Source organism: Planococcus citri, chromosome 5, assembly GCF_950023065.1.
Source record: "Planococcus citri chromosome 5, ihPlaCitr1.1, whole genome shotgun sequence".
NCBI lineage: Eukaryota > Metazoa > Arthropoda > Insecta > Hemiptera > Pseudococcidae > Planococcus > Planococcus citri.
In genome coordinates this window covers 7,702,815-7,840,612 of record NC_088681.1, presented here as the reverse complement: position 1 = coordinate 7,840,612, position 137,798 = coordinate 7,702,815, and the positions used below count along the sequence as shown (strand labels likewise).

The following is a 137,798-nucleotide window of genomic DNA, read 5'->3' as shown; positions in this document are numbered from 1 at the left end:
ATTGTATCTATCGAATCTTTTTTGCAATTTAGAAGACTACATACCTACTTAGCATCACTATAGTATAGGTATACCTTCAGGTAATTAATTTTAATGTTTTTTTGGTGAGATTTCACATGTTTCTGTTTCGATCATTTTTCTAATACATATTCAAGCATTTTTGGCCAAATTTCTCTAAAATTTCATTACTTTGTAGTACTTACCTACTTTTTGTTTACCTATTTTAATGTTTTTTTTTTGCTTTGTTTCTGAATGTACATCATTTTTTAACATGTTTTTAAACCTATTTTCACGCAATTTTTATCAAATTTGACTGGGAGGTTACAGCGAGCGAGTTTTTTATTTCCGACATCTATCGAAAGAGCAGGCAAAAATTCATCACCTGTCAAAATTTCAAGTGCTAAAGTGCCTTTTTCGATTTTTGGTGAATTATTGAAAATCAAATTTTGGCCAAAATGTGAGAAAAAAATCAAAATTTTACCAAATTGACCTAGAAAGCTGAAATTTGGGATATGCCCTATTTTCGACCTGCCAAATCGATTGGAAACTCTTTCAAACCGTTTTGAGCAGTTCTGGAGCCTCCAGCAGATTTTTGAAACTCGAAATTCCCACAAAATTTCCATACGCTATGAAGTGGACTGCAGGTAAATTTCGAGTCGTTTTGGAGCCTCCAACGATTTTTTGAAAATTACCAGAGCTTTCAGTAGATTTTTGAAACTTGGAAATTTCCCCAAAATTTCATCAAATGGAGATGGAAAGCTGAAATTGACTATGCACTTCAATTTAAACACCCTTTGAAGACCACTTCAGGTGGGTTCAAGTCATTTTGGAGCCTCCGGCGACTTTTTGAAAATTACTGGAGGCTCCAGTAGATTTTTGAAATTTAAAATTTTGAGAAAATTTCATCAAATGGTGTTAGCAAGCCGAAATTTACTCTGCAAACTAATTTCAATGCAATATGAAGTCGACTGCATGGTGATTTCAAGTGGTTTTGAAGCTTTGGAAATTTCAATTCTCCTAAAAACGTCATGAAACCTTTCAAAAAGTCACTGGAGGCTCCAAAATTACTTGAACCTACCAGAAATCGTCTTCAGAGGGTGTTAAAATTGGAGTTCATAGTTAATTTCAGCTTTCCATCTCAATTTGATAAAATTTTGGGAAATTTCAAGTTTCAAAAATCTACTGGAGGCTCCAGTAATTTTCAAAAAATCGTTGGAGGCTCCAAAACAACTTGAAATTTGACTGCAGTTGACTTCATAACGTATTGAAATTAGTTTGCAGAATTAATTTCGGCTTTCCAACTCCATTTGATGAAATTTTGTGGGAATTTCGAGGTTCAAAAATCTGCTGGAGGCTCCAGAACTCCTCAAAACGGTTTGAAACCGTTTCCAGTCGATTTGGCGTGTCGAAAATAGGATATATCCCAAATTCAGGGTATCTAACGGATTTTTTTTTGAAAAAATCACTACTTTTTCACTACTTTTTTCACTACCTTTTTTCAACCAAATTTTCAGAATGTCATTCACTCGACCACCCCCTCCCCCCCCAAACACACAAAAAATTAACAAAGTCAAATTTCGCACATGAAAATTTGTTGAAAAATTGAAACTGGAAGAAAATATTTTGAAATTTTAATCAAAATTATTGAAAAAAACAATACAAATAAACGAGCTTAATAATTCCTTAGACAGGGTGTCAAACAAAATTTCAAAATAAAAAATCAGGACTTTAGCAGGACATTTTTTTAACACTGGAGATTTTACAAAAAATAGGTGGCAAAATTTTACATTAGAATTTGTTGCTTTTAGTTTTACAATGTCTTCAACATCCCAAAATTTTTTTCAAGCAAGCGGATGTCGAAAATATAATTTTATCATTTCAATTTTTGATTTTTTTTTTCACGTTAAAGGTTCTTGCTCATGTAATGAAATTGGGCGAATAGGTAAATAACTTTTTTTTTAACAAACCAAATTTAATTTCGAGAGGGAGGTACATAAATGTAAGAAACGATGATTTTTTAGTGTGATGAATTGGTTAATTATAAGAAGTTTATTACTTTGCTTCAAAAGTTTGAAATTCAAATTTTTTTTTGAAAAATTCAAAACTGAAAAAAAAGCAAACGAGCCCGAGCAAAGCGAGGGCAGAATAAGCGTTCGAAAATTCATGTTTCGAGAAGTGAAAAAAAAATTCTTCATACAGGGAGGAGTTTATTTTTCTGATTCAAACTTCGAACATTTCTTGAATTTAAACAATAGTTTCTCACAGGGAAAAAGAGTAAACAGCCCGAGCGAAGCGAGGGCAAAAGCTCTCAAAAATGTGTAATTCAAGCTCTAAAAAAGTCGACAAATGAGCTCTTTTCTACGGAATAAAGATCGAGAAAAAGGAACGAATTTGAATTTTTTTCATTTTTTTCACTACCTTTTTAACAAAATTCACTACTTTTTCGCTACTTTCACTACCCATTTTAAAAATCACTACTTTTTCACTACTTTCACTACTTGCACTACCTGTTAGATACCCTGAATTTTAGCTTTATAGGTCAATTTGGTAAAATTTTGACTTTTTCTCACGTATTGGCCAAAATTTGATTTTCAAAAATTCACCAAAAATCGAAAAAGGCACTTTGGCACTTTGAATTTTGACAGGTGATGAATTTTTGCCTGCTCTTTCGATCTACCTTTGTACGGTTTAAAAAATTGTATGCTAGTCTTATGTTGGAACGCAAAATCTGCGATTTCGTCTGACCTGTCAATCAAAATGGCCGCCATTTTGTAAGTAGGACCACTTTTTTTCAGGACAAGGGCTAGAACTGTTCCTTAGGACTCCCCCTCTAAGAAAAAAGTTGTCCTGGAGGATCGACGGGGGGTGCAATAGATCCTTAAGCGGGTTCCCCGACTAATAATGATAAATGAGCACTCCTACATACGAAACTGGCAGACTTCGAACGTATTTTTGACCACCCCCCCCCCATTTTTTTTAGAAAAGGATTTTGGATGTGCCGTGGTCAAAAATTAAAAAAACTGGAGAGGAACGAGTAAAAACCGTTTTTTTTTTTTTTTAAATCAATTTTGATGATTGATGTGTCCTTTTTGAAAACAATTCGATGTGTTTGAACACGAATATCAAGTCAAAATTGAAATTGCACATCTCTTACCTCCTTTCCAACAACAGAACCCCCCCCCCCCTCAAAGGGCACCTAGTACCTCATACTTACCCGAAGGTTATGAGTGATGAATCCACCCTCGTCTCGGATTTTGAATATAATCATTATAATCCAAAGGTATCTTAAAGGGACCAAAAAAAAAACATATTTAAGCACAAAAATTTTTTGTCTTCCCCTCCCTTTCCCTCTACATTTAGTAAAATCGCAATTTCTACGATAAAAACTCCTATTCTTCGACCATTAGACCAAAAATTTTAAAATTTTGGTGGTGTGTAGGGAACATAGAGACTAATTCGTAGAAATTTTTTCAGATATTTTCTACACTGCATTCTATAGCCAAAAAGCTCATAAGAAAACTTTGAATTGTCGTAGCTCAGCACCTAAAAGAATTTCAGGCAAAATTTTTTCATCGTGCAAAAACTGTATTTCAGACTATATAATTTTCAGTAATTTTTTCAGCTTTTTTTGAGTAGTAAACCTTGGTCAAAAATTTTAAAAACCAGAGAAAAGGCCAGTAAATCAGAATTTATTGGAAAAATCCATCTAGATGAACAAAGGGTGAATTTTCCCCGAGAGCTTCAGGGTTGATAATTGTATAAGAGACCCCTCGCCCCCTCCGGTTTTAGAGATAGACCCCCTTTTCTAAAATTATTATAAAATTCATTTTATTTCAGCCCCATGTGAGACGATTTTCTCAATTTTTCAATATGTAATTTCAGCTGGCCAAATTGATTTCTCGATTTTTTCCAATCAAAATGATGGAAATTAGACCTGAAAACTACAATATCAACTCCTCGAATGTTTAAACCACCAAATTTTACCATTTCTCCACTTCTGACCATTCTGAAGTCTCCAGCGAGATTTTCGAATTCTCTAGACGACGTGAAATCAATTTGGCCAGCTGAAAATCGAGTTGTGGTATGGCTTATCCTCGACTTTGAGCTGCCCAAAATCCAAATTGATCTCCACACTGTCTGGAAAAATTCCAAAATTCTGTAAGAATTGAAAATCGCGCTGAAAAATTTGAGTATTGGGGGTTTCAGACCATGATCTTTCCAGTGAGTGAGTAGGTACCGAGTATGTTTTTTATTAGCCTACTGCCTATAATTAATTGATAATTATCTACCTAAACACTTATGATGAGCGTATCTACAGCTGCCTAATTAGACGGACAATTTAAAAGCGTTTTTGATTTAATTGATTTGATTTAACGTTAGTTGTTGTGGTCACTGGTCATTGTTCTCGTTCGCGATCACCCATAGGTCATCACATTGTTTTCGTTGGCACGCTCAGCAGCAGTTCAGCCAGCTACATGGTCGCTTATTTATGATGACAATAGGTACCGAATTAAAGATTAATATCGTCGCTTTGTCTTAACGTATATTATACGAGCACTTACGAGTCGCAATACCCAGAAGGACAGACAGGGACAGAGAGAAGAGTTTTTCATACACAGTCGTGGAAAGAAAAAAAAACGTTATTTGTCACGTCCTTGGGAAACGACTCATCGCAGAGTACTCGTACTTCTTCTGTCATTATACCTACGTTTTAAAAGTACGACGCTGTCCTGTTGGATAAATGAATAGGATATCATATTCGCAAGTCGCGAGCTTGTTTATAAAAATGTCCAAGTGCGACTATATATACGATATACGAGAACGTACTCTGCATATCTACTGTGTCATCGAGGAATTAATACGCAGCGAAACCTATTATTATATAATTTGAATTTCTGCGATATACGCTTGATCGAGCTCGGATACATTTTTTAATTGACGATATACAGTATCTACTATGATATTCGGGTAGCGTGTTTCCGTTTCATGTACGAGTACATGTACCTTACCTACACGTGCGAAAGTGTTTACAAAATTTTAAACGGTTTGAGACACCGAGAAAGCATCATGACTCATCTTCATCGATGATCGAGATGGTTGATCTTGATACATAAATAAATAACAATAGAAAATTGAATAAAATCTCAAAAATGCTAACCGTAAAGTAAGATCAGATGATTCTGAGAAAATTTCTCAAGCAGAAGAGGAGACTTTCTAGGTCAAATTGGTTCAATTTCACGTGAAAATGATGGATAATTATAAACTTCGAGCTTCTCACTCCCCCCCCCCACACCCACCTTATCACCCACTCATCCTCTGGGAGAATCTTTTCTTGAAGGGCACATCCTAAGGAATATTTTCAAGCCACCTTGCCAAAAAAAAGTTGGCCCTAATAACAAAATGGCGGCCATTTTGATTTATAGCTGTCAGCCGAATTGCAGATTTTGATTTCCAACATAGGACTCGCACGAAATTTTTTCAACTGGACAAAGCTAAGATTTATCATCGGCCATATAATCTTAAGAGCTAAAGTGAATTTTTCAATTTTTGGCGAATTTAAAAAAATCAAAATCTACTTACTTAACCCAAAAATGAGCAAAAAACCAAAATTTTACCAAATTGACCTAGAAAGCTGAAATTTGGGATATAGACCATTTTCGACTTGCCAAATCGATTGGAAACAGTTTCGAACCGTTTTGAGCAGTTCTGGAGCCTCCAGCAGATCTTTGAAACTTGAAACTTCCACAATTTAAAAAGTTGGAAATCCGAAATTCACACTGCACTCCAACTTAAACACGCAATCAAGTCAATAAATGGTGATTCGAGTCATTTTGGAGCCTCCAGTGACTTTTTGAAAATTTTTGGAGCCTCCAGTAGATTTTTGAAATTTGTGGAAATTCCATCAATGCAGTTATAAAGCCGAAATTCACTCTGCAAGTACTTTTTTCCATGTTTGATGAATTTAAAATTTTTGGAAAATTATTGCATTCGGATCATTCCATTTTCAAAAGTTGAAACCCTCAATTTTGGGTGAAACTTTCGAAAGAAAATCTGGGGCATGTGATACATCGAAGTGTATGTTTTTGGTGACGCTGAACACGAATATGACGTCAGATTTTTGATTGGACCCCATCCATGGCCCCCAGATCCTCCCCAAAGGGGGTAAAAGTTCAAAAAAGTGTTTTGTTCGTGCGACACATGGAATAGTATGTTTTTGGTGACGCTGAACACGAATATGACGTCAGATTTTTGATTGAACCCCATCCACGGCTCCCAACAATTTTTTTTGGACTTTAACTTATATTGGGGATGTTCTGGGGGCCATAGGTGAGGTCGATTTGAAAAACTATGGTTATATTCGTGTTCAGTGATATCGAAAACATACTACTTCATATGTCATACGAATGTAACCACTTTTTTTTAGGCCCTTTGGGGAGGTGCTGGGGGCCGTGGACAGGACCAATCAAAAATCTGACGTCATATTCGTGTTCAGCGTCACCAAAAACATACTATTCCATGTGTCGCACGAACAAAACACTTTTTTGAACTTTTACCCCGTTTAGGGAGGTGCTGGGGGCCGTGGATGAGGTCAAATCAAAAATCTGACGTCATATTCGTGTTCAGCGTCACCGAAAACATATAATTCGATATATCACATGCCCCATATTTTCTTTCGAAAGTTTAACCCAAAATTTGGGGTGGGGGTGCTCCCCCTCAATTAAGAGATCCCATCTCGAAACTTGAATATTTCGAAAAAAAATCAAAAGGTACATCTATGAAACATTTTTCAAAATTTTAAATGGTAGCTCTCACTTACAGCGTCATTTTGAAATTTGAACTCTCAATTTAAAAGTTCAACTTTCAACTTTTGAAAATTTCAAAATGCTTAAAAAGTTCCAAATTTAATACCCTTTCGAACTGTGAAATCAGTTTTGATCAAAGTATGATAATTTTTTAGAAATGCGCTGCTGAAGTTGAATACCTCGAGACAATGTGAAAATAATGGAAGCCCCCCTCCCGCTCACTGAGGGGGCTGGGACCAAAGTAGCCTACATGAAGTACATGGCTTTCAAAATCGATTTTTTTTAGTTGAGTTTAAATGTCATTTTTCAAAAAAAAAAATCATTTTTGACCTAATTTTTCTCAATTTGAAAATTTTTTTCCCCCTCAAAACCTCCCCAAAATACAAATTTCTCGTGGTACCATAGAAAAGGGTCATTAGATCAGTCCAATAAATTGATAAAATTTACCACTTAAAATCATTCGTTTTCGCTCAAATTATTTTTACAAAGTCTACTCACCCAACTACTAATCAAACTACCATTGGTGCCCCAAAAAGGGAGTAAAAATTTTGAAAAATCGTGAAAAGTCGAGTGATATATCGATCGGTATGTTTTCGTGGTCGCTGAGTACGAATATGGGCTTATTTTTTGGCCCCAACCCCGCAAAGCTCCCAACTGCCCCAAAAAAAGGCCAAAATTTTGAAAAATTGTGAAAAGTCGAGTGACATATTGAATGGTATGTTTTTAAGGTCGCTGAGTACGAATATGGCCTTATTTTTTGGTTCCAGCCCTGCAAAGCTCCCAACTGCCCCAAAAAACGGTCAAAATTTTGAAAAATTGTGAAAAGTCGAGTGACATATTGAATGGTATGTTTTCGAGGTCGCTGAGTACGAATATGGCCTTACTTTTTGGGCCCAGCCCCGCAAAGCTCTCAACTGCTCCAAAAAAGGCCAAAATTTTGAAAAATTGTGAAAAGTCGAGTGACATATTGAATAGTAGAGGAGAAGGTACAATTATGGACCCAGGTACAAATATGGACCCCCCATGGTTTAGTGTACAACCACTAGCGCTACGGTCATGCTGGGTACTAAAAATTATACTAGTAGTGTAGTATCGATGATCCATGTACTTATTTCGGATCCATGCAAACTTGGGTGTCTCTCATCAGCAATTGTTTTTTTCTTGCACATTTTTTCTTGCCAATGGAAAATTTTACAAGTTTTTCATTCAGTAATTCATCAACTTCAAATAAAGTTTGGAAAAAAAATTATTAGCGAAGTAAGTAGCTTACAATGTGTACTTTCAAAATATACTTTCATATTTGTCTGTACTTCAACTGATTTTCATAATTTTTTTCATTTTTCATAAAATGAGCCGATTTTTTTCATGGGTATAAATATGGACCCCTAAATTTTTTTACTTAATTTTGATTCAATATTTTTTAGAATATCGAGAAAAGTGTTATTAACAAAGAAGACAAGTCCAAAGTGTCAAAATGGAACCATGATTTTTTCATTTTTCATAAACTTAGCTAATTTTTTGCATGGGTATAAATATGGACCCCTAAATTTTTTTTCACCTAATGTTGATTCAATGGTTTTTAGAATACCGAGAAAAGTGTTATTAATAAAGAAGACAAGTCCAAAGCATCGAAAAACATCTTTAAATAAATTTTTGTTCAATTTTCTGAACTTTTTATTCATTTTTTGAGGGGGGTCCATATTTGTACCCGAGTCCATATTTGTACCATTTTATGTCACTTTTCTAAATTTCAAATTTCTCCGTGAGTTTTCAACAAAAAAAATAAATTTTTTTACACAATATACTAGAGTCTTTGGCCTTTCGAATGGTATATTCGAAAAAACATTTTGATCATTTTTTCTACCCTTTAAAGCCAAAAAGCTAGAGGGGGTCCATATTTGTACCTTTTCCTCTATGTTTTCAAAGTCGCTGAGTACGAATATGAACTATCTCAAAAGTGCAAAAATTTTCATTTTTTAGGTTTCTGATGGTATTTTTGCAATAAGTGCCAAACTTGATTTTTTTCCCTCGAAAATGAAAAAAAAATACCAGTCTAATTTTTTGATATCTATGTTATTCTATGTACTTACATGAAAAGGACCAAAATTGAGAATTTTTTCAGAATTTTTATTCGCCGAGATCGTGGTTATATATTCAAATTATAAGTTTTTAAATCAATTTTTTGGGGTTTTTGAAAGTGGCAACACTGCAGATTTTGACATCATTTGTCAATTACCCTCTCAAAGTACTACAATTTGAAAAAGAAATTCAAAATTCTACACCACGTACAACCGGAGCAATTTGCAACTGAAATTTTCCATTTTTGGCCATTTTGAAGAACTTTGAAGCCCCACAGCTCCGCCAAAAAAATTGAAAAATTGTCTGGTTTGCGTCATTCGTCATCAATTGATGACCTCTAAACATGGTCTGATTTTGAAAAAAATCGAAGACCCCTCGTGCAAAAATCCGCCGATTTGGCATCGAGTGACCCATTGGTTCTTTGGACAATTTTTCAAATAGGTATTCGAAGCCCAAAAAATGCCTCATGGGTCTTTTGACTTTTTGACTCTTGATGTATCCTATAATACTTACTATTTTACTGTTTTAGGCTAATTTTTTTTCGTTTTTTACTAGCGAAAATGACCAAATATCAACATTTTGAGACCTCTGCACCCCTGAGAGACATGTAAGTAGGTAGTTTTGCGATTCAAAGAATGTGCGTTTTTGTTTGATATTAATCGATGAAATACTTCTACACAAATGGATTGTATTAAAACTTATTTTAAAATTTTATTTCATATCACAAACCTTTTAAAATGAAAATACAAGTCAAGTATAAATAACTTAGGCCAATTAACCTAAATAGGATGCATCAAAATATTATTTCAACTTCAATCTGATATCTCTGATGCATACAATTGAAACCCATCAAACTTCTTTTTAAAATCTGCTACTTCTTCCGAAGTTGGAAAATACCACTCTAGAAATTTACCTAGTCGACGATATAAAATTTTAAAACAACTTTCTGCATAAGATTCATTTTCAATATTCCACAAATGATCCTTTTCTGTATCAATAATGTTTCGAACAATATCATCCAAGCATAATTTTTGTTTAAATTGCATAATTTTATCATCACTTCCCAAACACCATCGTATAAAAGAAGAGAATTCTTCGAAGAGAAAACCACCTGTTGAAAGATTTTGAAACGCAGGCACAAAGTGGCCCTCTTTAAAATCTACCGCGGCTTGTTCGGATATCGCAAGCATATCGACAAATTTCATTAAATTTCCAAACAAACCCTGACCCAGACATTTGACCAGAATTTGGAGAGTTCCAGGGGTAAAAAGGAACTGATTTTTGTACTCGGCAGCAAGTTTGTCATCATCGAAAGTATCATCGATGAATTTGATGAATGAATGTATACTCTCAATAATCTTAGGCCTATGCCTATATGAATCCAGACGATTTATATCCTTAAGGTGTGAGTCTGAGAAAATATCCATATGGGTTTTCAATATTTTCAGCTGTACATCTTTAATGGTTTTTTTCTCCACGCAGCAGAAACGCAGATATTCGTTCAACTCTGAAAAACGCGACGTTAGTAGATACCTCGAGCATTCGTCTTTAATATTTTCATAACTAGAAAGTTGATTTTTTTTGAACTGGGTAATCGCAGCGCCATTCTTTAAGCATAAATACGTGAATTGTTGCAGATCTTTGGTGTTTGTTGCTCGTAACAGAATGCGCCAATTTTTCATCCAAAAAGTGTTTCTAATTTCAAACGAACAGTCCGTTAGAATCGCTAATAATAAAGAATTTCTTCGATCACCCATGTAATACGCTGTTCTCATTTCAAATATAGTCTCATCTTCGAGTAGAACACACGGTATTACAGATTTTTTCAAATGTTTCGGAGTACTATTCCATAACTCGTAAGAAAAAGACTGATCATTATCTACGCGCAATGAATCACAAGCATGTTGTCTCAAAATTTCTCGAACCATGCGAATGAAGCTCCTTTCGGTCACTTTATTATTCATAAATTTCCACGCTGCTAAAAAGCAAGGTCTTCCATCTGTCACTCCACAATCCCCATCATATTTACCGCACAGTAAAGTTTTCATCCAATCATCATTTCTCCCTGATACGAGTCTATCAATTTCTTCATCACTCAATTTTGTGAGTACATATCTACAGAATACATGCTTCTGATTTTCAAGCAAGTAAATCGTGTTTTCCATTCGTGTTGCAGCATTATTACGAGTATTTGAGCGATTCCAAAAATATTCCACAGCTGACCAGTTATTCGCATCAAGAACTTTAATTAGTCTGTCATCGATAGTTTCTAGATCTTGATTCAGTGGAGGTATCTTGTGCAACTGATTTCTCAGACGGCAGCTCCAGTAATACGACAGAGGATGATTGTGAAAATTAAGGTCATTCAAGTTGATAGTATCCACCACAGATGGCCAAATTTCTAAAATATCATTCTCAAAGCAGTACTCGCAAGCGATCTTGAATTTTACATCTTTGCTGACTTCGTTACTACAAAGTACTCGTCTCGCTGTTCTGCTATAATGTATGGTGCCGTCAAAATCGCAAATAAACTCATCAAATACGTCCAAGATGCCATTGAGCCAGCCGCGCGCGCTAAACGAATATTGAATTTCCTTCGTGTATTTTTCCACCAAGGGAAGAAGTGCTGGCGGCAGATGAAGAGCCACACTGTCTAACGGAATTTTCTCACAAAACACCACTTCTATGTCATCCATAGGATTATTCAAACGGTGCTTACTGATTTTTTCACGGCATAAGTTCGCCGCCACAGCAATAGATGCGAGTTGTTTCAGAGCTGGCGGAGTGGGAAAAACAAGGTCGTAAACATTCCGTCCGGATTTATTCATTCCGAAATTACGCAAGTGTCAATGTAAATGTAAAATCTGAAATTATAAGAATTCAGACTGAGTAGAGAATAGAGATTACCGGACGGCGATACATTAGGATCGCGACTACAAAATAGTAGGTATAAGAATGTTTTTCAAAGCTTTTGACACGGAGCAAAAAAAAACTTGTTTTCACTTTTTTATGAACTTTCACAAATTTCTAGCCAATTAGCGAGCAGTGTTTATGAACAGGTTATTGGCTTTCTCATAAGTGTGTAGTGCGGCCAGTTCGTAGTAGGTGTTCTCTCTGATTGGTTGGTTTTCAACTTTGGTAGGTACATATGTGAAAATGTAGGTGTACCCTGTAATGCGATGATATTGATTTTCAATTTTTTTTAAACCGCCCATTTTTCTTGGAACTGAGGGAGTTTGGGAAAATTTTTGTCTGGACATAAATTGAAGAGGTTGAAATTTCCTATTGATTGGTACAATTTTTTTTCAATTTCATACAGTAATGGGGATTTTCAGTTTTCACATTCTTTTTAGGGAGAGATTTTTGTTTGTATGAGTAAGTATGCCAATTTTATTGTAATTACGCAAAATTTTGACTTTTTAGGGAACACATGGTTAGAGTAACTTCAGACCTATCTCATTTTTTTTCAGCTCTCACTAATGAAATTCCTTTTACCTACAATTCCTTTTTAAGTAGATTAAAAAGAGCTAAATGAAAAAAATAAAAAACCAAACAGCTGCGCTATGCTGTAAGTGTGCGGCGCAGCCTACCTATATTGTTAGGGAAGCACAACATGATTTTGAAAAAAAAACAATGCAATTTCGAAAAAAGCACAACGCAATTTTGAAAAAACAGCACAACGTGATTTTGAAAAAAAGCAATTTGGATTTTGAAAGCAGAACGCGATTTTGATTTTGAAAGCACAACAAGACTTCAAAAAAAGCAATACCTACTTTGAAAAAAAGCACAATGAGATTTTGAAAAAATAAGCACAACATGATTTTGAAAAAAAGGACAACATCAAAAAAAGTATGGAGGGAGAAATATTCGGAAAAACCCAAAAACGATCATAAAACAAAAAATTAAATTTTTTATTTTGAAGTTTTTGATTTTTCACCAAGAGTTCAAAAATGGAAATTTTTGAATCTTGATTTCTTTGAAGATGAGAAAATATAGACTAATTCAAATCCTCTTTGGCCATCTGGATATCGGATTCATGCACTCGCGTTCTGTTGGAAAAATAGTGATGGAAATATTGGTGATGTCAAAATGATATTGAAATCTCTCGCGATTCTATAACTAGCTCATCGAGATCTCAGGATCAGACGAATTGCGGATGTAATATGGGTTCCCTCCCCAATATTTACATATTTATAATATGTGGGGTTAAAGTTAGATTAATTGAAGCTTGAGGTAAGAAATGATTGAACTTTCGATGGAATGATAATATATTTATGGTAAAGTTGGAAATATTCATTGAATTCTCAAAGTCACGAAAGTTGAATAAAAGTCCAAGACAAATTCACATTTAGGACAAAGACAAATAAAAAGGATCGCAACCCTGGGGAATTTTGGGAATACTTATAAACTAGGAGTAACAAAAAGGAAAATAAATATTAAAAAAAGAAAAAAGAAAGGAAGACACCCTGAGCGATACGTAATTTTCAAACAAAAAAGAAAATAAAGAAGGACTATGTGAGCCAAGGTCTTGAAACTTAAATCTAATGTAATGGGAGAAAATTATCACATTTGAGTCACCTATACTGGGAGAAAACTAATTAATTTCTCCCACCAATGGTGACAGAAAGCTGCTAATAATCAACTGTCTATACTGGGAGAAAACGTAATATTTCATCTTATACTGGGAGAAAAATATCATTTTTCTTCCACTTACACTGGGAGAAAATATCGACCTCGAAACAATGGAATTATGTACATTTTATGCCGACTACGTGGGAGAAAATATTACGTCAAAATCTGTCAACTTATACTTGGGAGAAAAAACACTGTTGTTTTTTCTCCCGCCATACACGAGGAAATATTTTGCGGATCCCTGAGACGTCGAAATATTACGCGATTTTAATGACCACTTAATGTACATTGACCCCGTCGACCTCCCTGCCTACCTATCTAGTCGATCTACCTACCTATAAAAAGATGATGCAATCTTCGGAAATATTACATAAGATTTCCGTGTATGATGCAATCGAATATAAATATTGCATCACTCAATCGACTTCCTATTCGTTCCTAATATGTCTGGGGGTAACGCTGTAGCCAATGACGTGCGCACAACTTACTCCCACCTTTTCCTAAAGACTTATACAACGTTAACAAGCGAGCTAAAGAAACACCACATAGTGAGTTCTGTTTGGTATCCAGTAGTGTTCAGTTCTACTTCGGTAATGTTCATACACCTTATAGATCCCCGATTCGTTATTGACCCCGGGGAGAGGCACCTACACTCATGGGCAAGTAGCAGTCGGTAATATTGGTTCCTGTGTTGTTTTATATGCTGCTGTTTCCAGAGCTGTGCTTGGGACTAGCTCCCAACATAGCAGGCTGTTCTGTTCTGGTTCTTTTCGACGCCGATAATTTTACTAAGTTTCAGTTTATGGACTTAGTAAAATTTCCAGATCAAGTTGATGCATTCGACCTCTCATCTCATAGTAACACAGCTTATAATGGACCAGCCCAATTAGGAATTGAAAGTCAAATTCCAGACGTGAGTGTTCCCGCGGGGGTCGTTGGTGTTTTCTTTACGTTCTCAGATCGCCTTCGTAAAATTATCGTGGAGTTCGTCTTATTCTTTTCCTTTTCCTTTATTATTTCCTTATTGACCTAAGCATCCTCGAATTATTATCCTAAGTTTATTGACCTAAGTTTTATTGACCTAAGTATCCTCGTGTTATTCACCTAAGTTATTACAATCCAACCAGTCCTAGGCTTATTCTGATAAGTATCCTCGTGTTATTGACCTAAGTTTTCCAAAATCTATTTTTCCACAAATAGTCAAATAACCTTCAATTTAACCTCCCTTAATTGGTGAGAAAGAATTAGTATTGCGATGCGTTTCAATCTAATTAAATCGTGTGTTACGAAGTTATTTGTGTGTTCTCGATTTATTCCTATCGTACTTAGTTCTAGTGTATAATACGTGTATATATTAGAAAATGTTCAAAATGATTATTTTGAACATTATATCGTCGAAATATTTTCACCTTATAATATCATCAAATCGTGAGTATAAACGTCGAAAATCTCAATTTTCGACTCATTTTCGTCAGTAATCACTGATTTTGGCCCAACTCAAGACATCTTATAGATATTCATCTTATAAAAACGTGCCCAACTCCATATAATTATTTTATGTCGTACCAAACACAGTTTAAATCTGTCTGCGATCTATTACGACCCTGAGAATTCTATGAGCTAGTTATCAGATCGCAAGAGATATCACCTTATATTTTACTAATTATTAATTAATCACAACCCAGTGCATAAAAAGATATCCAGAACAGGCAAAGTGGTATAGATTAGTCTATATTTCTATACTTCAACAGAATCTCGAAATTGTTAACCAAAAATTACTATTTTTGGTAATTACTCAATTTTGAATTTTACAAGGTACCGGTACACTAAAGTTGGAATGTAAACCAAGGCAACTTGTTATTAAAACCTATCTCTGTGCATTTCAAAGAGTGATCCGAGACAGCTGAAGATTCACTAATTGACCCATAGGGACTTAACTTGAGAAACGATGTCATCCCAGATGATGACAAAGTCTGAGGCTGCAGACGCCAAAATTCATCAAAGTCAAATAAATCACGAAGTGAAGGAAGCTAAAGCTGGAAACAGTAGGAACTGCAGTTGGAAATATTGAGCTAAAGATGGATTTATTAGTCTCTTCTGGCGAATGGGCTCCAGCCCATTCGCGGAGATGGAAGTAAAGTTGGAACTATACTTGGCAGTGTTGATGTCTGCAGTCCTACATAAATTGTTTGGGATCAGAGCTTTTATAACTGCGCTTTTTACGAGAAATCGGGCAGGGGAACGTATGCAGTTAGTGGCGCACGCGCTCAATGCTTCTAGCGGTGCTATCTTTCACAGCTGGCGCTAGAATTACATCATGTTCGATTATACTCAGCAATATTCGTGTTAAACTGGTTTCCTATTGGTTGTTATCGCGAGAGTGGTGGACAGCTTGGTGCCACCACCTAAAAAACGATGATGTAATCGAGTATAATCGGCTATGTTCAATAATTTCTTGATTATAATTGGACATAAGCGCCACCACCACTGAGTATGAAGTTTAAATTGTCGCGGCTTGGTCACTAACGTCATAATTGGTCACTAAAATGATCAAAAATCTGTCCCTTAGGGAGTAGAAAAATATTCTGCTGCTATGGCGAATGAGAATTTTTCTCCCAATTAGGAGACAGGAAAATTTTCTCCCATTAAGGTGACTGAACTTTTCGTATGTAAATTTCTCCCAGTGTAGGTGACGGAAAAAAATATTTTTCTCCCACATATGTGGGAGAACTGTGTGTATTTTTCTCCCACTACAAAAGCACACATACAATGCAATTTTGAAAAAGCACAACGCGATTTTCAAAAAAAAAAGCACACACAGCGCAATTTTGAAAAGGAAGTGCAACGCAAATTCGAAAAAAACAACGCAATAGGGTTAAAAAGTACTTTTTTTTCTTGGCTATATAGGGTTAAAAAGTACTTTTTTTTTCTTGGCTATATGGTCTAAAATGGTAACACTACATTCCAAAAGTGGTAACACTTCTGTGCTCTTAGGTGTTTACATCTCAAAACAGGACTTTTCTTATCACTCAGGAACTTCGGCGATTATTTCATAGTTTTAACAATATTTCATTTACATGATAGCAAGAATGCAAAACAACTCACTACACGTAAATTTAGTTCTATTTAATGTGAAATTAGTGGAAATATAGCATCAAATTTGAAAATGCGATTTTCGTGATAAGAAAGTCCTGTTTTGAAGTAAACGTGCCGCGGTCTTCAACTGGAATGTAGTGTTACCACTTTAGACTATATAGCCAAGAAAAAAAAAGTACTTTTTAACCCTATGGTCTAAAATGGTAACACTACATCCTAAAAGTGGTAACACTATTTTCTAAACAGGACTTTCTTGTTTCTTATCACAAAATTCGCATTTTCAAATTGCACGATTAAATGAATTTAAAGTTGTGTAAAAGAGTTATTTTGATTCGCCACAACATTTACATGATAGCAAGAATGCAAAACAACTCACTTCACGTAAATTTAGTTCTATTTAATGTGAAATTAGTGGAAATATAGCATCGAATTTGAAAATGCGAATTTCGTGATAAGAAAGTCCTGTTTAGAAAATAGTGTTACCATTTTAGATTAGACCATATAGCCAAGAAAAAAAAATACTTTTTAACCCTATTATGCAATTTTGGCAAAAAAATGACAATGCGATTTTGAATTAAAAAGCACAACGCCATTTTGAAAAAAGTTAGCACAACACTATTTTTTAAAAAAAAAGCACAACGCCATTTTGAAAAAAAGCACAACACAATATATCTCAAAAGCATAATGCAACTCCAAAAGCACAACAGTTCTGAATGAACCTCTTGGGAGCACTGCAAAATCACAAAATGACTGGTGGGATTTGATTCAGAAAGGGTAACTGCCTGCTATTGTTGTCTAGGTACTGCATTTGTGTAAATGAAACACCTGCAGAAGTTCTAAAAACCTTTGTCAAAATTGAACAATGGAGAAAATTTTATAACCCCTGTGGTGTTACATTTAGGTATAAGCGAGACAGATAAGCGAATACAATGGATCATTGAAAATCAATTTATTTTTCTAAAGGTTGTAAATCAATCAAAGTGACGTCAGCTTTGCTTTTTATATGGCCCTTTCTCCCTTTGAAAATTTTGAAATTGAACAATGGGAAAGATAACACTGTAGATAAGAAATTAGATTTCTATTGCCCATTGTGTTTGCCAATCTACCTTTTTTTATAAGTGTAACACCACAGGGGTCACATAACAAAAATTTTCAAATTTTATGTAAAAGGTTTCCATGGCCTATTGTGTTTGCTGATCAGCATCTTTTATAAATATAACACCACAGGGGTCATGTTTTTCATTGTTCAATTGAAAATTAAATTCTAAAATTGAACAATAGAAAAGATTTTACAACCCCTGTGGTGTTACATAAATTTTGAAACTTAACTGACATCAGCTTCGCTTTTGATATGGCCCTTTCCCTCTTTTTTATTGTTTTTTTAGTACAAATTTTCGTAATTAATTGCAATTACTCAAGAAGCTACTTGGGTACTTACATTTATAATTACGACATTCCCTGCCTCAAGTTAAGCCTCACCTACATATGAAAGATTTAAAAAAAAATTCTGACCATTCCTCTAACAGAACATTCGAGCCAAATAATTTTTCAACTTTCAGCACGAAAAAAGTGACCCAAATATCGACCCCCTAAAAAACGTGTTAAAAATGAGTTGAAAAAACACTGAAATCAAAGTCTAAAGGTGTTAAAACAAATATTTATTACTTAATATCTGAATATAAAGTATGTAAAACATTTTTATAAACTATGAAAATTGGTTACCTACCAAAAAAAAAGTGACCCTAATGTCCACCCCCACAAAAAACGCATTAAAATTTTAAAATGAGTAAAAAACACCAAAATCAAAGTCTGAAGACGTTAAAACAGATTGATATTTATTACTTGACATATCAACATAAAAGTACCTTAGAACATTTTACTGGAAACTTCGGTCCATTTCTTACAATTTTGGTTTATCTTTTGGCATGTCTGTAGCGAAAAACAAAGTCTTGAAATTGCCAAAACAATGGGGGTCGAATTTAGGGCACTTCATAAAAGTAACTTCGACCAGAAATTTGAAAACTCACAGTTGAAATTATGCAAAAAGTAATTGGCACCATTATTCATTCAAGTATCAGCTTTAAATAAAAATTTTTTAGATACAAAATTTATCCGCCAAAAACTATTTTCACAAGCTCACTTCAAACAAAATTTAAAATTTACCGTCGACTTTCTGATTTTCGTTGTTTGCTCGTCATTTCTCACCATTAGGCTTTACAGCGATGATTTTGGTCTCATTAGCTTTTTCTGTAAAAAATGAATAAGAAAAATGTCTTTCCAAAAATTCGGTCGCATTATCAGGCGAGTTAGAGTGGGGGATCGGATTTAAGGGGGGTGGGTCGATGCCGGTAGTGCACACAACTATCTTAGTCATAACTGTAACCCTTAACTGTAACCATCATCAATAATTTTGAAAAAAAAACTCTTATTGGCTGTAATTTAGGGTTTATGGGCAGGCTAATAGTAAATGTTGGGTGGCTGTAGGGTAAGCTCATTTTCACAGAATTGACAGGGGGTTCATGAATTTTTTGATAGAGATGGTTGTGTGAGGTTTTAGAGTGACCAACTTATTTGTAGACGAGTTACCCATGTGATAAAAGTAAACAAAAATGAAAATTAATCTGCGAGTTCAACGTGTCATTTTTCGTTTACGCTATAGATTAGTGTTTTTTTTTCCATCAAGTATTTCTCTCTAGTCTCTACGTTCATCAGTTCATCTTCATATTCCAGCATCCGATTAAGTGATAAAATACTTTTTCGTTTTCGAAATACGTAGAAGAAAATTCTATGCCACATCTCGTACTTTGAAGCAAAAAACTCCCACCCCCCCCCCCTCCATTCACACGACAAAGTTCGCAAACTCGTCAAATTTTATGTCATATTTGGGTTTAATTTTTAACAACATTTTATGACTTTATGAAAAATCCTCTCTTTGTGACATAGATTTTTGTTTCTTTCATTTTTTGGTCAAAGGCATTTCTTCACCGAGTTTTTATTTTTGCTCATGCAAATGGTGAACTGCCAGACAACCTTTTTTGCTTCAAGATGTTCCATACGATGTCCCCTTTAAAAATTTGTATATGCCGGACTATATTCAATTCACCATCAATTCATTCCATTTCCGTTAGAAGTCATAATCAATAATAGAGGCTAGGTATGGCGAATAGCGAATAGCGAAAAACTTATCAAACGTACTGTGCACAGCTAATTACTCAAACAAACTCAGCAGGTGTTTAAGAGTTAGTCTACCCAACACCTACCTACGTTATTTGATTATGTTATAGGTAGGTAATAGGTATTTACCCAAAGCCCAGAGAGGTGCTAAAATCATTTTTCGATTAAATAGTAAGATAGAATGGAAATTTCGGCTATTATTACTATTATTATGTGTTCCGTAAATTACCACCGTTGATCCCGCGACGACGACTTCGGCTGATTAAAAAACCTACACTTAAGGTGCGAATTGACTTAAACGTTCAGGGGTTCGTAAAATTTACTCGCACATAGGTACACAGTTACACACGAGTGCATATGGCTTCCAAGTTCGAATGGGTGCGATCTAATAAGATGTATGTACATATTGTATATTATGTATACTACGAATACGTGGAATGAATGGAAAACCACCAATAGGTACCAACGTGGGCTTTTTAATTTATTAATTCGCTACCTACATTAGTTCATTAGCATTGATTATTCTTATACTCGCATTACTGTTAAAAGTCTTATAATGTACATTCTACAATATTCTGGACGACTCTCATTGTGTACAGAACACATCCATACAACAATATATTGTAATATGCAGGAATGCAATACGTATGCATGAAATAATTATTATTTGCGCCGTAATTTCTTGTAAGAGAACTGAAGTTCTGTCTATTTTTCTGTCGAACGTTTAAACTTCCCAGTCCTTCGTACTATGTATGTACATATTATGTACTGATTGAATTATTGATATTTTCTCAAAATGATTTTTCAAAATTCAGCATTCAAACAAAAGATTAGAATTCACATAGCGCATTCTGAAATTTATTTTTGAATTTCGTACTTTTTTCGGCCGGTAGACATCAAACCAACAAAAAATTGAAATTTCAAACGTAGGTACTTGGCTTATTTTCTAACAATTTTCTGATCGTGTGGTAAAACAAAACTTGACTTACCTGAAACAAAAAAGAAAAAAACGATTTATTAGTTAAAACAATTCATTAGTAAAAACTCATCTTCTTTCAAAATTAATATCTAAATTAAATTCTACGCGTATTACCTACTTAGTGCACCATAAAAATCCTTTTATACTTAAAGCAATTGCCAACTAGAGGAGAAGCCCCTCCACTTTGTTCGTTAGCAAAGTTTTTTTAGCTGTCCATAACTCGAATTTAGTTTGGATGACAAAACTCTGCCAAAGGGAAAGGGGACAAAATAAAAAATGATTGTGATTTTCAAATTCAACGCAAAATTTTAAAGCATTTTGATGGGTCGAATCGATATCATAGATTAACTTTTCAGTACTGAAATCTCGGGGGAGAGGGGTGGAATTCGAATAGTCTTATCAAACTAATTTCAAAAATCTACAGGTTTCCGGTCACATTCGGGTCCACAGCAGAGTCCTCTTTCATAAAAAATGGTTAAAAATGCATAAAAATTGCACGTAGGGTGCAAAAAAAGGTCACCGAAGCACTGAAATATATTCTCAATCTTTCAAAAAAATGAGTGTTTGAAAACTTGAGAATGATATTTCATCATCACGCATCCAGCAAAAAAAACACTCATGTGAATATGTGAGATGATTCGATTTTTCTTCGAATAAAAATCTTTTACGAACGAACTGATTCACTTATATTGAAACATTTCCATAGCAATTGATCTGTTTACAATCAAATCGAATCATTTACGAACGATTGGTGAATAAATAAATTGGTTGATTTCGTGATGAATCATTCGCAAACGGATCGGATCAATTAATTTACGATTGATTCAGTTTTTGTGAAACTAGTGTATATGAATTGATCTGTTTCCAATCGAAGTGAATAGAATCGAATCGAATCGAATCATTCACAACCAATTGGCGATTGGACAAATTGATCAATTTCTAGGTGAATCGCTCGTGAACGAATTGATTAATATGTAGTTGGTGAATCATTTGCGAACAAATCGAATAATTTTTGGTGAATCATTCGCAAACGATTGTACAATTTTTGGTGAATCATTCGCGAACGAATTGAATAATATCTGCTAAATTATTCGCGGTAGAATTGATTCGTATAAATGACTCGTTCGCGACCGAATAATTTCATTTACATACCTTTCTGGTGAATCATTCACGAAGGAATAGAATAATTTTTGGCGAATCATTCGCGAACGAATTGATTCGTGTAAGTGATTCGTTCGTTCGCGAATCGATCCATTTACTTGATTTTTGGTAAATCATTAACGAGCGAATTGATTCGCATAAGTGACTCGTTCGCGAACGAATTGATTCATATAAGTGATTTGTACACGAGCGAATCAATTCGTTCGCTTGATTTTTGGTGAATCATTCGAGAACGAATTGAATAATTTTTGGTGAATTATTCGAGAACAAATTGAATAATTTTTGGTGAATCATTCGCGAACGAATTGATTCGTGTAAGTGATTCGTTCGTTCGCGAATCGATCCATTTGCTTGATTTTTGGTGAATCATTCATGAACGTATTGATTCATATAAGTGACTCTTTCACGAACGAATTGATCATTTGCTTGATTTTAGGTGAATCATTCGCGAACGATTTGATTAGTATAAGTGACTTGTTCGCGAACTAATCGATTCATTTACTCAATTTTTGGTAATTCATTTCATTCACGAACGAATTGAATAATTTTTGGTGAATCATTCGCGAACGAATTGATTCGTATAAGTGACTTGTTTGCGGACTAATCGATTCATTTACCCAATTTTTGGTGATTCATTTCATTCTCAAACAAATTGAATAATTTTTGGTGAATCATTCGCGAACGAATCGATTCGTCAATTCAATTCTTGGTAAATCATTCACGAACGAATCGATTCTTTAACTCCATTTTTGGTGAATCATTCACGAACCAATAATGAATAATTTTTGGTGAATCATTTGCGAACAAATTGATTCGTATAAGTGACTCGTTCGCGAACGAATCGATTCGTTTACTCAATTTTTGGTGAATCATTCACGAACGAATTGAATAATTTTTATTGAATCATTCGCGAACAAATTAATTCGTATAAGTGATTCGTTCGTTCGCGAATCGATCCATTTACTTGGTTTTTGGTGAATCATTTACGAACGAATTGATTCATATAGTAAGTGACTCTTTCACGAACGAATTGATCCGCATTAGTGATTCGTTCGCGAGCGAATCAATTCATTTGCTTGATTTTAGGTGAATCATTCGCGAACTAATCGATTCATTTTCTCAATTTTTGGTGATTCATTTCATTCACGAACGAATTGAATAATTTTTGGTGAATCATTTGCGAACGAATTGATTTGTATAAGTGACTCGTTCGCGAACGAATCGATTCGTTGACTCAATTTTTGGTGAATCATTCACAAACGAATTGAATAATCTTTGGTGAATCATTCGCGAACGAATTGATTCGTATAAGTGACTCGTTCGCAAACGAATCGACTTATTTACCATTTACTCAATTTTTGGTGATTCATTTCATTCACGAACGAATTGAATAATTTTTGGTGAATCATTTGCGAACGAATTGATTTGTATAAGTGACTCGTTCGCGAACGAATCGATTCGTTGACTCAATTTTTGGTGAATCATTCACAAACGAATTAAATAATCTTTGGTGAATCATTCGCGAACGAATTGATTCGTATAAGTGACTCGTTCGCAAACGAATCGACTTATTCACCATTTACTCAATTTTTGGTGATTCATTCACGAACGAATTGAATAATTTTTGGTGAATCATTCGCGAACGAATTGAATAATTTTTATTGAATCATTCGCGAACGAATTAATTCGTATAAGTGATTCGTTCGCGAGCAAATCAATTCATTTATTTAATTTTTGGTGAATCATTCACGATCGAATTAAATAATTCTTGTTGAATCATTCGCGAACGAATCGATTCATTTACTCAATTTTCGGTGATTCATTCACGAACGAATTGAATAATTTTTGACGAATCATTCGCGAACGAATTAATTCATAAATTAAAGAATTCGCCATAAATTCGTTGGCGAATGATTCACTAAAAAATAAAAATGATTCTATAAGTTCGCGAATGGTTCTTTCAAAAAATAATCAAATTTGTTCATTAATGATTTCCTTAAATGAATTAATACTCTCACGAACAATTCACTGAGAAATGAATCAATTTATACGAAAACAATTAGGTACAAATAGGTAGTTTGAAAACAGATCAACTTGTAAATAAACAATTCGTTAAGAATGGGGGGGGGGCTTTGTAAGATTTCAAGCTTTATTGAAAAATCGGTTCAGCCGTTTTCTAGGTTATGAGTTTTAAAAAATTTTGAAAAAAATGTATATTGTCGCTCGCTCGATAAACTTGGAAGCTGTGAGCTTTTGGAACATGATGATAAATGGCGAAATGTCCAGCTACATAGAACAGCTTAGTTGTGAAATTTCAGATTTGATCAAAATCGGTCAACCGTTCCGGAAAAATTCAATTTTTAATGAATTTTGTGCAAAGTCACCCCATGAAAATTTCCCAAAAACTCAATTTTCTCTGCGATTACACTCGAAAGCTGTAAAGTTTTGGATCATAATGATAGTCGTTCATAAAACAATTGCGCAATAAATTTCCAATTTGAGTTTTAAAATACACATCGAGGCTACATGGAAACTGCTACCTAACTAGTCTACTCCAGAGCATACACACGCATAATTTCATGATTAATCAATCTATCGATATCGATATCCTATACACTGTGATATTATTCATAAATAAAAATTAAACGATCAATATAAATTAATTTGATTGCATATCTTAGATATAGGTAGGTAATTCTACTGTGTCGATATAACAAGCTATTGTACTCGTAATTTATAAAGTTATGAACTAGGAAAGGAAGGGAAAAAAACACGCAAATCAACCCACACTACGATACATATAATATCGAGTTACCTGATCGAGATTTAAATTGAACCTGCAGCACTCTTCTCAACGTATATATGTATATCTAATAATAAATCTACTTCGAATGGTCAGGTCGGTCATCCTCGTGGTTGATTTATAGATATATTTCAATCTAGGAAATGAAAAAAAAGGAGATGGATAATCGTAGCAATGCATGGCTATAATACCATACATCTGGTTCGAGAAAGCATCACAATAAATGGCAACTGTCGAGCTCACCAATCTGATGACCCCTGATATGTGCATAGTTATGAATGGCTTCGTACAACATGGTGTGCAAAACTTGCATATTACACACAAGCCCAACATACGAGTACGTATGTACTTCGGAGATATACCGATTAATTCACACGTCATCGACTCACCGTGCGATATGAATGAACGTGTTCGAGGCGTGCAAAGAGTACAAATAAAAAGAAGAAAAAAAAATCACGTCAATTTAAACCGCGCTAATACTTATAGGGAGAGGGAAATGTAAATTTTCGGCAAAAAAATGGCGCGTAAAATTTTTCAAGTTTAAATTTCCTGGTACCAGTAGCTCGTTATCTGAGTTCGTGAATCGGTCAATTATACGAGTACCCGAGTACGCGAGTATACATATATGAGTTTTAGGCTGCGTTAGCGAGATTTTCAAGGCGATCTAAGCTCGCGACGATGATGGTGGCGATGGAGGAAGAAGAAATCTCGTTGGCTCGAGAGTCGAGTCGAATAAAAAATGCATAAGATAATCTCAGTCAGAACGAGCTACAGTGGAAACAATAGCAATTAGAGAGAAGACGTTCGAACAAATAATCCTAATTGAAAGTCGAGCTTTTTGGTACCACTGACGGGTTTTAAAACATTCATACACAGTAGTTAAGATCATAAACCTGCTTCCATGGGTTAACTATTCTAGTATTACTGCCTACGACAATTTACCAACAGTATACACAGGCACACGAGTATAATATTCGTACATTTGTATGTATTGTAATAATAATGTTATAATGTTGGTACTAGTAACACTCTAACAGACACGGATACCGCATAGGATAGAGATATATCCATAGCCGTATAGCCATAGCGTAAAATATATACCTAACAGATTATCCTCCCACCCATCTCCCGTCGCGGCGCATACTCCGTTTATCATCAAAAGTGATTAAAAGTTCGTTTAGTTCGCACGCGTCGTTTTCTCCTTCGTCTAGGTTAGTTTTCTTCTCTCACCGCCGATTATCGTATACTTTTTTTGCAACATTTTTGGCGCGTATTTTTATTCGCCGAAACATTTTACAATTCGTATTTTTTCGGTTACGTATTTTTTTTGAATTATTTTTTTTTTTTTAATTTCAATTTTGTGACGAGTTTTTCGAGTTAACGTGTATTTTTTCTTTCGTATTTTTTTTTTTACTTTTGTTCTATTTTTCGGTGTTTTTGATTTCTCGTGTCGAGTGTGTGAATTTTATCACTGAGCGGATTTTTTGCAGTAAGTTGACGTAAAAAATGAATTACATAATACTTTTAGATATTTCAGTGTACCAATTATTCAACTTTACCAAAAATTTGTTTCAATTTCTCAAAATTCTCACAACGTAAATTTTTTTCAACGAGGTCGACACGGTACAATATTTTGTGTTACATTTTTTCAAAATTACTCGACTGTGAACATTATGAATATTAAAGAAAAAACTGGTAAAATTTTATTACCTACGTCGAGTACCTACAGTTATTTTTTGATGTATTTTTTACGATGATCGCTATACCGGTGTTTCGATGAATGCTTCGAGAAAAAAGAGTTTTTTTATACGTACGTTATTTTCGTTTCGCGAGTGTTCGGAAAATTACGAGTACGTTGCAATTCGACGAAATTGTATCATTTGGAGACGATTTTCTGAGAAAATTACTCGTTTAGAAAAATTTCAAAGAAAAAGTTCCCATATTTAGACTTGAGAAGAAATTGCAAAAGATTTGCTTACTTACGAGAGACAGTTTTTTTTCAGTATTCAAAAAAATTCAAATGATGGGCACTTTTTTTGGAATTTGAGTTTAATAAGAATTTCAATTTTTTTACCAATTGAGAGACTTTCCATATCATTTTTCAGTCTAAAAACCATAAATTAATTTACACAATAATTCTCAGTCGATGATTTTTTATTCGTAAACTGTTCAATTTCTCAAAATTTGAGCTTTGATAACAAGAAACACCTTTCAAATCTTTTGCATCAAATTCAAATTTCAATAAAAATATTCAAAATAATAAAATATTTTAGTTATAATTGATTAAGATTTTATCGCATAAAAAAATTACGACTTTAATATCGAATGAATTGAAAAAATGTGTAAAAAGCAACACGAAAATAAATGAATTTTTAAAAAACAGCGATTGGGAAAGAGAAAAGGATAGGGTGGTTGGGGTTGGGTGGGGGGGGGTGAAATGATTTGATAGAAAAAATCAGTAATCTTTGTAGCTGCATTTTTTTGGAGCATCGTGTGAATAGAAAAAATAAACAAACTATTTTAATACGACTAATCAAAGCCCAGGAAATGAGCAAACTTTTGAAAGTATACTGAAAAAAATAATATTTGAGAGCCCTGAAGGCCCAGAATCGATGGTAAAACAATCGTGCTAAATTAACAATAAAACTAATAAAAGTATTAAGAGTGAACGTTACTTTGTACAAATGAATGTACTTACCAAATTCCTAAAAAAATCTATCTTTCCAACTAAAATTTTGCAAGCGATATTTTTATAATTTTTCCTTTCATTTTCTTTCTTTTGACCAAAATAAATATGACATAAACAAAAAAAAAATCCAAATCGTTAATTCAAAACATACCTGCAATCTTTTATGAGAGATTTTAAAAATTAGATAAGTACGTAATTCGACACTTTGAAATTTTTCCTACATAAACGCTAGAAATGTAACAAAAAAATACAGAAAAAGTATGGAAATTTTTTGAATTTGGCAGATTTTGGTAAATCCAAAGAGCAAGCAGCAAGCAATCACACATCATTGGCAAATTTTAGACGCTAAAGTGGGTTTTTTCGATTTTTGACAAATTTTTGAAAATCTTAATCACACATGAAATCACAAAAAATCAAAAATTTCACTGAACTGATCTATAGATTGCTTAAATTTGGTAGATATCCTATTTTTGACCCCCCCCTCCCCACCACCTTACTCCAAATCGATTAGAAATGGTTTCGAGCAGTTTTGAAGTCTCCATCAACGATTTTCGAAAGTTGAAAGTTTGAAGAAATTTCACGGAGGCCTCAGATCAGCTCAAAATGCTTCGAAACTTTTCCCAATTCATTTGGAGGCTCGAAAATATGCACGCTTTTCGGGTAAGTTTAGTAAACTTCTGACTTTTTTTGACATTTCTGAGCTTTTGATTTTTGGGAATTTGCCAACTATAAAAAATTTAAAAATGAGTTTTTTAGTAGGTACCTGCTACCTACCAGAAATTTTAGACCAAAAATGAGTCAGAAAACTAAATTTTGGTATGTGTCGCATCTTCACACCACCTCCTCCTGTCTTAGAATCAAAGTTCGTTTGGCTGGATTTTTATTTATTTTTTTTTACTAAACTGGGATTTTTGAAAAATCGCTACCTAGATGCTTAAGAATGATTCAAAACCCTTTCCAAACAACTTTTATGGGTAAAATTCTGGTAGATGAACTGAAAATTTCAACCTTTCAACTTAAGTGTGCAAGAGTTTATGAAAATTATTCATTAAAATTTTCTAGAGGGTCCGGAACTGCTCAAACTTGCTCGAAATACCTTCCAATCTATGGGTAACAGGGTCCAAAATGCTCAAGTTTCATTTTTTAAAAACTCATAATCTGAAGCTCGAGGAATGATGAACTTTCGTACCTTATACAGTTATACTCGTTTGGGGGGGGGGGCAGGGGATGGTGTTATTTTGGATGATGGGCATTATTTATGACTCGTCTTTTCAAGGATAAAATTTCGGAAAATAAACGTAGGAATCATATTTTCTTTGAATTTTTAAAAATCAAGTTTGCGCTAAAAACGAGAAAAAAAAACACAAAATTTCACCAAAATGACTGAAAAATTGAAATTTGCTATGTAGTTACCCTATTTTTAACCCTCCGAATCAATTAAAAATGGTTTCGAATCGGTTTTGGGCAGTTCTGAAGTCGCTAGCAGATTTTTGAAAAGTGAAATTCCCATAAAATTTTACCTACCTAATGAAGTAAGAAAGTCAAAATTTACTTCATATTTCAATTTCAACATTCTGAGTCGATTACAGATGGTTTCAAGCCCCTCATGGAGCCTCCAGCGATTTTCTAGAAATCATAGTTTCCCAAAAAAAATGTCGAAAAATCTGCTAAAATTAACCTCAGCACTCATAAACGTGTTTAGTGTATGTTTACGATCCACTTTCTTTAATATGGATTTTTTGGAAAACCTAGAATTTCCAAAATACAGCTGGAGTCTCCAGAACGACTTGAAACCACCTTCAATCCACTCAGCATGTTAAAATTAAAATTCAAAGAAAATTTCAGCTTCAAAACTTCATTTGGTAAAATTTCGTGGAAACTTCAACTTTCGAAAATCTGCCAGACTGGAGGCTCCAGAACTGCTCAAAACCGTTCGAAACCGTTTCCAATCGATTTGGGAGATCGAAAATAGGCTACGAATCAAATTTCAGCTTTCCAGTTTACTTTGGTAAAATTCTAACTTCTCCCATTGTTGGTCCCTTCATTTTCAAAAATTCGCCAAAAATCAAAAAATGCACTTTAGCGTTTGAACTGTTGGCTGGTGATGTATTTGTGCATGATTTTTCCATTTAGCTTTATTCGGTTCAGAAATTTTTGTGCACAAAAAAGTAGCCAAAAAGTAATTGAAAAGTAAGTAACCCCAAAAAAGGGTAACAAAATGGCGAGCAAAACATATTTTCAATGCAGAAAAAAATCACAAAAAAAAAAAAACAGAATATTACGAATTGAAATGTATTTCATTTTTATTTCAAAAGTTAAATTATTTCGAAACTTTTTGAGGAAAAATCGAGACTTTTCAACAATTTTTTGGCAGAAAAGTAAGGATTTTTGGCAAATTTCTGATGAAAAAGGCAATTCATGGGAAGGAATGGTTTTCTGACAGTTACTGGCAAAAAAGCAAGATACTCAAACAATTTTTTTTAATGTAAAAATTCAAAATTTTCTGAAAAAATCACTATTCACTATTTTTAGAAATTTTGTTCAAAAGCTAGGATTTTTTCACAATTTTTGGAAAAAATCTGGAATTTGACAATTTTATAGCTCAAAAATGAGAACTTCGTTAGGATTATTGACAAAAAAAAACTTTAAAGCAAAAATCAGCAATTTTCAAGAATATCTAAGAAATTAAGTACATTTTTTCGAAAAATGAGATTATCACTTCCCAACTTATGGCAATTTTACGTTAAAAAATCGAAACTTTTCAACTGCGAAAAAGCTAGTACATATATTTTCAGCAGTAGGAAAGACTTTGGGACAATTTTAGGGGATGAAAAACAACACTTTTTAGAATTTTTTGCAAAAAACCGAGAATTTTGATAATTTTTAGCGAAAAGCGAGACTCACTATTTTTGAAAAAGAGCCCGAATTTTTGACAATTATTATTGGCTAAAAAAAAATGCTAATATTTCGCTATTTCCGTTGAAAAATCAATGGATTGTGATTTTTTCAACCGAAAATATTTTTTAACATGTATTTTGATCTGAAATTAGACAGCTGAACTTGAAATTAAATCGCTTGTGATAAAGAATTGAATTTTTTTTCAATTTTCTCTTTATTATGGAAAACCAAACTGGATCACTAAAGTGAAAAAGCAAAGCTCGCAACTTACAAGTAGGTAATTTGTTCGAAAATGAACCGAACAGAGAGGGAGGGGGGGGGGTGAAAAATCAACTTCGTGAAGCTACACTACAAATTTCTTTTTGCATGGTCAAGTTAGTCTGCCATGGTCCCATAGATAAATTACTGATGCAATATAGGAAAGAAGATTCGTTGCTTTATCAATTAATAATGTTAGATTTTTGGACCCATTAAAAGCAACTTACCTAATACGTGAAATTCGTACGCTAATAGCGGAAATTAGTACTCACCTGAAACAGAAAAAAAAACACAAACAAAAATCGATTAGTTGATCGTCAATATAGGTAAGTTTACAGCGAGAGACTTTTTTATCATAAAGTTTGACTTTAGAAGCATCTTAGAAACACTACAGCAGATAATAGCTCTCTTTAATATACCGAATTCGGAACATTTTTCACGTGAAAATAACTACTTTTCAACCTTTGATATTCACTTTTTCTCGCTAACCTTTACAGATGTTTGAGAAAATTGCGTCATTAAACGATAATTTCTCGAGTACCTATTAATGATGATTCATCAATTTCTCACACACGTCAGAAATTTCACGCCAAGATCATGATTCCCCTTCCCCCTCCCGGAGGGCTGAAACGTATCACGAGGCTGGAGTGATCGTCTATAAAAAATTTTCCAACAGAAAATTTTATATTTTTCCAGTCAGAAAATCATTTTTGCAAACGAGTATAAATACCTATGAATCGATGAAAAATTCTCAATAAAATTCATCTTATCGATACCAAAATCAACCTTTTGAAAAGTCTACATATAATAAAACATTGAGGTATTAATTAAAATCGACCGTGTGAGGTTTATCAATGAGCAAATTTTCGACTGTTTTACGTATATACTATATATGTATAATTTATTAATCGTCTCGGTTTATCTCGATCCGGTGTATACCTTGGCTCGCAAACATGTTATTTTTTAATCTCTTAGGTATAGTACCTATAAGTATACGCGATAATAAATTGGTATTTTAATTATTTACTCATCCGTTAAAGGTTTAAATTAATGGACGATTCGGTATACGCGCGGTTCATGAATCATTTGGCCAAATTTAAATCGCTCTATTATATCGAGAATTGAAATTTAATTGCAGTTCTTTTCTCTCATATAATCGAATTAGTAAGTACCTCGTACGTGCACCTACTCCGATTAAAAATTGTAATCAATTAAGAACTATAAAAATGTCTTTAATATAGGGTTATTCTCCGGTTCAATATATTTTTTCCCTATTGAGTGAAAAAAAAATGTCCACGAATACCCAGTGTCTCCATTATTTCGCAGTTCAAACGTTGAATTTTTCAAAAGATACTCGAGCTGAAAAAAAAAAAAGTTCCCAACTCTATTTTACTACATAGCGAAAATTTCCTCTTTAAAAACAAAAATTTATACGACGTAAGACCTTCGAAGGTACAGGATAACTAGAGAAAAAAAAACGGTGCGCAATTAACCTAAGTACATAGGTATAAATTTCAAAATAATTAAATTTTTAATGTTTCGTTTAATGACTTTCTAAAGAGTTTAAATTCACGCAGTCTCTCGTTATCTATTCGACATGTTTGAGAGTTTGACGTCTCATTGTGCGTAATTAGCACGAAACACTCGAGATTTTTTGTGTGTTTTTTTTCCTTCTTCTTCTTCTTCTGCTTCTTCTTGTTCTGCTCTGTCTCTGTATACCTGCGAGGTATGAAACAATGTGAATAAGTGGCGCTGTTCGGAGCTGAAGCTGATGCTGTATGGTAAGTTGATCGAAAAAATAGTTCAAAGATCGAGGATCGGTTCCCGCATTAAAATCACGAGACGATCTGTAGATCTAGGTATAGTTGAAAAGAAAGAATTTCTAATGCGAATGTTTTCGATGAAATTTAACTTACATTACCACACATAGTGAAGATGAAAATAAAAAAATTGAATAATAGCAATTTATGCCACGAAACTACGCATGTTAAAATTGTACATTTACAAACATATCTATTTACTCATACAGACGTAGTACTTTACACGCATTATGTAGGTTATTTGAGAAAGACTAGTGATACAAGTGTACACTGTACACACGAGTATATGATTCTTTTTAGCATAAGCTATATGAAACTATCTACTCGTAGATTCGGACTATAGGAGCGCAGATTTAGCCAGTTTAATAATAGAGTTATAATGATAGGCTATCAAAAAACACGTTTAATCGTGATACCGACGCCTTAGATAGGTATATGGGATTTTAAAGTTTTACTTTAGGTACTCGAGCAAACAACTTAATAACAACCGGTTGTTCGTAGTATGGCTTTGCAGAAAGAAATTTCGAGCGTGGAAAACTACCTACACTTACACTCGAGAGCTAGGAGAAAGACCAGAGACGTGACAAAGTGATGTGGCTTGAGGGGAGGAGGAGGAGGAGGAGGAGGAGGGTGACTGAAATTTTCTCAACTTTTTACGACACGACCCCCACCCCACCTCACCCTACACAGTATTTTTCGTGGTAATTGGCCAAATGAGGAATGAATACATTTTGGAAGGGGGAGTTGGAAACCAAAAAATGTTGAATAATTTTAAAATGTTCAAGATTGGTACTGAAATATCCAAAATCCAAAATTAGCAATTTTTTATTTTTTGCTTTTTTTTTAGCCTTTTGACCTTTGAAAACAAAATTCAAAAAGAGAACAGTTCTCAGTTTGTGAGGTAAAAAAAATAATAATTTTCAATATAAGAAGTTTCGACGCCAAAATTTTGTGCTTTATTGGCATTTTTGAATGAAATTTCGCACATTTTTTCGTTATTTTGCACTTTTTTGCCCCGTTATCAATCCTGAATAGGTATTGATTTTTCGCGTACGAATTATTAGATTCTTTTTTAGCGAATCATTCGACAACGAATTGATTTATATTCATTAATTTATGAATTAATTCGTTCGCTAATGATTCACCAAAAAAGAATTATGTAAATGAATCGATTCTCGCTCGGGAACAAGTCACTTATATGAATTAATTCGTTCGCGAACGATTTAATAAAAATTATTCAATTCGTTCGTAAATGATTCCCCAAAAATGAATTAAATGAATCGATTCTTTCGCGAACGAATCACTTATACGAATCGATTCGTTCGCTAACGAGTAATTTATAAGAATCAATTCGTTCCCGAATGATTCACCACAAATCATTCAATTCGTTCGTGAATGATTTACCAAAAATGAGTTGACTGAGTCGATTCTTTCACGAAAAAGTAACTTGAACGAATGAATTCGTTCGCAAACGATTCAATAAAAATTATTCAATTCAATCGTAAACGGTAAATGATTCCCCAAAAATGAATTAAAATAATTAAATGAATCGATTCGTTCGCAAACGAATCACTTATATGAATCAATTCGTTCGCGAATGATTTACCAATAATCATTCAATTCGTTCGTGAATGATTTACCAAAAATGAGTTAAATGAGTCGATTCGTTCAAGAACAAGTAACTTGAACGAATCAATTCGTTCGCGAACGATTCACTAAAAATTATTCAGTTTGTTCGTAAATGATTTACCAAAAATTAATTAAACGAATCGATGAACGAATCACTCCCATGAATCGATTCGTTCGCGAATGATTCACGAAAAATCATTTACCTAATTCGTTTGTAAATGATTCACCAAAAATTGAGTAAACGAATCGATTCGTTCGCGAACGTGTCACTTATACAAATCAATTCGTTCGCGAAAGATTCACCAAAAATTATTCAATTTGTTCGTGAATGAAATGAATTACCAAAAATTGAGTAAATGAATAGATTAGTTCGCGAACAAGTCACTTATACGAATCAATTCGTTCGCGAATGATTCACCAAAAATCAAGCAAATGAATTGATTCGCTCGCGAACGAATAACTAATGCGGATCAATTCGTTCGTGAGAGAGTCACTTATACGAATCAATTCGTTCGTGAATGATTCACCAAAAATCAAGTAAATGGATCGATTCGCGAACGAACGAATCACTTACACGAATCAATTCGTTCGCGAATGATTCACCAAAAATTATTCAATTCGTTTGTAAATGATTCACTAAAAATTGACTAAATGAATACCAATTACTTCTACAGTTCTTAGAATCAATTCGTTCGCGAATGATTCACTAAAAATTTTCCAATTGGTTCGTAAATGATTCACTAAGAATTAATTGAATTAATTGATTCGTTTGCACTTATACGAATCGATTCGTTCGCGAATGATTCACTAAAAATTATTCAATTCAATTCATTTGTAAATGATTTACTAAAAATTGACTAAATGAATACCAATCACTTCTACAGTTCTAAGAATCAATTCGGTCGCGAATGATAAACTAAAAATTGATTAAATAAATCTTTTTGTTCGCGAATGATTCACCAAAAATTATTCAATTCGTTCGCGAATGATTCACTAAAAATTATCCAATTGGTTCGTAAATGATTCACTAAGAATTAATTGAATGAATCGATTCGTTCGCGAATGATTCGCTAAAAATTATTCAATTCAATTCGTTTGTGAATGATTCACTAAAAATTGACTAAATGAATACCAATCACTTCTACAGTTCTAAAAATCAATTCGGTCGCGAATGATTCACTAAAAATTGAATAAATAAATCTTTTCGTTCGCGAATGATTCACCAAAAATTATTCAATTCGTTCGCGAATGATTCACTAAAAATTATCCAATTGGTTCGTAAATGATTCACTAAGAATTAATTGAATGAATCGATTCGTTCGCGAATGATTCGCTAAAAATTATTCAATTCAATTCGTTTGTGAATGATTCACTAAAAATTGACTAAATGAATACCAATCACTTCTACAGTTCTAAAAATCAATTCGGTCGCGAATGATTCACTAAAAATTGATTAAATAAATCTTTTTGTTCGCGAATGATTCACCAAAAATTATTCAATTCGTTCGCGAATGATTCACTAAACCTTATCCAATTGGTTCGTAAATGATTCACTAAGAATTAATTGAATGAATCGATTCGTTCGCACTTATACGAATCGATTCGTTCGCGAATGATTCGCTAAAAATTATTCAATTCAATTCGTTTGTAAATGATTCACTAAAAATTGACTAAATGAATACCAATCACTTCTACAGTTCTAAGAATCAATTCGGTCGCGAATGATTCACTAAAAATTGATCAAATGAATCTTATGTAGAGGGTACTTGGGACTCCATGTTACCACTCTACAGTGGTAATTTGATGCCCAGGTCGGAGGCTGCACTGAACCAGATGCAACGCCATCTGGTGGACTGGTTCAGGGAAGCTGACGGCCGAGAGTAAGATACAGAGTAGCTTCGCAGTTTTCCTAATTCTTTCTCACCGAGCAGTATATGGTTTTTACGCTGGCTTATACAGCTCTTGGTAGGAAAACGCCTTTCATGCAGAATCTTTCGTGTAACGAATGGTAGCTATTGTACATCGTAGTAACGTGTACTGTATGTCTTTTCATGTGCTTGAATAAATATTCAGAGTAAATTACCTTGGTCATTTATTGCGTTGATATTTATAAGAGTACATCTGTGTTGGGTAAAATAGAGATAGGTTTTGTACCTTATGCTACTTTTGGCCTACACGGCCTTATCGAGTTTAGTGGCCTCAGAGCCAGATGGTATAAGTGAGTCTGAGGGCGCTAAAAGAGAAAGTAGATGTTTTACCTTAACACTTATCATTCGCGAATGATTCACCAAAAATTATTCAATTCGTTCGCGAATGATTCACTAAAAATTATCCAATTGGTTCGTAAATGATTCACTAAGAATTAATTGAATGAATCGATTCGTTCGCACTTATACGAATCGATTCGTTCGCACTTATACGAATCGATTCGTTCGCGAATAATTCGCTAAAAATTATTCAATTCAATTCGTTTGTAAATGATTCACTAAAAATTGACTAAATGAATACCAATCACTTCTACAGTTCTAAGAATCAATTCGGTCGCGAATGATTCACTAAAAATTGATCAAATGAATCTTATCGTTCGCGAATGATTCACCAAAAATTATTCAATTCGTTCGCGAATGATTCACTAAAAATTATCCAATTGGTTCGTAAATGATTCACTAAGAATTAATTGAATGAATCGATTCGTTCGCGAATGATTCACTAAAAATTATTCAAATCGTTTGTAAATGATTCACTAAAAATTAATTAAATGAACATGAATCACTTCTACGAATCAATTCGTTCGCGAATGATTTCACAAAAAATTATTCAATTCGTTCGTAAATCATTAACTAAAAATTATTTAAATGAATCAATTCGTTCTCGAACGAGTCCCTAATATGAACCAGTTCGTTCGCGAACTAGTCACTTATATGAATCAATTCGCTGGTGAATGATTCACTTAAAATTGATAATTCCGTTCGCGAATGATTCTCCTGGAAAATGAAAATCAATCAATTTGATCAATCACCAATGGTTCGTGAATGATTCGATTCACTTCGCTTATTAAAAACAGATCAATAATTCCTATACAAAAGTTTTACAAAAACCTAATCAATTCGTTCACGAATCATTGACTTATTTTTTTGAAAAAAAAAATCTCCCGAAAATTTCTGGGAAGCTCCCCTTACCGGGTGATACATTTTTTAAGAATTCATTTCTGCGTCAAAATTCTGCTAAATGTCATTTTTTTTTTTTAACAATAAAATCTCTCCCAACTCCACAAGTTATTTTGGCCCTTTTGTATGGTGTTCTGCAACCCAACATTACAAAGAAATCAATACTGTAAAAATGGAAAAAATAGCTTTTAATGAATTTTCCATTTCTGCGTCAGAATTCTTCTAAATAACACCCATTTCATGAGAACGCATTCCTTCGTCCCACACTTGTGAAAAAAAATATTTTTTAATGCCCGAAAGTTATCGGATTTTACGAGAAAGATTTCTCCAACCGTGTTATTAAAAACAAATCGTGCTAGAAGCCCTCCCTTCCTTCCCCCCTCCCACTGTTCTCAAATTACATATAAGTATGAAATTCGAAAAGTTGGCATTTTCACGTTTTCTACTCTCTAATTCTTAGATTTGGTCTTTTGGTCCATTTTCATTAGAAATGCTGTTGAATGTATTTTTTGACTTGCCTGCATGATGAAAAAATAGGAAATTGTCTCCTTTCTGAAAAGAGAAAAGAATGAATAATAGGTATGTATTTTTAGGTTTTTTTCTTCTAAATTTTAATCCTTGGATTTGGTCGATCTTCATTAGAAAAACACTATTTTATGTTTTCGATTTTGAAACTTCCTTGCAGAGGAGACTTATATCTTTATTTTTTGAGAAATTTTTTCAACTTTGGAGATCTCTATGTAGATATTCTGCTCTGAATAGATCAAAAATTTTTTCAACTTTGGGATCTTCATGCCAGGGGACCAACATCATTTGGAAGACCAAAGGAGGCTTTTCTTGAAAACATGGTTAGGTACCTATTATTTAAATAGGAATGAAACATTTTCAAAAAATTTGTACAGATACAGATATCAATTAGGAGACCGAGAGAGCTTAAAAATTTTCAAAAAATTTCTACAGATAAATAGTCTTTCAAATTTTTCAATTTTTCCCAAATTTGAGGGTCTCCATACAAAAGAGCCAAAGGTTTTTTTTCTTGAAAACAGAGTTATGTAGAACAATTCTAGTGTAGAAATGAGGTATTTTCAAAAAAAGTTCTCAATTTTGATTCATTCTCATTTTTTTTTTCATTTTTTCAACTTTGAGGGGCTCCTTACTAGGAGACCAATATGGTTTGAAGGGTTGAGGAAAGTTTCTTCTTGAAAAGGGGATGATTCAGAAAAATTATGATGCAGAAACAAAAAATTTTCATAATTTTTTTCTTCATTTTTTTCAATTGAGGGGGAGGGGGCTACCGTCACCACTTTTTTTGCAGATAGGAGAAAATAAAAAATAGGGAATTATTTTCTCACTTGAGGTAACAAGTGTGGGAGGTGTAAAATTTCAACTTTGCAAATAAGGTGCACCCTACTGTAGGTCTGATTTGAAAGGTATGCTCTTTTGAACTACCTATAGTATAGCAGCTCATTTCATTGAAATTTGAATGCCTTCACCTCCATTCCCTCTCTCCAATAATTCTTTGCAACGTCCTCTTAAACAACTTAAGCATTTCCAGACACCTAAAATAGGAAAAAAACCAGTCGAATAACACTTGAAAACACTGACTAAGTATGCATTGCAATAAATTTGAAGCCTAAAAATACACGTAACTCGACATCATTCTGACAACTCATCCTTCCCGTTACATTTTTCATTTTTCATTACGAGCTTTTTTTGAAAATACTCCATTCTCTTCAATTATTGTCCATAATAAGTGGTATAAACTAGTTCGCTAGTCGCGTGTGTTTTTAAATATAAATCAAAAAACTGGGCCATCGCGGTGACTCGATTCATCATCATGTACTAATGCATAACTAAATCCGACCAAGAGGAAATATATTTTCCTGATCACGATCACGATCATGGTTTAATATTCAATTCGTCGAAATATACCTTTAATATCCGCCGAACATCCAATGCACATTTTCCCACTCGCCTTGCTCTACAGTCAAAGTCGCTGACGAATCGAGAGCAAATTTCAGTTCGAGCAACCTAAAATGACTAATAGGTAACCGTACGATGAACATGTATTTGTTCAGCTCAACGGATGGTTTTTAATTGTTACGACATAGTTAAGGCATATGGTTATTTGCGGTTTTGATGACGAAAAACCGAAAATTACTCGTCTCATTCAATGCCTACATACACGTATGACGTCATAACAAAAAGGTGTGAATCGTACTAATGACGCTCCTCTCCAGACATAGCGACGAGTCTGCCATACACCGTACACAGTACCATAAAGTATTAATACTAGTACCGCCGAGCTTTGTACACTTTCAAAATCATTATCATTGTAAATACACTTTCGAACGCGTAGTTAAAAATTTAAATACTTTTGTTAAGGTGTATTTTTTTTCTTTTTTTTTTTCCTAATACAGCACGTAACATTTTTTGTAGTTATGACGTATAGGGCAGAGGAAGATGAAACCTCGCAGGTTATGACGTCGTCGCTATGTGCGATTTTTTTTTCACCGTCTTTATTTACAAATCGACATAAGTGTTTGCTGGTACTTATGCATGCATAAAGAGTCTATCTATCCTTCTAATTGAGAAAGTATCTTCCGTAGGCTGCTGTAGGTCTATAGGTATAGGTATTCGGCACTTTGGTTAATTTGTCGCTAAATGCTTCGGCGCTACTGAAAATATCATATAGGTACGAGTAAAGAAAAAAAAACAAATAAATTAACGAGATGTTGCTAATTGGAAAACAAATAAAACCTTGTCGAGTGTAAGGAAATTTTTTACTTATACCTATAACACGATGTGTTTATCTTTATAAGGTTCAATATACCTACCTACCTATTAGACCTACCTACCTATGTGGTACTTCTATGACTATACAGCTCTGCTGTCTCATTAAACGGTCGTGTCATCTTTCGCATGTAATACATACATATGGTATATAAGATGCGGAAAACGAGATAATTTTAGTGATTATTTGACTACTTATTCCGCGAATACAAATTTTATTCCCTGCTATTGTTCGCAATGTAAACACCTTTCGGTATATACCTTGAATGTTTTCTAAAATTAGAATTTATTCTACGTCCCGTCGTCGTTGTCGACCATTATGTATCTATTGTTTTTTTTTCGGGATGAATTTTTTTTCTCTTATTTTACAATCGCGAGATTGTTTCTACATTAATTTTTTTGTCACGAGACGCCCACTCGAGTGTGTTCGCTTGATCAACGTGGTTAAACATCGTTTTTCTTGTTGGCAGTCCTCTTGTATTGAAAATTGAGATGCAGATGTTTGGGCATTGAGAATTTTTTTCAGTTTTGTTTATTTACTTATTTCGAATGATCTTGGGGGTACAATCCATCGGGATAAGGCCTCTATGAGTAAAATGGTGAAATTTTCACTCTTCTTCTTTGAACGAAGCTAGTCCAAAATACGTTGATTTTGATGTGAAACCATTTCCAAATATGTATTTGTTGATCTGATCCTTTCACCAAAACTCGAGTAATATGGCCCTCAAAATTTGAGATTTTCCATTTTTGGAGGAGGAGATCCAAAAATTAAGAAACTTTCTAAAAATACAATCTCGTATGAGGCTCGCACCTTTTTCAAGTTTCACTTTTTTTGTCTACCAATCTCTGAAGTTGCTAAATTTCACGAAAAAGATTTCCTATTACGATCGATGTGGGTAATTGTAAATAGATTTTAAAATTTTGTTTTCAAGCGACGTGAAAATTTCTGAACTAATAGTATGCTGAATAGAAAGAGTAAGGAAAAAATATGTACATATTCATCACAAATGCAAAATTTCTGGAGCCAAAGTGCATTTTTCGATTTTTGATGAATTTTTGAAAAATCAAATTTATTGGGCCAAGAATGCGAAAATTTTTTTTTACTGAACTGATCCAGGAAGTTGAAATTTGAAATGCTCCATATTTTTGATCCACCAAATCGATTGAAACCGATCTCATTCCGTTTTGAGCTATTCTGAAGCTTTCAGCAGATTTCTAGAAGTTGAAATACCTATCCACAATAAAATATGACTGCCTATGGCCCAACGATGCCGAATAGATTGTCTATTATTTCAAGTCGTTCTGGAGCCTCCACTCACGCGATAAAATCCAATTATACTTATTAAACAAATGAAAAGAGTTTTCTGGAAAATTGAAATTTCCAAAAAATTATCAAAGGCTCCAAAACAGCTTAAAACCATCTCCAGAAGACTTGGCATGTCAAAAAATGTTTAGCTGAGTGGATGGTAAGAGAGCAGTACATTTTTCAAATACATATTTTCAATTATGAAATCGCTGGAGAAATACATGTTTCGAAAACCTACTGCTTAAGTCAATTCGCACAAACTTTTTGGAAATCAAGAATTCTCAAAATACGTCCAGAGGTTCCAAAACGGTTTGAAACCACCTTCAATTGACCCAGCATGTTAAAATTGGAGTATAAAGTAAAATTTAGCTTTTAAACTTTATTGAGTCAAATGCTGTGAAAATTAAAACCATCAAAAGTCTGCTGGAAGCTTCCGAACTGCTCAAAATCGTTCGAAACCATTTTCAATAGATTCAAAAAGGAAGACCCTTGGCTTAACCTTCTGTCCGACAAAAAGGCTCAAAACAAGGGAAGTACATACATAAACATACCTCAACGGTCACAAAAAATTTTGAACCTAACGAAGGGGAATCGACAGTTATAACTTCAAAATACACCAACAGCCAAAGATTTCAGATGCTGAAATTAATTTTTCAATTTCTTGCGAATTTTTGAAAATTCAATTTTCCGTCAAAAATTGGAGAAAATTAAAATGTCACCAAATTCCACCTAGAAAGCTTAAATTTGGTTTGTACATACCCTATTTTCGACCAGCTGAGACGATAGATGATGATTTCGAATTGTTCGGGAGTCATAAACGGATTTTTGTATTCTCCAGCTTTTGAAAAAAAAACGCCCTCAAGTAGGATTAAAACGAAATTCAGGGCATATTTGTGACCCTTTCGAACGATTTAGGCACATATTTTTATAATCTTTTCAAAACGCTTCAAAATAAATTCATATTTTTTCCAGTTATTAAACAAGTAGGTAAGTACAGTACTTAAATTTTTGAAAAAAAAATGAAAAAATAAAAATCCACTGGACGCTTCAAAATAGTCTGAATCTATCAAAAATCAACTCGGTAGGTCGAAAATAAGGTACAAACCAAAAAGTAGCTTTTTGGATCAATTTGGCAATGATTTTAATTTTATCTGTATTTTTGGGCCAAATTTAAATTTTTGATAATTTGCCAAAAATCTAAAAATTATTTTTTTTTCTCTTGTCCAGTCGGCAATACTAAGTATCTAAATTCCCCTTTTGTCCCAATATTCGAGGAACTTCATCCCCTCATCATCAATTGTCTGGTCCAGTTTGTCTGCGTCGAAGTCACCATATAATCGACACCTGAAAAGGTGTCTGTCATCTTGTACCTCGCCACATTCGCACAGATTGTCATCAGCCGAGTGCCATCTGTGTAAGTTTGGTAATTCTATTCAGCATTTTCCAGAGGCTATACTTCAGTTGGTTGCCTTGGGGCAATGATTCGCTCATAGTATTGCTACTTGATGCTGTGTTCCAGATTTGACAGCGTACAACTCCGGCAGGAGCACTCAATTCATTCCCTGTTCTCAGGAAACTATGTCTAGATTTCAGTCTGCTCTCTGGTAATTCGTTATAGCCATGCATGGGGTGTAGGGGGTTGTGTGTTGCTTTAGTTTTTTCTGCTCTGGCAGCCACCTCCCTACACACTTCTGGTGGTGCAATCCCTGCGAGACAATGCAGAGCTTGTGAGTGGAGTTGGTCTGAGGCATCCTATCACCAATCGACAGGCTTCATTCAGGGGAACATCTACTTTTTTAGCATGTGCTGATCGTCCCCATGCTGGGCAAGCATAATCTGCAACTGAGTAATACAGCGCTAGTGCTGATGTGTGCAGGACCTGTAGTTTAGCTCCCCATCTGCTACCTACCAGCTTTCGGATCAGGTTTGTTCTGGCAGCCACTTTCATTTTATGTAGTTTTTTCACAGTGTTGCCTGTAGGTGAGTGATCTATCCATCCAGTGTCACCCCTAGATATTTGGGGTGGTCATTGTGATTCAGCGCAGTGTTTCCCCATTGGATGTTGAGCTGTCTCTTGGCATCATGGTTTCACAGATGGAACGAACAGGTTTCTGTCTTGGATGGATTTGGCCTAAGGTCGTTGGCTTTATAGTATTTGTCAAGTTCTTCTATTACCTGATTCAGTGTGTCTTCCACCTCTACAAATGTATCACACTGCGCTGTGAGCGCCAAGTTGTCTGCAAAAAGGAAGCGACGTGCAGGTCCTCCAATTGGTTGGTCATTGGTGTAGATATTGAACAGGATGGGTGGCAGGGCCCTTCCTTGTAGCAAGCCATTCTTTTGCCTTCTCTAAGTGCTATTCTTTCCATCTAAAGTCACATAGAACCTCCGGTCTTTAAGCAGTGTTGTGATGATTTCACACCTCCGGAGCAATAGGGTGACATCTCAAAAAAAATTGATTTTGATGTTTTTGCATTTTTAGGGCTTGTATCACCCCCCTCAACCAAAAATAACACTTTGAGTTGGGTACATTATCTAGATCAATTGTAAAAAAACCCAAATGGCCTAACTCAAAATCCCAACAACATTGCAAGTTGTTTGGAGTTATAAGGTGACATCTCAAAATACTCCACCTTTTTTGAGCAAATTTCTTACATACAAAGTGTTAACAAACAGTTTTGATTGTTTTGAATGTTTGTCAGTTAGAAATAGTCACAAGGAGTGCATTTTTTATTGGTTTGTACCAAATGGAAAAAAATTTTTAATTTGATCACTTTTCAGAAAAATGAATTTGCACAAATAATGAAATTTTAGTTCTTTGAGAAAAACTCAAAAACTAAGCACTTTAGAAAAAAACTAACGACATTATGTCGATTGGAAATTTAATTCTCTACAACTTTGTTAACATGAAATTTTTTTGGACGCTTCCTTTCACCTCCACATCAACTTTCATGAAAGGTTCTAACTCAAAATGTTTTCCAAACATTGAAATATTCCCTCTTTCAATTAATTATAAGTTAATAAAAATAATGAATCAAGTTTTCAAAAAAAAGAAAATCACTCTCCTGTAAAATTTCACTTTTTTGAGATGTCACCTTATTACTCCCTGGGTGCGATTTCTGTAAATTTGTAGTCCCTGGTCAGTTCATAAATCTTGTACCGAAGTAACCAATGACACACTGTGTCAAACACTGCAGTGAGGTCCACAAACACAGCACCAGTGACCTTGCGCTGTTCAAAACCACCCTCTATGTGCTGTGTTGAACTCAGGACCTGACCAGTACAAGATTTCCCAGGTCTGAAACCTGCCTGCTGACTGAATGGGTTCTTAGGACCTCTCGCTCAAATATCTTATACACGTGACATAGTAACGATGTAGGGCGGTAACTTTTAGGGTCATGTGGGAATGACCTGGGAAGCTGAAATCATTTATTATGCCAAAAGTTGCCGAAACATCGAAAAATATCAAATTATAAACTGAAACTGAGGAAATATTTTGAAATGCAGTGATGCCAATTTTTTATTATCCCATTATGAAGGGGAAAATGAAAAAAGTTTAAGAGTTTTTGGCTATTTTTCTCGATTTTTTGAAATTTTTTCTCACTATCAGTTTCGGAAACGATTCATAATATCAGCAGATGGTAGGACTAGTCTTCAATCCTCAATCCTCAATTTAGTATCTTCAAATAGACTAACCGAACAATTGAAAAGTTGTGCACGCGAGTTTCGGAAACAGATTAGTTTAAAATACAACTTCGTACTTTGTACATTCGAGCTTTGATGATGCATTCACACATCTTCATCTCGTAAATGATAAGTTTAGGTATATGTACTAACGACTGACAAAATTTCAGAATGAAATAGGAAACCCGCAATGAAGATAGCAATGGTACCCAAATATATAGTCTACCTGAATGTACCTACCTACTGTGTTTGTGAATCAAATCGTCAAAACTAGGCCAATTTCAATCCGCGCCAGATCCATTTATATAGGCAATTGAAAATCGGCGTTTCATAATGGAATTAAAACACATCACACGGCAGACTGCGATGAGGAGGTTTATGTAGATGTACTACTCCCTGTGCCTGTGCCTGTGCCTGTATCTATCGAGATCGGTATATACATGACGTTAGTGGCTGTCATTAGGAAGCGGGTATACGGTTTAAATTACGAATACACACGAACCAACGTTTATAATTATGTTGTTATGCATTGTCACGTCTAACTACGATAGAAAGAAGACAGTGTGGACTACGTGACAATACGTTAACACGGAAGACGTTAGTTCAGAAAAAAAAATGCGACCAGAATTGCTATGTTTTTAAATCGTGAATAATCGGACAATGTACTCGGCAAGACAATTTATTCCAATATCAACGAATCGGATATGTCAAGATACTCTTCCTCCCTTCCCCCCTCGCCACACTCTTTCGTACTTTAGCGGTGCCAATTTACCAATTTACCAATTTATTACGCAATATTACAAATTTTTCTACGAATATCGCGACCGCCTCCTCAAAAAGAAACGTACGAGATCCTTGGATGCCTGGTACATACATGTACTTTACGTTTTCTAAAGAGGAAACTTTCAACTTTCGCCAGTGCCAGTACAGACTTCGTGCAATCTTCAAAAATGGTGGTGGGTTCTTTCGAGTGAATATTTTATTTAGAATTTGACAATTTTGTCTAGATATATTTATTCGTTGTCTATATATATGTTGCCATGCCGCGTGCAAGATCGTGGCTTAATTACCTTGGAGGTGTTTTGCCGTTTTGCGAAATTCTCTCGTATACCCGCGTCTTCTTAGACGTTTGTTGCGATGAATAATTCATAAATGCGAAGAAAAATGATATGAAACGAAGCTGCCACGACAGACATGTACTCTACTATCGAAGGTGAAAATAGGTACGTAATATTTTCAATGATTTTCAGACTGATTTTCACAAACAAAAAGGTTCACTCGGTTTTAGCTTGCATTTGTCCAAGCGTTGCTGGGCGTTTCGTCTTTCGCACGATGCTGGTGGCATCAACCTTCGAGTTCGAGTCGAAGATGTTCGACCAATTTCAGATACTGTTGCGCAATGTGCACGTAGTATGGTGGAAATGAACCTTGGCTATTTATAGGTGCATCTGCATACCTAACCGTACATAATCTATCCATTTATACTTATAATGGTTGTTATTGTATGGCTTTTACGAATATAGAAGAAAGACATAATTATGTAGGTCTAGGTACCTGGTAAGTGGTTGGTACCTTGTTGAAAAGTCGCGGAATTTTCACCAAATTCAGTGCAAATTTCCATGTTGACTTAGAAGCACATGCCATTGGAGAGAAGATAATATTATGGAATCGCATAGAGAGGACATTTAAAAAAAATCGTAGTTTTTTCACTTTTTCTCCATCCTAACCTACCTCGGGAAAGATGGCTTACAAGGGGACCCCTAAAGGTAGTCCACCAGAAAATTTATACCAGTCTCACGTGGTGGGTTCAAAGGACCCAAAATTCGATATTTTGGCCAATTTCGCGAATAAGAAACAGAGGCGTGACGAAGTAATGTGTTGTATGGAGGGGGGGGGGCGATGAGACTGGAATTTTCTCAATTTTTTGCCCTAGACTCCCTTCTCCTCGCCTCTTAATAAACAAATATTGAATAATCTTAATCGCGATCAAAAACGATTCTTTTATATTTGACCAAAAAAAAAATTGAATTGTTTTATTGCAACGTTAATACTTAGGTACTGAAATCCAAAATTCGCATTTTTTCTGTTACCTAGATATATTTTTTGTGTTTTTTTTAGCCTTTTGGTCTTGAAAATAAAATTCAAAAAGAGAACCGTTCCCAATTTGTGAGGTACAAAAAAATCATTTTCAATACCTACAAGAAAAAATGTTGTGCTTTTCAGCATTTTTGGATGAAATTTTGCACATTTTTTTTGATATTTCGCACTTTCTTGCACCGGTACCGGTACCAACAGTACCAACACTGTTGATACTTATTGAGTTTTCAAATCAAATCAAATCAAATCAAATCATTTATTTTTGCAATGGGCAGCTATGCTGCATTTACAAAGTCAGCTTATAATTTTCATGTATGAACAGATTCGTTTTGTAGCGAATCATTCGACAACGAATTGATTAAATCATTAATTTATCAATCAATTCATTCGCGAATGATTCACCAAAAATCATTCAATTCGTTCGTGAATGATTTACGAAAAATTATTCAATTCGTTCGTAAATGATTCACCAAAAATGAATTAAATGAATCAATTCGTTCGCGAATGATTCACCAAAAATCATTCAATTCGTTCGCGAATGATTCGCCAAAAATTGAGTAAATGAATCAATTCGTTTGTAAATGATACACCAAAAATTGAGTATATGAATCGATTCGTTCGCGAACGAGTCATTTGTACGAATCAATTCGATCGCGAATGATTTGCCAAAAATGAGGTGAATGAATCGATTCGTTCGCGAACGAGTCATTTAAACGAATCAATTTGTTCGCAAATGATTCACCAAAAATTATTCAATTTGTTCGCGAATGATTCACCACAAATTGAGTAAATGAATCGATGCGTTCGTGAATGATTCACCAAAAATCATTCAATTCGTTCGTGAATGATTCGCCAAAAATGAATAAAATGAATCGATTCATTCACGAACAAGTAATTTAAACAAATCAATTCGTTCGCGAACGATTCAATAAAAATTATTCAATTCGTTCGTAAATGATTCACCAAAAATGAATTAAATGAATCGATTCGTTCGCAAACGAATCACTTATATGAATCGATTCATTCGCGAACGAATCACTTATATGAATCGATTCATTCGCGAACGAGTAACGTATATGAATCAATTCGTTCGCGAATGATTCACCAAAAATCATTCAATTCGTTCGCGAATGATTCACCAACAATCATTCAATTCGTTCGCGAATGATTTGCCAAAAATGAACAAAATGAATCGATTCGTTCACGAACAAGTAACTTGAACGAATCAATTCGTTCGCGAACGATTTAATAAAAAATTTCAATTCGTTCGTAAGTGATTCACCAAAAATGAATTAAATGAATCGATTCATTCGCAAACGAATCACTTATATGAATCGATTCGTTCGCGAACGAGTAACTTATATGAATCAATTCGTTCGCGAATGATTCACCAAAAATCATTCAATTCTTTCGTGAATGATTTACCAAAAATGACAATAAATGAGTCGATTCGTTCACGAACAAGTAACTTACACGAAACAATTCGTTCGCGAACGATTCACCAAAAATGAAATAAATGAATCGATTCGTTCGCAAACAAATCACTTATATGAATTGATTCGTTCGCGAACGAGTAACTTATATAAATCAATTCGTTCGCGAATGATTTGAAAAATGATTCAATTCGTTCGTGAACGATTCACTAAAAATTAATTAAATGAATCGATTCGTTCGCGAACGAGTCACGTATACGAATCAAATCGTTCGCAAATGATTCACCAAAAATTTTTCAATTCGTTCGTAAATGATTCACCAACAATCAATCAAATGAATCGTTTCGTTCGCGAACGAGTCACTTATATGAATCAATTTGTTCGCATATGATTTACCAAAAATGAGTTTGATGATTCGATTCATTCATGAACAAGTAAATTAAACGAATCAATTAGTTCGCGAACGATTCAATAATAATATTGGTTTTCGGATGAGAGTTTTATCATTCAACATTGTGATGAAGTTAGAAATGGTTCCTTCTATATGGTCAAAATGTTGGGGATTGGGTAGGTTAATTGAGTTTTGGAGTGGATGGGAAGGGTTGATGGATGCATTTGAGAAGAATTTGTTTGTTATGAGAGTTCTTCTAAAATTTGGGGGTAATTCTGCTGCTTCACAATAAATACTATCTCTTGGAGAGGAATAGAGGGCTCCTATACAGATCCTTAGGGCTGAATTTTGAATTGTTTTTGGGATATTAGAAGTCTTATTTGAGATATTTGCAAAACATGGGCTTCCATGGAAGCCCATGTTTTGCAAATATCTCAAATAAGACTTCTAATATCCTAAGAACAAGTCAAAATTCGGCCCTTAGGGTCTGTATACCTGTTATCAAATACCGAATTCAACAGCCTGAAACTCCATTTCAGTACACTAAAAATACTGGACTAGTTTGAGAAAACCTGCTCTTCCATCACACATTGCCCAGCTCCACCATATTAAGGTTACTTCTGATTATCTCCGCAGAAAATTTATAGAGCAAGTGCTTAGCTGATCTCTTCTTTCTTTCCTCACTTTCAAATAAAAATCCACTTGATACCTAATGGTTTTCACAGGCATTTAATTTAAATATCCAAAGACTAGGTATAATAAATAATTGAATTATCAGGCCAGCGCCAAAAATAACGTAGATATTTTCGTTTCATCTTGACCCGTTACAGTTGAATAATTGAGATGCCCGAACTCCAATCGTGTTTTAATAAAACCGAGTGAAAATTATCTTAATATACCCATCTGTGTGACGGGGTTAGACCACGTAATTATGAATTATTAACCAACCGGTTGATCTTTTTTTCACCAAATGACCCGCCTACCATAAACTATCCAATAGATTGTTTGTACTTACATTTTGTGCAACAATAGGCGATAGCTGAGAGGTGAGCTTGGATTATGCACCATAAAAATACACAAAGAAACCGCATCGCATTCGCGCAAAAATATGCATTTGGAAGCGAATGCTATAAGCGGCGTAGGTAATTAAAGATATTTATTCTCGCTATATCGCCGTGACATAATTTACTCTAGAGAGGAGTTAATTAAAATGAGAAAAAATTCAAAATATCACCAACTATTTATTTATACGTATAAATTTAATAGGTGTCCAAAATAAATTACTCGAAGGTTACCCATTATAGCGACAACCTTGTAAATTACCTACCACGAGATCTAGGAACTGGAGGAAATTCACAAAAAAAGATAAGCTTTTGTCTTTTGCGTTCCATGAACCGACTCGGCGATTCATTCGTCTGCGCAAATGAGCTTTTTAAAGATTTATTTACAGAAATGAAAATTGAAAACACTGAGCAGACTGTCTTCCGGATGGGTAAATATTTACGTATAGACTTGCTCGTGTCTAATATAAGGGTTGGTGGTGCCCATAATAGACGAAGAATAGTCCAAGCCCTTGCCCATTTTTGACCATTCGATATTCGTATAAAAATTACCATAAATATACCATTAAATTTATACCAATCAAGGCTGACTATTTATATTTTATCAATTGAAATCATTATGGAAAATATTTTTGCAAACCGTTCCTCATTCTGGACATAACATCATTTACTTTAATAGCTTTATGGCTACACTTATATACCTAATAATAATATACCTATTCAAGTGTTAATGAATAGATATCTAAATGAGATGAGAATTTATTACGCTATTTTATTATATAATGACTCGGTGTAATTGTCCAAATAACTTATTAATAATAGTGTTTTTTCAATTTTAATTTTGTCACTAATTGAAAAATATTTGATTGATTATCGTAGGTAGGTAGTAGGTACATTTAAATGTCAAATTCAAGTGTTTACCTACTCTTTGTATGTGTACATATAAATATTATAGACACGTGTAAATCACAAACTCGTAAATTGAAAATTTTAAAATGATTTAAAGCTATAAATTGTACGGTCTCCTGTGGAGAAAAAAAAATTAAAGAAATGGTTACATCCGAATTGAAAATACACGCAAGGAAATATATGTACAAAAACAAAATCACGATGTCAATTGTGTTAGGTATACCTACGATTATGATAATGTAAACTTTGTTAGCATATTTATATCATCATACGAAAATTTCGAATTCGTGTAGTATGAAATTTTTTATTTTTCAAGTGTAGGGTGTTTGAAAATTATGTAGAACACGAAATTGAATTATTTACTACCCACGAAGTGGTGTAGGAAGATGAGATATCATTTCAATCATTAAAATTATTTTACATCTACTTGAAATTTTGAATATCGCTGAAAAAAAAAAGAAGTCCGATGTCTTGGAGCGAGTAATTTATTGAAAATTTCTCATTTAACCCAAAAATGTTTCTCAAAACTGAAACTGACTCTTTGCTGTTCCTCATAGTGATGGGCTTGGGTAGAGATGGGAGGGGAATAATGTAAGTTGAGTAGGTAGTTATGTGAAAAATGTGCGAAAAACAATTGGAGGACTTCAAAAAGCAATATTCTCGACTTTCTGAGAGACTTACCCCCTCTATATTCCTATATTATGCAGAAAATTTAAAAAATATGAGAAGTTATCATACGTAAATTTTGAAAGACTAGACTAAAATTTGAAAAAAAATCAGTAAAATTTTAGAAGGGAATTTTTTGACCGACACTCTCATGATTTGAACAAAACCAAACTACAAGTAGATCTAAAGAGCGTGTTTTAAAATCGCTGTGTAATCAAAATTTCAAATCCCGAAATTCATTTTTCAATTTTTGGTAAATTTTTAAAAAATTTCAAAAATTATTCGAAGAAATTGTTTTTGATTTTTGGCGAATTTTTGACAATCCAAAATTGGCCAATTTCGGCAATTTGAATCAGTCTTATTTCAGTAAAAATGATGAAAGACTTGAAACTAATATCACCGAATTTCACCATTTTATGACCATTCTGAAGCCTCTCAAGTGGTTTTCAATTTCTACAAAAAGCTTGGAAATCAATTTGGGCAGCTGAAAATTGAAATGTCTTCTTTCTTCTTCTTTTTTCTTTTTAGCCCTTTTTCTCAATCCACTGCTGCATGAAGGCCTCCCCAACTTCTTTCCACAAGCTCCGGTTTTGTGCTGTACTCCACCATTTTCCATCATATGTCTGTATCTCATCCTCCCATCTCCGTTTTGGTCTCCCCAGTGCCCGTTTTCTGTCTGGTCTCCACTGAGTGGTCTTTACCACCCATCGTTGATCCCCGCTTCTGGCAACATGTCCAGACCAGTGCCACTTACTCCGCTTAGCTGTCTCGACTCTCGATAATGCCTGTCATCCCTATGGTCTACCAAATTTTCTCCACTGTCCATTTGTCTCGCAGCATTACCCCCAGCATTGATCGCTCCATTTGCCTCTGCATCTCGACAATTCTATCTTCCAACTTTTTTGTCAATGCCCAATGCCCATGTCTCACTAGCATAAGACGCCACTGTGATGATGCATTGATTGGCTATACCTTCCTTCTCAGACATATCGGTATTGACTTCTCTCTGATTATTTCTCGCAGCCTCGAGTATGCTGCCCATGATGCCTTTATTCTTCTGGATATCTGTCAGTAGAAATCATTATTTATTGTCATATCCTGGGCCCAGGTACACAAATCCATCAACCATTTCAATTTCATCATCCTCCAGCTGGGCACATTTTTTATCAGTTACAAACCCATTGCACATAGTCTCGGTCTTCCCTTTATTAATTTTCAGTCCCATGTACTTCTAGACATGCATCTCTCACCTTGTCCAGCATTCCCTGAAGTTGGTCCACATCCTGTGCTATCAGCACCACATCGTCAGCATATGTAACCATACAAGATAAAACTGACCAGTGGTGGCAAAACTTGAAAAATGTTTTTTCACCTATTTTTGACCCCTAAATGGTTTAGGGTACAAAAATTCACAAAAAAAATTTCGATTTTTTGCCACCAATGCAAATGGTCGGTTTTATTCCGGATGGTCACATATGTATAGCAACCTGTGTAGCACAAGCGATGCCAAAGTCAATGGAAAAGACGAGATCTCTAATCCGTCACTTGTCGACACAACATTTGGTGACACCAATGTCAATACATGACGAGTGAGAAGTTGATATCAAAATCGACTGTCGTCTCCCTTCATTTTTTGTTTCGACAAGGTCTTGACATTAGTGTCATTTTTTGAGTCTAAAAAAAAGCGAATTTTGATCAAAAATGCGCGAAATGTGTCCAAAACTCTTTTTTTGATTCAAGTAAAATTATTCTCAAAAATATTTTACCCTAAAAAAATTTTTTGAAAGAAAAAAATTTGCCCCTGATAGGGATTGAACCTAGGTCGCCACTCACTTCTGTCATGTTCTCTAACCACTAGACCAGTGCCGCTGTTGAGCAGAGAGGCCTTAAAAGAATACTCAGTCCATCTTATTCTGGGCTTAGAAAATTTTTCTTATTGTATTGTCAACTCAGACATTGACAAATGAGTCAGCCACACTTCAAAATTTCTAAAAATATTTTCTAGGTCATTTAATCGACATCAACTTCTTCATCAATTTTAACCAGATGGTTGATGTTGATTACAAGATCTACAGGAGTATCTACTCGATGATGACATTTTGTAGACACTTTTGTAGACCCTATAATCAATAGTGATGGGATATTATCGATATTTTGGGATATCGATATCGTCAAAATATCGGAGGTCTGATATCGATAATATCGATATATATCGGATGTTTTTGATGTTCATAAAAAGACCATAAAACAGCTGATTTTTGATGAAAAGAGAAACTGAATCATCTCTAAGCTGTTTCTATTCCTTATTTTTTTGCTTTTTCAGTATCTAGCTACCTATTTGGCGCTTTTTAAAATAATGATGACTTTGATGACGTAATTGTCAACATTTCATCATTCTACAGATATGGCCCATGGCTACCATTAATAGCTGTGATAATCACTATTTTACTCTAAAAGAGTCTGAAAATGCTCAAAAAGAGCAAAAAAATACCTCGCACAATTTATTTGCGGGATTTTTGCATATTTTTTAAAAATTTTCCGAGAATCGATTATCGGCTTCAAAATATCGATATATATCGACGGCGGCAAATATCGATATATATCGATAAATATCGACAATATCCCACCACTAATAATCAATATTGACATTCAGGTCGTCTTGCCAATGCCAGAGTTGATGACAATTATTAGATTGGCAAAAGTAACTATACAAGATCAAAATTTTGTAGATGCTTTTGTCAATCTTATAGTCGACATCAACTTTGGATTGACAAGACGACCTGAATTTTGATATCGATTAAAGGTCTTATGAGTATCGATATTTATCGATAATATCGATACTTCGCAGTATCAAAAGGTATTGATACTAATTTGTAGTATCGAATGAGTATCGATATTTGCATTTTTACATTCTCATCTCCATTTTTCGCCCTTTTTTTGGTTCGTAATTTGTATTTGAGCATTAATTTTTGCTGTTAACGATGTAATATCTATCAAAAAAATAATTATATTCACATTTTCGAGTTCTGTCCGGCTTGGTGGCTATTCATTTCAATAATATTCGTAATTAATTATAAATTATGAGCAAAATAACTGGTCATTGAAGTAAATTGAAAAGTATCGATATTTATCAATATTATCGATACTTGGGGGAAAAGTATCGATATATATTGATACTGAAAATCGCTCGAAAATAAGACCTCTAATATCGATCATGGGTCTACAAAGGTATCTACAATATATCGAAATCTTGCACATAACTGCTAGATAAAAATGTAGACAGCAATGACAACCATCAGCATTATCATCATAGTTTTTGAAAATAGTGTCAATTTTTAATCAATTATCTTAAATGTAGTTACATTAACCCCTTTGTGGATATGTTCCAACTTTTTTCAATCAACAATCATGTAAAATCGTGTTGATACTTTTGTTGAGGCCACTGACGATCTTGTCAGTGCTACATGGGAAATGGTGTCAATTTTTCTCTAGAGGTCTCCAGTCCTCCTTCTTCCCATAATATATCTCTGATGCTGTTATAGAGTGTGGCTGTGAGCAATTTAGGTGAAAGGGCATCTGCCTGTCTTATTCCCTTTTCGAGCCTTATTTTTGCTGTTTCTCCATTGACTGTAATAGAAGCTGTAGCATTTCTGTAGATATACTCGATCACACGTAGGTAAGCTGGATCAATTCCAATATTTTCAAGAGCTGTCATCATAGACACCATTTTCAAAGTGTCAGATGCTTTTTCAAAATCAATGAATGCTAAACATAGGGGCATTCTAAATTCGTTGGTTTTTTTGATGATCTGGCGCATAACATGAATATGGTCAATTGTGCTTCTTCCCTTATGGAATCCTGCTTGTTCATCTGGTTGGGCTTCATCAAGCTTTTCTGTCAGCCTTGTGGTAAAAAAAAAGATCACAAAATTGATAATTTTACTGGCACAAATCAAAACTTCTGATTGCCAAAAAAATCTTATGAATGATACAATTTTTATTATTTTTCTTCAAAATTTCACTCATTTCATGAAATTTTAATTTTTTTCATGTTGAAATAGGCGAATTTTGATTTTCATAAAAACGAAAAATGAAATCCATTTCTTGAAATTTGACCTGATGGTGTATTGTATACAACCCCCCCCCCCCCCACCCAGCTTGTCGTGATCATTTCACAAAGTTATAGGTTAAAATTGAAAGATCCGCTTTCATTCTTGAAATCTCAATCACCTGAAAAACTTTAAAAACCGGACACATAAAAATAATCTAAAGATCATCTAAAAATACACCATCAGGTCAAATTTCAAGGACTGGATTTCATTTTTCGATTTCTGAAAATTAAATTTTGCCTGCCATATTTCAACATGGAAAAAATAAAAATTTGGATATTTTGACTCCATTTTCAAAACTGATCTGGAGCTTCCAGTTGATTTTCAGACTTTCTAAGCTTCCGGTAAGTAAGTTTCCAAAAAAAATCAAGATTAAATTTAGCATCTATGAACTCGGATTCATCCCTTTGGATTGATTATGGCACAAATTTTCAATATTTATTTTTGCCTGTCCAAACTCAACATTTTCTCCATTTTGTCAGCACATACAATGGTGACACAATCAGCCAATCAAAATGATCGCAGATACGATTAGTTCGAGTTCGTATGTATAATCAATGAATTCCATTTCGATCAATTTCATGACGATTTGTCTAAAAAAATTCCCAAAAAACCCTGTGAGAGGCTTCAGAACGTCTACAGGGTGTCTACCAAAATTTGATAGTCAAAAATCGCGATTTTTCGTCATTTTTTTCAGTACTCACCCTGCCCATTTTTTTAACAAAAAAAAAAAACAATTTTCCCAATAAACTTCACACCCTTTTTTTTAGGGAGTTTTTGACCAACATTCAATAGTTTCAATGTGACATAAAAATGTATGAAACTAAGGAAATATGAAACAATTGAAGTCGAGACGAGTTTTAGCAACTTTTTATTGATTTTTCCTTTTCACGACTTTCTCGACCCTTTTCTTGACTTTCGCGACCCTTTTCTCGACTTTCGCGACCTTTTTCTCGACTTTCGCGACCTGGTAGACACCCATGGCTCTAGAAACCACCACCAATTGATTTAAGAAATCGAAAATACCTCGAGAACCAGATTTCAGCTTTCTACCTCAAAATTTATCAAATTTTTGTTTTTTGCGTAAAAAATAATCCAAAATTAAATTTTAAAAAAATCAAAAAATGAAATTCTGCTCTTTTGAGATTGAAACGAAACGAAATTTCAAGGCATGTTTTTAAAATATGATTTCGAACAAAAAATTGTAATACTCAGATTTATTCCATAATTTGTCATTCGAACCTCTCTGGAGCCACTTTATGCATAAGGGATTTCTGCGCCAGGAGGAGAGAAACCTTCCTCTCTTCACCATTGATTTCACGCTAGAACTGAAAAAAAAATCAGGATGACAGGATCTCAAACTTTCCATAAAACAAGGGTACTATAGAATTGAGAAACAGTATACTACAAATGGTACGAACTTTCAAAGCTGCGTTCGTTCGATTCATCGACGACGATGCGAAAAATCAAACCACGGTCAATTCTCTAGCGATTAATTTAATGTGTGAGTAAACATTACGTCCATCGTCGCCGTTATTATACGGACGTCGATAAAGAAAAAAACCTCGAAAAATCGCAGCCACCACCTCGTTATCAACAGCGTGTTATCTCAACGCGAGAAAAACACCACATCACACATAACGTTTAATTTTAAGAGAGCTAATAAAAATCACGCTGATATCGAAACACATTCATACTATAAACCTTCAACTTGACATAGAGCTCACATTGTGTACTATGGAATACCGTTTATATGTAGTATAAAGCAATAAGACGCCGCTTCGGCCGTGTGGCGTGTATTTTTTACGCACATGCTGAGTTCGATTGATTAGATACTTTATGTAGAAGTGCGAAAAAATACACGCTTATCAAATCTATAGTACGTAGACGTACCATATGTACAGATTGTGTTCGGTTCTCTTAATACGCATTCATAAACGCAAAAATAAACTAATCGAGCACGGTTAATTAACCTCGGTGCGTTATTTTTCTTTTCGCAGGACGCAAGAAGACGCTGCAAAGAGAGAGGCAGAGAGACGAGCAACGCAAACAAAAACAATCTAAATTTTTATGCCCAGTGAAGTGGTTTTTCAGTCGCCGTGCAAGATGATCGCGAACTTTTTAACGCAGTGATGAAAAGCAACGTAAGAAAAGTTTTCACATCACAATGTGATATGTTTAACGTCAAGATGCGTCTTCTTCGTCTTCTTCGATCAGCACCGTAAGTCTGCTCAGCCTCAATACTCTCGCATCTCTTTGCAATTCGCGTCCGTCGCGTCGCGACGAAAAATGAACCCCAATGATGCAGACCAGATAACAGATGCCGATGCTTTGTTACCGAACGGCTGCGAATTAATTAGCTATATCGATGACGGATCATCGACAGGACGTACCAAATGCGCAGTCATCGTTCGCAACGGAGGAAATTCTTCGCCCAATGGCGCCGAACCTTTGCTGGGCTCTTCGCAAGGTAATGTCAAAACATTTATACGGTATCATGTTTACAAGCTTCTTAACAATACAAATACTTATGTACGTGTATAGTCAATTAGAAGTCCTGCAGAGTGCCATTAACTACATATTATAATCAACGTGTTGGCAATTTTTATTCTATTCTTCCTTGTAATCAATACAGCGTGTTCGAAAATTTAGACGAGCTTTTTTAAGATGAAAAAAATTTGAGAATGGATCAACTCTAGAAAAAGTAAGAGGTTGGTAGTGGCCCAGAGTAGTGAATAGATACTCATCTCGTACTCCAGGCACTTCAATTACCTACTATAAAATTGACATTTAAAATCATATTTTCATAATTTTTTTAATTTTTTTTTTTAATTTGGAAAACTCAAAAGGTATTAAAGGAATTGTCCAAAAAATGAACGAATATCTTTCGGTTAATCAGTCGTTGATTTTAATTATTTTTTTACGAGATATGAGGACCCACAGGAATGGTTCTAAAAAAAATTCAGCAGCTCAAACGAAAATGTTAAAATGTTGTAGACATGTGAAGTTCCCAAATAGTCCAAAAACTGCACGAATTTGTGAAAAAGAATGAAAGAAATTACATAACCAGTTATTACAATTCGACTCTTCAGTCTCCTTATTTCTGGGACGTATCAGATCATTTTAGGTTGGATCACGAAAAAAAAGTGAAAGATTTTGAACAAATTCAGTAGAGATTTTCATCTTGAGTTGAAAAGCAGTCAGAATTTTTTTTAGCTCTGGTAATGCCTCTGGAGGAGAGATATCGGTCTTCAAAGAAAGCGAATTTTTGAATAAAGTGTGGGATTTTCGCTCTATAGTCTGTACTCATCTACTCAACCTGCTTTGGGAAAAATGGCCCAAATCCGAAAGATAGAATCTGAGATTCTGCGTCGATTTAAGCCACAAATCCGAGACCACATTTATGGCTCTGCTGAACGATTAAAAAATTTCAAATTGTTTTTTGAGGGGAGGGGGCTGAATTTGTGTTTTAAAAATTGTTTCTTCTAAAATTTCTTTAGCAGTAATTCTGTCGAAACATCTCGAAAGATATCATTTTTCAGCTTTCCTTTTAGATTCTAATTTCTAAAAGTTTTTATTCGCATCAGAAAAATATTGAAACCAGAAAAATCGATCAAAACATGAAGCTTTTTCAACTCTTGGATCAGGAAATTCAGCTAAAATGCATTAAAATCAGTAAAAATCGTCATAAAATGAATAAATTTTAGGAAATTTGACAAAAAAGAAAAACAAAGGTGTTGAAAATGAGCTCAAATAATGTAAAAATACTTGAAAAAGTATTAAAATATCTGAAAATATTGACTGACAAAATGATGAAATTTCATTAAAATTTGCCGAAAAATATACGTAAAAAAATGTTACAAATTACATCACAACAACGTAAAAACATTTTTAAAAAACAATAAATTGTAGTAAATCAACATAAAATGATGAAAAATTTTGTAAAATTTGTCAAAACAGGATGAAGAATTTGCCTGAAATTAGTGAAAAGGTGTTAAAATGAAGTAAAAATATTCAATAAGCAATTAAATTTACTAAAAACATAACAAAAATTAGATGAAATTTCAGTCAAATTTTTAAAAAATACAAGAAAAAAATGTTGAAATGATATAAAAACATTCAAAAATCTGTTTAAAAAACTCACTGAAAATCACTATAAGTGATGAATGAGGAAATTTTGGTAAAATTTACGAAAATTTAATTTTAAAATTTTGAAAAAAACGTGGTTTCGAATTTTAATGACAATCACTTGGTTCGTGAATTATTGACCAAAAATTAATTACACGGATCGATTCGTTCGCGAATGATTCATAAAAAATTATTCAATTCGTTCGCGAATGATTCGCCAAAAGTTATTCAATTCGTTCGTGAATGAATCACAAGAAATTAGTTGAATGAATCGATTCGTTCGCGAATGATTCAACAAAAATTATTCCCTTCGTTCGTGAATGATTCATCGAAAATTTATTGAATGGATCAATAGGTTCGCGAACGAGTCACTTATACGAATCAATTTTTTCGCGAATGATTCACCAAAAATTATTCAATTTGTTCGCAAATAAATTATTCAATTCGTTCGTGAATGATTCACCAAAAATTGATTGAATGAATCGATTCGTTTCCGAGTGATTCACCAAAAATTATTCAATTCGTTCGTGAAGGATTCACCAAAAATCAGTTGGATGAATTAATTCGTTCGCGAATGATTCGCCAAAAGTTATTCAATTCGTTCGTGAATGATTCATAAAAATTGATAGTGAAATTTCAATAAAATTTGACTAAATTGCACGAAAAAGAGTTACTAGTACCTACATATGTACATATTATAAATTATAATTTATAATGATGTAAAAACACTCAAATAAATCTTGAAGTTTTAGTAAACTTTGCCAAAATTTCATGAAAATGTGCTGAAATTGTGTTGAATTGATGTGAACATACTTGAGAAAGCATTAAAATCACAAAAAATCGCTATGAAATTATGAAATTTCATGAAAAAATGATAAAAATCACTAAAAATCAGCAATTAGTCCTGCAAAACGTGTCGAAAATGCGCGAAAAAGTGCTAAAATTGTCTTGAAATGATTTTTAAAAATTCAGAAAAAAAACTTTAAAATCACCATAAAGTGATAAAATTTTAGTAATTTTAATATAGTTTACGAAAATTTGCATCAAAAAGCGTTTAAATTGAATTGAAATTAAGTAAAAACACTCAAGAATGCATCAAAATCACCAAAAATAAGCCAAAAAGTAATGAAAAATTTTCTGGAATCCCCCCCCCCCCCATAAACATAGAAATTATAAAATTATAAAGTAAATTTTAGTTTTTCAAAAAGATAGGGTGGAATTTCAATTTTCCAAAAACTGTTGAGCCTTCATAACTACTTAAAACAGTTCGAAACCGATTCCAATCGATTTGAAGGGTTCAAAAATAGGGTTCATACCAAATTTAGAATTTCTAGGTCAATTTGCTGGAATTTGATTTTTTCACAATTTTTTGGCCCAAAATTTGATTTTCAAAAATTTACTAAAAATCTAAAAATGCATTTGGTACTTGAAATTTTGACTTGTGATGTAACTTTTGATTCAACTTTGTCCGGTTCAAAATTATTTTCAGTGTAATTTCCACCCTCCCCGCCACCAATTTCTGGACCACATTTTCCAAGATTTTCACTTTTGTATAATATCTAACTGTTCAATTTTTCCATTTCCAATTTGTATTTCTCGGAAAGACATAAAAATTGAATAATTTCATAATTTTTGGGGTTAAAATACTCTATTCAAGTGTCTTTTGTTAGTCAATCGAGCGTGACAAAAAACCATGACAGTTTCTCAATTCTCATAGCATCCAACCATATACTTATTACACTTTTTAAAGATGATATTTTACGAATACTGTGATTTTTTTTTGTCCAATTCAGCTGATTTATACAAAATGACCTCGCGTCATGAAGCGTATTATCCACGAATACTTAGCACGACGAGTACCTCTATCTACTATCTATGCATCATAATGTACATAAGTATTAATTTTCTCGCATATAGGTAGGTTCTTAAGTTCCATTTACCGCAGCTCGCGGCTCGCGGCTGGCTCGGCTCAGGGCAGTGAAAAATTTACCAACGTCATAAACTCGTAACGCTGACAAATGAAGCGTAAATGAAAAATTTCACGAACGGTTTAACAAATTCGTGACCACAGTCGTGATTTTCCTTCAAACGATGAAAACTAATTTATTTAAACGTACCCAGATAATGTACTACGTATAGTTGAATACACATACACGCCGACTATGGCTACTCCTTATAGAAATTCTAGACACGAATTTAGTGGCGATTTGTTTGTAACAAAAGAAAGTGTTTTTTTTTCTTCATCTACAAAATATATACAGGTTCGCAGAGAATCTCTTTAGAGCATTGGGTTAGCTAGAAGCTATATTATGTGGTATTATATTTGGTGTTTTTTCGACCTTAAACTTTCACGAATCACGATTATCTGGATTTGTTTAGGTATAATCTGACAATGACAAAGTGAAAAAAAAAAACAGAAGGTCTGTGTTTTCGATCGAGAGTTATAGTATCGCTAACCTAATTTTCATTATCTGTGCCCCGTGTTGGTCAGTATTGAAATATTGCAGGGTCAGTTTCAATAAAGGTATTTTAGCTGTAAACGATGTAAACTTTTGTGGACTCTCGTCCCCTCCTTGAAGTTCCTTCAGTGTTAAAAATGACAGTTCGAGGGGCTCCAAGGAAATGAGGGGTGGGAGGTAAACATCGCAAAATTTTTATACCTTATCTAAGAATTCCCGAGTAGGTGTCATTTTACAAGAATTTCGACTCTTTTTCATCCATTTTTGGAAGATTTTACTGCCGAAAATAGTCAAAAATCAAAAATTTCCCATTTGCGAGGAAATTTTTAAAATTTGCACGAATCGCATTATTTCGTCCAAAACTAACCCCCCGAGGACGAATTCCGCCATTTCCAGCCATTCTGGAGCCTCCAGCGCGATTTTTCCAGAATTTTGAATATTCTCCAGAAAGCGTGAATATGAAGTTCATCATCATCATCATAGTCGCAAGCGACTAGCGTGCCCCCAATAGCAACCACCCCTCCTCTCTTCCTTGAGCTAGTGTGGTCGCAGTCGCAACTGAGCCAACTATTTCCCAGACTGTATCAGTCCATCTTGTTGGAGATCTTCCTCTCCATCGTCTTCCAGGGACCTTGCTAAAGAGAATTCCTTTTTCGATGTTTTTTGGTCCTCTTCTGGCTATGTGTCCAAAATAACTCATTATCCTGGTTTCACATTATTATTATTTTATTTAGCGTGGTTGGCTCTTTGAATCTGGAAATTACATTGTTATCTACAGTGGAATCGACAAGAAAACCAGAGCTGCAGGCGAAGTGATGTTACACATACAATATAATAAACACCGCGAAAACATCGACTCATACAACATATGGCATGAAAGAATTGTATCAGCAAGGATGAGATTGAAAAAAGACTTTCTTACAATAACAAGATTGAAGGTGTACAATACCCTAGCAATACCAATGATGACTTATGGAAGCGAGGTATGGGCACTGAAGAAATCTGATAAAAGAAGAATAACGGCAGCAGAGATGAAGTTCATGAGGAGAACAGCAGGGGTAACTCTCAGAGACAGAGTCCCATCTGGGAAAATAACAGCAGATCTTGGAGTGAAGCCAGTCATGAATAAGATAAAACAGTATAGGAAAGATTGGAGAAATCATGTCAAAAGGATGGAGGAAACAAGATCACCAAAACAGGTCCTTCAATATACACCAACGGGGAAGAGAAGCAGAGGGAGACCAAGGAGGAAACTCACGGATACCTCAGGCTCATCTTCAACAGGTTCCACACCGCAGCAGACAGGCCAACAGGCCTACCACTTATAAGGAAACGGCGACGACAGCTCTTGTAGTTGTTCCACAATTGATGCATGATGGACTGATGGTATCTTCAACATCCTGCACCATACCCACATTTCAAAGGCATGAATTCTTCTTCGATCATCTTGCTTCAATGTCCAGGTCTCCACCCCATATAAGAAAACTGGAAAAACTAGTGTCCTGATTACTGATTAGTCTCTTCCTCATTTTTATGGAGATTTTCCAGTTGGTGTTGACTTTTCTCAACCAAGACATTGCTGCTCTTCTGAGAGCTATTCTTCTTCTAATTTCCTTGGCTGATCCTCCATCAGCATCCACAAGTGAACCCAAATAAATAAATAAGTTCACTTTTTCAAATTCATTCAGGCTCTATCAACAAACATGACCTTGATTTTCCCCACATTTATGAGGAGTCCCCTGTCCTCTCCTCACTGACCATTCTGACCCACCTGATCAGTTCTGCCAGTTCCTCTTCATTTGCAGCTATTAAGGTGGTATCATCAGCATAATGGATATTGTAAATTCTTTTTCCTCCTATCTTGATGCCACCTTCCCAGTTCTCCAAGGCTTTTCATATGATGTACTCACCATAGGTGTTGAACAGCAGAGGCAAGAGTATGCAGCCCTGCCTTACTCCCCATTCATGGCTGAAACGGGTTCGACTCTTCTCCGTCTACTCTCACCATCAGCTCATTCTTGTCATACAGCAATTTGATCTGCTCAATTAGGTGCTCTGGAACTTTCATCCCGCATAGTATCGCATATAGCTTTGTCCAATTGACACAGTCAAAGGGTTTGGCATAGTCAACGAAGCATAAGTACCACAGGGATGTTTAATTCACGGATTTTTCAATTTGTCTGATCTGATGTTCAAAATTTGCTCTCTCTGGTTTGGGCACCTATAGGTAGCTGATAACTGAACTCGAGGTTGTAAGAACCCGGCTATCGATGTATCAGCCACCCTATAGATAGCGTATAAAGCAATGGGAAACTACTATGTGTTAGCTCATAAAGACGTTGATTCCCTAGAATAATCGCTGTGGCATAGGCATCCGCCTCACCCTGTTAGGGTACCACTAAATGTGATTTCCAATGTCCTGTAAAGGATATGGAACTCTGACGACAACGACCTCTTCCAGGCATAAAACCTGCCTGTTCTGGTGGAATCTGCCTATGCAAGTATGCCTTGATCCTGTAGTCGGCCAAATCCACACAAAAAAAGTACTGTTATATCATTTGATTTGATAATGGTACTTTTTTTTGTGTGGGTTTGGCCGAAATTATTTAATTTTTCCGTACGTAACAGTACCAGAATTAACACTGATTTGCACCAATCTTCTGGCCATACTCTTTTGCGCCCTATGTTGTTGCATATCTTCCAGATCACCTTCTCTGCTTTCTTACCCATGGACTATACTATATGTAGTATCTCAGCCTCAACACCATCACATCCAGGCGCTTTGTGTTTTCTCAATGCCTTGATTGACGACATCTCTTACCTCATCGAGTAAGATATCCCAGCTCTTCTACCTTTGACTATATATACATGGACTGCTATCTTCATTGTCGCCGATGAAGCCGAAGTAATGGAGGTACTTAATCGGGAGCATCGGGAATTTTCATGCGCGCGCAGGAATCCGAACCGCGCTCACACCTTCCAATCACCAGCGACGGACACCCTCCTACGTTCCAACAACCGCACTGCTCGTTGCAACGAAATCTCGCGCATGCTCAGAGCCCATGTCCCGATTAAGTACCTCCATTGCTTTGGCTTCACGATTCCCGTTCAAGAACAATAGAAGATAGCAGTCCATGTATATATAGTCAAAGTCTTCTACACTACTGTCCACTTCAATTTCTGGTACTTCATTGTTGTTTGGGTTCAGTGGTTTACTCCAATATAGCTTGCTGCAATACAATCTTCAGTTCTTTAGAATCTTATTCAAGTCCTATGTGACTGTACCATCCTTGGCTGTGATTTCACATGATTATGGACATGCTTTAAAATCTCTGGTGATCTGTTTAATCTTCTTAAATAGTATGCTTGATTCATTGTGGTCAGCATATTCTTGAATTTCTTCACATCTGTTTCAGGTAGGCTTCTCTGTCTTTCCTACAATTTCTCTGAACACATCCTGCATTCTTCTATGCGCTTCAACGTTTCTTCCGACATCCATGGTTGACAACCTACCTATTCTTGATCACCAAAAATCACATTTCTTATGGATTTCGGCCTTCATTGTATGACATAATAAACATGACAAAATGGCTGGAAATGGTGAAATTTGGATTTGAGGAATTAATATTAGTTTTAGGACTTATTTTGATCATTTTTACCGATCAAGTACGTATTTTTTTTTTTTTTTTAAAGCATAAATCACCAAGAACAGTCAATTTTGAATTTTCAAATGTTTGCCAAAAATTGAAAAATGAAGTTGGGCAGTTTAAAATTTGGTTTTGAGGGTTTTAGACCATGCTATTTCCAAAAATCGCAGTCCAGTTCAAATGGGAGGCGGACACTTCAACGTTCTCTTGTTAGAACGCACGAAAAACTTCGAACTTCTCAAACTAGGTACGATTACTCGCTTAAATTTTGAGGGGAAAAAGAAAAAAAAACAGAAAATACACAAAGCAATAAAAAAAGTATAATCGGAAGCCATAAAGATTCCACATAAATGCTTAGTATCGAATAATGGCGGATTCTACATGGAAAAATCAATCGAACACAAGGGCACTGCCCCTTCCCATTCTTTGCCTACATAACCTGTTAACAACCCTAAAGAAAAATTCTGAAAATCCCCTCGGAGCCACATTTTTCGAAAAAGGTGCAAGGAAGTCAACAAAATACATCAAAAAATGGCACCAAAGACACAATTCGAAAATTTTTCCAAAAATTAATAAGAGGAAAAATGATGGAAGTCGTTCGTGGAAATTGTATCTCTTTCTGTCATCTTTCTCGACGCTATTAAAATAAATCATCGTTTGTAAATTATTTTACTTTACGATCGTAGTAAAATTTTTAATCTACTGGTAAATCTTGCGGTTACAAAAAAAAAATTAAAAATTGTACATCTACTTTGAAAGGTTACAGAAACGCCTTTATTTTTTTTCTCGTCTTCCCTTCCCCAACCAAGTACATAATTGAATTGAACATCGAATTCCACGTTAAATAAGTTGCCTAACCAAACCCCTCGATTGATACTCATATCTCTCTCTGGTTTGAAACAAAAAAAAATGATCTTCACGAGTACGAGCAAAACGTCATCGATCGTGATCTACCCATCAGTTTCCTCGTGACGTGAAATTTTTCATAACGATTTATTAATAAATTATCGACAAAATGAGTTCGCATTTAATCACACGGTTATACTTAGCTACTAGCTAGTACTAGATACACGAAGCTGGCAATTTGTACCTACATTAAATGCCTAGAAGACGATCTCATCGTACCATAAATCGAAGGCTACGACCTATTTATCAGCGATACATACTTCTACTTCTCATAGCCGAGAGAATCACGATAAAATAACAATTAGCGATGATTTTACTAAAAAGTAACGTTCAACGAGTGAAATTTTTCACTCGAGTAGGCAACTAGTGAAACATCACGTGCGCTGCTGCTATAAGTATACATACGAGTAATCAAATGACCGGCGTATATTTAAATTATTCCAGTAGGGTATACGTTAGTAATGAGATAAACAATCCACAATCCGGTTAACGACTCTGCAACTTGCAAATCTAGTCAAGGACGTTTGTAAAACACACATACTATACGAGTACATACGTTAATTAAGCTCGGTATACAAACCGACAACAATCTTGTCAATACCTTATTTTTTTTGCCATATTTGATCGTCCAACTGGTTTTTTTGCTCCTTTTTTCATAAATATAGCTCGAATTCGAAGAATATAATGTAATAATTGAAAACTCGAATTTTACGAAGACAATGTGTATAAGATAGCTACGAAAAGTATATCACCAATGTCTCGATAGGATGCAAATGACATTTAAGAAATATACTATCTGTTGCCTCCTCGAAGATAGTTTGTTGGCTTCGAAAAGTTTTTAAACCCCATAAGACGGATGTCGAATATTATTTATAGCCTTTAATGTGTACCTATACCTTCTTTTGGGCATTTTATTTTATTAAAAACAATAAATTATATGCAACGTTTTTCGAATAAGTACCTATGTGCATTTTTTTTATGAACATAATGAGGAAGAAGGGCGAATTCGCAAAGTTATAAACGTGTGCCCGGTTTTGAAATTGTTTTGACAACATTACCGTAATAAAGTCTAGACTCTAGACACGCTGTGAGTTATGATAGATAGAGGGGTATAAGGTACAGGTAGATGGTTGTTTGACGTGTGTTAGTTTGATAGCCTAGTCGGTAAATTAAGGCGCGTTATTGCCTCGGTAATATTGCTATTAAAGTAGATAATTTCTGTTTATTTCAGCGATAGGTTATACAATGTAAATGTACGTACTCGTATATGTAGTATTTAAACTCGCTTCATTTTAACCACATACTTCAACTTTTACGAGAGTAAAAATTTATGCGATTTTCGGCGAATTTTCGACCATTAAGTATTTTCAAATACATGATACACAACGAATATTAAAATTAAAAATAGATACAGGAACAGGTAGAAAATATGTGTCGAGAGCTGTTTTTCGTCTTATTGATCGGAAAGTAATTCCGGTCTGTAAAAATAACAAAATAATTTTAAAAATTAAGATTAATTGGAGAATTTTTTATCAAAAATTTCAAAAAGTTCATCAAAAGCTCCCTTACAACAGCACTCCTATCAAGTAGGTAGGTAGTTAGGTATAGGAATCGTACACATAATTTTTCAACAAAAAAAAGTGACTAACGATTTCTCAAAATGAAAAAAGTGGCCAAAAATTACCATCTTTGTGTTCAATGAAGCAAGAAAAAAAGTAAACTATTATCTATTAGAGTCCGACAAATGGCATGTATGGAGTAATTGACCCCCCCTCCCCCTCGGTTTTTCAAAACAACTTCTTTCCCAAAGGGGACATCCTGAGGAATATTTTAAAGCAAACTTCAAAAAAAGGTTTGCCCTACAATGTAACAAAACAGCGGCCATTCTGATTGGCAGGTCAGTCGAAATCGCAGATTTTGCTTCAAAACATAGGACTTGCACGAAATTTTTTGACCTTGAGAAATCTAGATCGAAAGAACGTGCAAAAATTCATCACTAGCCAAAATTTTAAGTACTAAAGTTCGATTTTTGGTGAATTTCAAAATGCCAAAAATGTGAAAAAAATCAAAATTTCACCAAATTGATCTAAAAAGCTGAAATTTGAGATATACTCTATTTTCGACTTGCCAAATCGATTGTAAATAGTTTCAAACCGTTTTGAGCAGTTCATGAGGATCCTTCAGCAGATTTTTGAAACTTGGAATTTTCTACAAAATGTCATCAAAATGAAGTTGGAAATCCAAACTTCACGCAGTACTTCAATTTAAACACGTTATCAAGTCGACTTCTGGTGAGTTTAAGTCATTATGGAGCCTCCAGCGACGGTTCGAAAACTACTGGAGGCTCCAAAAAGTTTCAAAAAGCCTCTGGAGGCTCCAAAATGACTTGAACCTACCAGCAAACGACTTAATACCGTGTTTAAGTTGAAGAAGGTATAAGGTGAATTTTCCAACTACATTTGATAAAATTTTGTGAAAATTTCAAGTTTTAAAAATCTGCTGGAGGCTCCAGAACTACTCATAACAATTTTAAACCGTTTTCAATCGATTTTGCAGGTCAAAAATAGGGTATATGCCAAATTTCAGATTTGTAGACCAATTTGGTGAAATTTTGATTTTTTTTCTCATTTTTGCTTAAATTTTTCCTACTTATTTTAAAAAATTCACCAAAAATCGAAAAATCCAATTGAGCATGTGAAATTTTGGTTGGTGATGAATTTTCAACTGCTCTTTCAATCAAAAAAGTTGTACCGGAGGATCGGGGGGCGGGAGGGGAGAATTTCAATTACTTTAAAAGAAAATGTCTGGCAAGGGAACATGATTCGAACGAAACCAAGCTACTCGTAGATCGAAAAAGCATGTTCTAAAACTACCATAGTCAAAATTTCAAGCCCCAAACTTGATTTTTACATCAATTTTTAGCAAATTTTTGAAAAATTGAAAATTTGAAGAAAAAAACAGTTTTAAGGCTGATTTTCTAATTTTTAAGAAGAAGATAATTTTTGAACCAGACAAAACTACGTAGATTGAAAGTGCGTGGAAAAATATATCACCGGACAACATTTCAGAAGCTAAAGAACATTTTTCGATTTTTGGCGAATTTTTGAAAATTTTTGGACTAAAAATGAGAGAAAATTCAAACATTAAATTGACCTGGAAAGCTGGAAATTGAGATAAATGTAGTCTATTGTGACCCACCAAATCGATTGGATACGGTTCAGAACCGTTTTCAGAAGTCTTGGATGCTCCAGCAGATTTTTGAAAGGTGATTTCAAATCATTTTGAAGCCTCCCAACGACTTTTTGAAAATTCCAGATTTCCAAAGAAACACTCTCAAGTTTTTTGTCTAAAATTGCGAATTGTCAAAAAGTCTTGCTTTTTGCTAAAATTATGAATGTTTCGAACAAATTTTTTTGTAATTTTTTTTGCATTAGGTAAATTTTTTGCTCGCGTTTTGTAACATTTTTGGTTACTTTTTCAAACTTTTTTTATTCCTAAAGTTACTTACTCTTTTTTGAAAATGATAAATAAAAAAAATTCTAGCTGATTTCTTTTTCGACTTCATTCTTTCAAGTACGGTTTAAAATTTTCTCCCTTTCAAATTTGCTCACGAAAATTTTCCAAGTTGAAAGTTGAACTTTCAAACGAACGGTGCGCAATTGGTCAAGTGAGTCACCAACAGGCACCAATCGCGAGAATATACGAGTACGTTCTCAAGTTGATTTGGACTAATTTTATAACATTTTTTTGAAAATATGAAATTTTCAAAAAGTTTCTTGGAGGTTTCAAAATTACTTGAAACCACCTCCAGTCAACTCAGCTTGTTGAAATTAATGTATAGAGTGACTTTTACTCGTAGCTTTCCGATTTCCCCTTTGGTAAAATTTTGTGAAAATTTTCAATTTTCAGAAATCTTCTAGAGCCTCCAGAACTGCTCAAGATAGTTCGAAACCGTTTCCAATCAATTTGGCTGGTTTAGAATAGAATACATCTTAAATTTTTTCGTTCTAAGTTAATTTGGTAAAATTTTGCTTTTTTTATCATTTTTGGCCCTTTGATTTTCAAAAATTCATCAAAAATCAAAAAATGCATTTCAATTTGAACGTAGAACGCGGAGTGGCTGAACTCTAGCGGTGAAATCGAAAAGGCATGAAAAGGTGAACAACAAACCTCCGATACGTGATAATAATTTTATTATCACTGATAACTACTGATGAATGTTAAAAAATAAAGTAAATCTATAATCGGAACCATTTATTTCTGAATGAAACAATGTTGTGATTGGTTGTCGACGTTTGTTGTTCACCTTTTCGTTACCTACTCAACAATATCAATCTACATAGCTCTACCCGGTTCAAAAGCGAGGTTCTAGTCGAGCCTGTTTTATGTACAAGTTGCACTGAGAATCTAGATAGCTAAAAAAACATACTCAATCCTATTATTTGAACTGAAAACAGTAGAAGGTATATCATCAGTCCGCTCGTATCAAATGATTCATTAAAATCGAAAACGCACCAGAAAGAGAAGCAGCATACCCACCTACTCGTATCTGAAATTGAAGACGGTAAATTGAGCCGACAAGACGCTTCACCTGACCTGATGTCAGATACGTACAGTAAACTTTACAAGGGTTAATTCCTTTTTATGATTTCGAGACGTGAATAGTATGGATAAGGTAGAAAAGTACCTACATATAAACGATAGTTGGAAAATTTTGCATTTGGCATGAAAAATTTGGACACGAGCCAAAAGGAAAGTAATTTGGCAAAATGAACTAAATGTAATTATTAGGTACGCGTAGAGAGGAGATTTTTTTCATTCTTTCATTCGGATATCCGAGATGCGCTTTTCAAGATTCGACTTCAAGTAGGTATCTTTCAAACAATAATCAGTGTCTCAGATTGCACGATTTTAGCCTTATTGTTTTCATTTTTCAACGCGTCGATGCGAAATTTTTAAATGGATATTTTGAAAATAATTTCTCAATTAGGACTAGTTATTTTAAATTAAATTCCTTGCATAAAGTTCTACACAGTTTACTTTTTTATTTTTTCTGCACTAAGATGACTGAAATTGTCGTTAGAGAAAGGGTCTATTTTTTTTTTTTTAGACAGTCGAATTTCTTCATACAAAATTTTCGAATTTGAACAAAAGATATTAGTAAATCGTAGTTTCTGGATTTAAAATACAGAAAATTTGAACTTTTGGAAAAAAGAAGTTGAAAAAAAACACATAAAAAATGTAAAAAAAATCTGCTAAAACTTTTTTTTTTTCAATTTTTCAAGGCTCGTACTCAGTTTACAATTTTAACAAAAAGCAAGAATTTTTGACAATTATCGGCAAAAAGGATTAAGTGGTAAAACAAAGTAGGACTGTAAGGATATTTTTGGCAAAAAAGTGACGATTTTTGGATATTTTTGACAAAAAAGTAGCTATTTAACAAAATGCAGTTTTTTGGCATTCTGAAAAATAAGCGAAACTTGAGCAATTTTTGAGAAGAAATTGAGACTTTTTGGAAATTTTCACAAAAAAAGATTTCAATTTTTTTCTATTTTTTGGGCAGAAAGCGAGAAGACGTTGACAATTTTTGCAAGAGTTTGTTTTCACTTTTCAAGGTGAAATTTTTTGTCATAATATTCCTGAGAAGGTGTCTTCAAAATTATACATAGAAAATTTTCCACCAGATTGAAAAAATAAATAAAAACTACAATAGGCGAGAAACCCACTCACGATGCAACAGTTGTTCTACGATGTTGAATAAGTTGCATAACGATAAGTCATGAAGGCAGATGTAAATTCCTACTCATGATTGAATACAATATTTATTATAGTTTATTTACGCGAATTGACTGGTTCCATGTACCTAATACCTATGGAGTTTTTTTCAAACGAAAGAGGGGTAGAGGTGGTTAAGCATTACAAGGTTGATATCCAAAGAATATGTAGATTAGGGCTGATAGCGAAAAAAAAATTCTGCGGAGATCTTCATTTTGCGTTGAAAATTACCCACAACAAATTTTATCTCCGAAGGTGTCCCTAGAGGGAAGATTTGGGCACTCAAAAAGGGGATATTTTCGAAAAAAATCGTGATTTTTTGCTCCTTTTTCTGCACAACCTGTTTTGGGAAAAATCTCCATTCATCAGTTTTACTGTTCCATTGAATTTTTAAATTTTCATAAAAATTGTGTACTTTTGAATCCCTCACCCTACTCCTTCCACCACTTTCCCCAGGGATGTGGGAATGTACCAAAAAGTATTGGCAAAAATCCCTCTTTCCACAAGACCTTGCGCATATTTTGCGAATTTTTCTGATTTATTTTACACACATTACATAATATTTTGATATTTTCATTCAAAAATTTGCAAAATTGAAAAAGTGGCAATTTTTCTAAAAAGGGAAGTATCCCAATTGGCCAAAAAAGTTCGGAACGAGGCAAAGCTACATCAACACAGCATGCAAAATGCATCACCAGCAAAAATTTCAGATGCAGAATTGCATTTTTCGATTTCTGGCGAATTTTTGAAATTCAAATTTGGCCCAAAAATGGGAAAAAAGCTGAAATTTGGTACAAATGTAGTCCATTTTCAATTCTAAAAATTGGTTGAAAACGGTTTCGAACAGTTTTGAGCAATTCTGGAGCCTCCAGTAAGCTTTGGAATTGAAAGTTTGAATTCACATAAAATTTTATCCAATGAAGTTGAGAAGAGCAGAAATTTATTTTACACTCTAATTTCAACTAGTTGAGTCAACTAGAAATGGTTTTGAACTATTTTTGAAGCCTCCAGAAATTTTCTGGAAATTCCAGTTCTTCAAAAAATCTTTTAAAATCTATCGCGATCACGCGTACACTTGCTCAAGTTATTTCGGATGATTTTAATGGTATTTTTTGAAAATTTGTAAGTATCAAAATCAAGCTGGGGGCTCCAAAACGATTTAAAATCACCTCACCTTCAATCGACTCTGTATCTTGAAATCAGAGCATGAAGTAAATGATGGATTGTTTCACTGTTGGCCACTCCAGTTTATCCAGACCACATCCTAGTCTTGGTACTGCTATCTTTTTGATCTTGAGTTGGTCACATTTGGCAGCAAGTGCTTTCATTGTCGTTACAAAGTCCTTGATTGACGGCTTATCATTGTAGTGTTCTTTGGTGATTGCGTAGAGTATGTAATTTCCACCTTTTTTGAGCTCAACTACTTCACCAACCTTAGCACCCCTTGACTTCAGAGGGTCCTGGTTGCAGAAGGCTCGTTTAAATAGGAGCGCAATGCCCTTGGACATCCTGAAATCCCTGCTGACACAATGGGCCAGGGCAAACTGTGGGTATTGTCTAAACAGATCGTCCTCTAATTCCTCTAGGGTGAAGATCCCATTTGATTTGGTCTCTATCTTTCCCCAGTTGGAGTGTTGGATTTTCTTTTCTAGTTCCTTCTCAGCTTGTTTGAGAATTTTCTCCACCCCTGCTGGGGTTATTTGGCCCATCTGAAGGTAATCGCTGTATGGCAGTAGACAACCCACAGCAGCTGGCCCAACTGGGTGGTAGAATCTCTCTTTTATCCCTCTTAGTACAAGGTACTGCATTGTGGGTTGGTATACATGATGTGAAAATATCAGAGAGTAGGGATGGACCAGTTCACCATCAGTGATCAACTGGTCCATTGCCTTGTCAACTATGTTACATGCCACATTTTGGTTTTCAATATCAGCAAAGTGTTTTCCAAGGATTGATTGTGGACTAATAGGATTGTCCAGCCTTGGTTTAGGTGTGTGTCTGAAAGTTGTTCTAACAAATAAGACGCGTTGGTTGACATCTTCAAGTGTTAATCCATTTTCATAAGGTCTCAGAGGTGTGTAGTTTCCACCAGAACCCGCCCCCCTGAGGGGAGCACCCTTTGGCCTCCAGATTTTCTCCAGCCGCCACACGCAAAGCTGTGTGCTTTTGGGCACACTTCAACAAGCTGGCCGCCGTGGCGCCTAGCATGAAGTAAATTATGGCTTTTCAACTTCATTGGCTGAAATTTTGTGTAAATTTAAGCTTTCAACCATCTGCTGGAGGCTCCAAAATTGCTCAAAAAACAGTTCGAAAGCGTTTTTTAACCAATCCAGAAGGATCAAAAATAGAGTATAAGAATATAATGTAGGTACAGTAAAAGCTCGTTATAACGCTTTCGGATATAACGCTGATTTCGTTATAACGCTGATTCCTTCCGGTCCCTTGACATCCCCATTTAAACCAATGTAAAATTAATTGCGATATAACGCTCATAAGCGATTATAAATCGCGTTTTAACGCTCTAAAATTCAGGAAAAATCACATTTTTTTCATAATTTTAACAACAAAAACCCAATTTTTTGCGAAAAAAGCTTACTCATGTGTAAAAAATTATCACTTTCTGAAAATTTTGGCCACAACAACAGTTTTTTTTTGCAATTTTTGTAGTTTTGATTTTAAAAAAGCAAAAAAAAACTTATGGCAAAATGTTAATTTCAGATTTTTTTATTTCCAACTGGAACAGTTGTTCAAATTTAAAATAAAGTTCTCGTTTCCACTTCCTTTATTACAACGCTTTTTTTGCTTTAAAATAAGAATTCGCGGTATAACGCTAATCAGCGTAAAAATGAGACTTTCGGTTATAACGCGCTTCGGCTTATAATGCTCTTTTTCTCCGGTCCCTTGAACTCTTGAAGAGCGTTATAACGAGCTTTTACTGTATTTAGACTTATCTAATTTCAACTGCATAATATCTGGGATTAATTTGGTAAAATTTTGATTTTTTTTTCATTTTTGGGCAAAATTTTTGATTTTTAAAAATTCACTATAAAAAAATCAAAAAAAAAAAATGTACTTCTGCAGCTAAATTTTAACTGGTGATTGAATTTTTGCAAGTTTTTATCAGGAACATCGAAAGCCAACCAGAAGTTTTTTTGAGGGGGGAGGGGGAAGAAAGTTCCATTGAAAATGTGCCCACTGGTAGAAGGGGAAAATACCAATTTTGCCGATTGATATCAAGACTTATAAAAATTTTCATTTTCTGTTTTGGGTTTTTGGGGGCCCAAATAACAGAAATTTGACACGAGCGAAGCAAGGGCGAAAACTTCTGAAAATTTGTATTTTTTGAGAGAACTAAAAACAATGGTTTTTTGAGCAAGGAGTTCGTTTTTCGGCTTTTAAAATTTTAGAATTTGAAAGATTTTTTTAGGATGTTAATTTTGAAAAAAAAAAAAAGAACTGGTCCAAGTAAGAGCGAAAGCCCTTGAAAATTTGTAATTCGTGAGGCATAAAAACGATACTTTTGTTTTGAGGGGAAAAACAGGGTTTCATTCATCACGAGCCCTTCTTTTGTCGGGCCTTCCAGAAAGCTTTGGCCCGAGGCAAACTGCTCCTTTTACCCCCCCTCTCCCCGACCACCCTGAATTCCATAAACGATTCGATCTATCTAGATGCACTTTTTTCATTTTCTCATTCATCAATAAAAATAAATCTTTCGAAAAGGAACATTTTTCACTAAGAAAAAACCTATGCAAAAGGGTTACCTCGGAAGTCCTCCAGTAATACCCCGTAGGCATTATTAATACGAGGTAAAAGACCATCATTAAATATTCACAACGTCAGAACAACAAGCTAGACGTCTCGTCATCGAGAATTTTCCATTAATAATATTGACTTATTAAACCACTTCTTTTGTGGTACTATACTTTTCACTAATTTAATTTAATATAAAACGTCTAATAATTGAACAAATATTAGCCGTCTATTCTTACCTTTACAGACAGCTCAATGTATCGAATTGTCCACCGTGTTTCCTCGAAGGTCGTATAGGTACACATTTCTTAGAATTTATAGAATCCATATTGACAATCAAACTATAGACGAAAAATATGCGTTTTCCACACATGCCGGACCTTGCTTGAAAAAGAAAACAGTTCCTGCATCAAAATCCATTCTGGCCAGCTCAAAAATTGCACTCATTGTTTACTGCAAAAGAAAGAAAAAAAAAAGGATACACATTAGTAAATCGATCAAGGTCGATATAAAATAATGAAAATATATTTATTGAGTTTTCATCTGAGGTGACGATTTCTGTCACGAAAGACAGAAACAAATCAGTTCAATTAAAAAACGCGATATTCTCAAAACGAATCGGTGACAAGGCGAACTAGCTCGTGAAATTTTTCTCGTGCACCTACTTCCAGTAGGTAGAGGAACGATTCGAACCTCAAAAAATATACAAGTAAAGCTGTCCGGTCGTGAAACAACATCTCACAAGCTGATGGTGCGAAAGAGATGAAGAAAAAAAAGATAGCTTTATTTATTTTTTTTAATCAGAACTGTCACCGGTGACGGGATTATTTAACGTAGCAAAACACAAATGAAAAAGACGATATCCTTCAGCAGCTTAGAACAATGTATATGAAATTTAAATGAAACCGTGCTTCGTGCTTTCTCGCAGTTCGCTCTTTCATTCTTGCAAAGATGAAAAATTAAGTTCGCAGTTCAACCCGTTTAAATACTCTCTAGCTCGTCGACTTTATACTTATATACTTTAGATGCGGTACCGAGGCGAAAAAATTACAACGAAAAGTCTCGTAAATTAAAATTTTCTATCCTATATTCGACGATATAAATCTACCATAGTACAGTGTACGGTGATATAAATATAGTACCCTTGAATAATGGTCAAACCCCCCAAAAAAACTGGTTCGCTATTGAATTGTTGAACTCGTTCTTGCGAGACGGAAATGATTCTACAAAAATCAAAATACTTTGTTTAATTATTCGAAAAAGACATTGAAAAAGCGAATGTAAAAATATACTTACGTATAAATATCTCGTAGCTGAGACATTTCAAGCGAAAGAGGCCAAAGCAACGGAGGGGTTATGGGCCTACATTACGATGAACGTTGTTCATAATGAAAGATTTTCAGTTCGCCGAAAACCACGCTGCGAGTCGACGAATGATAATTTGTCGAGATCAAAAACGCGTTTTCATCTTGCAATAATCCTTTAGGATGAATTTGTCAACAGGGATAAAATCTCATTAATTAATATTTTTCAACTTTGTATAGGTAGGATAATAATGTGCTTTTAGAGTACAGTACAAGGTGTTTTTAGGTGGTTTCCTATTATTCGTACTTGATGAAATTATTCTTCTATTCGATGACTTTCGACGAGTAATTACATTAATCTTTTTTTTCTTCTTCGGGTGCTGCTTTTGTGGCTGTAATGGTTGGTTCGTAATTTCCCATAAAATCCTGAATTTTTCATTTGATTTTTTTTTTAAAGTAGTATACTGTTTATTAAGGTGGTTGGGGAGAAAAAATGTCGAATGATTTGGATCAAGTTCAGTGGAGATCTTCTTTTCGAGTTGAAGGTTGGTTTGAAAATTTTTTAGCTGCGGAGGTGCCAGTAAAGGGAAGAGATGGGTGAGGAGACATTTTCGAAAAAATCGTGGAGTTTTCGCTTTAGCCCTTAATAGGTAAGGTACTGAACCTGTTTTGAAAAAATGGTCCAATTCAAACCGACAGTTTTTCAGATTCTGCGTCAATCTTGGCAAAATTGTTATCAAAATCCAAGACCATTTTTAGAATTCTACTAATCCGTTAAAAATTTTCAAATTGGGTCCATTCAATGGAAAATTCGTGTTTTGAAAATAATTTTCTTCTCGAATATTTCACATTAATTTCATCAAAACATCGAAACATATATTACTTCTGAAACTGAGGTAATATTTTGGAATACGGTGATACCAATTTTTTCATCATAATTGTAATTGCAAATTTCAAAAAAAAAAAAAAAAAAAAAAAAAACGAAAAATTTTTGATAAGTTTTTGACTATTTTTCTCGTTTTTTTTTTTTTTTTTGAAATTGGCAATAATGGCCAAAAAATTGGCGCCACTGTTTTCTAGAATATTTTTGGAGTTCCAAAAACGAATCTCTCGATTTTTTGGTAATTGACACGATTAATGCGAAACAGTTGAGAAAAAAAAATCGAAAGACAAATTTTCGTAAAAATTAAACGATTTGAAATTTCCAAACGCTCAATAGTGCCCCAAAAAATGGTCTTGGATTTTGATGACAATGGCCCAGGTCGATGCAGAATCTCAAATACTATGTGTATATATCTCGTGGAACTGGCTCATTCTCTCAAAGGCAGGTTAGAACGATTTTTTCGATAATGCCCCCACTTTGAGAACCCATCATACCTCTTTCAGCGGCACCACCGGAGCCAAAAAAATTTCTGAGTGACTTTCTCCATTCCAAATAAAAAAATCTGAACAGAATTTGATCAAAAATCCCCGAATTTTTTACTCTAGGGGTGAAAGGGGAAAAGGGAAATGATGTCATATCAGACAATATTCAGACAAATAATATACGTACCTAAATTTAAACAGTGTTAAGTTTATTATGATTCAAAAATTACGAAAACAAAAAAAAACTCGAGAAAAATCAATTTAAATGTCACCAAAAATTGTTCAATAATGTGAAAGTTGCATGTAGATAGATCTGGAAATGAAATTGTAAAATTTTTTTGACCTTATCTAAAACAAATCATCGGATCAAGGCTACATAATCAGATCAGATAAGTGACTGATAAGATCAAATTACATCAGATCGGGTCAGATACGCACATTCCCTGGATCCAAATGACCAGATTTAATCTGATTACCTATAGTTCTGATCGGATTATATTTTGTTCAGACCTGATAATATCCAATGCGAGAATCCTGATCGGATCTGAAATCTGATCAGATCCATATATTCCTCGAATCCAATTACCTAAGCCCGATCAACTGTAATCAGATCGAAGTTAAACCTGATCAAATTTAATATGGGAATCCTGATTGGAGACATTTTTCTCATCCAATTGCATACATCTGACTGATCAAACTTGCTTGATCAGAACCCAAGAATCCCCAGATCCAATTCGGCGAATCTGGCCATGATGTAATCAGATCAAAATTCTTATCGAATTACATCTGTTCAGGACGAATCAGATTCGATGAGAGAATCATGATTGGATCTTGTGATTTCTGAACAGATCTGATAAGATTGACAATTTCTGCGGATAGAATGAGATCAGAATCAGAATTGCTTGAATCGGTTATCTGATCAGATCCTGACATTCTCCGAATCCTATTGAATGATCAGATTTACGAATCGGATCGATGTGATCTGATCAGATAAAAAGTGTAGATGATTCGTTCGCGAACGATTTGCTCGAATGAAAAAATCGTTCGCGAATGAATTGATCTCTGGAAAATGAAATTTGGCAGGCATAATTTTATGAAAGTTGAAAATTATAGTCTTCTTATCATCAACAACTGGATTCAATTCGTTCACGAACGATTTGCTCAGAGACGTTAAATCATTCGAGATCGAGAACGAATAAATGAATTGGAAATAAAATCAGGTAATATACAACAAGATACAAAAAAAATCTTCAATCTATCATCATAACTCGCGAACGATTTCGTTCGCGAACGATTCGCTCGAATAAGAAAATCGTTCGCGAACGAATGAATCGCTGGATAATAAAATTTAGCGTAGATTGCATGACGAAAATTGACAGTTCTAATCCAATCATCAAAAACTGGATTCAATTCGTTCACGAACGATTTGCTCAAAACCGATGAATCATTCGTGAATGACTAAATCACTTGGAATTCAAATCGTATGTACGTTACACGATCCGACAAAACGAAACATACTTTGATCTTTTGATAAAAGTGTAAATGATTCGTTCACGAACGATTTGCTCAGACTCAGAGATGCTCAATCATTCGAGATCGAGAACGAATGAATAATTTGAAAATAAAATCAAATAATAATACACGATAAAATCAAAAAAAAAAAAAACATTCGTCAATCTATCATCTTAACTTGTGAACGATTTCGTTCGCGAACGAATCGCTCGAATGAGAAAAATCGTTCGCGAACGAATGAATCGCTGAAGAATGAAATTTAGCGTAGATTGAATGGCGAAAGTTTACTGTTGTTCTAATCCAATCATCAAAACTGGATTCAATTCGTTCACGAACGATTTGCTCAAAAACGATAAATTATTCGTGAATCACTGAATCACTTGGAATTCAAATCATATGTACAACCGTACAACGTTACACGTTACACGATTTGACAAAGCCAAACATTCTTTGATCTTTTGATAAAAAGTATAAATGATTCGTTCGTGAACGATTCGCTCGAATGAAAAAATCATTCGAGATCGAGAACGAATGAATAAATTGGAAATAAAATCAGGTGATACACGACAAGATTAAACAAAAGATTCGTTAACCTGTGAACGATTTCGTTCGCGAACGATTTGCACAAATAAAAAAAAATCGTTCGCGAACGAATTAATCACTGATAAATGAAATTTGGCAGTGATTGCTTGACGAAAGTTGAAAGTTTCAGTACTATCATCAAAAACTAGATTCAATTCGTTCACTGAAGAATAAAATTTAGCGTAGATTGAATGGGGAAAGTTTACAGTTCTAATCCAATCATCAAAAACTGGATTGAATTCGTTCACGAACGATTTGCTCAGAAACGATGAATCATTCGTCAGTGACTGAATCACTTATTGGAATTCCAATCATATGTTCGTTACACGATTCGACAAAACCAAAAATTCTTTGATCTTTTGATAAAAAGTGTGAATGATTCGTTCGCAAACGATTTGCTCTAATGAAAAAGTCGTTCGCGAACGATTTGCTCGAATGAAAAAAATCGTTCGCGAACGAATGAATCACTGGAAAATGAAATTTGGCTCGGATAACTCGTTGAAAGTTTTAGTCCTGTCATGAAGACTGGATTCAATTCGTTCACGAACGATTCGCTTAGAGAGGCTGAATCATTCGAGATCGAGAACGAATGAATAATTTGGAAATAAAATCAGGTAATACACGACAAGGTTAAATAAAAGATTCTTTAACCATTATAACTCGTGAATGATTCGCTGGAATGAAAAAATCGTTCGCGAACGAATGAATCACCGGAGAACGAATTTTGGCATAGATACGGGGAAAATTTTTTAAAAACTCTGGAGAACTCGAACATATCACAGGAGGCTCCTGATCAGATCAGATCCGATCCGGACATTCCCTGGATTTTATTCACCAGGTAACGCTTGAGATGAGACTCCATCGAATGGCTGGAAATTGCGAAATTCGGTTCGAGAGAGTTGATTTAGTTTCAGCACTAATTTCTATCATTTTTACTATAAACATTTTTTCAGAACAGCAAGATCGCCCAAAAATTGTTAATTTTGAATTTTCAAAATTTCGCCCAAATTCAAAAATTTAATTTTGGCTAGATGAGGTTTTTTGGTGATGGTAGTTTTAGGCCAATTTCAAATCGGTGGCAGACACTTCGACAGGTTCCCTTGTAAATTAATTTCCTGATTTTGAAGTGAATATTTGCAGATTCCCCGTATTTTCCAGAAGGATGAGATTCCCTGACTTGTACTTCTATCTGTTGGGCGTTTCTAGGTACTTACTTGATATATTTATACTTGTAATTTTATTCACTTAACACAAGATACTTCAAAAAAACAAACTAGTAAATCGAATAAAATATCCAATTCTTGCAATCTCTAAAAACAACTATGTAATAAAAATCAATCCCGATGCATGTAAATTTTACAACTTGAAAGCTCTTCACACCTGAGACGTAATTGCTCGTGGATAGCAGATACCTCTAGGGACATGTAGCTATGGTAGGTACGTGTTAGGTACCCAAAGAATAAAATTATTTTCGCGACAAGCCACGTGTTTTCTGAAGGTCTGCTGATTTTTTCCGCCAATTTCGTGATCACAGAGTGTTAACTTATTCACATTAAAAAAGTAACGCGATTGCGAAATTAATTTTTGGATATTTTTTCTGACGAATTCACGAACTCTGTCGACTATGGCGATTTTTATTCCAAACAAATACCTACTTCTAATTGGTAGGTAGTTGGTACTCGTAGCGTGATTTTTACGACGGGAAAATAGCTCGTCGAGTTTGTTAGCGGGTGAAGAATCGGTCTTTAAATGAAATTAAGTGGCGTAAAATTTCTTATCACCAGAAGGATTCTCACCACTCGGACGAAATTGGATTTTTTTCCACGTGTGATTCCATTATCCTCAGCGTACGTATGTGACAATTCGCGTACCATATCCTTGAAACGATTTTTTTTTTCAGCAAGTGATGGGTTAAGAGTTGTTGTGGTTGGGGGAGGGGGTAGGGGGAAACACGCACGAAAGGATTACAAATTGAAATTTTCGACACGCGAGAGTGAATTACGCATACTCGTACGGATTCGAATTGACATTTTTTTTTTTTTGAAAGGTGTATATAGTTTTTTTATTTTTTTATTTTCGTAATGAATCGTATATAGGCTAATAAAAGTCCTCTAATGTGACAGCCGACTGACTCGATGCGGATAAATAACGTTTTATTTTGTAGTAAATCTTTTTGGCCGGCAGGGCTATGTGTTGTGTGTTACCACCTGCTGTTCGAGTTGGCATTTCAATCACGCATTATCGATTCATTGAGATTTATTAAATGTGGGTGCTGTAGGAGTTATTATGTATACATATCGAGCACCTAAAGGTGTTTGATTTTTCGCCACTCGAATCCACCTACCCACCCTTAAGGCAGATATTGGCGGAATATCGACTAGTCATTGCGAGCTGCGAGTACTTGGGGTTTTCAACTGACATGGTGTATCAGTCATCGCGTAATGACTGATACATTTTCAAATTCGATTGTCCAAACTACGAGTAGGTAACTCTCTGTAAGGCGTTTTAAAGTAGGTTAAAGGACATCGCCGCGCCGCCGAGATGATTAATTGAAAAAAGGAAACAATCTCGCGGAATCGATTGAACACTTTCTTCGATTCGATACCTTATACATACTTATACCGAGCTAGATGCATTGTAGGTACACTTTGTGCACTTTAGAAGGGGAAAAAAATCACCAAAGTCACGAACGGTACCATTAAGTCACGATTTGGTACGTAAATGACATCTACTCGTACGTTGAGCAAGTGTTATCACGAATTTGATGTTTTAGATTCCTGATCAATAACCTTGATCATTTTGGTTTGACGCATTTCGTATTTTACAGTATTTTCCAACACCTGTTCGTTTACAGAAACGTGTTTCTTTGTATAAGAAAAGCTTCGTTAATGACGAGATATTATGTCATTACTTATAGGTAAGTTATTTCTACAATATCTCGTCAAATGTGAAGTAAATTTGTAAAATTGGCTAAAAAATTCTTGAAAATTGAGAAAAATATGATAAAGGGGCAACATGTTTGAAAACCACAAAAATTGTCAACATTAAAATTCTATCACAAAAAGTTTCCTGCGAAAAATATTTGGTCTAGATGACAGGGCGGAAGTTACTGGATTCAATTCGTTCACTAACGATTTGCTCAGAAACGAACGAATGAATTAGTAAGAAAAATGTGGAAACAAATGGCACGCGACAAGACAAAGAGAAACATTCTTTAATCTATCCATATAAACCATGGACGAAATCGTTCACGAACGATTCGCTCGGAGGAGAAAAATCGTTCGCGAACGAATGAATCACTGGAAAATGAAATTTGACGGGGATAACTTGAAGAAATTCGAAAATTTTAGCCCGATCACCAATAACTAGATTCAATTCGTTCGCGAACGATTCGCTCGGGGCTCGGATGAAAAAAATCGTTCGCGAACGAATGAATCACTGGAAAATGAAATTTGACGGGGATAACTTGAAGAAATTCGAAAATTTTAGCCCGATCACCAATAACTAGATTCAATTCGTTCGCGAACGATTTGCTCGGAGACGCTGAATCATTCGAGATCGAGAACGAATGAATCAGATGAAAATAAAATCAGGTAATACACAACAAGATTAAACAAAAGATTATTTCAATCTAACTCGTGAACGATTTCGTTCGCGAACGATTCGCTCGAATGAGAGAAATCGTTCGCGAACGAATGAATCGCCGTGGGAGAGTGAAATTTAGTGTAGATTACATGGCAAAAGTTGATCGTTATTCTAATTCCTATCATTACCAAAAACTGGATTCAATTCGTTCGCAAACGATTTGGTCAGAAATGATGAATCATTCGTGACTGACTGAATCATGCAGGATTCAAATCATATGTATGTTGCACGATTCGACAAAACTAAACATTCTCTGATATTGTGATGAAAAATGTAAAATTATTCGTTCACGAACGATTTGCTCGAATGAAAAAAATCGTTCGCGAACGAATGAATCACAGGAAAATGAAATTTAGCAGAGATAACTTGACGAAATTCGAAAATTTTAGTCCGATCATCAATAACTAGATTCAATTCGTTCGCGAACGATTTGCTCGGCGACGCTGAATCATTCGAGATCGAGATCAAAATGAATCAGATGAAAATAAAGTCAGGTAATAATACACGACAAGATCAAACAAAACATTATTTTAATCTAACTCCTGAACGATTTCGTTCGCGAACGATTCGCTCGGATGAGAGAAATCGTTCCCGAACGAATGAATCGCCATGGAATAATGAAATTTAGTGTAGATTACCTACATGGCAAGAGTTGACCGTTGTTCTAATTCCTATCATCAACAAAAACTGGATTCAATTCGTTCGCGAACGATTTGCTCAGAAACAATGAATCATTCGTGAATGACTGAATTATTCAGGAAATCAGGATTCAAATCTTATATACCTATTTGTATGTTGCACGATTCGACAAAACTAAACATTCTCTAATATTGTGATGAAAAGTGTAGAATGATTCGTTCGCGAACGATTTGCTCGAACGAAAAAAATCGTTCGCGAACGAATGAATCACTCGAGGGCGAATGATTCAGAGATGAAAATAAAATCAGGTAATACACGACAAAATCAAACAAAACATTTTTTAAATCTAACTCGTGAACGATTTCGTTCGCGAACGATTCGCTCGGATGAGAGAAATCGTTCGCGAACGAATGAATTGTTGGAAAATGAAATTTAGCGAAGATTACATGGCGAAAGTTAACAGTTCTAATCTTGCCATTAAAACCCGGATTCAATTCTTTTGCGACGGATTTTATCAGAAATGAAAATCACCCAGAAATTCTCTGATCTATCGATGAAAAGTGTAGATGATTCGTTCGCGAACGATTCGCTCGGATGAGAAAAATTGTTCGCGGACGAATTAATCACTGGGAAATTAAATTTGGCTGGGATAACTTGACGAAAGTTGAAAGTTTTAGTCCTATCATCAAATGGTGGATTCAATTCGTTCACGAACGATTTGCTCAGAAATGATGAATCATTCGTGAATGAATGAATTACTCGGGATTCAAATCATGTGTATGCTGCACGATTCGACAAAACCAAACATGCTCTGAACGTTTGATGAAAAGTTTAAATGATTCGTTCGCGAACGATTCGCTCGGATGAAAAACATCGTTCGCGAACGAATGAATCACTGAAAAATGAAATTTGGCAGGGATAACTTGACGAAATTCGAAAATTTTAGTCCGATCACCAATAACTAGATTCAATTCGTTCGCGAACGATTTGCTCGGATGAAAAAAATCGTTCGCGAACGAATAAATCACTAAAAAATGAAATTTGGCAGGGATAACTTGACGAAATTCGAAAATTTTAGTCCGATCACCAATAACTAGATTCAATTCGTTCGCGAACGATTTGCTCGGAGACGCTGAATCATTCGAGATCGAGAACAAATGAATCAGATGTAAATAAAATCAGGTAATAATACACGACAAGTTCAAACAAAACATTATTTTAACCTAACTCGTGAACGATTTCGTTCGCGAACGATTCGCTCGGATAAGAAAGATCGTTCGCGAACGATGAATCGCTGGAGAATGAAATTTAGCGTAAATTACAAGGCGAAAGTTGACAGTTCTAATCCTATCATCAAAAACCGGATTTCATTCGTTTGCGAACGATTCACTCAGAAACTCGGGATTCAAATCATATGTAGGTGTGTGTTGCACAATTCGACAAAACCAAAAATTCTCTGATCTTTTGATGAAAAGTGTAAATGATTCGTTTGCGAACGATTCGCTCGGATGAGAAAAATTGTTCGCGAACGAATGAATCACAAGAAAATAAAAATTTAACATAATAATTATGTAGATGAGGGGAAAATGATTAAATTCTGTAGAACTCGAAAATGTCGCTGGAGGCTCCAGAATAGCCAGAAATGGTGAAATTCGATTCGAGAGAGTTGTATTTCTTTCAGGTCTAATTTCCATTCTTTTTATTGAACAACTGAAATTTTTGGTTACTGGGATTTCAGACTATGCTTTCCTAAAATCACGGTCTCGTTCAAATCGGAAACAGACATCTCAAAAAAGTTTGCTAGTTGGATCCATTTTTACTAAAAAAAAAAAAATGTTAATTTTTATGAACTCAGAACTTCAAAGAGGGTGCAATTCACAAAATTCAGGAATCTTTGATTTGTTAAAAAATGGAGATCAACACTCCGATTTTTTTTCAATATTTTTGGAGCTGGTTTGTTCAAATTTTGGGAAATTATTTTGTGATTTTTATTTACCCTTTTTCAAATCGTGATTTCTGATTTCTTACAAGTAAGTGCATAACTACAAATTTTTCATTTACAGCAGCTCTGTAAAATTTTCAATTTTCTTGTCGTTTGTTCATTGAAGTTTGTCGATAGCACGACTTTCGTGTTTTGAATGAATTTCACGATTACCACGATTTTTCTGCAATTATTGTCGTACGTATCATGATAATATGATCAGGAAATGACAAAAATCTCGAATTTCTTGGGTTTTGCTCATTTCACGATTTTAAAGTTATAAAAAGATCTGATTTAGTTCACTCATGTTCAAATTTTGCGTCCCCCACAACGACACAATCCCCAGCCTCACAGTCAAATCAAAAGATATTTTTAAAAAATTTTTCCACTGAAAATATTTAGCTTACAAAAATGATTTTGCCACATTTCATATTCTTTATAAATAATACATGCAACGTAAAATAAAAAATCAAACGAAAAAAAAGAAATCATTCGACATCTCGATTTCGACGAAAGATTTGCCACCGGCAATCTGGCATCCTGCCTTCGATACATTCTTATCTCACTATAAAACGCAATAACAAAGTAATAAAGATTGACAAACGTCATTTAGCATCGTATTACTTTCACTACATACGCATTACACATTAATCCACTCATACATATAGTACGCACATTACGATCAAAAATCAAACACATCTGGTTCAATCCCCCCCCCCCCCCACCCTCTAGTACAAGTAATAACTATTTTGAAAAAAAAGAAGCAAAAATAAAGAAAGAAAAAAAGAAGAGTTAATTGGTTTTTAAGGTCAATGATTTTGTTCGCAGCTACTCCCAAACCTCTTATACGCGAAGTTAATCTACTACAACTTATAACCGGATGGGTTCGCCGGTTTCCTTATTCTTCAACAAGCTCTCGAAACACGCGCACTATTGCAAATTTTTATACGCGTTTCGTCGTCGTTTTTTCGCGTAGAAAAATTATTTTACTCGAAAACGAGATGGTTAAAATGGAGTGATGGTTTTTTTAAAATAATTTTTTAACGAGTGCATTTTTTTTCAAACTTTCATAAATAACATTATGGGAGTGAAAGGTGAGTTTTTATATTTTTTTTCTTAGTTAAAATACCTATCTGCGTGTGAATTATTATAATGATTTGGTAATTTTTTTCGATCGAATGTTTATTTTTATTTTTATTTTTTTTGTTTAATTTTTACAATTTTTGTGGTGTCTTGAGAAAATTATGGCAAGTTTTCGGCGTGAAATTTGAATTCAAAATCAGCTGAAAATTTTATTAATTGATTGATCTTTAATTTCAATTTTTTTTTTTTTTTTTGAAATTCAACACATTCAATTTATTGACAACAACTTGATTTTTTTTTTGACGATTCATACGTAAATTGAAACTGTTCATGGTCAAACTCGAGTCTTCGATTTATTTCCCAATCACAAAATACTTACAAATGGAAAAAAAAAATAGATAAGTAAAATAATGTAAATATTGAAATAAAAATCTTATCTTCAAAAACCTAAATTTCAAGCATAGTTATCTGAATTCATTCTCAATCAAAAGTTTTCGAAATCCTCGCATTTTTTTCACGAATCTAAAATTTGATGAATACAAATACACAATATTTTGTACACTTGAAGCCACTTCAGTAGAACAGAAAATATTGAGTAAAAAATTATTGGTTTGCGGTGAAAAATAATTTCATGATGTGTATTGATTAAAATTTATCCCCGAGGGCAATAATTAAAAACACAGGGTCCTCAAAATGAGGCACACGTGAGTCTTGGTCGATTCCAAATACAAATTACACAATTTGTTGGCAACATTGGCTCGATTTTTAAGCACCCGAGTCCGAGTGTATTTTCTAAACCGAGCAATTTGAAGGAAAAAAATTACGTTTTGGGTAGCATTTATCGAGTTGGTTGTTGTTTATTTAAATTCCACACCATAATCGTTCGCGAACTAATACGCGATTAGTTCCTTTCGAAAATAACAACGTGAAAAATATGTAGCGTTGAATTGTCGACAAAGAAAAATACGAACCATTTAAAATTTAGGTAATTACACAATAGCATTTCGGAAATAGATTGGGTAATTGAAGGTAGGTATACGTAATCAATTGTTCAAAAAACCAATACGTAGGTTGGTAGGTAGAGGCATGTACCTATCGGTGATTCGTTCGCGAATGATTCTATACTGGTTTCAGAATATCTATCGAAGTCGTTCAAATTTTTTCAAAATTATAAAGTAAACGTTCATTTCTGAAAATACTTTTTTTTTTTTACAGAAAAATTTGACGAAAAAATTACAAATATGGGAAAAAGTAGATCCCCCCCCCCCAAAAAAAAACAAAAAAAAAGTTTGATGGAACTAAACTTGCAGAAAATCATCAAAAAATACACCACAAGGGGAAACTTATACTTTTTTTTCAGACAAATTTGAAAACACTTTCTTCATATTAATGTCAAAATTAAGTAAATCAAATGAAAAATAAAGCCGAAATGGTGGTTTACATCTCACTCGTTTTTTGATAATACAAATCGATTGGTTACTTTTTCAACCCAATCTGAAAATTCCAACAAATTTTTGAAGTTTCCAACTCTCGAAAACACATCCAATAAAACTACAGATTTAAACAGACACAGCGAGAACCGGAGGGGGGAGCTTGTAAATAAATTGATTGAAAGTTTCATTACAACGGTTGATCTGAGCTGGCGAATTTTGAATTTAATTTGAGAGATCCTTTTTTGAAATTTTTTTCAAAAATTGAATTAATTCAAAAATCTTCTTGAAGTTCTAAAAAGACTCGAAAACACCACTAAATCCATCCGAGAGATCAAAAATGGTATCCTGAAACCAAATTTCCACTTCCTATCTCAATTCAAATAAATTCTGATCTTTTTTACAGACCGAACTCGAATTTTCAATAATTCGTAAGAAATCTGATGATAAAAATCAGTGCATTTCGAATCGAATTTCGCAAGTTGGTTCGCCTTTGAATGTTCGAGAAGAATTTCATTTTTTTCAAGAGGAGGGAAGAGGGAAGGAAAGGTGTAGAAAAATGATTTTTTCGTTGAAAAAAAAGCTTCATGCGGCCTAGAAAATTGAACGTGCACTAAAATTTTGAAAATTTTTTGAGACATTTGTTTTAGACAATTTTTTAATGATTTCACTATTTTTTTTTTTTAGAATTTTGCCAAATTTGTTGAATTTTTTGGAACTTTTATTACATTTTGGTGAATTTGAATGATTTTAATAGTTTTAAAGTGTTCTAATATCATTTGTATCGTTTCAACAACATTCTACGCAATTTTCGTTGAATTTTGCAACGGTTTCTAAAAATTGCATCAGTTTTTGGTTATTTTTTTTAATGATCTTGTTAATACCTAAATTTAAATGATGTTCTGAGCAAATTTTTCCGAATTTTGATAAAATTTCATCTGTTTGTGGTAGTTTTTGATTTTTTAGCCAAATTTATCCAAATTTTATCAAATTTTGTTGGTTTTGCAGTGATTTTGATAGATTATTCGCGTTTTCAAGTTATTATAACGATTTTTAACGCAATTTTTGAAATAATTTATCAAGTTTTATTGATCTTTCATTATTTTTTGGTCATTTTCATTCATTTTAATCCTTCACTTTGGGCCTTATTGATGTTTTATGCCATTTTAACATGTTTTTTGTAATAATTTCCCACGGAATTTTTACTAAATTTGACCGAATTTTTATCATTTTTAGGTAATTTTCATCAATTTTACCGCATTTTCTTTATTTTTATATCATTCTGAAATGTTTTCAATATTTTTTCATGCAGTTTTTTTGCAAGATTTTACTGAAATTTCATTATTTTTTGGGGGTAAGATTTTCGATAATTTTAACGCTTTTTTTGAGTTTTTATGCTTTTTAATATTTTTTAATTAAATTTTTGTCAAATTTTACAGGAATTTCATTATATTTTTTTTTCGATTTGCTGATGCAAGCATTTCGGTCATTCTAACGATATTTTATGGAGTTTTTGCAACTTTTTGTCAAATTTCACTGGAATTCTGTATGAAGGATGTTTGAGGTCGTTTCCAATGAATTTTTTTGCAGAATTTTGCCGAAATTTCATAATTTTTCGTCGTTCAAATTGCACGTTTTCAAATTCAACTATCAACTATCAAAATATTTGACCCCCCCCCCCTCAGCTTCCTCTTCCTATTCGAAAATCGATTGACACGCTTCAAACTATTCTGTTGATTTTTTTCCTTTAATTATACAGTTTCATTTTAAAAGACCTAAAAGAAATGTAACCTGTGAAAATTTTGACTCCCCCTTCCCTTTTGGCAGAGAATCTTTTTCGTTCATTTTCAAATCATCGATACTATGGAATCGAAAGAAGACTCCAAGATACATTCTCAGGTAAAGGATGAACCAAAACTAAGGAGTCCAATAATTGGAAAAGAAAATACTCTCTCCTTATTTTTTTGCCTGATGATGAAAAGTTGTACTTTTTGAAAAGATCTTTGCAATATGAAGCTTAAAAATAAGGAGAGAGTTTTTCTTTTCCAAATACATTCTCAGCGCAAATTTCAGCTATACTTAAATTAATTTCTCGATTTTTGACAAATTTCTAACGTTTTGAATCTGGCTCCTTTCACACAAAAAAAATTATAATTTGATCAAATTAACGTAAAAATGGCTGAAATTCGGTTCATGCTCTATTTTCGAACTCCAAGGTCAATTGGCGATGATTTCGAGCAGATTTGGAGCCTCCAGCGGATCTTCGGGTTCTCTCCTGGCACAAACGGATTTTGAAAATATTTACCATTTACCAAAATTGATCGAAAGAGTCACAAGGACGATGGATTCGACTCCATATCACAAGTGTTGAATTTCATTTTGACTCAGTTAATGAAATTTCATCAAAAACTGAAAAATCCGGGACCAATTTTGAAAAAAAAATCGATTGATCTCATTTATAGAATGCTTCGGGTAGGAAAAAATGCTTCCATTGAATGAAACCTTTCTGCACTTTATTCATTTCCATTAAATTTTCTTCCTTAAATTACACATTTTTTTTATGCGAAATCGCATCGACAATGACCAAATTCATCTTCCATCTTCATCGTACTCGTACAAAAAACCTCGCTGAAAAAATAAAATCCAGATTCTCTACTCGAATTCGCATACTATGGTATAAGGGGGTACCAATCGTCGAGAATTTTGAAACTTTTCAGATTGACTTTTTATTCATTTCGACAAACTGACGGATTAACTATACGGACTCGGAGATGAAGTTTATATTGAAATGTTTCAAATTACTTTGAAAATCGACGACGCGGTTTTTTTTTCTATTTCATAATTTGCGAAAAAGTTTATCGAAAATTATTTTCTATTCAGTATAATACGAGAACATTTGCGAGCAGATTTCGCTTTCAATTTGAATACCCGAATGCGTCATTTTTTTCCAGCCCAATATTCAAGTTCATTTCACGCAAGAGTGTAGATGAAGCGATGAAATACGCGTAAATTCACGATGAGGAGGAGGAGGAGGAGGCGATTATAAATGAGATGAAAAGTAATATAATTCGTCTTAAAAGCACCGCGATCGCATTTACGAGTAAACTTATTAGTTTCAAATGGAGTGAAAAAAATAAAACTTCCTCGTTTGATTTTTTTAATGACAAACTGTACGATCCCATATGGGCTTATAGATCCATTGGGCGATGTAAAACGCGTACATTTTATTCTCATTCAATTATAATATAATCGTTTAATTTATAAAGTCATGAAACTGGCAAAAACATCAAAATGTAATCAACAAGTGTCAAGGTTCCAATTCCTTACCCTTTTCTCGTGTTTTTCTTCCAACTTACGATTTATCTAGCAGGAAAAATGATTCGGACTGCGAGAGGAAAAAATACGAGTATAGTACAAAGAGACGAGATTTACATTCTTACGTAAGATTTAGAAATGTATGTAGGTAGGCTCGTGATACGTACTCGTACTCGTATTAAAGGAAAAGCAGAGAAAAATCATAACGTTCAGGTTCATCGATAAGAATTATGCCAAGGTTAATTAGGTGAGACTCTAGGAATAAATACTTTATCCGCGTGTTTTCTTTCTCTGTTCGTTTGTCGACGAGTTTTCAAAAACAATAACACTTTGATTTGACGTAAGTGAAAAATTGACCGGTGAAAATTTTTTTTTTTCGCTTATCATTGATTTCGAGATGATAAATAACTCGATTCGAATAGATTCGACCGCCTCTGCCTGCGGTGACAATTGATTTTAAATATTTTTTTATCATTATTCATACTTATAATTGTCTTTAATACTTTGATAATAAAAATAAATTGAAAATTGACTATAGGGTCGCGAAGTTTTTGGGCGTAACAAAACTGCTTATGCTTTGCAGTGATGATGAGGTGAGTACAACATATAAAGTTGACGTGTGTCCACGACTTTGATCGAAGGTGCGTCTCGTTTTACGAGCTGTGGTCTGTCATTGATATCATCTTATACTATCTGAAATGTTCATTACCTTATTACTATCCAAACGTGATTTTAATTCGTTCTAATGCTTCCTAATTTTTTTACACAGTGAGTAATCGTATATCCAACTTCCAAGTACACATGGGGGTTTTTTGACGAATGACTAAGTGCATTGAAAAGCACACAATGGTGTTCGAGTTAGCGAGAATTACGTTATAATTGCATTGCCTTCTCTTTCTTCGAATTTTTCACTCGCCCCTAAATCTAGAATTGGTAATTTACTAAGTGCTGGTTTAATGGACTTGGTGTAGTTAGTCGCAGGTGTGAAGTTGTAAATTTAAAAACACCTATGACGAAATACTCGTATTTTTATTTCATTTTTCCCAGTCCCCCGATCGTTCGAGATATTTTTCTTGTGCAATTGTCTCTGGGTTTCGGTATCAATTATGTTTTCAATTTGTTAAACGTGAAGTGGGTACCTCTACCTACTCATGGTTTTTCGACGGAATAAGTTTGACTAACGATGTTCTTCGTAGAAGGAGATTTTTTTTTTTGAAATTCAACGTGTAAAAATCATCAAAATTATTCTTTGGGTTTTGGTACTTATCTAATATTTCATAATTTATGTCTCGCGAAAAATGAAAGGTGGAGAGACACTCGGAGACTGTACAGATGTGTTTCCGAAAGAAAATTGATTTTTCGATGGGATATCAGCTCCCAATATAAAAAATTTTTGAGATTTTTATTTACCTCCACTTGCCATACAAAATACAAGTTGGCTTTTACGAACAAAAAAAATCCCTGACAATTTATAGCCTTCCAATAGAGATTAAATCGTGTCAAGAAGCTCCCTAAGTTGAAAACAAAATCCAATAAATCGGAAAATTTCCACTTAATACGACAGAATTCTTCTGAACAAATTCTCTTTTTGAGAAAAAAAATCACCCTCCCTCCCTCAAGCTATTTTAGTCTATACTAACTTGATCCTCTGATATGAACTGTGATGAAGCCCCCAAAATTGTAAAAAATAAAAAAATAATAAAAGAAATCGAGGTCCAAATTTTTTTTTCGAAAATGTCTCATAATATTCGCTTAATTTGCCCAAATAATTTTGAGAATCTTGTTGTAAAATTAAACAAAGTTGAAAATTTTTCATTTCTACTTCAAAATTCTTCAAAATAACAAATTTTTCAAGAAAAAAAACCTTCCTCAATCTCCACCAATGTTGATTCTATTATACAGAGGCCTCAAAATTTAAAAAAAAAATCAAAATAAGAGACATAAAATTAGAGTCAACATTTTTTTAATAGGTTCCGTTTGGAAATAATAATTCTTGATGTATATTACTTCAAAGTGTTGAATTTGATGTCAGGTTTTTAAAACAAGGCTCGTGCCCACTCAACTTTTTCAAAAAAAAAAATTAAAATTAAAATTAATATAAGGTGCACCGGGGCAAGTCAGAATGATTTTTCGCAATTTCAACTTTGACCAGCTGTTACTCCCCTTCTAATGAACCAATATGGATCAAATTTATTATGTAGGTTCCCATAAGGGTTCTTAACCTATGGTAAAAATTTGAGCGCGATTGACACAGTAGCTTTCGCTCAGTGGAATAAAATATACTGTCCTGACTTACCCCAATTGGGGGAAGTCAGAACAGGCTAAACTTTGCAGAGGTGTAGATCACAAACCGAGCGTCCTAGAAAAATTGCATAAAAACAAAATTGTAGAAAATTTAATTCTCTTTGAGATCACTCTCATCAGATTTTCACTAGGACGCACGGTTCGTCCGCTATATGCGAAAAACTAAGATATAGAAAGTCTGTATTTTAGACCAAATTCAAAATAAGTTCAAAACAACAACAAAATACAATTGAACCAAAGACATCTAAAATGAAACTGAATCGCGAAAATTTTTAAGCCGTGATGAAGTAGGGGTAGTACCCTCAAGTCACCTTTAGTAGCACTTTGCCAGATATAAACCTCTAGGCGCTAGAGCAAGTTTTCTAACTTACCCCAAATTCCAACTTCCCCCGGTGCACCTTACAGTTGTACAGTTTTGACTGATAGTTTACAAAAAATAATCATATAGGTACTTGTAAACACTGAATAAGATGTGAAAACAAAAATAAGAACAATTATTTAATGCTAAATGTAAACAAAAGTAAATACATACTTATATTATTTGTGAAAACTGAATAAAATATGAAAAACAAAAATTATAAACAGAAAAAAACAACCTTTGTATTCTAAACACAAACAAAAATTCAGTAAAATATATTAGCAAAGAAGCTAGTACTAGGAACAATAATTTTATCTTCATTCTTCAGTAGAAGAATTAAATGTTAGCAAAAAACAGAAAACAATAAGATTTTTGGACAATTTTTAAAGAAAATGAGGCTTTTTGGAATTTATAACTAGAAAAACAAGTTTTTGAAAAAAATAATCCCTAAAACAAATACTTACATTATCGCGTGTAGATGCCTTTAAATTGTACTCTGCGCTTCAGATGGCCTTTTCCAGCTTCGGGCTGCTGAGTAGGCTCAGGTTTTGCTGTATCCTCAGTTTGACTCCTTGGTTTGACAATGTCTGATGCAGGCACTAAGTATGCTGGCTTTAAGCGATCCACTGACACCAAAACTGCTTATCCGTTGATCTCAATATCAATTAGGTTTTCTTTTCGGCAAATCACAAGATCGATGCAGTCAGGTGTAAGGTGGTATATTTGTGAGGTAGGTTGGATTTCAACACATAAGAAAACATGTGTACATGTGTCCAACACTTTTGGAACAATAATAGGCGAGTCTTGGTGTTGTCTGAACGCTTTTCCAACACTCTACAATGCTAATTGTAGATTCTTGACGAATTCCAGCGCATTTTTCAGCTCAGGTGTGTGAGTCTGCAATAAAATCTTCAGGTAAACAGAGTTCAGCACTGAGTGTGAGTTGAGCTGGAGACATTTTGAGTATGCTGTTGATCATTGAGCGCAAACCAAGCAAAACTACTAGTAAAACATCCATTCAAGCAAGTTTCTGATGCACCATCACCGCAGCCTTGAGTGTTCTGTGTCACCTTTCAGCCTTTCCATTAGCTTGACTGCTTGAGGGTGCTAGGCTGTTGTGCATGTACGATTTGAGCCCCTTTGAAATACTTAGTTTGACTTTGGCAAATACATATAAAGCAAACACTGACATGAAAAGTAACACATTTATTCACATGAAAAAGTACCATACACAACGCGAGAGATAAAGGTAATGAGAGTACATAGAGTACAAAGTAATATAATGATGCTTGGCATTTAGGATGAGCAAAGCATGCATCAGGCGCTACGTTGGCGCATGAAAAAACACCGCGAAGTTGCTGCTAAATTAAGGTGCGTGAGATACAACCCAAACACCACAAAAATGTTTTCAGTAAATGTTTATTCAAATTGGAAGTTTTCATTTTTAAAAGTTCAGGTCAACAGCAAACTTGTAATGATGAGAAATAGTACCACCAAAAAATTGTCGTTTTATTTTCATTTGCAGGGATGCACTTAACTTACATGCAGGTAGTACAGGCAGCTGGCTAGGGCAGTCATAATTCAGGGGCAGTTGTGAAAAAATATTCATAAAAAGAAATCAATAATTTTGTCATAAATACATATAATTTTCCTTTTTTCACAAGATCATAATTATCATGGAAGAATTCTGAATTGAAAATATCCAGTTGACTATTTTTTTCAAAAAGGAGGGGCAGAATTTTCTTCTACCTGGGGGAGTAATTATGCTAAATCCACCACCACCAGGGGGAGGGGACATTGAAAGAGTTTTGACGCAGAAATGATAACATTTTTGGATAGATTGAATGATTTCTGTTTTTTTAAACACGGGGGGGGGGATTTACCAAAAAATTTAATTTATACTTAAATTTAACCATTTTTATTGCGATCAGAAAATTTGGGGGGGAGGGGAGGTGTGAAAACAACTAAAACAAGTTGGCGTGCATATAGACTCATCAAAACAAATAACCAAACATTATCGACTATGGTTTGCGGCAGGAGGGGGGGGGGCTGAAAAAAATTCAAAACAAAGTTATGTAAAATTTCTTATAAAATTTTAATCGAAGAAATCCTAATACGGATATTTTCTCCTCGCGTATTTACAGCTAAGTTAAAATTTACATATATCGGTATCAAAATTCATCTTCCTCTTTCCCCTCGCTGCGCCACTCATTTACAAACTTAGCACCAACATGATTTTCGACTTTTAACCCCTCTTATCCGCTATCCGCCCTAATTTTCGCGCTATCTCATCACCGCGGGGGGAAAAAAGAAGAGAAAAAGAATTCGCTTCAAAGGTGTAGGTACTGCGCTTATTATGCTAAACGAGGCGTTTATTGTTGTAAAGTTTTGGTATATTTTTTGACGAATAACTATATAAGTAAAAGGACCCGCTAGAAAAAAATTTGCATGCCGCGAGATTTTCGTTGTATAGTAAAATTAAAATTTTCGCTGAAAATTATAAACAACAGCTCGACTGCGAATTGGAAATTATTTTGATATGTAAATGAAGAAAAAATATAAAACTCTGCACCAAAGTTATATACCATATTATATTATCTACAGATGTACAAAAACCGAATACGATAAAATTGCAAATCGCATTTACATTTTTATGGAAAATCTCGCCTCATCTCGCCGCGTCGCGCACCGTCGTGGATGGTCTTTGAATTTTTCATTAATTTAAAATCCTACTGTATTGTAATAATTCGCGAAAACTTGGAACCTTTGCTTTTTCTTTGTTATTGTTGTTGTAAATAAAGATGTGTTTTTTCAACAGATTTTACCTCGATTGACGTCGTCGTCGGTCGTCTGTCGTCGCGCAGTCGTCAGTGTCCCTTTTTCCTTTATTCAATCATAAATTCGAAACGTCGTTCGTTTTACCGAGTACATACTCCTACTTACTACATAATGTGAATCGGAATTGAAAACTGGCATCGTTTTTATTGAATTATTAGTTGTTGTTTTTTTTTTTGAAAAAAAAATACCCAAGTACTCGATACGTTAGTTTGCCTTCATCTTTAGTAGAGGTTCTATTTGATTGTCAAAATCCCAATCTCATAAGTTATATTAATCCTCAACAAAATCAAGCTAATCGAGCGACAAACTTTTTAAAAACTCATTGTATACTTAGAAAACTGCTGAACCGATTTCGATGAAGCTTAAAATCTCACAAAGTCTCCACCATTCTTAACGAATCGTTTATTTACAAGTTGATCTGTTTTCAAACGAATAGTTTTCGTATAAATTGAATCATTTCTAAGTGAATTGTTCGTGAGAGTATCAATTCATTTAAAGGAATCATTCACGAACAATTTTTCGAAAGAACGATTCGCGAACGAATAGAATCATTTTTAGCGAATCATTCGCCAACGAATTGGATGAATTATTTAATTTATGAATCAATTCGTTCGCGAATGATTCGTCGAAAATTATTCAATTCGTTCGCGAATGGTTAGCCAAAAATTATTCAGTTCGTTCGCGAATGATTTACCAAAAATTATTCAATTCGTTCGCGAATGATTCATCTGAAATTAAGTAAATGAATCGATTCGTTCGCGAACGAGTCCTTTACACAAATCAATTCGTTCGCGAATGATTTACCAAAAATTATTCAATTCGTTCGCGAATGATTCACCAAAAATTATTCAGTTCGTTCGCAATTTCGCAAATGATTCGCCAAAAATTAGTCAAATGAATCGATTCGTTCGCGAACAAGTCATTTATACAAATCAATTCGTTCGCGAATGATTCACCAAAAATTATTCCTATTCAATTCGTTTGCAAATGATTCACCAAAAATTAGGCAAATGAATCGATTCGTTCGCGAACGAGTCATTTATACGAATCAATTCATTTGTAAATGATTTAACAAAAATTAGGTAAATGAATCAATTCGTTCGCGAACGAATCTTCATACGAATCAATTCGTTCGCGAATGATTCACCAAAAATTATACAATTCTTTCGCGAATGATTCACCAAAAATTATTCAATTAGTTCGGAAATAATTCACCAAAAATTATTCATTTTGTTCGCAATTTCGCAAATGATTCGCCAAAAATTAGGCAAATGAATCGATTCGTTCGATAACGAGTCTTTTATACGAATCAATTCGTTCGTGAATGATTTAACAAAAATTAGGTAAATGAATCGATTCGTTCGCGAACGAGTCATTAATATAAATCAATTCGTTCGCGATTGATTCACCAAAAGTTAGGCAAATGAATCGATTCGTTCGCGAACGAGTCATTTATACGAATCAATTCATTCGTGAATGATTTAACAAAAATTAGGTAAAGGAATCAATTCGTTCGCGAATGATTCACCAAAAATTAGGTAAATGAATCAATTCGTTCGCGAACGAATCTTCATACGAATCAATTCGTTCGCGAATGATTCACCAAAAATTAGGTAAATGAATCGATTTGTTCGCGAACGAGCCATTTATTCGAATCAATTCGTTCGCGAATGATTCACCAAAAATTATACAATTCTTTCGCGAATGATTCACCAAAAAGTATTCATTTCGTTCGCAATTTCGCAAATGATTCGCCAAAAATTAGGCAAATGAATCGATTCGTTCGATAACGAGTCTTTTATACGAATCAATTCGTTCGTGAATGATTTAACAAAAATTAGGTAAATGAATCGATTCGTTCGATAACGAGTCATTTATATGAATCAATTCGTTCGCGAATGATTCACCAAAAATTAGGCAAATGAATCGATTCGTTCGCGAACGAGTCATTTATACGAATCAATTCGTTCGCGAATGATTCACCAAAAATTATTCAATTAGTTCGGAAATGATTCACCAAAAATTAGGCAAATGAATCGATTCGTTCGCGAACGAGTCATTTATGCGAACCAATTCGTTCGTGAATGATTTAACAAAAATTAGGTAAATGAATCGATTCGTTCGCAAACGAGTCATTTGTACTAATCAATTCGTTCGCGAATGATTCACCAAAAATTATTCAATTCGTAATGTTTTTTGTGTATTCCATGTAATTGTTTTTGTAAAATTATCTGAATCACCACAAAAATTAATGAAATTCATTTTGAAAAAATAATTTCCCATGCTTTTAAATTTGTTGTTTAGTTTATTAAAATATGTGCTGGGTATTCGCACATTCCCTCCCCGTCCCCCACCCCCTTCTCTCCGGTAAAAAACGGAAACCCCTCAATCTATCTAATTCTTCCTCCTCCCTCCTCCCCATCCTTCAATGAGGCACTTTTATAAAAACTCTCGCCAATTTTCACGATCTATTCAAGGTTAATGATGCACCAAATTAAAAAAATCTTCATTTATGAAACTAGTAAAATTTTTTCCTCCATTTTCTTTTTTCAACGAGTAAAATTTTTTCATACCGACGATGAAATTATCTCTAATCTGAAGAAAATAATCTCAAGGATAAAGTACTCGTAAATGAAAATCTTCCCACTATACACATAGTACCTACTTATCCTACTCGTACTCGTATATTTCAACCTGAAACAATAAAATTTCAGCAAAATCTCGGCCATTAAAGCGCGTTTAACCTTCCCAGACACGTTAGGATAGTTGATGATGACAAATACCTACGTTTACAAGTTACCTACTTACGCAATTTTTTGGCACGAAAATTGAAAATTTTGCGTATTATTCTACCATTAAACAGGATTTTAGTCCTAGTCGAGATAGACACGTGTAATTAGCGGGATTTGTGTTGTGTGTTTTTGAAGTTGCGAAAAATTGGGTAGGTAATTTGAAAGATACAACAACCTTCTTGTTTAGAAACAGAAGAGCTTATTTCATGTACCTACATATTATATACCTATACTCGTAGTACAAAAGCAAGCTGGCAAATTTCAATTTTACTTGAGAGAGGCGAGCGAATGCGCAGTAAGCTTACGTACAAATATAGTACCTGTGCCTACATACAAATCACTTGTATAGATTCGTTACGCTTATCAGTCGGAAAATATCAATGGTTTATTAGCTGGCGAGTGGTGCGCTTTGAATAAATATAGTACACCTAGTACCTATATTATTATAGGATAGGTTCGAATAACTCGGTGACTATTATATTTGTGTATAAGGTGGCTGATTGCTGCGATGATTTACAAAATACAAACACGTGCTGGCATAATAGAGGAAATTAACTCCGTCTCTAGTTCAACCTTTTTCTTTTTTTCCAACGAATCAAAAGAGGAAATGCCTTGCGAATGCAAAATTATTCGCGCGGCTATATTCATCTCATCTGTATAATATAGTAGAACATGGTCAGCCGGTTTACCGAATTAACCAATACAATATATTGTTCAAGTATACATATTACTCGGACACGATGTATGGTTGTGTATTTATTTATGTATGTAGATTGTAGATTGCCAGCGCTTTGAAAAGAAACTTTGCGAGGGTTAAAGAAAATAATATTTAGAGTGAATAGTTTCTAGAGCTATTTTTCTATTGAGAAGATGTTCTAGGTATATCGAGAGGCATTAGGAGAATTAGGTTTAAACTTGTTTAAAAAGAGGCGTAGAGAGTTGAAGTTTATGAAAGAGCACGTTCAGAAATTTCAATACCGGAGTAAGCATTAAATTTTGAAAAAGAGAGAAGGGAGGAAGTAATATTGAACAAAACGTTACTGAAAGCGATCCGAAGTGAAAATAAAGTGCGAATTTCAATTTTAAATAAATCGAATCATTAAAACTTCTCGAAATTGTATTTCTGAGATCACACTGTCAGAGAATGTAGAAAAAAAATCACGATATCATTTTGTCAAAAATTGGACCATTTTCTGCTCCCCTTCCTCCGAAGAGTAAGAAGGTATCCTACGAAAAAATCATGTTCCTCGGCATCTCTTCTGTATTTCAACTTCTCGCAAAAATGTCACTCAAGGCAACCCTTATGTCCCAGAAAATTGTAAAAATCGTGTTTTTTTTTCATTTTCACAAAAAGTTTCAATAATGAGCGAAATTTGGCCGCAGAAAGAAACACTTTTGCTTGGAGAATTTTTTCAAAGGACCGACAGCAGAGGAGATAAAGGAGGATTTAAGAAAAAGATGGTGGCAAAAATGAACATCATTGCTGAATTTCTTCAAAATGGGATTTGGGCCTACGATTTTGCATACATTTCTTTTGTAGATCTCTCACATTAGAATAATATAATTATGAAGAAGGAAACTGGCCATAATTTTTTCACGTCTCAAAACACAATTTTCGAAAGCTTTTGCCCATAGGATCTGAGGGAATTTTTTTTTGTAAGAAATCACTACTTTTTCACTACCTATTTTCAACCAAATTTTCAGAAAGCTTTCGACTCAACACCGCCCCTCCCCTCTCACACACAAAAAGTTAACAAAGTCAAATTTTTTACAGGAGAATTTTCAACAAAAAAAAAATGAAATTAGAAGATAATTATTTTATATTCAAATTTTTTGCTTTTCCAATATCTTCAAACGTCCCAAGATTTTTTTCAAGCAAGTGGATGTCGAAAATAGAATTTTATCATTTTAATTTTTGATTTGATTTTTACCTTTAATGAAGGTTCTTGCTAATGTAATGAAATTGGGCGAATAAAAAACTTTTTTAACGTAACAAATTTTTTTAAATTTTGTCATTTAAAAGGTATAATTTTGCCTAATGTCCACATAACATATGAAAATTTTGATTTCTCCTTCAAGTCAGGCATTTTTTTAATTACTGGAAAAACGGAAAAGAGAAACAAACTGGCTGTGGCGAAGCGAGGGCAGAAGCACTCGAAAATTAGTATTTTGAGAGGTATAAAAAATGATGTTTTTTTTGTACTCGTATGATGAGTTACTTAAGAAATCATCATTTAATGATGATTTTTTTTTTTTGAAAAGTTCAAAATTGAAAAAAAACAAACGAGCTCGAAGAAAGTGAAGTCGAAAGCTTTCAAAAACTGATGTTTTGAGGAGGGGAAAAAAGTTTTTTTATACAGGGAGGAGCAGGGAGGAGTTTATTTTTCTGATTCAAACTTTGAACATTTCTCGAATAGGTAAGTTTTCTATTTGGATAAAGAGCAAATAGCCCGAACAAAGCAAGGGCAAAACCTCTCAAAAATGTGTAGATAGTTCAAGCTCTAAAAAAAAGTCATCAAATGAGCTTTTTTTACGATATTTTTTTCAAAATTCCAGAAAAAGGAGAAATTAATTCGATAATTTTGAAGTATAATTGAAAACTAGACAGCACGCTGTAACAGTGTGCGTAGCCTCTTTAGTTAGGAAAGCACAACCCAATTTTGGAAAAGGAGCACAACACAATTTTGAAAAAAAGCACTACGTGGTTTTGAAAAAAAGCACAGCAAAATTTCAAAAAAAGGCGCAACTTTGAAAAAAGCACAACGGGACTTCAAAATAATAAGAACAATGCGATTTTGAAAAAAAACCACAACACAATTTTGAAAAAAAGCACCACACAATTTTGAAAAAAGCACTACACAACTTTGAAAAAAAGCACAATGAAATTTCAAAAATGAAAACGCGATTTCAAAAAAAAGCACAATGCGATTTCAAAAAAAGGCGCGACGCGATTTCAAAAAAAGCACAACACGATTTCAAATTTAAAAAAAACAATTTGGAAAAAAAGCACAACGTGATTTTGAAAAAAAAGCACAACACAATTTCAAAAAAAATACAATTGGATAAAAAGCACAATGTGAACTTCAAAAAAAAGCACAACACAAACTTCAAAAAAAAAGCACAATGCAATTTCAAAAAAAAAAACAACGCGATTTTGAAAAAAAGCACAACACGATTTTGAAAAAAAAGCACAAAGCAATTCCGAATACACTATGCTATTCTGAAAGCTCCAGAGCACAACACGATGTATCAAGAAAGCATAATGCGACTCCAAAAGCACTACAGTACTGAGAGAGTGAGAGAACCTCTTGGGAGCACACCAAAATCACAAATGACTGGTGGGTTTTGATTCAGAAAGGGTAACCACCTGCTTTTGGCATCTAGGTACTGAATGTGTGTAAATGAAACACCTGCAGGTGTTCTAAAATGGTGGGTTTTGATTCAGAAAGGGTAACTACCTGCTCTTGTACTGAACATGTGTAAATAAAACACCTGCAGGTGTTCTAAAATTGAACAATGGGAAAGATAACACTGTAGATAAAAATATTTTAGGACCCCTGCAGTGTTACATTTTAAAACAGATGTCCGCTTCACTTTTGATAAATATAACACCACAGGGGTCGGCTTCCCTTTGATAAAAATTCGAAAATTGAACAATAGAAAAGATTTTAGAACCCCTGTGGTGTTACATAAATTTCAAAATTTATCTAATGTCGGCTTTGCTTTTGTCGGCTTTGCTTTTGATATGGCCCTTTTACCCTTTTTATTCTTTTTTTGGTACAAATTTTCGTAATTAATTGCAATTACTCAAGAAGCTACTTGAGTAATTGCAATTATAATTACGGCGTTCCATACCTCACGTTAGACCACATCTATGTGTGGAAATTTCAAAAAAATCGGTCCATCCATCTCAGAGAACATTCGTTCCAAAGAATTTTTCCCCTTTCAGACCGAAACTAATAGTGTGCTACGCACATTTGATGAAAAGTGATGAATAGCAGAACTTTAGCGGGACTAGCAGGACCATTAGACAACTTTTAAGAAAATAATGACGAAAAATTTCAACTGCTGAAAAAAAACTCTGCTCTATGTTGCCCCCAGGGGGGATAAGGAGATGGAAGGGCAATGATGGCGATTTTCATTAGAAAAAAAAACTATTTAAATGATTTTTTGAGCGATATTTTTCCAATTTGAGAAATTATAGAGTTTCCTCAAATGAGATTTTCGTAACTTAAGGAATGAAATAAAGAGGAATAATGCAAAGAAACAATAATTTTTGTCCGGAAAATTTATTTCATGGGACCTATAGAAGATGAGATGGAAGGAGCCTCAGAAAAGCAGGGTCAAAAAAATGACCCACAGTGGCTAATTTTTTTCAAAACCGCTTCCTCAATGGAACATCAATCACAGAATCGTTTCCAACAATCTCGATAGAACCGTATTTTATAAGAGAGAGAAGCTAATAGAAAAAAAAACATATTTAATCCTGCAGATTAAAACATTCTTCAATCCATTGAACCAAACCATCATCAGAAAATTTAAAAATAGCAACTCAGAAAGATGAGAATATCTGCAAAAAAAATCTGCGTACTTAGGTATACGAGAATTCATTCGTTATCAACATTTTTTTGCAACTCCAGCATTATAGTTATAGACAAATAATAAATTGAGTAAATCTCGTCGTTGAAAATGTTTTCAAACCGGTGCCATCGTTTGACCGGTTTTTCCATCACGTTGCCGTATAAAAACAGCCGCGAGAAAATATTTAAAAATCGCCGTATGGTACATAGACATACGTGTGTTTATCGAACGTGAATTGGCTTTTTTGTACCACTATAGGTACTAGGTAGGTAAGGTAATAGGTATTTCGCAGTGTTTATATTCCAATCGAAACATAATTTTTCAATATTAATTAAAATTCCACCAAGTTTGCCAATGAAGAAATTATACATTTTTTTGGGATGAAAATGTGCGATGAAGATTTCGATTCGACGACGTAAATCTGCAACCTCAAAGTCACCTTCATCGCTTCTTCTCAACAGTGAAAATGATTGTCAAAATATGTAATTCAATCTTCGAACGATTTTTGGATCAAATCGATTATCGTAATATAATAAAAATAGCACAATGAAGATCAAAACAATACAGGAAGGAAAATAAAAACCGGTATAGACATGAAAAGGAATGCGTTCAACATACCTATCTTAAACAATTTTATTTATGATTTAGATACATATATTATATAAAGGTATGAGGAAGATGAGGAGGAGAAGGTACAATGAAAAGGCAATTTTTTCAGTGACAATGGATTCGGATCCTGATTCGAGTACATTTTATGATCTTTCTCACATAAAACCGTTTAATTAGGTACTCGCAATCGTAAAATGGTGAAAATCTAAGGCCATGGTTATACAGGGAACAGTCTCTCGGAATGCTTTTTTTTTTTGTTTTCTGTGTAAACCTCAAGATTTAAGAAGGATTCTAGGACGAGGGAAAAAAAAGCTTTTGTGTACGTTCGTTCACGAACGAAAAATCGTACACATTAACGAGAGATTATAATAACCAATTTAATAATCTCGTCGAACCTGTTCAAGGTCAATAATTCAACAGTGAACCCTGGAAATAAAATATCGTGTTGATTTTAGTCGCCAGACGTGCCAGAAGACAAATAGTGAATTCCTTTGTACGAAATTTACTAAATTTTTCATCTCGATGATTAGATATAGAAATGGAAGTGAAATTATCCTCAATGTATCCTTAAAATTGTTTAGAACAAATATCATCGAAAATTTGATCTCAGCCGACCTCCCTCTCCCTCTCCCCTCCCCTCCCCTCCACCGATCCTCAGAAAAAAAATTTTGGTGACTTTTCAACTCCAGTAGAGCCTGCCCCCCTCCAAAAATATGAAAAAAAATCACGACATTTTTTTTTCATCTCCCAGATAGGTACCTACACCATAGACGAAAATATTCAATTTGGCAAAAATACACGATTTGAGGGAGGAGGGGAGGAAAGAGGGAATAAAACTGTAAAAAATCCATTCCTTACGAGCGAGAAAAATTCTTCTAAAACACGAATTACTCGCGAAAAAAAAATTACTTTAGCAAATTGAAGAACATAAAACGATCTCCTCTCCTTTCCCTTCCACTCATCAAAATTAATAACCTGCCAAAATGGACAAAAAAATCATATTCAGCAGAACCAGTTATCAGTACACCGAGTCATGTAAAGTACGAGTACTTTCACTATATGTAGGTACAGACAACACATCGAATATACATATGTAATGTACTGTGGTACATTATGTACATACGAGTACATAGCATAATATGGTTAGCCTTGTACTTAACTGCGATCTGCCGTTATTCGACCCATCATGACCTATCTCAATAACTTAATGAATTACACGTTGAATTTACGAATATTCGCGTCAGTTTTCTACCAGTATTAGGTATGTGTGCTACCATTTCTGGTTCGTTTCGCAATAATACGAGTATTTATTCGAATGAATCGAGCACACGATCGAATTCGAATTTACAGCCAAACTTTTACCTCTACTGGTGAAATGAACTTTCATGAAACCAAAAAATGTAAACAAAAAAAAAACACCAGCAAACTACATACGAGTAAAAATATGCATATGCAAGATAATTTGTGAAACCGGTACCGTCGAATTTAATTAACGAATTATATAATAATGTATAATAGATATAATTGTCTCGAACCAGTTGTAGGTAGCGTAAAGCTTTAATTTTAATAATGCTTTTCGAATGCAGTTTCGTAATCGCCTGTTATTATTTTTATTATCGTCATTGATATCGCGATACTTACAGAGAAACGAACGCGAAATTGAGAGAAAAAAATACGTACCTACTTACATGTAATTAATTTAGAGTACAGTATGTAATTATTAATACATAAATAATTTTCAAAAAAAATTGCGCTAGAAATACCTACTTAATTGGAGAAATTTGAAATGTGTTTGCAGGCAAACCGTCTCAAAACTGTTGTCAAGAAAAAGTCGACCCCAAAGTACACCTACACGATCCGATTTCCTACGCTATAGGAGAATTTGGAAGATGGCAGTGTCAACTCACATTCCTACTAGCTTTGTTCAATTTCCCATGCACGTGGCACATATTCGTGCTGACCTTTCAGGGGAACACAGGCGGAGACTTTTGGTGCGCCAGGCCGCCAAATTTAAAGGATATGCCAGTCTCGGAATGGATGAATCTTAGCGGCACCAATGAACTGACGCACGTGAGTAGATGCGAGTATTTTTTTTCCCTTCAAATTTCAAGTGTTCAGCTTTGTGGCTTTGAGTAATCTCCAAGTTATACGACTATGAATTATAAAAGAGATGTATTTTATCAAAAATTATGGATCGAGTGTTCGGAGTGATTTTGAGGAAAGTTTGATTTTCTCAGATCCTTGAACCTGATTTTTTGAGTAGAAGAGAAACTGTCCCTTATTAAGCATAAGGTACTGAAGCGTACTGGCTTCTTGTTACGACCATTGAAACATACGAGTGATCAGTGCATTTAAACGTTTATTTTAACACTAAACTCGTAACATCTTAAGACCAATGTGTATGGCTAGTCGCTAGAAGAGACGCGAGAGAGAGAGAGAGAGAGAGATGCAGGATGGATGGACAATAGAGAGCAGGTTCCTAGAAGCGAGAAAGGACAGGATGAATGACGAATGTAGGTACGTGTGTGTAAGGAACGAGAGCGCGACCCAAAGGCGCGAGCTCCACAGTACTAACCACGAAGCTATTTACTGACTTTCTAAAATCCTAAATTACATTATTATCAAGAAAGAACCCCTTAAGGCCTTAAGACTTTATTGCATTACCAATTTACTGTAATTTTCTCAAAAAAGTAACACCCTTTTACTCCTCCCCTCCCCCCCAACCCTAAATTCCAACATCACAATATTAATATCTAATTGCAGTTTTTCTATCAAAACTTTTCATCTTCGAGTAAAATATTTAATAAACTGGCTCTTAAATAATTGAAGTTTCGATTTTTTGCACTCTCACCCCCTCCCCCCCCCCCGACATGAATGGATTTCACGAGGAAATTCTCCATTTTTTGATATTTTTTTCATCAAGTTTAAAAAATTGTGCCCTCCTCTCTCCCTTCCGGAAGTTGAAAAATTCCAATTTATCCAGAAAAAAATCCATTTCTAGAATTCTTCGAAATAATTCTCTTTTCAATTTAAAAAACTCCTCGGTCCAGCAAGCTTCTTGGGTTCTCTCTTATTGGAGCCTCTAAAGTTGAAAAAATCAAGAAAAATCGAATGAACTAAAGTTGGTAAACATTTTTGAAAGTTTTCTATTTCTGTATCAGAATTTTTCTAAAATACTTACGTAACTCCCTTTTCAGGAGAAAATCTTCTTCGGGACCCAAATGATATTTTCGATTTTTTCCAACTTTGAGGGCTTCAAACAAGGAGACCAACGATTTGGGGACTGAGAGGGATGTTTAAGTAGGTATCAAAAATCTGCTTGAGGCTCCAGTAATTCTCAAAAAAAGTCGCTGGAGGCCCTAAAATTACTTGTGCCCACCTGAAGTCATCGTCTTCAGAGGGTGTTAAAATTGGAGTGAAGAGTAAATTTCAGATTTCCATCTCGATTTGATGAAATTTTGTGAAAATTCAAAGTTTCAAAAATCTGCTGGAGGCTTCAGGAATTTTCAAAAAAAGTCGCTGGAGAATCCAAAACGACTTGAAATTCACCTGCAGTACTTCGTAGCGTATTGAAATTAGTTTTTAGAATAAATGTTAGCTTTACAACTCCAATTTGATGGAATTTTGTGGGAATTTCGAGTTTCAAAAATCTGCTGGAGGCTCCAGAACTGCTCAAAACGGGTTGAAACCGTTTCCAATCGATTTGGCATGTCGAAAATAGGGTATATCCCAAATTTCAGATTTCTTGGTCAATTTGGTGAAATTTTGATTTTTTCCCTCATTTTTGGCCTAAATTCGATTTTCAAAAATTCACCAAAAATCGAAAAACGCACTTTAGCACTTGAAATTTTGACAGGTGATAAATTTTTGCATGATCTTTCGATCTACCTTTGTAAAGTTTGAAAAAGTTCGTGCAAGTCCTATGTTAAAACGCAAAATCTGCGATTTCGGCTGACCTGTCAATCAAAATGGCCGCCATTTTGTAAGTAAGGCCAACTTTTTTTTCGGCAAGTTTGCTTTAAAATGTTCTTTAGGATGTCCCCTTTAAGAAAAAAGTCGTCTCGGAGGATCGGCGGGGGGGGTGCAATTACTCCTATTGGCATATGCCGGACTATTAGTTGTAGGGGAAAAGTGAAAAATAAAGGATAAAAAATTTTCGAAGTAGAAGATAAAAATGGGAAAGATCTCAAAATGGACGCGGAGGGGGCTCCATAATGACTCGAAACCGCAATCGATCAATTCGAGGGGTCGAAAATAGGGATATGAGCTTAATTTCCGCTTTCCACATTGACGAGTGAAATTTTTATAATACATAATTTACGTACCTATAGCAAATACTTTATGAAAATTCTTCAATTCAAAAAATGAATCTCAGATTTTAAAATTATGAATGAAAGGGCATTTCTGGATGACCTTTATTTTCATCATCGATCTTTGATCATTTTTCTACCCGTAGATTTAGATCACTCGTGCAAATTTTTACCTCCACAAACAGTAATAAATAAAAAAAACAACGCCCACCCTTCAAAATATTTCTTTCGCCGTAGCACTCCATGAATAATTTTTTTACACTTTTCCATCAAAAAACCGCATCAGTTTCGTTTCGTTGATACAAATAGGTATTAAATACATGCCTAAGTAAGCAGGTACATACGCGTGTATCTCATGCAGGAAGGTACGATAATCGTAGGTACCTACATTTATAACGGATAATAATTAAATTTAAAATTATAATTTCAGTTCGAACAACGATTACGTAATTCTTTAATAATAACATCTCTGAAATTACTTTTCATTATGTACCTAATTAATGTACGTATAGCTAACGATTCCGACAAGATGTCTTATTTCGTATACTTGAATCGAATAAGTCAGCCTAATCTTCGCTTTTCGTAACACGAGGTGCGAAATAGGATCATTTTTGAGCAGAAATACTTCCATTGTACTAAAATACCCGGAGAAGTTCTACTGATGTCTATATCATTTGACAAGTAAATGATAATTAAAAGCTACGAGCAACGTGGTGGGTGGTTGAGGGAGGGCTCGATGTCAACGACTGACTCCACTATAAGGTAGTTTTACAACTCAACATGCGATTCGAAGGATATAAGCGATGCGTTACCATTAAAGTATTATTGTTACTCGAGTCGAGTATTTACTTTTACAAGTTGCGTGCTAATTGAAGTATTACCTAGGTAGTAGGTATACTATGATGTAAATGCACAAAATAAAATCATACTCTTGACACGGAAACGAAAAATTTTCGCTGGAAATATCGTAGCCTATCCTATCCTATCACACACAATCCAACAACGACGACGACGACGCGAAGTTGGTGCTAATCTTCGACAAGTTTACTCGATCGTTAAAACTTCCTCAAGGTTTGAACTTGACATTGGTAATAAGTTGAAATCGTTTACACTTCGAGCGTCGTCTATGCAGCAGATGCCGCGGGGAATCATTCATCTATAGGCCAATCGGATATCCGAATACTAATCGACGAGGAAGTAACCGCCATCCATGCCAAGCGCCGATGTGTAATTTATTCGCGTATGCATTAGGCCAGCTTTACACTGTGTGCTGGTCCATTTGACAAAATGTTCACATGGGTTATGGATTTTAATGATGGAAAAAATAATGTACTTCGATGATTATACAAGAATGAAACCTGGTAAAACGACCCTGCTGACCAACCGCAATCACACGATCTCGTACTTCGAATATGTGTGTATAATAGTGCGCTAATTCGCTGCCTCAATTAATGGCCATTACTCATAAACGTACACTGTATACACACGTCGAACAGACGTCCTAGAATACATATAGGTAGACCTGTGCTAATGTACCTTATTTGTATAGTTCTGAGAAAAATTCCGTTTCCTGGTTCCGTTCGTATTTATTTCCGTTGATAAATTTATCTTCGACGAGATTTTTATTTCACCGATGCCAATTTGAGGTTAAGAAATTGACAATTTTTTCCAATCGTCCTCGGTATTAATACACTCGAAATTTCAAAGTTCACGATTAAATTTAATTTTCATCGAATTTTTATCAATTTTGTAGGTAATTTGTTTAACTGTAAGAAAACCAAAACCGCAGAAATTATCAAGGTGGGAGGGGAGGGGGGAGAGGGAATAAATTACCAACGTAGACGAACGAAATAATATCTATAATGATTAGAAAAATTTCAAACTCACTTGAGGTGAACAAATAATTGATACCAAGTGAATCATATTTTCCATACACATAACTACCTATCCTCAAATTGTTTCTTTTAAAGCACAATAGACAACATTTAATTTAGAAAATGAACCAAAATACCTATTCGGGAAGGTCTCCCCCCCACCACACACAAAAAAAACCCTAATTCCTTTCGTTCGGGAATAAATTTCCAACAAACGAATCAGTCGGTCAGGATTAACGATTTTTTGGGCAAAAATCCATTCGAAATATTTTAAAATGACGAGCACACACAGAGAAACACAAATTTAAGGACACACAACAATTTCTGAATCGCTTAGGTGAATCATAATCTCACACTTCGTTCGCGAACGATTCTCAGAAAACAATTATTCATATCAGTTTGAATGGGACTTCTTTCCTCCTTCCATTAATTTGGTCATTGTGATTGATGAACTATTTCTTCGCGAATCGCGTACAATTTTGTTCGAAAAACAAGCGATGCAGTCGTTCGCGAACGAATCAAATCACTTTTGAATTGGAAATAAATATGACGATTAAAAAACTATTTTCTCAAAATTTATTTCAACAGTTTGCGAACGATTCGTCTAAATTTGTCAAAAATTTCAACATTGGGCATTACTTACTCATTTGAAAAAGTGAATCAGTCGTTCGCGAACGAATCACGCGCAATCAATAATTTCAATCGTTTTCAAATCAAACTTTTGCAGAAGATTTGATGAGCACTAAACAATCGGTAAAAAATCTCTTAGTTTGTAATCGCCTTGTTCAGATGATTCAATCGTTCGCGAACGACTTTTTTACAATGATTCCTTCTGAAAGAATTTAATCAATGGAACTGCAAGCATCCTACTTGAATGAGGAGCGATCTTCGAAAGCATGATTCTGTCGTTCGTGAACGATTCACAGAGAACGATTTGACTGAATCGGTCGTTCAATTCATTTTTATCATGTACCTGCATGCAAAATTACTCAAAATTTGTACCCGCAGGTGATACGAACGGTTTTATGGAAAACCCGAATCAGTCGTTCGCGATGGATTTTACTTCATGGAATATCGTTCGCAAACGTTTCGTAAAGAACGATTGGTCTGAATCAGTTTGACATTTCACCTTGATATGTACATTCAAAATGATTCAAGAACGATACTGGAATCCCGAAAAGTCGTTCGCGAACGATTCTTCGAAAATAATTCATTTAGAGCAATTTTAATAATTATGTAAATGGAAATGAGGGAATATGACATGACGTGAATACATAACGATTCGGAATACTTCTGAAGCGAGATTCCGCCATTCGCGAATGATTCACATTTCACAGTGAACGATGTGACTGAATCAGTTGGGCAATTAACTTTTGCATATTTTGATAAATGATTGATGACAATTTTAGCAATCTCGAACGTTCGATCAAAAAAACTAATCAGTCGTTCCTCGGTCTCGTTCGCGAACGATTTAATCCAAATGATTCATCTTGATGGAATCGTCGTTTTTACGTCACATGTTCGTGATTGGTGAACAAATTTTTCAATCGCGATTTTACGAACGACTCGATCGTAAAAACAAATCAGTCGTTCGCGAACGATTCAATCTGAATGACTCATCTGAATCGATTTGTAGTTTCCACATAGCATTCTAGTCATGAACATAAGTTGTAAGAATGACGAATCGATCAAGATGAATCATTTGATTCGAAATTTCTATAATCGCGACTTCTTGGCCGAAAAAACGAATCAGTCGTTCGCGAACGATTCGATCCAAATGATTCATCTGGATCGATTCGTCGTTCTTACAACGAATGTTCGTGATTGGCGAACAAATTTTGCAATCATGAACGACTCAATTAAAAAAACGAATCAGTTGTTCGCGAACGATTCAATCTAAATCGTTCGTCTGAATCGATTTGTCGATTTTACTCAACATTCTGGTCACGAACATAGGTTAAAGAACAAAGAATCGATCCAGATGAATCATTTGATTCGAAATGTCTGTAATCGCAAATCCTTGACCGAAAAAACGAATCAGTCGTTCGCGAACGATTCGATCCAAATGATTCATCTGGATCGATTCGTCGTTCTTACAACCTATGTTCATGATTGGCGAACAAATTTTGCAATCATGAACGACTCGATTGAAAAAACGAATCAGTCGTTCGCGAACGACTCAATCTGACTCAATATAAACGATTCGTCTGAATCGATTTGTCGTTTTTACATAGCATTCTGATGATTCTGATAATGATTGGCGATCAATTTTTGCAATCACGAACCCTTTCCCGAAAAAAAAAACGAATCAGTCGTTCGCGAACGATTCTTTCATCTGGATCGATTCGTCGATTGTCGATCTTACAATATAATTATATTGTTCATGATTGGTGAACAAACTTTGCAATCATGAACGACTCGATTAGAAAAACGAATCAGTCGTTCGCGAACCACTCAATCTAAATGATTCGTCGGAATCGATTTTTCGTTTTTACATAACATTCTGATGATGATTAGCGATCAATTTTCGCAATCACGAACCCTTGACCGAAAAAAACGAATCAATCATTACCGACTCGATCGAAAAACGAATCAGTCGTTCGCGAACGACTCAATCTGACTCAATCTTAACGATTCGTCTGACTGAATCGATTTGTCGTTTTTACACAACATTCTGATAATGATTGGCGATCAATTTTTGCAATCACGAACCCTATCCCGAAAAAAAACCGAATAAGTCGTTCGCGAACGATTCTTTCATCTGGATCGATTCGTCGATCGTCGATCTTACAATATAATTATATTGTTCATGATTGGTGAACAAACTTTGCATTCATGAACGACTCGATTAGAAAAACGAATCAGTCGTTCGCGAACCACTCAATCTAAATGATTCGTCGGAATCGATTTTTCGTTTTTACCTAACATTCTGATGATGATTAGCGATCAATTTTCGCAATCACGAACCCTTGACCGAAAAAAACGGATTAGTCGTTCGCGAACGACTCAATCTAAACGATTCATCTGAATTAATTTGTCGTTTCCACAAATGACAAAACATTCTCATAATAATTGGAGAAGAATTTTTGCAATCACAAACTCTTGACCGAAAAAAACGAATTAATCGTTCGCGAACGATTCGTTCATCCGGATCGACTCGTCGATCTTACGATATAACTTCATTGTTCAATGTTCGTGATTGGTGAACAGGTGAAAAAATTTTGCAATCATTACCGACTCGATCGAAAAACGAATCAGTCGTTCGCGAACGACTCAATCTAAACGATTCATCTGAATCAATTTGTCGTTTCCACAAATGACAAAACATTCTCATAATAATTGGAGAAGAATTTTTGCAATCACAAACTCTTGACTGAAAAAAACGAATCAGTCGTTCGCGAACGACTTAATCTAAATTATTCGTCTAACTCGATTTTTCGTTTTTACATCAACATTCTGATAATGATTACTTGATTTGCGATCAATTTTTGCAACCACGAACCCTTGACCGAAAAAAAACGAATCAGTCGTTCGCGAACGATTCGTTCTTCTAGATCGAATCGTCGATTTTACGACATAAGTTCATTGTTCATGATTGGTTGGACAAATTTCGCAATCATTGACGACTCGATCGAAAAATGAATCAGTCGTTTGCGAATGACTCAGTCTAAACTATTTATGTGAATCGATTTGTCGTTTCTCGTTTCCATAAAACATTCTGATGATGATTGGCGAACAATTTATGCAATCACGAACCCTTGACCAAAAAACGAATCAGTCGTTCGCGAACGATTCAAATGATTCATTTGGATCGATTCGTCGTTTTCACAAGGCATGTTCGTGATTGACGAACAATTTTCGCAATCACGAACCCTTGACTTGGCCAAAAAACGAATCAGTCGTTCGCGAACGATTCGATTCAAATTATTCATTTGGATCGATTTGTAGTTTTTGCAAGGTACATAAGTATGTTCATGATTGACGAACAATTTTCGCAATCACGAACCCCAGACCGAAAAAACGAATTAGTCGTTCGCGAACGACTTCTACCAAATGAGAGTGATTCTTTTCAATCAATGAATCACTACACGACTGCTCACTTCTAGTTTCCATATTTTACCATACATTCGAATTAATCTCACTATCAAACGTTACGGTAGGTTACCTCATAAGACCATCAAAATGACCTACGGAATTTCCTTACGACAATCTCTTACATTTATATCTGCATTTACGAAGCATACATACACGACTATGTGTAGGTAGGTAATATCTTAATCCTCGATTATTCTCACCTTATCCCAAGTTTACAAATAAAACAAGCTATATAAAAAGAGTAAAAAGTACTGTACCTAGACCTACGTCAAACAAATGTCAAAAATACACAAGTTAAGTACCTAGATCCCCATTCCCTCTGCTATGCCCTGAACATGAAAATATTTAAGTGCATTCGCGCGTGCACGAATGCAAGTTTTTATTATGTATGTATTAATACCTATTACCTACACGCTCTTATAATATGTTAATACACCATGCTAATGAGTAAAATATTTTTTTGTTTAAACAGAAAGGCAGCAGTCGGTACAACCCGTGCGTTATTAAAGATCTCAATTATAATAATTTAAGTTACGCGTTATCCAACGATGTGCAAGCTACGAGTAAATGTAGTTCATGGGAATTCGCAGCCAGTCGAACAGGAGATACCATTGTATCGGAGGTAATTTTGTATTAGTATTAAAAAATTTATACTCCTGTACTTACATTTTTTTTTTATTTTGTAAAAAAAAAAACCGTGTACATTTGACACGAAAATGATTACTTTTTAAGCTTAACAAGTATACCACCTAAGGTGTAGTTATCCTTGATGACTGCGTATCTGTTCAGCTCATTGCACTTCCGGTCATCTAACTAACAAATGTACCGGTAATATACATTTCAATAGGTATATTAGGTAGCTTTATAGTATAACCTCGATTAGTTCAACTATACTTATACTCGTACTTTGCAACATAAACTTGAACTTTTCACTCGCTAACAGCCGCCAGTCTTATAGGACTCTTTTCTATCGTAATTACGACCGTCTGCTTCTGCTTGCCCAGAACAGAACGTTTAGCAGGCAGTTTTTACATATAAAAGATGTACATTTTCACCATATTAACTGATGATGGTATTATAATCTGTCTATGGACGTGGACAGTTCGCTGACCTAATTTAAACATTATCACGTTATTCTTTCTGTTTTTCGTTGAAATTTTTTCATCAGCTCGTCGTCATCGAGTTATTTATACTTGAATTTATTGTTGTTTTCATTGCAGTGGAGTCTCGTATGCGACAAAGAGCAATTACGCGCTGTCGCCGAGATGATGTTTTTGTTGGGAGTTGCCTTAGGAGGATTCTTTTCCGGATTAGTATCCGATAGGTAGGTACACGCGATCCATTCCTCAAAATCTTATTCTATGCCTCACACTCGTCATTCGAAATAAAATAATTTTGTATTCGTTTCTTTACAGATTTGGCCGAAAGAAGACCCTAATGACGTCACTACTGTTGCAAATCATCATTGGTATTTTGGTAGCAGTTTCGCCATGGTTCGAGCTATTTCTCATATTGAGAGCCATTCTGGGTTTCGTTTGCGTTAGCATCGTATTCAGCGGATTGATTTTATGTAAGTTTATACCTTGTAGCATGCCATCGAACAGATACTAGGATATGAATAAAGAAAGAGGGAGAAAGATGAAGAGATTCGGTATTTATGTCACACTTCACATTGTATAAAAACGTATACAGCGAGCCGTCATCATTAAGATCGTTTAATTCTTTCGTAACCCGCGTGCTTGTCACTTATCTTGCTCAATAATTCTCATATTGGTTTAATTCATCGTTTAATTGCGTTCAATTCGAATGATTTGATTTAATCGCATTGGCTCCCCTTTTCTTTCAGTTCCCGTTATACGTAGGTCTAGGTACCTACTTTGCCACTGCAGCACGCGATTCCGTATTTTTGCTACGAATCAAGTTCAATTAAAGGTGTTTAGTTCTGATTCGCTCACCAACCACTCGTTTCACGATGTGTTTACGTATACAAGAGCCGTCGGCGGTCAATATATATTTTTTTCAACTGAGAGGGTTTGTTGGGTTGATTTTCTGCATGATTTTGAGGTCAACTTTTCAGCTAGACGTTGGAATTTCATTGAACAAAGAGAACGGAATTCGAAGGAAGGGAGATTCACGTTCGAAAAAATTGAAAAAAAGGAACTTGTAAGAGAACATCAGAAGAGCTTATCTACGAATTTGAGATGTAGTATTGAACATTTTTCCGCAATAGCCAAACATTCAGAATCTGTAATCAAATTTTGAAAAGTCTATTCCGATTTCACTCCTCAGATGCTAGTGCTCCCCTCTATTTGTGCTCATATTCCATAAAACTGACAAAATCATGCGACATCAGCACCAACGAACACTAATCTATGATTTTATATTTTTTATAATCGACTCCTTTCAATACCCAAGTTCTCAAAGGACCCCCCCCCCCCCCCATTGAGGGCAACAATGATTCGGAAGGGCTAGAATCGAAAAATTAAGGGCATATTCGTGTTCGGGACCTTCAAAAACATACTATTCGATATATCTCACGATTTGATCGATATTTTTCAGATTTCGACTACAATAAAGTGGGGAGGGGAGGGTATAGAGGGTGTGGAAGTAACCTGATCAAAAAAATAAGGTCATATTCGTTTTCAGCATCTTCGAAAACATACTATTCGATATGTCACATGACTTCGACAATTTTTTCAAATTTGGACCAAAATGGGGGGGGGGGGTACATTTTTCCATGAAAGTGACCATTTCAGAAATGGTATAGGTATTTCAAATCAGCGCCGAAAATTCCCACGATAGTGATTTTTAGACCATTTTAAATCACAGTTTGGGTTTATTTTATAGCATAATTTTATAAGTTTAGCTCAGAATTATTGAAAAAAAAATCAACTTCTAACTTTTGAATGCTTTATAAGATTGCATTTTTTCAAATCAATGATTTTCTGGGGAATTTCTGATTTTTTTTTTTTTTTTTTTTTGTAAAATGGTAATTTTTTGGTATGCTACCAGCAAATAAAAACAAGTAACTTTTTGATAGGTAGGGTAAATTTTTAGGAATTTTTTGACAATTGAAACTTTTTAGAAATATACTGGTAAATGTTTGGTAAAAATGGAAATTTTTAGTCAATTACCGGTAAATTTTTGGTAAATTACTGTTAATTTGAAGTGAATTTCCGGTATTTTCTGGTAAATACTGGTAATTTTGGGTAAATTATTGGTCATTTCTGATAATTTGTGGTACATAACTGGTAATTTCTGGTATATTACTGGTAATTCCGAGTAATTTTCAAAATTAGACATTTTTTTGTACTTCATTTTAGTAATTTCTGATAATAATTTATAGTAGATTAAAATTTTCTGGTGAATTACTTGCAAACATTTGGTAAAAATGGAAAATTTTCTGATGAATTACCAGTTAATTTTTGGTAAGTTACTGTTGATTTTTATGGCAAATTACTGGTAATTTCTGGTAATTTCTAGTAAATTACTGATAATTTTTGGTAAAGTACTAGTCACTTTTGGTAAAAATTACCAAATTAATGATCATTAATACATTACCGGTTATTTCTGGTCACTTACTGGTAATCTTTGGAAATGTAATTTCTGGTAAATTTCAAAATTATCAATTTTTGGTAAGTAATATGTAATTTATTGTCAAATAAAATTTGTTGGTAAATTACTTTTCAATTTTTGGTAAAAATGAAAAGTTTTCTGGTAAATTACTGGTCAGTTTTTGGTAAGTTGATGTAGATTTTTTCAGTAAATTACTGGTAATTTTTGGTGATTTCCTGGTTGTTTTTGGTAAATTACTGGTAACTTCTGGTAAATTTCTGGTAATTTCAGGTAAATTACTAGTAATTTAAGGTCAATTACTGGTAATTTCTGGTAAATTACTGGTAATTTCCGGTAAATTACTGGTAATTTCTGGTAATTTACTGGTAATTTCTGGTAGATTACTGGTAATTTCTGGTAGATTACTGGTAATTTCTGGTAAATTACTGGTGATTTCTGGTAATTTCTGGTAAATTTCTTGTAATTTCTGGTAAATTACTGGTAATTTCTGGTCAATTACTGGTAATTTCTGAAAAAAGTTGACCTTTTTGACTCAAATTTAAAAAGTGCACAAAAAAGGAAGCTCGAAGATAAATTTGATCATATGGTGTACAATGCCCATTTATGGGTTATAAAATTTTTTAAAAAATTAAAAATTTGTCTGATTGAAAGTTTTTTCTACTAAAAAAAATTGAGAAGAATAATTTGGATAAAACTCTTGAGGCCTTCGAATGAGTAGGGAGAGAGAAGGAGTATGAAGAGTTCAAAAATTAGAAAAATAAGTCAGCTGTAAAAATGTTGAAAAATTATGTCAGCAAAAGTTTCTCGTGCCCCAAATCAGAATATTACTCAAAAATTTTAGGGACAAAATCCTTCAAGGATCGAGAAGTTACAAAAATGTGGTATGACATGTCGATTCTCCAAATTTGAGGGTATCGAATTCAAATACCTGCTGGTTTTTTGAATACGATTCAGCAGTGATTTTATCAGACCTTCTTTTTCTGTGAAAAAATTCACTCATTTTTGGATTCAAGTTCCCCAGTGTTTCTCACAAACTCATTGATTTTTAAAATTATGGATTTAGGAAACATGTTTGGGACAAATCCAAAAAATTATCAGATATTTAAACGCAAACTCCAATTAACCTTCTCATAAATCAATAACAAGGAGAGATGGCAAGTCAGAATTTAAAAAAAATTGTGGACTACCGACATTCTTGCACTTCTCAAACTGCAAAAATGCAAAACTTCATCTCAATTTATGCACGTATATCGTTTACCATTGAACATATAGACGAAGCGGAAAAATCGAGTATTTCTCTTTGATGCCGCATCGCCCCTCGGAATCTCCCAGACTCCCACTAATTTTATACGTTTTAATTAAACCACAATAAAAGAAAAAAAAATAAGAAAAAATTATGATGGCATCGACGACGCCGAACACGGTCGCGCTTGCGTTCGCGTAAATTCAAACAAAGTACAACATAGTGACCTTGAATATACCAAATTTCCTTCTGTTATCGTCGGCCATTATTATTACCCAATTAATCACCATTTAGGAGAGCTGAATTCACTTAATAATCAACACGTATAGGCTGTAAAGAAAAAAAAATTCAGATAAAAAGAACACTTTGACAACCTAGTAGCTCTTCGAGAGTACACCTCAACCTCAGTATACCCAACGACAAGTATATTTTTGCAAAGAGACGTGGTACTGACGTTTTTATAGAATAATTTCAACGTCGTCGTTGTCGACTCTCGAGAGCTGTTTCGTACTCATTAAAAATACGCCAGCATAGATATTCGCATGTAAACAATAATTAATAAAAATTTACAAACTTTAATAGAACCCTTCGGAGAGCAAATTCCAAATTTACCAATTAAAAGTAATCTAATTATAATTTCATGTATGTTTTGTTTTGTTTTTTTAAAGGTATGGAATTGGTTGGTGGAAAATGGCTGACGATATCCGGAGTCTCGTATATGTTCCCGGTGCCACTAAGTTACATTATCATCGCCGGTATTGCTTACGTAACCCACGGCTGGAGAAGTCTACAGTTAGCTATTACGCTACCATCTATATTATTTTTAGGACTATGGTGGTAAGTTGCCGATAATTTCCTATTATATGTATAGTTGCACAAGTCAATACACGAATTTTAATTAACTCTTCTGTATTAGTTGAGATTTTGTAATTTGCATTCGGTAGATACTTGCTACGTAGGTACTCGTACATTTACTCCTTATTACGACTCGACTCGACCTACCTACAGTAGCTTATACTATTCGCGTGTATAAATGCCATCTAAATAGATTATGTACCTAATTACCACACACGTGCCCGGCTGGCCGCGTCTTGGGATTGGTTCGATTACGAATAATGACAGGAAGATGCTTCGTCATCTACGCTTCGCTTAATATTATTTATTTAAAAGTACCATACCCATCTATATAATAATCAGGTAAATTCGATGTGCGGCAATAAGTATATAGATTTTAATGACATGTTGAGAACATTTTTTTTTTTGAGGCTCAATAAGGAGTTTTCTTGAGGTAGCACGATACCGGAGTTGGGGGTTTGGAAAAATCCACTAGGAACTCTTTAAATAGTGAAAAAAATCTGAATTTTGTTAAAATGAGTAAGACAATGTAAAAATTGTCAAAAATGAGAAATAACGCGACCAAAAAAACTGTCGTTTTACATTTATTTTTATCAGTTTTTCAAGCAATGCGTTTCGAAGAGGATTTTGGGAAGGGAGGTTGTGGGAGGGGGAGTGTAATGAAAAAAATGAAAAATGACACAATTGGCATCCAAGACCATCCACAATTCGCCAAATGTTGCTTCAATTGACCAGATCATGCCTATCAAGTTTTCAAAAAGTCGCTGGAGGCTCCAAAACCCCTTGAAATCCTCCTTCAGTCGACTTCATAGCGTATTGAAATTAGTTCACAGAATGAATTTCGGATTTCCAACGTCATTTGATGAAATTTTGTGGAAATTTCAAGTTTCAAAATTCTGCTGGAGGCTCCAGAACTACTCAAAACGGGGTTACAACCATTTCCAATCGATTTTGCTGGTTTGAAAATAGAGTATATCCCAAATTTCAGCTTTCTAGGTCAATTTGGTAACATTTTGATTTTTTTTCATTTTTGGCTTGAATTTGATTTTCAAAAATTCACCAAAAATCTAAAAATGCGCTTAAGCATTTGTAATTTTGACTGGTGACTGGTGAGTGGTGATATATTTTTGCATTATGCGGGCATTCGGAGCTTCGATGTGATGGAACGAAGGGAGGGGGGTTTTAAATCCCAAAAAACTTGAAAAATCCGTCCACTTTTAAAATTATGGTACAATTTGGGAACATTTAAATTTCCTTTTCAAGCTCATTCCAAGTCTTTCAACTTCTCAAGCCTAAAATCAGAGTATCTCTTTCACATTTGGACACAATAATTTTTTTTGACTAAACGAGATCCATTTGAGGTTCTAAATCGCCAAAATTTGCTTTATTTGACAATTTTCTGAGCTAAAAAATTGATATGTCTAATCTGGAGAGAGTCATCTTCTTTTGAAACCTTCAGTGAGTTTAGAAGGAGAATGGAGGGGGTGAGGGGGAGGGTCAAAATGTCTCAAAATTGAAAAAAATCAGTACTTTGTAAAAATTTTGAAGAAATTTTAAGAGCATTCAAATTTCAAACTCCTTACATATTTTTGACTTTCATGCCCCAAATCAAAGTGTTTCTTTCAATAACTTTATACCTAAAATCTCCAAAATTGAAAAACCCATGCTTCATTAATTTTTAGTTTTGCCGAAATTTTCATTTTCTTGGCTATTCCAAAAAGACGAAATTTTTTGACTTTTCTAGTTTATTTTACAAGTTTTCCAGCGACTGGTCACCTTGCAGTTTATCATGTTTTAGTGAATTTTTCCGATTCATTGAACATCAAATCAATTCGATTGATCAAATTCAACTTAAAAATTACTTTATGCAGTTGAAAAAAACAATAATTATTTTTTTTCGACGGTGTTTCTCAAATTAAACCTTTTTTCCGAAAAATTTACGTTCACATGTAGATTTTCATATCACATTTTAAGTTTCGAACTTCTTTTTTTTCAATTTTACGAATTTTTGAGAAAAAAATTCCATACAAAAAATGTTATAGACCAAAGAAAGAATAACAAAATTTGATAAAGTTGAACAAAGTATCTAAAATGTTGAGAAATTTGCCTCTCGTTGACTCTTCAAGTGACCGGGTTCATATTTTTTACAAAAATTGAGGTGAATAAAAGGAATTTTAGAGCCTGAAAACGTATGGAGGAAGGAATCTCAACTCAACTGGCTCAGATATTTTCGAACCAGACAAAGATAGATCAAAAAACAAGGAAAAATATATCATCTGCTAAAATTTCAGGATAGAAATTTCATTTTTTGATGTTTGCTAAATTTTTAAAATTTAGGTCAAAAATTTAAAAAAAATAAAAATTTTATCAAGTTGACCTAGAAAGTTGAAATTAGACACGAATCCTTTTTTCGATCAGCGCGAAATCGACTGGAAACAGTTTCGAACCATTTTCTCCAGTTTTGGAATCTTCAGCAGCAGATTTTTAAACGTTCAATTTCCACAAAATATTACCAAATGAAGTTGGATAGTTGGAATTCGCTCTTTACCTCAATTTTAAAGAGCTGAGTCGACCAGAAGTGGAGTAAATTTTAGATTTGCAGCTTCATTTGGTGAAATGTTGATGTAATTTCAAGTTTAAAAAATCTGCTAAAGGCTTCAGAGTTCAGCAGAACTACTCAAAATGATTCGAAACAAATGTCTAATTGATTCGGCGAATCGAAAATAGGATATCAGTTTTCTAGACCAATTTGCTAAAATTTCAAGATTTTTTTCGCACTTTGGTCCAATTTGATTTTCAAAAATCCACCAAAAATCAAAAAATGCACGTTTAGCATCTTCTACAATATTTTAGGCGGTGATATGTTCGACTAAATTTTTCAAAATTCAATTTCTTTGACCAGTTTTATGTACAAAAAGTTACAGATTTTAGGGTGAAAGAAAAGGCTACCTATTGAAAATATAGATAAATAAATCTCCAGGGACGGAACCTAGTCGTACGAGGGGTGAACCTGAACCCCCTCTCCCCTCGAGTTGTCAAATTTTGAAAAAATCGCCAACTCTAGATAAAACTAGTAAATTTTGATAAATTTGGTACATTAAAATTTTTTTGACTCAACATTATAGAAGCTATTTTGTCGTCTTTTTCGAAAATCGAAGTACATCTCGACTTCAAAAAATTCCAAATGTGGAGAAATTGACTTCTTGCAAAAAAAAATTACGCAATAATTTACTTCTTGAAATACAATTTTTTGAAAAGTTCGGCCTTCGCTCGGCTCAGGTCTGTTAGTTTTTCTCCTTCAAAATCAAACTTTCTAAAAATCCAAGAATTATTCATTTCAAAAAATGTTTAAATCAAAAAATAAACTCCTCGCATGAAAAATAAACGTTTTTTTACTTCTTGAAACTCAAATTTTCCAAAACTTTTGCCCTCAGTTCGTTGACGCTTGTTTTCTCTTCTTTTTCGAATTTGGAATTTCTAAAAAAAAAAAATTCAAATTATAAAATTTCAAAACCGAAAAAATCAAACTCTTCTCATTAAAAACATGGATAATTTGTTTCTTTTTCGCAAAATAAAAAATTCCATGTTTGAGACTTCTAAAAACTGAACACGAAAAACGAAAATTTTTTATAAGCCATGATAGGCTATAAGAAGACCTTTCGTTTTATTTGGCAAAATTGGTATTTTTTGGGTCACATATCAGTCGGATAATTTTCAGTTGCACCCCCCCTCCCACAAAACCTTTACTTTCGTTCCTGCGAATCTCGCAAAAATAGTAAAAATTCACCACATCCGAAAAATAACATCTGATCCCTTCAAATCGCAAGATCGACAATCCGAATAACACTTCACACTCTCAATATTGCCCATTGCCACGTTATCAGGCGAATTATTTGACTACAATACAAACTCCATCTTGACACACACCCAACCTAACTTCCCTCAGTACCCAAAAAATAAAAAACTCCTAATTTTCAACCCTTTTTTCACTTGCAGGATATTACCAGAATCTCCGAGATGGCTATTAGCGATGGGAAAAGTAGACGAGGTTGTCGAAGTACTCAAGGAAGCAGCTCGAGTCAATAAAAAAGCTCTTCCGTCCAACATCGATAAGATTTTAAAACAGGTAGGTAAACTTTGGCGTAGTATAGAATAAATTTACTGGGAAAATGTAAAAATACATTTTCCAAGTAAAATCTTCTTATAATACAATATAAAAACCTCGCCAGTAAAAACAACCCCCCTGTTTTTTTTTCTGCTCTTTCTTCGGTGGTATCTAATCTTTTCCATAAACCATACGAAGTGACGAACTTACAAAAATACATTATCTTCGAATACGTTTCTGTAAGCCCATTATGAATCTTGAAAGTTTAGTATACATAACTGGATTTTCAATATTTCATCACTATATCGTATCACTTTATTTCTATACCTCTAACGCACTTAAATGTTGATTTATTTACCTACCTACATGATATTATCAATGCATCAATGTATTTCTATGTACATAGTGAAATGCATATTGCATACTTCTACCTATAATACGAGTACTCGTATAGGTGCATTACACACAATGCAATAATTAACATCTACTATAGTAATATCGATTCAGCTACATATATAGGTATAATTCAATTACTACATGTGCATACTTTGGCTTTACACAGAGTATATCTGCGGTTGACTTAACCGATAGACCGAAAGGAAGAGTATTGGATTTATTTAGAACGCCGACAATTCGTCTAATCTCGCTGGTACTGTATGTGGTATGGTTCAGCGTATACTTGGTGTATTACGGATTGGTTTTAAACCTATCTAATATCGGAGGCGATGTGTACGTGAATTCCATCATTTCTGGTATGTTTTTTATTTCCACGTTCGGTTCGTTCGCGAATTATTTATATGATACCCGTTCGATTAGGGGGTACCTATATCGATATCTAGATTAAAAATCAGTTTCCGATCGACTTGAAATGTATCTATTTTATATTAATAATGCATTTTCCCCCCATTTTTCATTTCCAGGTCTAGTTGAAGTTCCTGCAATAGCTTTAAGTATTTTAATATTGTTAAAAATGGGCCGCAGAGCGCCGCTGTGTTTGACATTGGTGTGCTCCGGAGTCGCATGTTTCCTTACATTAATCGTACCAATTAGTAAGTACAATATCTGTTACACTCTGTTTTTCGTGTTTTCAATTATTAATAAATAATAAGAATAGTATAGCGATGCCTACGAACGTCAGAGTATGCAATTTAATTGCCACTGACGAAAGAATTCAACGAAAAGGGTGAAGTGGGGGGTAATTACACGTAGACAGATAGAGTCGACGCGACGACAACGACAATACGACGTTCTAAAGGAAATTATACTCGTTTTCCCTCCTCTCCCCCTCCTTACTTCCTCCTCTAAACATTTTTCAATCTGGCAAATCTTCGAGTCAAACAAGATTACACCTTTCGTATAATAATTTTTAAAAAGGTGCTCTAAATTTTAGTTTCGTCGAAGTGTTTCGAACAGAAAATTAAGCTTTACGAAGCTGATTCGAATAATTGAAAATTTTCTACTCTGAAATTCTGAGAATGATAATCCTGAAAACAGAGACGAGTTCAAATTCTGGATAGCGAATAAAAACAACGAAATAAATTAACACGATAAATTATTAAAAGTTGATGCGAATTCCAACTGTTTAGAACTGCTTGGCAATGCCAATTGACGACCTAAGTGAAATTTTTCAAAAAAATTTGAAAAACGACAATAAAAATTGACAAATTTTGAGTTACTTATGGCAAATTATTCAAAAAAAAAAATCAAAAAATTGACTAAAAGTTGTCAGATTTTATGATATTGACAAAACTACGAAAAATTGAACAAACGTTTTGGAGAATGTGTAAAAATTGAGCGAATTCAAAAAATTAGTCAACAATGTTGAATCTGGAAAAATTGACTTCTTATTTTTAAAAATACCTATAATCTTGATCATTCTGAAATTTTGAAACCAAAAATGATTAGACTCGACTCTTCCATAGAAAACACAGACAATATAGCTTTTTACCTTTCAAATGTAGGAATGTTTTAAAGCTTCTGCCCTCACTTCGTCTAAAAAAAAAACAACAACAACATAGGAATCAAATTCCAAAATTTTGAAGCCACAAAAATATAGACTGAACTCCTCACATAAAAAATATATCTAGTTTTTTTATTTTTTGAAATAGAAATTTCCAAGTTTTTGTTCTCACTTTGCTGGAGCCAATTCGCTACTCTGCTCTCAAATTAAAAATATTCTAGTAAGTATGTTTTTTAAGCTCATGAAGCAAAAAAAAAACTCATGAAAAAGTTTAAATTTTGGTAAAAAGAATTGTCATTTTTGGTGATTTTGCACTCCCCCCCCCCAAGAAATCACTTTGGTTCGTCCCTGCCTAAAAATATGGTTAAAGAAATTGATTTTTGGTGAAAATTGAGTTTTTTCAAAATTCACAGAAAGGATATTTTGGTCAAAAAGTTCAATAATTGATTATTTGTGGTAAAAAATTTGAACTTTCATTTAATTTTTTGTAGTTGAAAAATCGTTCGTTTGGAAAACTAAAAGTCTTATGAGGGAAAAAAATAAATTACGAGAAGGAAAAATATTAGTGAAACTTGAGAATTTTTCACTTGTAAAATGTGCTTTATTTTTTTCAATGACAGTTGGTGATATTTTGAGCAAAACTTGAAAAATTCTATCTAAATTGATTGTTTATAGCGTTTGAAAAATAATGTAAAATTTTCAAACTTCTTTTTTGCCACAATTAGCACTCAATTTTTGGGAAAAATTGACGTTATTGTAAAAATAAATTTGAGGGAAAACAAAATTGTGAAATATAAAAATTTCCATGATAGAAGTTTCATTAGCTTTTTCTAATCTAAAATGCCTAATTTTTGAAATATTTTGAGCAAAAATAATAAAAAACAATTTTATGGAATGTTCATTTGTTCAGCCTACCAAAGAAATGCTTTTGCCTGACTTATTATCGGTTTTCTAGACCAATATCTCAAGTTTTCAACATCATTCAAATAATACGTATGTAGTAATCACGTATAAAATAAACGAGGAAAGAGGTGGAGTTTGTTCAAACGCTTTCAGGGGCAAATTTTATCACTAAACCTCAAAAACGTTCGCCAAATTTATGCTTTTTGGATTTTTTTTTCAAATTTATAAACCGTAGCTTCAAAATTTTGAAACCTACGTTTTCAGAAAAAAAATCATTTTTGATCGTCTTCATTATAATTGAGTATATTTTTAAAAATTAATCTCTCAAATCTTTTTTTTTTCTATCAACTGGCCCTTTTTTTCATCGGAATTCGCTCGTTGTTATCTGAACTTTAAACTTTTGTTGGCCAATATTAGGTACTAAAAGCACTTTTTAAAGTGTTGAACCCCCCCCCCCCCACGTCCCGAGCAATTGAATTCCAAGGAGAAGAAAAATTTTATGCAAGTTCTTTCAAAAAAAAAAAAAACATCTTGCGCAGTTCGCAAGATCAACCGACTTTGCTCTAAATAAACTCCAGCAATTTACCAACATTTACCTCAGTAATTTACCAGACATTACCTCAAAATTTACCAATTTACCAAAATTTACTGAACTACCGAAATTTACCAATTTACGCAAATTTACCAAAATTTACCAACTTACCCAAATTTACCAACATTTACCAATTTACCAAAATTTACCAATTTACCAAAAATAACCTCAGCAATTTACCAACATTTACCTCAGTAATTTACCAGACATTACCCATTAATTTACCAATTTTCCAATTTTCCAAAAATTACCCCAGCAATTTACCAACATTTACCTCAGTAATTTACCAGACATTACCCCACTAATTTACCAATTTTTTATTACCCCAGTAATTTACTTCCAAAGGTTGATACAAATTCAACAAAATAAATTACCCCACTAATTTAACAATACCAAAAATTACCACAGCAATTTACTAAAATTTAACAATTTACCAAAAATTACCCCAGTAATTTACCAAAATTTTCAACCAACTTTATTGAAAAACTGAAAATTACCCCAGCAATTTATGAAAATTTACCAATTGGAATACCAATTTACCAAAAATTACGCCATTAATTTACCAAAACAAAAATTACCCAAGCAATTTACCAAAATTTTCGACCAACTTTAATTACGAGTAATTCACCAAAAATAACTAATCATTTTATTTACTAAAAATTAATATTAATTCACCAAAAAAAAAAAATTATCAAAAGTTACTTGCTGGCTATTTACCAAAAACTTAATGTTTTTTGTTGAAACAAAAATTACACTAGAAATTTTTGAAAAATTTTGATTTTTTGTGGCAAAAAAATTTTGGACGAATAAAATTAACAAAAAAATTAACAAAAAAATTAACAAAAAAAATGGACAAAAAAATTTCGCCTCTTGACTCACGCGGGATTCGAACACCCGACCTCCGGCGCACCAATCCGCAACCTACACACCCTAACCACCCCGTCTGTTTGTTGGGGGTGAGCCGTTTGCGAGATATAAGGGTTTACACAAATTTCAGCTCATCCATAACGTTGAAACACACTTAAACGTTCATATCTCGTAAACGGCTGAATCGATTTCGACCAAATTAAAAATTTCTCTAGTTCAGTATCAAAGCAATATTTTGCGATCATCAGTTTCGACTTAAAGTTCGGAGCTTTTGAGTTCATCGTGACACAAATTTATACATAAATTGATATATACATACATACATACATACATACATATATATATAAACTTATCTCGTTTTGCGTCATACGTCTTATCGTGATCAGCACACTTCAATTCGTCAAGAAAACCCACCCCCACCCAAATCCTCAACCATCATGACAAATACAATACCTCACTTTTCCGTTTCACGGCAAAGTCGGTAAAACAAACAATATCAAAAGAGCATATCCTAAAAGCACAATAACCAAAATTTCTGATCCGAAAGTTCATTTTTGAACTTCAGGCGAATTTTTGAGCATTAAAAAAATTTCAAAACAGCTGTTTTAGCGAGATTTTCAAAAATTTTGACGAAATGTAAAAATTTTCGAGCAAAATGAACCAATGTGAATATGTGATTCCTTCAATTCAACTCCCAGACATGAAAAAATTTCAATTTGACCTCTTTGGAGCCTCCAGCGAGTTTTCAAATTTCTACAGAAATTTCAAATCATTCTGAAAGGGTCAAAATGATCTCAAATTGCTTGTTTCAGAAACACCAAACATATCTTACTCAAAAATAGCTCGTCAGATACCTTCTTTGAAAATTTCATTTTTTTTTTTTTTGGAATTTACAACTCGGTTAAAAATTTACTCCTGAACTCCCACTCTTGAATTTCGCTGTGACCATTTAAAATGGTCAATGTTATATGTATACGTAGCCCAGTCAAATAGCAGAAAAAAATAGGTGAACCCAAACATTATTGCTATCAACGTTTTTTTTTGGTAAATATTGTCTAGGGTGGTATGCTGAACAACATACTAAAAGTCCCCGCCCCTACCCCACGAGCTAAACCCCCCCCCCCCCACAATGGATCAAAGCCCCCAAAATAAGTTTTTCGTCAAGAACTCCTGAAATATTGAATTTCGAGTAAAATGAGCTCAGTGATCATTTCATCTCCTCTCCAATGCCTATCAAATGAGTTATCGACCAACTCCCTAGCCTCATGGGGGGTGGCGCTACGATTCCTCAAAGTGACATAATTTTAATAATTTTAAATTTTATGACTTGGGACTTGTAACCTGTTCTAATTGACAAAATGAAGTAAAACTTGGAGAATGGGATTCTTTTGCGAGCTAGAGTTGACCTCCGGAGTGGGGAGGGTCAAAGTTGAAAATTACAGAAAGGTCATTTTTTTGGAGGGGCATAACATGACCTCAAATGGATGAAAAAGGTCCAAAATGATATCATCGGACAGTATTACCATTGTGATCAACATATCCAAATTTCAGCTTCCTAGGTCATCCCCACCCCATTTAAAGCGGAATTAAGGTGAAAATCCCCTTATTTTGCCCCTATTTTCGGGGTTTTCCATCTTAAAAAGAGAGGGGATGACCTAGGAAGCTGAAATTTGGATATGTTGATCACAATGGGAATACTGTCCGATAGTATGATTTTGGACCCTTTTCATCCATTTGAGGTCATGTTATGCCCCTCCAAAAAAATGACTTTTCTGTCATTTTCAACTTTGACCCTCCCCACTCCAGAGGTCAACTCTAGCTCGCAAAAGAATCCCATTCCCCAAGTTTGACTTCATTTTGTCAATTAGAACAGGTTACAAGTCCCAAGTAGATAAAATCATGTCACTTTGAGGGGTCGAAGCGCCACCCCCCCCCCATGAGGCTAGGGAGTTGGTCGATAGCTCATTTGATAGGTGTTGGAGAGGAGATGAAATGATCACTGAGCTCATTTTACTCAAAATTCAATATTCCAGGAGTTCTTGACGAAAAACTTATTTTGGGGGCTTTGATCCACTGTGGGGGGGTTGGCTCGTAGGGTAGGGGCGGGGACTTTTAGTATGTTGTTCAGCATACCACCCTAGACAATATTCACCAAAAAAAACTTTTGATCCCAATTATGTTTAGGTCAAATTGCATTTTGACCGGGCTATTAACGTTCCAAAGTTCATTTTTGGCCCTTCCAGAGTAATTTAAAGTCTCTGGGGACATTTGAAAACTTGCAGGAGGCTCCAGAATGACTCAAAACTGGCAGTTTACAAAGTGAGGAAGTTGAATTGAAGGAATTATTCATATTGGTGCCCTTTGTTCAAAAACATTATACTGTATGTTTAAAAAGTTTGAAAATTGTCCTTGAAACAGCTTTTTTAAATTTTTTGAATTTTCAAAAATTTGCCAATAATCCAAAAATGAATTTTATTATTTTAAATTTTAGTTACAGGCCTTTTAAAACATGTCCTCTAGATCAAGCTTGGAATTTAGCAAAATCGAAAGACATTAAGCCAAAATTACATTTTAAAAAAATCCGTAATTCAAAAAAAATAATACATAATAAGGCTTCTCAGAACTCTATAATTATGAATGAAATTTCACTCAAAGGCAATTTGAGAAAATGACAAGGTCTCATTGAATTAAAACCTTGAGCATGGGAGCCCTTTTCTCAAAAATTGTCACAGGTATCCTCAACATCCCTTAACTATAAAGTGACCTATAGTAACCAAGTTACCCCATTTGGCCCATTTATTTAAAATTTCAATCATAATGCAGTTATCAATCACTCAATACATATCAAGATCTATCCAAATATTGCAAATTGGCAATAAATGAAACAGTTAATTACCTGATTGATTTAAACTGTCTGGATTCATCTTGTATTGGAAGTAACAAAAAAATTATCTGGTTCGAACGCTGGTCAAATCATTTTCCCAATGATTTGGCAAAATTATGCACATCGTACACTTCAAACAAAATATTTGTTTCTCCATTCGACAAATTTATCCTGCGAACAGAAAAAAAAAATCAAATTTTGGATTAGATAGGTCATCTCAGTCATCAGTTTATAAACTAAAAATCACAAAACAATTTTTTTTTCTAATCTACGATTAATTTTTTACAGGTAATAACGTAAACGGTAACGCTTGGGAATGGCTAACAATAACATTAGCGATGATCGGTAAATTTTCCATCTCTTCGTCGAACGTAGTCATGCCGGTATTTACAGCTGAACTGTTTCCCACCGTAATTAGAAATTTGGGCGTAGGTTCGTCGAACGTACCAGCAGGAATTGCCTTAATGATCGTCCCATATTTATGGAACATGGTAAGTAAGCGTATAGTGTACCTACATAAGGTACTTTCATTTTTACATCGTTCATATTCTCTTTTGAAAAAAAAAAAAAAAATTAAAATCGTTACCTCAACCTTGAACACTCTAGTCGGGTAATTATTTTTAAACGACGGTGCGGAGCTGTCAATCAAACTCATTTTGTATTCTGTGATCGAAGTATTAAACGAAATTAATTTAGGTGTCGTTGGAAGTTATATCTATCTACTCGCGTACAAAATAATACTCTATACAGAGGCGGAGGCGAGTCTCTCGTACTCGTATACAATGTATTCTCCTCTATCTATTTCAATTACGTGTGTGTTACAGGCCGCGATGAATTATCATTTACCAATGACAATACTAGGAATGACAGGCATTATTGGCGGCTTATCAGTATTATTGTTACCAGAAACAGCTAATCAAGGATTAACCGATACGTTAGATGATATTGAAGAAGAAACCAGGTACACTAAATTACGACTTAATTCTCGCACAGATCTCATCCGTCTTGCTAGATAATAATTATTCTTTCTCAATGTTACCTTACGATTAATTTCCTCTCTATATTTTTACAGCGCTAAAAAACCAAAAGAAGTCGAACCAGTTAAATAAAAAAAAAAAATGAAATTCGAGTTACCCACAACCCCAATTGAAGGCATTTTTTTCCAAGTACCAGTACCTACCTACCGCAAATCCATATTGTTTATTTTAGTGTTGTACTGTAAATAGTTTATGTAATTTTCATTTTTTTTCTTTCTGTTTTTAAAAAAATTTTACTCGCAAAATTAATTTATATACTATGTCTTATTCTACGACTATAATTTATGTATAAATTTTACCTACTTTATGTTTTTTTTTTTTTTTTTTTTTTTTTTTTTTTTTTTATAAGTTAGTAGGTATTTAACTCCCAACGAAATAATGTTTTTAAATTGTGATTATTATGTAGATTTACAACCACCTAAGTAAGTATATTCGATGCCGGTAATTTTCTAATTGAATTATCGTAATAAGAATAATTATTTTTATGTATATTTATTAATATGTAATTAAGGTACCTATTAGATCGATTTGTTTGTTTGTTTTGTTTTTTCTTTTTATTTGTATATGTAGGTAGTACCTACCACCTAAAATATTTATTTTAGTTCTACCTGCCATTTTCATTAAAGCATTTCTAATCTATTTTCTAAGTACTTAATAATTATCTACAGATCAATTTATCTAGGAAAAGATTTCAATTACCTATGTTTAGAGTGTTAACGATGAAGCAATTATTTGTGTAAATAATGTAAATGTGTTTTTTTTACTACGATTTTACCTAATTTATCTTTTTCTTTCTTCCCCCTTTTTTTTAGTTTTAAGTTGGAACTATAAATCGAGATCACGAGTGGATCTAAGTTGCATTTTTGTTTTCAATGCTTGTAAAGTACAATATCGTATAGTGTACTATTGGATTAACCTAAATACATATTGTGTGGAAAATATTGAAGTTATTTTTTATTTATTCGAGAAAAAAAATGTAAAAAATGTCTCGACAGTGAAAAAATTGAAAAAAATAAGAAAACATAAGCAACACATTTTGATGCAGAAAAAAATCACCCCCTCCCCCTCCAAGAAAAAAAACAACAAAAAAGAACAGAATACTTTTTGTTTTTAAATTTTGAAAAGTTGAATCATTTCAAAGGAAGTGGGACTTTTTGACAATTTCAGGCAAAAAGTCAATTTTTGTAAAAATACAGCTAGACTCTGACAATTTCAACAAGAGGAAGAGCTTTTTGGCTATTTTTGACAAAAAAACGAGTCTTGAACAATTTTTGAAAAAAAAGCAACCATTTTCAGAAATTTTGATAAAAAATGAGAATTTTTTACAATATTTTTGGCAAAAAAGCAAGATTTTGGACAATTTTGCAAAAAGAAGGATTTTTTGGGAATTATTAGTAAAAAAAATGATACTTTTTGATAATATATTGGCAGAAAAGCGAGGGTTCAAAAGATAATTTTTGAAAGAAAAGATGAACTGAAATCTTTTGCAATTCTGCTAAAAAGCAAAAAAAAATTCAAAAAGCAAAAATTAAACAATCGGTATTCATTTTTTAGAATTTTTCAATTGCTGAAAAGCTGAAATTTTTGGCAAAAAGCAAGACTTTTGGACAATTTTTGTAAACCAGTAAGACTTTTTGGAATTTTTTTGCAAAAAAAAAATGGCAATTTGACCAAAAAAATGATATTTTTTGACCATTTCTGACAAAATTAGCGAGGCTTCTAGATAATTTTTTTTTTTTAAATAAAATAAAATTCGTGGGCAATGCGAGAAATATTTCAAAAAAGCAAAAATTTGACAATTTTAGAGAAGATCGACAATTTTTAGAAATTATTGGAAAGAATATAAAATTAATTTTTTTCAATAATCGACACTTTCTTGTATTTTTTTTAGGCAAAAGAACATTTTTTTGTAATTTTTGTCAATTTTAGATAAAAAAAAGAACTAGAAATTTTTTGCGAAAAGCAAGGCTGGCAATTTCAGCAGAAAGTAGAACTTCTTACAAGGGAACCTCTTGAGGTGTGTTTTTTAATTTTAAAAAAAGCTGGTCAAAAAACTACTTTTGAGATGTCACTCTCAAAATCGGCTCAAATGTGTATAAACTCGTTAAACAGGTCGAGTGTAATAAACAACTCGATGTTAAGCTGCCCAACTTCATATTCACGCCTCCTGGAGCAAATTCAAAATTCTGGAGAAATTGAAAAATCGCGCTGGAGGCTCCAGAACGGCTGTAAATGATGTAATTTGGATTTTGGGGGGTTAGCTTTGGACAAAATACAGCGATACACGCGAATTTCAAAAATTGCCATGCTAGCGGGAAACTTTTGATTTTTTGGAATTTTTAATTTTAAAAAAAGCTGGTCAAAATACTACTTTTGAGATGTCACTCTCAAAATCGGCTCAAATGTGTATAAACTCGTTAAACAGGTCGAGTGTAATACACAACTCGATTTTTAGCTGCCCAAATTCATGTTTACGCCTTCTGGAGTAAATTTAAAATTCTGGAGAAATTGAAAAATCGCGCTGGAGGCTCCAGAACGGCTGGAAATGATGTAATTTGGATTTGGGGGGGTTAGCTTTGGACAAAATACAGCGATTCACGCGAATTTCAAAAATTGCCATGCTAGCGGGAAACTTTTGATTTTTTGGAATTTTTAATTTTGAAAAAAGCTGGTCAAAAAACCACTCTTGAGGTGTCACTCTCAAAATCGCCTCAAATGTAGATAAACTGGTTAAACAGGTCGAGTGTAATACACAACTCGATTTTTAGCTGCCCAACTTCATATTCACTCCTTCTGGAGCAAATTCAAAATTCTGGAGAAATTGAAAATCGCGCTGGAGGCTCCAAAATGGCTGGAAA

At 34.2% G+C, this 137,798-nt stretch overlaps 1 protein-coding gene across 2 annotated transcripts; it reads left to right on the top strand.

The window, feature by feature from the left end:
• The first annotated feature begins 25,905 nt into the window (after positions 1–25,905).
• On the top strand, positions 25,906–135,292 carry LOC135846851 (organic cation transporter protein-like). 2 transcript variants are annotated; one of them, XM_065366191.1, is made up of 13 exons: positions 25,906–26,216; positions 57,637–58,106; positions 108,438–108,709; positions 117,391–117,540; positions 118,139–118,242; positions 118,334–118,488; positions 122,406–122,574; positions 126,589–126,718; positions 127,260–127,449; positions 127,618–127,746; positions 134,192–134,394; positions 134,728–134,864; positions 134,976–135,292. In XM_065366191.1, the coding sequence occupies exons 2-13, from the start codon at positions 57,926–57,928 to the stop codon at positions 135,010–135,012; spliced, it is 1,857 nt and encodes a 618-aa protein (XP_065222263.1). In that variant the 5' UTR covers positions 25,906–26,216; positions 57,637–57,925; the 3' UTR covers positions 135,013–135,292. The 2 variants fall into 2 exon arrangements, with proteins under 2 accessions (XP_065222263.1, XP_065222264.1); XM_065366192.1 differs by lacking the exons at positions 25,906–26,216; positions 57,637–58,106 and adding an exon at positions 88,199–88,423 and having other exon boundaries at positions 134,976–135,288.
• The last annotated feature ends 2,506 nt before the right edge of the window (positions 135,293–137,798 follow it).

What these genes read in the sequence shown, in the direction of transcription:
- LOC135846851 (XM_065366191.1), top strand. Translation starts at nt 57,926, where the DNA reads ATGAACCCCAATGATGCAGACCAGATAACAGATGCCGATGCTTTGTTA. An exon ending in TCGATAAGATTTTAAAACAG is followed by an intron (nt 126,719 to 127,259) that starts GTAGGTAAACTT and finishes GGCTTTACACAG; the next exon opens with AGTATATCTGCGGTTGACTT. An exon ending in CGTGAATTCCATCATTTCTG is followed by an intron (nt 127,450 to 127,617) that starts GTATGTTTTTTA and finishes TTTCATTTCCAG; the next exon opens with GTCTAGTTGAAGTTCCTGCA.